At 42.0% G+C, this 144179-nt stretch overlaps 2 protein-coding genes across 6 annotated transcripts in view; both read left to right on the plus strand.

The window, feature by feature from the left end:
- The window catches only part of CEP126 (centrosomal protein 126), a 69440-nt gene extending 27153 nt beyond the window's left edge, over nt 1-42287 (plus strand). Inside the window, exons 3-12 of one of the 3 annotated variants that reach the window (XM_075198779.1) lie at nt 7384-7529; nt 11929-12046; nt 12522-12717; nt 25372-27376; nt 29367-29507; nt 30500-30621; nt 33066-33147; nt 35303-35500; nt 39586-39650; nt 41178-42287. In XM_075198779.1, the coding sequence (XP_075054880.1) occupies nt 7384-7529; nt 11929-12046; nt 12522-12717; nt 25372-27376; nt 29367-29507; nt 30500-30621; nt 33066-33147; nt 35303-35500; nt 39586-39650; nt 41178-41282 (3178 nt within the window). In that variant the 3' untranslated portion in view covers nt 41283-42287. Of the gene's footprint in view, nt 1-7383; nt 7530-11928; nt 12047-12521; nt 12718-25371; nt 27377-29366; nt 29508-30499; nt 30622-33065; nt 33148-35302; nt 35501-39585; nt 39651-41177 lie in introns of those variants that run through there. The other 2 variants (XM_075198780.1, XM_075198781.1) reach the window with 2 other exon arrangements.
- A 5765-nt stretch (nt 42288-48052) lies between these two features.
- CFAP300 (cilia and flagella associated protein 300) lies at nt 48053-110057 on the plus strand. Of its 3 annotated transcripts, none has more exons than XM_075198783.1 (7): nt 48053-48198; nt 67278-67359; nt 73024-73096; nt 78909-79075; nt 81775-81947; nt 108508-108574; nt 109281-110057. In XM_075198783.1, exons 1-7 carry the CDS (start codon nt 48152-48154, stop codon nt 109404-109406), a joined length of 735 nt encoding a protein of 244 aa, XP_075054884.1. In that variant the 5' UTR covers nt 48053-48151; the 3' UTR covers nt 109407-110057. The 3 variants fall into 3 exon arrangements, with proteins under 3 accessions (XP_075054884.1, XP_075054885.1, XP_075054883.1); XM_075198784.1 differs by lacking the exon at nt 48053-48198 and adding an exon at nt 48205-48348; XM_075198782.1 differs by lacking the exon at nt 48053-48198 and adding an exon at nt 59794-60041.
- The last annotated feature ends 34122 nt before the right edge of the window (nt 110058-144179 follow it).

Genomic DNA, 144179 nt, shown 5'->3' on the forward strand with positions numbered 1-144179 from the left:
GCAGCCAATCAAGGACTCAATTGGGATGGGCTATTCTGGAGGCAGCATCCAGTAATCACATGATTTCCTGCATAAATAGGGATGTTTTTTAAGCCTTGTGGACCCCCACTTCCAAATACCCTAGGCCAGGGGTCAGGGAACTTTTTTACCTTTTACCCCCAAATATATTTAGATACACCGACGTTACCCCCTTGATTTTAAAGGAAGGAAATCATATATTATTAATTATTGGAATTCAAAATTTTATTGAATCTATTCAAAATTTGTTTGAAAGCTTCAACTTCAAAACTTCAGGTTTTGGAGATATGATGTTGCTTCATTTTTGATACGAGAGCATCAACATTGAGGCATGTTGATGTCAGAGCAATTTGGATACAGTCTTCAGCGTCCAATCAAATTCTCTGCTTTGTTTCTACGTTCGTTAGAGTGGAAAATCCTTGTTCGCAAAGGTAGGTTGTTGTAAAAGGCAGCAACTTTTTGACTCCCTCCTCATGTGCAATTTTGAATGACTTTGCAGCTGTTGACATCCAAAAATATGACAGATCTGCTTTGTTTTCAAATGCAATACATGCTTCATTATTGCATCGAAACTCAAGAAGTGCCTCTGCCAACCCTTGAGGCTCTTCTGGTACAACAGTAATTTCACATTTAAAGGGGTCTACAATCCAACTGACAGCATGTGAATCAGCAGCATTACCTCCAGGAATTTCATTTTTACCCCATTTGGGGTAATTTACCCCTGTTCCCTGACCACTGCCCTAGGCATAACTGACACTTATAGCAAGCATTCAGGTATCAGCAGAAACTTGGGAGAGTCCCCGGTATTCCCTATTGATCCACACACTCTGCAGCATTTTGTCCGTCCATCCATCCCCCTGATATGTCTCCAGTCAGATAAATTACAATGGCTGGTATAGGTCCCAGCGCAGCTATTTCTTAAAATCAACACTGTTGTTTCCTCTTTTTGTGGGACAGCAAATTCCTAGATTTAGGTTATATTTACTAAACTGTGGTTTTGCAAAAAGTGGAGATATTGCCTATAGCAACCAATCATATTCTAGTTATCATTTATTTAGTACATTCTACAAAATGACAGCAAGAATCTGATTGGGTGCTATAGGCAACATCTCCACTTTTTCAAACAGTTTAGTAAAAATACCCCTTAGTCTTATCTCTCTGAGACGGCCTATGCATTGGGGTAACTTGTGCAGTCTGTCAGCTGTATTGCCTGGCGTCCGTGTTTGTCACAGTGCAGAGGTGGTGAGGTCTAAAGGAGGACAACTGAGATAGATCCCTCACTGCGAGGGTCCTGTGAGTTATTACATAACTGAGGGGGACTCGTCCTCTCCCGATTATGCAGCAAATGACTGCAATGAAAACATGGCCACATACCTATTAGGTCCCAACAACCCATTATGAGTCCCAAAACTAACTATCTGACTGTAACCTTAAAACCCTTCTATTGGGCGGGAAGAGAGGTCAAATCTATATTCACACTGATTAGACAGCAATTCCACTTTAGGAATAAGGATGTTTTTCCGTTATATGTAAGTATGACATGCAGGTATATCCCAGGTCAGAGCTGATCTTATCACAGTAGAATATAATGAGCACGCCTTTATTTATAGAAATGCTTTGATAAATAGGTTCTTAGATATTATCCACCTGTCTGGGGGGTTGTTGTATTGTAGTTTATGGATTCACTCTACCACTATCTACTCAAGATAAAGGGGTATATTTACTAGCCTGCGGGTTTGAAAAAGTGGAGATGTTGCCTATAGCAGCCAATCAGATTCTAGCTGTCATTTTGTAGAATGTACTAAATAAATGATAATTAGACTCTGATTGGTTGCTATAGACAACATCTCCACCTTTTCAAACCCGCCGTTTAGTAAATATAGCCCAAAGACTGATTCATCTATGTTCTGATCTCTGCCTCCACAAAATAAAGCATGCATCTCTAGTTTATGTACCTGCTGCTGTGTCTATATAAACAGTTCATACTATATGGCCATATGAATCGTGGTACTTTGGAAATATTTACCTGATGTCAGACATTCTAGGAGCATGTGCCTTGTTTTTGTTTTGGTAGGAGAGGTGATCCCAGCATGGTTTAGCCCTTTTGAGTATCAGAGGTTTGGGAGAGAAATACCAGTACAATGCACAAGATTTTGATATAAATCAGTTCAGGCATCATTTCTGTGAACACCTGGGGGTAAATGTATGAACGTGCGGGTTCTTCAACACCCGCGTGTTCGGCGATTAAATTTCAAGCGGCGCTGCATTGTAAAGGAAAGTTTCCCTTTACAATGCAGCGCCGCTTGAAATTTAATCGCTGAACACGCGTGTGTTGAAGAACCCGCACGTTCATACATTTACCCCCTGGCCTCAATTACAATAAGGAGAAAAACAAAAATAAAAAGGAGCAAATTTGCTCCTGGGGCAAACGATGTTGAACTGCAGGGGGCAGATGCTGACTGTTATTACATGGAGCAAACAAAAAGCTTTTTATTCTTACACTGAAATTGAGAGTTGAGCTAGATCTCAATCTCATAAAAAACATTCACCTCAATGAGCGTTACACATTATCACCATAAATAGAATCACTCTGTGAAATTGACAGTTCAGTACCAATAAAAATCCTGGAAATGATCCAATATTTATATTTATATCAGAACACTCCGAGCATGTAAAAAATTAAATAAATATAGTTTATTATGTAAAAGAAAACACAATCAAAAACACATTTTCAAGTGGATGGTGCTCAAACTAATGTGGAGACAGATGTAACACACCATTTATAGTGATTTAAGTATAACAGTAACCAGCCACCAATAAATACAAGGTGGACTATAGAGCAACACCATGAAAACACATTTTCTTCCAGGTGTCCCTTTTGTGAATGTGCTTACTTGGTTCCAAAAAGAAGCAGGCGTATAACTATCAATTCTGTAGAACATATATCAAGTACTCCACTGATCCTCACCAATCCAGAAAAAAATCACATGTTGGCGCAGGCTGGAAGGCAGATCTCCAACGTCTCCTCCAGGGAGGGACAAATAGCCGCTGTCTTTTTCAAGGCGACTTGAAAAATATGGGTTTTTTCTTTTAATAGCTTTATTTATAAAAGCACAAACACACTTTTTGCATCAGCAATGCAATAACCGAAAAAGGCCATAATAAATGACACTATACAAATCCGGCAACGACTGTGTAACAGCCCAAGTCACAACTAAGAGGTACAGAAAAAGAATAAGCAGGATACACATACAATAAGCTGGTCCGAAATGTGCAAGAAATTATGCAGTACCTCTAATAGAAGTATAAGAGTGTGAGGTCTTTTGTTTTTGTAAGATGTAAAGAGAGTGGAGGATGGGAAGCACTGAGACCTAATATGGGACGCCAGGTGGCCATTGAACCAATGATGCAGGGACCAAAATCCATATTGAACAACAAACAGAACAAGTTATAAGAACAGGGTTGAAATATCTTGGGAATGAGCATTAGAAGTGTGTGAACTGGAGGGACCATTATATATGAACCGGTCACACCAGATTTGGGGCAATTTGTTAGGATTTAGGGCTAGATTTACTAAACTGCGGGTTTGAAGAAGTGGAGATGTTGCCTGTAGCAACCAATCAGATTATAGCTTTCATTTTGTAGAATGCACTAAATAAATGATAGCTAGAATATGATTGGTTATTATAGGCAACACCTTCACTTTTTCAAACCCGCCGTTTAGTAAATATACCCCTTAGTGTTCAAATATGCTGAGATTTTTTCCATTGAAGCCAAGAACCAAATTTTATTTAGGAGATGTCTGGAAGGGGGATCTGGATTTTTTCAGTTCGTGGCCACCAGGCATCTGGCTGCATTAAGAAGTAAAATGTGTTTTTGATTGTGTTTTCTTTTACATACAACACTATATTTATTTAATATTTTTTTTTACATGCTCGGGAAGTTCTGATTGAACAATATCACAAACAAGAAATATTTGATCATTTCCTGGATTTTTGTTGGTATTGAACTGTCAGGTTCACAGTATGATTCTATTTATGGTGATAATGTGTAGCGCCCATTGAGGTGAATTATTTTTATGAGTATTTCTTATGATTGGGGAAGGTGATATCTCTTGTTTCCCTTTGTAGGCTGCCCCATATAAAGGAGAGCTCACCTTTTATATATTTCTTGTTGTATTATACTAGATCTAAATCTGTCCATACATTTTAAATTTGCCCCCCCTGCAGTGTAAGATGGTTTTGCCTTGGTGTATATTTGCTCATAACTCTAAATGGGGCTCAGTATAAATAAATTTTATTTTCAGAACATTTTCAGCTTTTAATTTGAATCTCAATTGAACTGAATTCTGGTCTTAAGAAGTTTTAAATCAATGAAAAATGCATTTACCTCTATTTTATTAAATTAAATAAAGTGGTAAAAATGTGCTTATGTTTTTTTAAGACTACAGTCCCCAGAGTACAGTGATATCACATAGGTGTATATATCATACTTGCCAACTCTCCCGGTAAGTCCGGGAGACTCCCAAGATTCAGGTCAGTCTCCCGGGCTCCAGCGAGAGCTGGTATTTCTCCCGCATCCTGATTCCCTTGTTCAAAATGACGCAATTCAACGAGAATCACATCATTTTGGCCCGCCCCCGCGACAAAATGCAATTTTGCTCGCGGGGCCAAAATTACGTGATTCGAGGCGTCCCGCCCATTAGTCACGCCCCTCTCCCGGACGTCGCCTACTTGATGTAGGCAAGTATGTTATATATGTGTGGGTTCAATTACATGAATAACAGACACAACCCCCAAACACAACATTGTTTATATGCACAATATTTAAAATGAATACCGCCAGGAGAAATGTACAATCTTGCACTGTTCTACCATGATTACCATGCAACCCATATATTTTCTGAAACCATAACATCTAGAACATTTTGAGCTGCTCCAGTTGGTCAGTCTTGTGTGTATATATTAGCGGTTACTGATATATAATCTTTATAACTGTTTAATAAAGACAGGTTTTAAAAATAGGGTTATTTTGATATACCAAGGAAGGTAGGACAGCATACTAGGCAGGTTAACTAAACTAAAAATACAAGTTGGCTTATATAAAACTTATATAATTCACAAATATTCATGTAAAACATTCTGAAGCTCATTAGAACTCGAACATTTTTGGGGTGGTTGCGTCCCATGAATGGACATTTTTTTCCCTTTGCACAACAGACTTCCTGGGGTACATATATCAAGCTTCGGGTTTGAAAAAGTGGAGCTGTTGCCTATAGCAACCAATCAGAGTCTAGCTGTCTTTCTGTAGAATGTACTAAATAAATGATAACTAGAATCTGATTGGTTGCTATAGGCAACATCTCTACTTTTTCAAACCCGAAGCTTGATAAATTTACCCCCCCCCTCCCTCGTCTGTAAACTTGCCGAAGGAGAATAACTGATAACAGAGAGTAGTAGCTTGCAGAACAGATTCGATTTTACACCGCTTCTGAGCTTTGACAAGGCCTTGTCAAAGCTCAGAATCGAAACGCACGTCGGCGTTACGCTGAGCTCGCTGCTCTATTTTCATTAATAATTATTATAGGCTGATAGTTAGTACACGCTTATTTAGGAGATAAGGATTCGGTTCATTTAAGCATTTAGATTTCAGGTTGGAGCACTTTAGAAACTTGCCGTGTACATCATTATAACAGATAGGTGTCCACAATTTTTTAGCTTTTTACATTATTAAGCTACACCTATCGATGTGGGAACTAGGAACATTGGTTTTTAGACACCAAATAAGGGAGTAAATTGTATATTTCGTACCAACCAGTTTATCTGAACCACAGATCTATCAATACTTACCTCAGTTCCTTATTCATTAGCCTTAATCACGGATCCCTGTTGATATATAGCAATAGAGATTTAGCATAGGACCTCCTAGATATAGATTCATATCAATTGAGTGTACTCTATTATACTCTTCAGCCGCAATTCATATAGATTAATAGCAGCAAGCCAGCATGGTAGTATTCTACCTTTTAACTGAATTACTACAGGTTCATAAATTACATTAATCAATTTTAATATTTCGCTGTGACAATTTTTAACAAAATCAACAATAAAGTTTATTTGATTTTATTATAACAGTACACAATAACTATTTGTATAAAAGAGTGCCCACAAAATACTATTTCTTTCTTTCTTTCTCTCTCTTTCCAATATGATTAGTAGTAGCTTGCACTCAGCTACACACCAAATGCAAACAGAATATCAAACATCTTCTGTTCTGTCAGGGTTTGGGAACGTTTACCTATATCTATTTCTGAAAGCTATTAACTATTTTGCATAAGGAAACAGTTATAATAGGTTTAGATGTGCACATTTAATTAATAGTTCACAGATATGGAACTCTTTAAACCTTTTCTTTATGGGTAATACAAGACTGGGGGATTTTTTCTCTTTGTAAAAATGCCATAGGCTTTTATTCCCCTCATGCGGAGATGGTAACTGGCTAAAAAGAACGCTCATAGGTTTGCGTCTTACAATTCCATGTAAGTGAATGGGTAGGTGCACTAGGAGTATATTTGAATGGCTTCATTCATGCTTAAAAAAGTTAATCTGGTCCTATCCTAAAAACATTATTTGGGAACTGATAAAACTTTTAAATGAAAGTTTAGCATCTTTATAGCAGTCTGGTTAACTTAACTCCTATATAATTATGTCTTTTAACATTCCCTGTATTAATTAAGCACCTCTTTGCTAACTTGCCAATGATTTGCATATGCAGTCCACGTGTGTGCAATGATCACCACTTGTTCCATATGTGTACTGTACTTGTATGAGTCAATGCAATCATCATTTCATATATACTGTACTGTGGACTTGTATGGACTGAGCCATTCCACCTCTTGAATAACAACACGCCAGTAGAAGACAGCACGGTGTAGTTTTGAAAGCTGGTGATGTACAACTGCTGATCTGATCAGCAATCAGGTATGAATCAAAATGCATGTTCCTGTCAATGGCTAAGACGTCACAACCCTCATCTGTTAGCGCTCTAAACCCTGAGACATCTCCGTCAGTTTCTTCTGTTGAAATGCCACATTATATTTATAGTTTTTATTTTACAAGGTATTTATGACCGGGTGAGCTGTACTCAGGGCGTGAGCTATTTTAAAGCCTGGTGCGCACAGACTCAAGCTCCCTAGGAATAAATCTCTTTATGTAGTGTTACATTCTACAATCAGGAGGTCACTTGATTTGAAGAATTGTTTTTCCTAGGTCATTTCCAGGCATTTTGCTGATTGACAATATCACTAATTTTCATTTCTATTTTAATCTCTTATTTAACCTGACTGTTTTTGTATTTCTTTGTTAGAGCTCTTGAGGAAAGACGCAGAGAAGAGGAGGAGAAGGAGCAGAGGTTTCGAGAAGAAGTTCTTCATCAGAGGAAGTTAAAGCTTCAGGAGGCGACAGAGAAGTTTCAGCGGGCGCATCTGCCTCCGTCGCAGCGCAGGAGAGCAGGTCAGTGTTTTCAGATTTTACTGACAAGCGTCAATTCTTCTGACAAGTTATTCACAGTTCTATGCAAAAATATAGGCACCCCTGATTAATCTGCATGTTTTACTGAATCTCTGCAGGGTGCACACTTAAACATGACAGATCTTAATGCACAAATGCTATTTATTTGATGAATTTAACAGATTTAAAACAATAAAACTATAAATGTGGTCAGTGCAGAAGTTTGGGCACCCCGTCAGTCAGTAATTAGCAACACCTCCTATGTTTGGAAGAATCCACAGTTGTGCAATGTTTATTGTAGCCAGCTTAGGGGTATATTTACTAAACTGCGAGTTTGAAAAAGTGGAGATGTTGCCTATAGCAACCAATCAGATTCTAGCTGTCATTTTGTAGAATGTACTGAAAAAATGATAACTAGAATCTGATTGGTTGCTATAGGCAACATCTCCACTTTTTCCAAAGTCTTTATACTGTTGCTTCAGGAATTTTGTCCCAATCTTCCTTGCAGAACTCATAGCTCAGATATATTCCTAGGTCTTCTTGTATGTGTTATGTGTCTGAGATACTGTCCACAGAATTTCAATAATATTGAGTTCTGGGTACTGTAAGTATATTCCAAAACCTTAATCTGTTGTTCCTGTAAGTAGTTCATTGTTGATGTTAATGGTAGGGTTTGTATCATTGTTTTATGAATGATCCAAACCGTTTTATCTTCTTTGTTGGGACCGACTTTGGAACGTTAGCTTACTGGATCTGATCTGTCCGTGAATCCATTCATTCTTTTACCTGGATAATATATCACTGGTTGACTGGTTATGCACAAATGTGTAAATACACAAGGTTTGGTAGCTCTGCCATTGGTTGCATAGGCTAGGATAGGTATTGCCATGTTTATCCTTGGGAATTATTACATTGCTATTGGTTTTTCATTGAAGTTTTGATCTGTACCATTTTTTGACCTTTGCTATTTTCCTAATATAGTGAGAATTCTTTTTTTCATTTGCGTGCTCTGTATTATAGTGAGTGTTCTGTCTGCTTATTGTTGTTTGTAAATTGTTTTTTTTTTCCGTTAATATTTATTTATTGGTATTTTTTACACTTAAGCCCCGAAACATTTTTCTTGCAATTTACTAAACAAGTTTTAGTGAAATAGTATACAAGTAAAGTATACTTCTAAATATGGTAGTTTTCTTAATGAGGTGTGAGATTAGTGTCAGAGCACCTTTCATTTCATTTACTTTTTAGAAATGGGTGAAGATTGTTCAACCTGTAGCCAATCAGTCGGAATGATCATAACAGCATGGAGTATATCAGGGGGTGATTGTGCTGATCTTGTGGGAAGTAGCAATATGTCTATTTGTGTGGTTGTATAACTGAGGAAGGGGCTGCATGAGACAGGGGCAGTGTCATGCTGTTCATATCACAGGGTGCTAACTCCGGCTGTAACAAGTGACATGCTGTTCATATCACAGGGTGCTTACTCCGGCTGTAACAAGTGACATGCTGTTCATATCACAGGGTTCTTACTCCGGCTGTAACAAGTGACATGCTGTTCATATCACAGCGTGCTTACTCCGGCTGTAACAAGTGGCAAGCTGTTCATATCACAGGGTGCTTACTCAGGCTGTAACAAGTGGCATGCTATTCATATCACAAGGTGCTTACTCCGGCTGTAACAAGTGACATGCTGTTCATATCACAAGGTGCTTACTCCGGCTGTAACAAGTGGCATGCTATTCATATCACAGGGTGCTTACTCCGGCTGTAACAAGTGACATGCTGTTCATATCACAGAGTGCTTACTCCGGCTGTAACAAGTGGCATGCTGTTCATATCACAGGGTGCTTACTCCGGCTGTAACAAGTGGCATGCTGTTCATATCACAAGGTGCTTACTCCGGCTGTAACAAGTGTCATGCTGTTCATATCACAGGGTGCTTACTCCGGCTGTAACAAGTGGCATGCTGTTCATATCACAGGGTGCTTACTCAGGCTGTAACAAGTGGCATGCTGTTCATATCACAAGGTGCTTACTCCGGCTGTAACAAGTGTCATGCTGTTCATATCACAGGGTGCTTACTCCGTCTGTAACAAGTGGCATGCTGTCCATATCACAGGGTGCCTACTCCGGCTGTAACAAGTGGCATGTTCTCCATATCACAGGCTGCTTACTCCGGCTGTAACAAGTGGCATGCTGCGCATATCACAGGCTGCTTACTCTGGCTGTAACAAGTGGCATGCTGTGCATATCACAGGGTGCTTACTCTGGCTGTAACAAGTGGCATGCTGTGCATATCACAGGGTGCTTACTCTGGCTGTAACAAGTGGCATGCTGTGCATATCACAGGGTGCTTACTCCGGCTATAACAAGTGACATGCTGTCCATATCACAGGGTGCTTACTCCGGCTGTAACAAGTGGCATGCTGTGCATATCACAGGGTGCTTACTCAGGCTGTAACAAGTGGCATGCTGTGCATATCACAGGGTGCTTACTCCGGCTATAACAAGTGGCATGCTGTCCATATCACAGGGTGCTTACTCCGGCTATAACAAGTGGCATGCTGTCCATATCACAGGGTGCTTACTCCGGCTGTAACAAGTGGCATGCTGTGCATATCACAGGCTGTTTACTCCGGCTGTAACAAGTGGCATGCTGTCCATATCACAGGCTGCTTACTCCGGCTGTAACAAGTGGCATGCTGTGCATATCACAGGGTGCTTACTCCGGCTATAACAAGTGGCATGCTGTGCATATCACAGGGTGCTTACTCCGGCTATAACAAGTGGCATGCTGTGCATATCACAGGCTGCTTACTCCGGCTGTAACAAGTGGCATGCTGTGCATATCACAGGCTGTTTACTCCGGCTGTAACAAGTGGCATGCTGTGCATATCACAGGGTGCTTACTCAGGCTGTAACAAGTGGCATGCTGTGCATATCACAGGGTGCTTACTCAGGCTGTAACAAGTGGCATGCTGTGCATATCACAGGCTGCTTACTCCGGCTGTAACAAGTGGCATGCTGTGCATATCACAGGCTGTTTACTCCGGCTGTAACAAGTGGCATGCTGTCCATATCACAGGCTGCTTACTCCGGCTGTAACAAGTGGCATGCTGTGCATATCACAGGGTGCTTACTCCGGCTATAACAAGTGGCATGCTGTGCATATCACAGGGTGCTTACTCCGGCTGTAACAAGTGGCATGCTGTCCATATCACAGGGTGCTTACTCCGGCTGTAACAAGTGGCATGCTGTGCATATCACAGGGTGCTTACTCCGGCTATAACAAGTGGCATGCTGTCCATATCACAGGGTGCTTACTCCGGCTATAACAAGTGGCATGCTGTGCATATCACAGGGTGCTTACTCCGGCTATAACAAGTGGCATGCTGTGCATATCACAGGGTGCTTACTCCGGCTATAACAAGTGGCATGCTGTTCATATCACAAGGTGCTTACTCCGGCTATAACAAGTGGCATGCTGTGCATATCACAGGGTGCTTACTCCGGCTATAACAAGTGGCATGCTGTGCATATCACAGGGTGCTTACTCCGGCTATAACAAGTGGCATGCTGTCCATATCACAGGGTGCTTACTCCGGCTATAACAAGTGGCATGCTGTGCATATCACAGGGTGCTTACTCCGGCTATAACAAGTGGCATGCTGTGCATATCACAGGGTGCTTACTCCGGCTGTAACAAGTGGCATGCTGTGCATATCACAGGGTGCTTACTCCGGCTATAACAAGTGGCATGCTGTCCATATCACAGGGTGCTTACTCCGGCTATAACAAGTGGCATGCTGTCCATATCACAGGGTGCTTACTCCCGCTATAACAAGTGGCATGCTGTCCATATCACAGGCTGCTTACTCTGGCTGTAACAAGTGGCATGCTGTCCATATCACAGGGTGCTTACTCCGGCTGTAACAAGTGGCATGCTGTCCATATCACAGGGTGCTTACTCCGGCTGTAACAAGTGGCATGCTGTGCATATCACAGGGTGCTTACTCAGGCTGTAACAAGTGGCATGCTGTGCATATCACAGGGTGCTTACTCCGGCTATAACAAGTGGCATGCTGTCCATATCACAGGGTGCTTACTCCGGCTGTAACAAGTGGCATGCTGTCCATATCACAGGGTGCTTACTCCGGCTGTAACAAGTGGCATGCTGTGCATATCACAGGGTGCTTACTCCGGCTATAACAAGTGGCATGCTGTCCATATCACAGGGTGCTTACTCCGGCTATAACAAGTGGCATGCTGTGCATATCACAGGGTGCCTACTCCCGCTATAACAAGTGGCATGCTGTTCAGCTGAGTGGAGCAGCTTTACTATGAACATCAATCTTTCAGCAACCAAAGTGAAATTATGTCATTTATGAATTGTTTTGTCTTGCAGTTTATACTGTTCATAAAAGGCCAACCCCAAAGCTTGAAGATGCACTCGACCAGATTCAGGGATCTCTCTCCTCCACTTTCTACTTCTTATCGAATCATAGAAGTACTAGTAATACAAGGTACACTATTTAATTTTGTTACATTTTATACACAGACATGGTTATTCTATGTCATGTAATTTCCCATGGTAGCAGATCATACATACTTCTGCTGTTGCTGTATCTCATTTCAGTATATATTATACATCTAATGCTGGTGACACACAGGCTGATCCTGCCTCTTAGTGCTGATCAATAGAATCCATTTCCAATATTATATCGATCTGGCAATTTGGCATTGGTGCCGAGGGACTGTATCACTTAGGGCCTTTTAGTGGCACACACAGGCCAACAATGGTCTTCTGCCAACTGGATTTTCAAGATGCCAAAAAATGACCTGATCAGGTGCCGACGGCTATTTCAGGCCAATATGCCAATATTGCTCCATGTATGGGCAGCAAAACATATCCCCTAACATGTGCTATAGAACATAATGAAACTGTGACAATGAAGGTTTCATAAAACGTTAATCATATTCTTTCTGCTTTTTGTTAAGAACAACAGACACATCACCCAGTTTGTCAGGAAACTCCACGTGGCATATAAAGCAACAACCTGCTACAAAACTGAGTTTTGAAAAAATATTTCAAGACAGGTCTGCAATTCAGTTTGATAGCAATCAGCTGTACTTCCAGCACAGACTAGAGGAAGCACAACGCCTGCTAGAAGAGCAACATCTCAGCAACGTGCAGGTATGGAACTAGGAGAGATAATCACTATATACCCCTAACCTCTGCCATTATGTCTGTGCCAGTCCTGTCCCCAAGGTGTGGAATCTACATGGATGCAGGCAACTGCTCTTTACCTCTATGCTGCTGTGACAGCGTATTTTATCTCCGCTCTGCAAGGTGTGGTGTGCAGACACTGGTCCTGACCTGTCCTTTGACATTAATCTGGCCTACAGTCACTTTATTTCTCTAGATCTTCCTCCCTATTAGAATAGCACCTTCTCCGTTTTCCTGCTTGACACCAAGGTGATCAAACATTCAGTTTATTGCCACTGCTTCATTAATATTTACTTTAATTATTCTGTTTATCTATATCCTTTCAGTCATGTGTTAATGGAGACCCCTCATACTTGTAAATAGTAGCTTTGTCGTCTTCTCTTCACACCTCAGTAAGCCTAGCTTTGTGCTGTTTTATTCTCTATATGTTCTGCATGAAACCTTTGGAATGCTAGTACATCCTTATGTGTTTCCTTGACTGTCTGCGTACAATGACACTATTAGATCTAGGGTTTAGTAGTACAATCACAACAAATATAGTTGTCTGTTAGTCTCAATATTTTTTATCCCAGCAGTTTAATTTATAACCACTAGATGCCGCTAATGTACTTGTTAGTTGGCAAAAACAGCAGCTTATCGCCAAATACAAGGACATCAGTGTGGCTAGTGGTACCTGTGGCTGAAAGGACGTGTGTATTGTATTGCAGAGAAGTCCGGATTAATTTCAATAATGCCCACATAGCGATGAATAATGAAATCAACATCTACCTTTTAAATGGCAGTAATATACGCCTGTATGTCTGTCTGCCTGTCTGTTACACATATATACTTTATGAGCTTGGAGCCCTGTAGGCTTTGACTATAGCTTCCCTGGCTCCAAAGTAAGATACATACAAACAAGCATGTTTTATGATCACTCCCTATATTGTTAGAAATACCTTTAATAATGAATATGCTTTTTAGTACCGTATATACTCGAGTATAAGCCGACCCGAATATAAGCCGAGGCACCTAATTTTACCACAAAAAACTGGGAAAACTTATTGACTTGAGTATAAGCCTAGGGTGGGAAATGCAGCAGCTACTGGTACATTTCAAAAATAAAAATATTTGGGGGTGACTTAAATACATATACAGCTAGTACCATAACTGTGCATATTGAAAGTACAGTCCAAAAATGACTTGCTTCTTTTAATAAACTCAGGCTCCCAAAATGTCTCCAAATGTACCAAAAATCATTAAATACCCAAATCAGCCCACTGTCCACGAAAGTACACAGCAAGAGGAATAAAAAAAAAAACGTCTTACTTACCTTCCTTGGTTGGTTAATTGGTGACCTAATGCTTTTGAGAGAGGGAGGGATTTTCTTCAGCCCTTAACTTCCGCAGTGGAACGCATGGGCGTTCCACTAACAGGAAGTTCAGCAATTGGAATGCAAACTTGCCTTCCAAATGCCGAACTTCCTGTCAGTGGAACGCCCATGCGTTCCACTGCGGAAGTTAAGAGCTGAGGGACCGGAGAACAGGTAAGTAGGACCCTCACTCGAGTATAAGCCGAGGGGGGCTTTTTCAGCGTTAAAAATGTGCTGAAAAAGTCGGCATATACCCGAGTATATACGGTATATTATTATGGATTATTTTTTATTTATTTGTGTATTTAATCATTTAAGTTGTTTTATTTATATAAGTGATAGTGTTTTATTACCATTAATCAAGTTGAATGTTGGGAACTTCTGATATACAGATGAACTTTTAACATTTTACATGCTGTGTATATAGTATGTAGTGATGTAATTGACTTCTTGAATTCGAGCACATTCAAAAACAAACATTTCAGGTTTCGTGTTGTTCCAACATGTTCCGTTCCTGGAGGAATGCGGAAAGCATGTCACTCATGTCTCCCAGTCATCCTTTACCCTGCTACAAACATGACATCCCTCCAAGTCTCAGGTTTCCCTCTCTACGATCTATCCGTTACACTCAAGTCTTTATTCATGCTACATGTCACTTAGAACATTTTGATAGATGTGATTTTAATCCTTTAAGCAAGTTAATGCGGAGGAAACTGGCCATCCATTGGGAGGACATCAGAATGTCCATGTTGTCATCCTGTTCTCTTTATTTTATTGTGCAACAAAGTTGTAGTTATATTGTTTATTACTAGCAGTAGTAGGTAGATTCAGTTAGGACAGGTTTCATTCACAGTATATTGATTTGTGAAGATTAAAAAAGCAATTGACCAAAAATTGTTACACATGGCCCTAAAATTGCGATACTGAAGAATAATTCCATTAAAAATAAATCTGATTATTATCGGGCATGTCCGTAAATCCAGGCAACCAGTGCACATAGAGGGCTGCAAGCCGCACTAACAGGCTGTAATGTGGACCCAGTGCTGTACTGACGGATCTCCAAAGTGACCCAAAGTTACCCTGTTGCTCAGCGCTGTGCGTGACTGGTTTACCCCATGTGTGGTCAACATTAGGAATAAAACGTAAATAATAGGTTACCCCATGATAGGATAATTGGTTGTATATTACCTACTTCAGACTCACAAGCAAACTGCTGCATATTTACATCTATTATCTCGCATCTTTTGTACTTGCACTTGTTGTCTGCACACTGTGGAGGCAGCCATGTTGTGGCCTCAACCAACCTTCATGAGAAAGCAACCTATCAGCCTAGCAACTGGTGACATCACTTGGACAAAGTATCTATGGCAAGTGTCTGGTGTCTATGGCAAGTGTCTGGTATCTGGCATGTGTCTGGTATCTATGACAAGTGCCTGGTATCTATGGCACGTGTCTGGTGTCTATGGCACGTGCCTGGTGTCTATGGCATGTGTCTGGTGTCTATGGCAAGTGTCTGCTATCTATGGCATGTGTCTGGTGTCTATGGCATGTGTCTGGTGTCTATGGCAAGTGTCTGGTGTCTGGCATGTGTCTGGTGTCTATGGCATGTGTCTGATGTCTATGGCAAGTGTCTGGTGTCTATGGCAAGTGTCTGGTGTCTATGGCATGTGTCTGGTGTCTATGGCATGTGTCTGGTGTCTATGGCAAGTGTCTGGTGTCTATGGCATGTGTCTGGTGTCTATGGCATGTGTCTGGTGTCTATGGCAAGTGTCTGGTGTCTATGGCATGTGTCTGGTGTCTATGGCATGTGTCTGATGTCTATGGCATGTGTCTGGTGTCTATGGCATGTGTCTGGTGTCTATGGCATGTGTCTGGTGTCTATGGCAAGTGTCTGGTGTCTATGGCATGTGTCTGGTGTCTATGGCATGTGTCTGGTGTCTATGGCAAGTGTCTGGTGTCTATGGCATGTGTCTGGTGTCTATGGCATGTGTCTGGTGTCTATGGCATGTGTCTGGTGTCTATGGCATGTGTCTGGTGTCTATGGCAAGTGTCTGGTGTCTATGGCATGTGCCTGGTATCTATGGCAAGTGTCTGGTGTCTATGGCAAGTGTCTGGTGTCTATGGCAAGTGTCTGGTGTCTATGGCAAGTGTCTGGTGTCTATGGCAAGTGTCTGGTGTCTATGGCATGTGTCTGGTATCTATGGCAAGTGTCTGGTGTCTATGGCATGTGTCTGGTGTCTATGGCAAGTGTCTGGTGTCTATGGCAAGTGTCTGGTGTCTATGGCAAGTGTCTGGTGTCTATGGCATGTGTCTGGTGTCTATGGCATGTGTCTGGTATCTATGGCATGTGTCTGGTGTCTATGGCATGTGTCTGGTGTCTATGGCATGTGTCTGGTGTCTATGGCAAGTGTCTGGTGTCTATGGCATGTGTCTGGTGTCTATGGCAAGTGTCTGGTGTCTATGGCATGTGTCTGGTGTCTATGGCATGTGTCTGGTGTCTATGGCATGTGTCTGGTGTCTATGGCAAGTGTCTGGTGTCTATGGCATGTGTCTGGTATCTATGGCAAGTGTCTGGTGTCTATGGCATGTGTCTGGTGTCTATGGCAAGTGTCTGCTATCTATGGCAAGTGTCTGGTGTCTATGGCATGTGTCTGGTATCTATGGCAAGTGTCTGGTGTCTATGGCAAGTGTCTGGTGTCTATGGCATGTGTCTGGTGTCTATGGCATGTGTCTGGTGTCTATGGCAAGTGTCTGGTATCTATGGCATGTGTCTGGTGTCTATGGCATGTGTCTGGTGTCTATGGCATGTGTCTGGTGTCTATGGCAAGTGTCTGGTGTCTATGGCATGTGTCTGGTGTCTATGGCATGTGTCTGGTATCTATGGCATGTGTCTGGTGTCTATGGCATGTGTCTGGTGTCTATGGCAAGTGTCTGGTGTCTATGGCATGTGTCTGGTGTCTGTGGCATGTGTCTGGTATCTATGGCATGTGTCTGGTGTCTGTGGCATGTGTCTGGTGTCTATGGCAAGTGTCTGGTGTCTATGGCATGTGTCTGGTGTCTATGGCATGTGTCTGGTGTCTATGGCAAGTGTCTGGTGTCTATGGCATGTGTCTGGTGTCTATGGCATGTGTCTGGTGTCTATGGCATGTGTCTGGTGTCTATGGCATGTGTCTGGTGTCTATGGCAAGTGTCTGGTGTCTATGGCATGTGTCTGGTGTCTATGGCATGTGTCTGGTGTCTATGGCAAGTGTCTGGTGTCTATGGCATGTGTCTGGTGTCTATGGCATGTGTCTGATGTCTATGGCATGTGTCTGGTGTCTATGGCAAGTGTCTGGTGTCTATGGCATGTGTCTGGTGTCTATGGCATGTGTCTGGTGTCTATGGCAAGTGTCTGGTGTCTATGGCAAGTGTCTGGTGTCTATGGCATGTGTCTGGTGTCTATGGCAAGTGTCTGGTGTCTTTGGCATGTGTCTGGTGTCTATGGCATGTGTCTGGTGTCTATGGCATGTGTCTGGTGTCTATGGCATGTGTCTGGTGTCTATGGCAAGTGTCTGGTGTCTATGGCATGTGTCTGGTGTCTATGGCAAGTGTCTGGTGTCTATGGCATGTGTCTGGTGTCTATGGCATGTGTCTGGTGTCTATGGCATGTGTCTGGTATCTATGGCAAGTGTCTGGTGTCTATGGCATGTGTCTGGTGTCTATGGCATGTGTCTGGTGTCTATGGCAAGTGTCTGGTGTCTATGGCATGTGTCTGGTGTCTATGGCATGTGTCTGGTGTCTATGGCATGTGTCTGGTGTCTATGGCATGTGTCTGGTGTCTATGGCAAGTGTCTGGTGTCTATGGCAAGTGTCTGGTGTCTATGGCATGTGTCTGGTGTCTATGGCATGTGTCTGGTGTCTATGGCAAGTGTCTGGTGTCTATGGCATGTGTCTGGTATCTATGGCAAGTGTCTGGTGTCTATGGCAAGTGTCTGGTGTCTATGGCATGTGTCTGGTGTCTGTGGCATGTGTCTGGTGTCTATGGCATGTGTCTGGTGTCTATGGCAAGTGTCTGGTGTCTATGGCATGTGTCTGGTGTCTATGGCATGTGTCTGGTGTCTATGGCAAGTGTCTGGTGTCTATGGCATGTGTCTGGTGTCTATGGCAAGTGTCTGGTGTCTATGGCATGTGTCTGGTGTCTATGGCATGTGTCTGGTGTCTATGGCATGTGTCTGGTGTCTATGGCATGTGTCTGGTGTCTATGGCAAGTGTCTGGTGTCTATGGCATGTGTCTGGTGTCTATGGCATGTGTCTGGTATCTATGGCATGTGTCTGGTGTCTATGGCATGTGTCTGGTGTCTATGGCAAGTGTCTGGTGTCTATGGCATGTGTCTGGTGACTATGGCATGTGTCTGGTATCTATGGCATGTGTCTGGTGTCTATGGCATGTGTCTGGTGTCTATGGCATGTGTCTGGTATCTATGGCATGTGTCTGGTGTCTATGGCATGTGTCTGGTGTCTATGGCATGTGTCTGGTGTCTATGGCAAGTGTCTGGTGTCTATGGCATGTGTCTGGTGTCTATGGCATGTGTCTGATGTCTATGGCATGTGTCTGGTGTCTATGGCAAGTGTCTGGTATCTATGGCATGTGTCTGGTGTCTATGGCAAGTGTCTGGTGTCTATGGCATGTGTCTGGTGTCTGTGGCATGTGTCTGGTGTCTATGGCATGTGTCTGGTATCTATGGCAAGTGTCTGGTGTCTATGGCATGTGTCTGGTGTCTATGGCATGTGTCTGGTGTCTGTGGCATTTTGTACATTTACAATTGTTTTACCTTGTCAATAAATAGCTGCTGAACCTTTATAGAAAATTATAGTGAAAATAAGTTTATTTTCAATTTACATTTAGTTTCCGAAATTTACACTTACCCTTCGACATTTTCTGTGGCCACATAATGGGCAGTGGCCTAGCCCACCACGGTGTCCGTGTGACTGCAGGTTGGTGGCCGCAGGTATAAGTAGCAAGTAGTTAATTTAGCCACTTTGCCCATATTACTATTTTCCTAGTATTATTTGTAGTGGGATCACACTTCCTTACATACATCTAGGGGAGACAAAGGACCATTGTTGGAAGCTTTAATATTAGAGTGCTGGGATTGTCACATACAGCCCGGGGGCGCAGATTGATGAGTCTGACACCCATAAGTAGTGACGGGCGCCCAGCACATGACAACGCCTGGTGACTACGGAGTTAACATTCTGGATGAATGAGAAAAGGGCGTATCCTGGCAATATCTTCTAATCGTTTGTAATTAGAACATTGTAACAATAACAGTGTAATAAATAGTGCTGACGGCAGACACATTTTATTGTTCAGTCTGTCACTATTGTTCTCTCTACAATCACTCACTGCTGAGTCTTATAAAGGAATTTCTCTAAGGTGGGACCAATGTACGCAGTAATGTGTTGCTCATACACTACATTTACATTAATAATAAGCAAATAAAAGTAATGCTAAACAAAGTAATGCAGAGACTCTTAAGTTTTTGGCCATGAAACATTTGGGTGCTGTGAACATACAGTGAGAGTCTCGCTTACTGCATATCCGAGTGTTGCGTCACAGGTACAGAGATGACACAAGAGACATAGCACACCACAAAATGGTTTGGTTTGGATCCAGCGCTGGATGGTCTGTCCAGTGCACTTCAAGATCCATGTCTACCCCCACTCTCAGGAGATGCCTCTGCAAACTAGAAGGCTATGTGTTTGGAAAGATATTTGGAAAGGTGGAGTTTGTATGTTCTCCCTGTGGGGCCTATTTATCAAAGGTTTCCCCCCTGTAAAATCCCTGAAAACAACAGTTTTCGGGGATTAAACACCAATTTGCTATTTATGATAGTAGCGTCTCAGCAGATATCATAGATATCTGCTGCTTTGCATCTCCTATCGTTTTACTGAGCACTCCCCATAACAATGTATTGGGGGTGCTCAGTAACGCTATTTAACAATAAATGTAATTAACTTTTCAAACATGTTAATATACGCCAGTATGTGATCACTGCTGGATATAGTGAGTATTTGATCACTGCTGGATATAGTGAGTGTGTGAGCACAGCTGGATATAGTGAGTGTGTGAGCACAGCTGGATATAGTGAGTGTGTGAGCACAGCTGGATATAGTGAGTGTGGGATCACTGCTGGATATGGTGAGTGTGGGATCACTGCTGGATATGGTGAGTGTGCGATCACTGCTGGATATGGTGAGTGTGCGATCACTGCTGGATATGGTGAGTGTGTGATCACTGCTGGATATAGTGAGTGTGTGATCACTGCTGGATATAGTGAGTATTTGATCACTGCTGGATATAGTGAGTGTGTAAACACTGCTGGATATAGTGTGTGTGTGTGTGTGGGTGTGTGGGTGTGTGTAAACACTGCTGGATATAGTGTGTGTGTGTGTGTGTGTGTGTGTGTGTGTGTGATCACTGCTGGATATAGTGAGTGTATGATCACTGCTGGATATAGTGTATGTGTGATCACTGCTGGATATAGTGTATGTGTGATCACTGCTGGATATAGTGAGTGTGTAATCACTGCTGGATATAGTGAGTGTGTAATCACTGCTGGATATAGTGAGTGTGTGAGCACAGCTGGATATAGTGAGTGTGGGATCACTGCTGGATATGGTGAGTGTGGGATCACTGCTGGATATGGTGAGTGTGCAATCACTGCTGGATATGGTGAGTGTGCGATCACTGCTGGATATACTGAGTGTGCGAATACTGCTGGATATGGTGAGTGTGCGATCACTGCTGGATATACTGAGTGTGCGATCACTGCTGGATATAGTGAGTGTGTGATCACTGCTGGATATAGTGAGTGTGTGATCACTGCAGGATATAGTGTGTGTGCGATCAGTGCTGAATATGGTGAGTGTGCGATCACTGCTGGATATGGTGAGTGTGCGATCACTGCTGGATATGGTGAGTGTATGATCACTGCTGGATATGGTGAGTGTGTGATCACTGCTGGATATGGTGAGTGTGTGATCACTGCTGGATATAGTGAGTATTTGATCACTGCTGGATATAGTGAGTGTGTGAGCACAGCTGGATATAGTGAGTGTGGGATCACTGCTGGATATGGTGAGTGTGCGATCACTGCTGGATATGGTGAGTGTGCGATCACTGCTGGATATGGTGAGTGTGCGATCACTGCTGGATATGGTGAGTGTGTGATCACTGCTGGATATGGTGAGTGTGCGATCACTGCTGGATATGGTGAGTGTGTGATCACTGCTGGATATAGTGTATGTGTGATCACTGCTGGGTATAGTGAGTGTGTGATCACTGCTGGATATAGTGAGTGTGTAATCACTGCTGGATATAGTGAGTGTGTGAGCACAGCTGGATATAGTGAGTGTGGGATCACTGCTGGATATGGTGAGTGTGGGATCACTGCTAGATATGGTGAGTGTGCAATCACTGCTGGATATGGTGAGTGTGCAATCACTGCTGGATATACTGAGTGTGCGAATACTGCTGGATATGGTGAGTGTGCGATCACTGCTGGATATACTGAGTGTGCGATCACTGCTGGATATAGTGAGTGTGTGATCACTGCTGGATATAGTGAGTGTGTGATCACTGCAGGATATAGTGAGTGTGTGATCACTGCTGGATATAGTGAGTGTGTGAGCACTGCTGGATATAGTGAGTGTGTGAGCACAGCTGGATATAGTGAGTGTGGGATCACTGCTGAATATGGTGAGTGTGCGATCACTGCTGGATATGGTGAGTGTGCGATCACTGCTGGATATGTTGAGTGTGCGATCACTGCTGGATATGGTGAGTGTGCGATCACTGCTGGATATAGTGAGTGTGTGATCACTGCTGAATATAGTGAGTGTGTGATCACTGCTGGATATAGTGAGTGTGTGATCACTGCTGGATATAGTGAGTATTTGATCACTGCTGGATATAATGAGTGTGTGATCACTGCTGGATATAATAAGTGTGTGATCACTGCTGGATATATTGAGTGTGTGAGATCACTGCTGGATATAGTGAGTGTGTGATCACTGCTGGATATAGTGAGTGTGTGATCACTGCTGGATATAGTGAGTGTGTGAGTACAGCTGGATATAGTGAGTGTGTGAGCACAGCTGGATATGGTGAGTGTGGGATTACTGCTGGATATGGTGAGTGTGCGATCACTGCTGGATATAGTGTGTGTGTAACCACTGCTGGATATAGTGTGTGTGTGTGTGTGTGTGTGTGTGTGTGTGTGATCACTGCTGGATATAATGAGTGTGTGATCACTGCTGGATATAGTGAGTGTGTGATCACTGCTGGATATAGTGAGTGTGCGATCACTGCTGGATATAGTGTGTGTGTAACCACTGCTGGATATAGTGTGTGTGTGTGTGTGTGTGTGTGTGTGTGTGATCACTGCTGGATATAATGAGTGTGTGATCACTGCTGGATATAGTGAGTGTGTGATCACTGCTGGATATAGTGAGTGTGCGATCACTGCTGGATATAGTGAGTTTGTGATCACTGCTGGATATAGTGAGTGTGTGATGACTGCTGGATATAGTGTGCGTGTGATCACTGCTGGATATAGTGAGTATGTGATCACTGCTGGATATAGTGAGTATTTGATCACTACTGGATATAGTGTGTGTGTGATCTCTGCTGGATATAGTGAGTGTGTGATCACTGCTGGATATAGTGTATGTGTGATCACTGCTGGATATAGTGTATGTGTGATCACTGCTGGATATAGTGTATGTGTGATCACTGCTGGATATAGTGAGTGTGTGATCACTGCTGGATATAGTGTATGTGTGATCACTGCTGGATATAGTGAGTGTGTGATCACTGCTGGATATAGTGAGTGTGTGATCACTGCTGGATATAGTGAGTGTGTGAGAACAGCTGGATATAGTGAGTGTGTGAGCACAGCTGGATATGGTGAGTGTGGGATTACTGCTGGATATGGTGAGTATGCGATCACTGCTGGATATGGTGAGTGTGCGATCACTGCTGGATATGGTGAGTGTGCGATCACTGCTGGATATAGTGAGTGTGTGTGTGTGATCACTCCTGGATATAGTGAGTATTTGATCACTGCTGGATATAGTGAGTGTGTAAACACTGCTGGATATAGTGTGTGTGTAACCACTGCTGGATATAGTGTGTGTGTGTGTGTGTGTGTGTGTGTGTGTGTGTGTGTGTGTGTGTGTGTGTGTGTGTGTGAGATCACTGCTGGATATAATTAGTGTGTGATCACTGCTGGATATAGTGAGTGTGTGATCACTGCTGGATATAGTGAGTGTGCGATCACTGCTGGATATAGTGAGTGTGTGATCACTGCTGGATATAGTGAGTGTGTGATCACTACTGGATATAGTGTGCGTGTGATCACTGCTGGATATAGTGAGTATGTGATCACTGCTGGATATAGTGAGTATTTGATCACTGCTGGATATAGTGTGTGTGTGTGTGATCACTGCTGGATATAGTGAGTGTGTGATCACTGCTGGATATAGTGAGTGTGTGATCACTGCTGGATATAGTGAGTGTGTGATCACTGCTGGATATAGTGAGTGTGTGATCACTGCTGGATATAGTGTATGTGTGATCACTGCTGGATATAGTGTATGTGTGATCACTGCTGGATATAGTGAGTGTGATCACTGCTGGATATAGTGTATGTGTGATCACTGCTGGATATAGTGTATGTGTGATCACTGCTGGATATAGTGAGTGTGTGATCACTGCTGGATATAGTGAGTGTGTGATCACTGCTGGATATAGTGTGTGTGTGTGTGTGTGTGTGTGTGTGTGTGTGTGTGTGTAAACACTGCTGGATAGTGTGTGTGTGTGTGTGTGTGTGTGTAAACACTGCTGGATATAGTGTATGTGTGATCACTGATGGATATAGTGAGTGTGTGATCACTGCTGGATATAGTGTGTGTGTGTGTGTGTGATCACTGCTGGATATAGTGAGTGTGTGATCACTGCTGGATATAGTGAGTGTGTGATCACTGCTGGATATAGTGTATGTGTGATCACTGCTGGATATAGTGAGTGTGTGATCACTGCTGGATATACTGAGTGTGTGATCACTGCTGGATATACTGAGTGTGTGATCACTGCTGGATATAGTGAGTGTGTGATCACTGCTGGATATAGTGTGCGTGTGATCACTGCTGGATATAGTGAGTGTGTGATCACTGCTGAGCACAATATTGTGGACACAATCTGAGTATAGTGATGACTGGGCACAGGCTGCATGCACAATGATAAAGGGGGATTTAAACTAAATTCATATAACACATTTTTAAACTAAAGGGTTGGCCTCACAGTAAATCCCTCTGGGGATTGAGTTTTAGCTGTGTACTGCTGGCCAGCTAGAGCATAACCTTTACATTCCATTTGGAATTTAGTTGATTTCAGAATTTGAGATATTTTTGTGGCAGTCCCTAGTCATTAAACACAGAGGAGGTCATTTACGATGGGTAAAACTGCAGTGGTGCAATGCAAAATTCTTTGGTGATGTCACATGCCTATTCTTATGCAAGTACTCCTAGATTTGCGCAGAAGTGCAGGCGTTTGCAAAATAAAATAGCAAAATGATGAAGTTTGTAGAAAAGCCGATGAGAGGCTTTTGGTGCAGCGAATGTGTTCCTTACTAAGTGTGGTGCACCTGGTTTTGCTCACCTGTGCAAAAACGAGATTTTGTTTTGTAGAGTGAGATTATTGTAATAAGATACAGGGGTGGCGATTGCACATTTTTTGGGTTGTTCCTTGCTTTGCGCCCACAGACAAAAGCTTCAAGCACATAAAAAATTGCTTATCCAATAAAGGCAATCTTTATGTACTCTCATGATCATTTTAGGACATAAATGAGGTAAAACTGAGCAGTATTATAGCATAAGTCCTGAGGCGTTTTATTGAATGAGTCCTAGGTCCATAGGAGGGTGGACTTTGACTCCAAACATATGCAGACAGACATCAAGTTTATTCGAGAGTGGATCGTGCACCTCACAATGCACTAAGGGTTCGTTGTTTACATAGTGAGCTGTGGTTGTGATTGCACAGACAGCTGGCCCTGAGCTGCCTTAATCCGGTAATGATGAGAATACCCGGTGGGGGAGGTCTACCTAGGAGAAGTTGTACAAAGGTGTTACAATCCTTTATTCCAATTATTTTGATTTATTTAAAGTAAAATGGTCATAGATTATCCAGGGAGGAAAGTCACAATCTAACTGTTACATTTGTGTTCCAGAATTTTCACCAAGAAGTGGAGCAACTTGCAAGCTCGGAAAGTTTGTCAAGTTTAGACAGCCTGGAAGAAAGTTTGGAGACTGTAAAAGAGGAAAGCAATGGTGTGCAAGAGTTTTCAAACGACACTTTACACAAAGCACTTTCAGAGATCTATTCTTTCACTATGAATGGTGGAAGTCATTACACTACTGAAAATATCGGTGGTTTAAGCAGTCAGAGAAACCCTCCTGATTACCCTCCTCAATTCATTCCTGACAAGATGACCACTGAGAAACACTTGCAGGTTAGAGACGAAGGGACGTTACTTAGAAATTGGGCTCAGCATGCAGTGACACATAATGGTATAAGTCAACCTGGAAACTCGCACGTTTCCTCATCATCAAATCAAGCAATAAATCACTTCTCCCAAGTGCCCGCAGCTGAGAGCAAGTCGGATTACTCTGACATGAGTTATCGAGAAAGTACTGTTGTGGTTAGACCAAGCAGAGCTTGGGCAACTCCCGACCCTACCCCTACAGAAGCATTTCAAAGCTCAGTGCCACACCATAACAAAGACACAGTACAACATCCTGGACTGTCAATAAAGCCCACAGCGGCTCAACTGTCGGCAACTCCCGTGGTCGTTCTTCCTCCCGAACGTTCTACCAGTAACTGCCAATACAATGTAACCACAGATTTAAAACCAAGTAAATATGCAGACGAAATCCATTCAATGAACTCAATTCCTGTCCCCGATGGTTTGACAAATACATACAACTCTTACAACTTTTATGACCACAGTAAACCTGCAGAAACCAGTAATCTGGAGACTCTGTTACATGAAAATCAACCTTCGCTATCCCCCATTGCCAAAACTGAATCTGGAGCTCTGCACGAACCAAAGGACCATCTAAACGGATCTAATCTCTCTCAAGCTGACCCTGACAAGGCATTGTCTACACTATACAGAAAAGCGAAATATAATAGCGCTGGAAAAGAGAGAAATACATTGCCGAAAAGTATATTAAAGAAAGGCTCCAAGTATGAGAATGAATACGCCAGAACCCTGGGCATCAGTAAAATGTTTCAGCTGGGGGAGAAAGGTTCCAACAACATCAGAGACAGCGTTGAGTTGACGAAGGAAAAGGAGGATAAAAAAACAAACAATAGAAAACTTCGATGGTTAGATGAAGCAGACAAAATAATGGACGATTATAAAGGCGTTCCTGGTGCGATCGGTAACGTCCAGGTGACCCAGAAGTCTCAAGTTGACCCATCTGCTACAGTAAACCATCAAGAGCATGTTCTAGCCTCTACTGACCAAGCAGGTCCTTCTACTGGGACACCAAACTCCGGCTTCTCTACTGGTTACCATTTCACCAAGCAGGCATGGATGATGTCTAACGGCGAGGAAGCAAACCCTGTTGGGCATATCCACAATATTAGAAGCCCCCCAAAAGCAAAGACAAGGATAGTAAAGCGTCCGAAATCAGCTAAAACTCACTCTGCAGCGATGCACCAAAACAGAAAGGGCATAATAATGCGACCTCAGTCAGCAACCGAAGCCAGCAAGATCGCCAAGTCTCAGGGAAGGGTCATGGCCCCACATCCTCCTCCAAAGCCTTCATCAGACAACATCATCAACAGAGAAACAGTGACGGAAGCCAGGAGTCAGCCAACACATCCAAACAATTCTCAAGTTAATCACTCAAACGCTGTTGTGTTATCATCCAATTATATATTAAACAGGGACCCAATGCACTCTCAAACATTAACCCGTTCTTCAGGTAATCTGATGGCTGCCCATATTTACAATTCATCTGATCTGGAGAATGCTGCAAAGTCCATCTTCACTTTAAACAGTGAGCGGGTATTTGCATTACAAGAAGGCTTAACCGCTCCTGCCAAACGGCACCATGTGTATGGAGAGAATGGACTGCGTCTAGACCATACACCCACCGATGAGGAAATTGCTCTTTTGTGGCAAGGAGTACGAAGTGCCTTATCTCACAAAAATGCTGCTACCGGTAGGTTTATATCTGTCATTGTGTAACATCAGGGGGTAAATGTATCAAGCTGCGAGTTTCCGGCGGTTTGAAAAGTGGAGATGTTGCCTATAGCAACCAATCAGATTCTAGTTATCATTTATTTAGTACATTCTGCAAAATGACAGCTAGAGTCTGATTGGTTGCTATAGGCAACATCTCCACTTCTCCAAACTCGACAAAAAAACTCTCAGCTTATTACATTTACCCCCAGATATTGTAGTTTTCTCCGCATGTTTATCCATTTTTACACAGAGCCTGTTGTAACCATGTTCAGGCCACTGATGTGTGTCTGTGATCACTGTTAAACTGCTCATGTGTAGACATGTGTATTTGTCATGTGTATGAGACGCATGTCAAAGGTGAGCATGTGCTTATCATGTTCTTTTCATGCATTTAGCTCCTCTCACTTCAGATAAAAAAAATATTACATAGAGTAAAATATGTTTAAGAGTTTTTTTTAAATCAAGTATTACAACTCTATAAAAATGACTTGATATTGGATTTTATCTAAACCACACTCATCTCATCTTATTAACAAACATATTATCTTACATAACCTAAGGCATAGTTTAAAGCGGGCTAACGTTTTAAAGAATTTTATAGTTTAACTACTTTATTTCTTTGACACTCTGTTTTTGGTGCTTGCGATACTTGTGCCGTTGGTCACAAGCTGTTACCATCATTATTCTAGACAGAGTTACCCCTTCTTCAGTTATTTAAACACAATTATTTAAAATCAGTTAAAATAATTTTATTTGTATAATATTTTATGTTGATTTGCTGTCAAGTCTTCCATTGTAAGGAGACTTTATATAAAGCATATAGGACCTTATGTAGAGTTGGACGTAGTTGGTCTGGGTAGAATGTGGATTCGGATGCCTATGTGCTGACTGGCATCATTATCAGTTCCTATATTATACCGGTGGTAGTCAGCAGGTAGTCAGCATATCGATGCTGACTACCCCGACAATACTTTCCCCGACATCAGGATTCCGAATGGCTGCTTCCTGACCTTCACCAATGACGACTGCTGTTCACGCCGACTTCAGCCAATGACGTTGAGGTAATAAGGTGGGTGTAGTTGATGACGTCATTGACCCTGCCAACGCGGTTATTGCTGTTGTTAAGGGGGTAATGTAAGTATGCAACCATGTACAATGTAGTTTACCAAGGTTTCTACATTGTAGATGGGTGCATACTTACATTACCCCCTTAACAACTGCAGCCGCCTTCTTACCTGATCGTCACTGGCTGAAGTCGGTTTGAAGAGGAGTCGTCATCGATGAAGGTCGGGAAGCAGCCATTCAGAATCCTCAGATCAGGGTAAGTCTTGTCGGGGTTCTTGGCATCGATATGCAGTACCCCACCCTAATATACAAGGGGTAGATCACCCGCAATAGATACGTTCCCTGACCTGCGTATCTGCATCTACGTCCAGGTCTACATCAGTCGCATTTACTTGAACACGCCGTTATTGTACTTGGCCTACGATTGCACGCCCCTTGTCTCCCCCAATAAGCCTCTATAACCGCAAGGAGTCTTATACGCAAGACGGGACTGACTCTGCCTACAGATGCAGACGTAAGTCTGTGGTTGGCATGCGCCAACTTACGTCCACCTCTATAGGCCCTTTGTCCACATTTGTAGGTAGACCTTGAATCTAAGTAGGATTCATTAATGTCAATTTTCTTGATGCAAATATATAAATGAGTGGTGGTAATCTTATTGGAAGGTCTAATGATGCTCAAACATTGCACATTGTGTCTGTGCACACAGCTGTTACTCAGATGTTTATGGTACAGAGATGTTTCAGTTGTCACCTTAGGTATAGCGAAAAACATACTGGTCATATCTTAGTGGGGCTTCTTATCATTTCGATCATTAGTATTGAAGTTGGATTGCATAATAAGAGATGTGTTCCCTAAAATAAACCTGTCAGATCCTGACAATGGTGTTTGCTGTATTTTAGGGGATTTCCGTCCCGGTGATCTGCCTTCTAATTTACAACCCGCACGACATAACCTGTCCAGTCTTGTAATTGATGGAGGGACGCTGAATAACTTGAAGTCATTATCTAGAACAAATGGGTTTTTCTCTCCCCTTGCTAATGGTAAGATATTCAGCAAAAGAAAATGTTAAATTAAGAAAAAAAAATTCAATTTATTCTTATCGGAGCAAAATATATACATTGTTTGTATTGTATTTTAGACCACTAAGATGTGAATTTCTGAACACTTAGGGGAGTATTCAATTGTCCGACGGAAACGCTGAAAATCCCGCGGTCCGCGCACTATTACCGTTATTACGGTAATTTTCTCGCTGGATTTCAGCTCGCAGCTCCCTGAGCCGCGAGCTGTAATCCAGCTAACTACTAACGTAATAACGGTAGTAGCTTTTACGCGGCGGAATTTTCTAATAATTGAATACCCCCCTTAAAGTATAAGACAACAAGGTACTATATAAAGTACATCAGTGCCATGGAAACACTGCATCTAGTGTAACATTAAGGAATGAAGGTGCAGAGTCACAGAAAGGGGCATATTCAATTCCGATCCCAGTCGTGCGGAAAATGCGCACTACTGCCGGTAATACGGTACCGCAATAACGTGGATTTTCATACGCAGCCCTGTGGGCTGCAAAGGAAAATCCACGTTATTGTGGTACCGTGGTTTAGGTTCGCGGCCCGTTCCGGCGCGATCCCTCGGATCGGGATCGGAATTGAATATGCCCCAAAGTGTCAAATCAAGGACTGTGAAATGGGGGTTTAACTGAATTGTACATATAAAATACAAACTAATGGTGCTAAAAGTGATAGTTCTTAAACGATTGCCCATTAATGCTGTTATGTAGCAATGTAAATGTTTGGTCTGCATCAGTGTCTAGCAGCCTCTCAGTCATCAGTAGATGTGAGATATGAGGAATGATGTGACAACAACTCTTACATGTTCCATGATATTTCTGCATCCTGAGTATCATCTCTTCCTTGTAGCCTGAAACCAGGACTTCACACAGGATAAAAAGGGCTTTTGTAGATGCCAGAGATTACAAATTAACTGTGTTCTGTCTTCCAATAAACATCGTCTTTATCCCATTTCTGTAAAGGTCATGTCACCCTCACAAAGCGGAAACAGATTCTGGACTCCACCGAGAACAAACGCAGAGCTCTGCTGGAGCAGAGGAGAGGCAGACCGGGGTCCGCCGCCTGGAGACCCCCCCACATTCAGGTAGGTAGCAGATGTGATAGCCTGGTCGCAATCACACAGCACTAAATATATATATATATATATATGTGTATATATATATATATATATATACATGTATATTGTTCATACTGTATTGTTATACGGATAGTAGAACTCCCTAATGGTAGTCTGTGAGTGTTGTATAGGTAAATGTGCCCCTACTGTAAATTATAAGGATATTATAATCCACAGAGGATTGAATCCTAGGGGGTAAGTTATTCCTTTTAATGCACAATTAATCCTACTGAACACTAAAGTGATGACATCAGAACTCGCTATAGTACAGATATTATTTACAGACATTTATACATATATTAGCATCACTTATGTGTTATATATACACATTACACATTACACCAACAGGGTTCTCCTATATACTGAGATCTGCCATCGATCTGTTGTCTCTCTCATTACTTTAAGAGATAAAAGCTGAAAAACAATGTAGGATTCCTGACTAGCACACCTAGGGGCATATTAAATGAAGCCGGCACATCGCGGCTGCGCATTTAAAGTGTCAACACAGTACCGCAAAATGGCAGATTTACCTTCACAACCCTATGGGGCACTCCGTGCTTAATTGAATATGCCCCCCAGCATACTAACCAGTGGCGGGTCCGGAGGGGGGCAATTGACAACCCCCCCCCCCCTCATCCCCCCACACACACACACCTTTCAACATACGACATACGTCGGTCAAGAGGCATGTGGAGGATCCTGCTTAACCGCTCCTGTTATGTTTTAAATTCACCTGCTAGATCCAATCAAATTGAACAAGTGGGCAAAGCCAACCAATCAGAGTGAAGGAGGAGTGAAACAATGCTAAAAGGCTATGACTTTCCCTGATTCTAACTAAGTAAGATCTACATTATAGGTAAAAGTTAAAGGAAAAGTAATGTGCTCAGAAGACAAATCTGTGGGCAAAGAGAAATATCTTTTGTTGTTGCTCGTCCGTGGGGCCTTCCACACTTGCTGTGGCCTTGCCCCCTGCTTGTTCAGTCTCAGGGTTATTAGGAGATCTCGCTGATCCCTACTGAATGATTCACCTGTGTTCTTAATGAAAATTAGTTCAGCCCCAAAAAACTCCAATGTGGGAGCACATTAAGCGACCTGTGAATTGATTTGATAAGTAACAAATGATTAGTTACATACGATGACCGTTGTGTGCAGCTGTGACTATTGCAGAGTATAGATTAGGGTATCATCATCATCATCACCATTTATTTATATATCGCCACTGAGTCCGCAGCGCTGTACAGAGAGCTCACTCACATCAGTCCCTGTCCCATTGTAGCTATACAGCGATGCATTGTGACATAAGCTCCTGACAACCGTTGGATCCCCAGATAAATAGCTCTATATGTTATATATAGTCTGCAGTACAAGAGTAAACTGAATGGTCATAAAGGAATTCCAGCTGTTGTGTTATCATTAATCACTAGTGTTTATTTGAAGCAGGAAAATGCTGCTTCTCATCACTGTGTTTTCATCACTGTGTAAACACGGCAGCAAGTGAACTTATATCAGATTAGGGGCAACATGACGTCATTTGTGTGCAGATGTCTGAATGAAAGTGGTTACACAATCTCTGCTTATTTAACCTCATTCTCCCCCCAGCATCTCACATGTCATTGCTGTATTATTTCTATATATATATATCATGTAGCTCAATCCTCTGCAGAGTGAAAGTGTCAGATTTGTTTATCTATTTATTCTTCATCATCTCACTTCCCCGCTGTTAGGGATTTATTTGTTTAAACAAAAATCTTTGTTTCTTCATCCCGTTGATCATGCTGTTGAGCTGACCACACACACACTACAATCTGATCCGCCAGCTGCACCACCGAACAACCAGATCTCTTGCCAATTGGTGCAATAGCAGCCAGTCAATGACCACACGCAGACCAATCACACCTCAGGAATGTTCATTAAAATGTCTTCCGGTCTTCACAGATTTTGATTGGACCAGATGATTTTTTTGGCCTGAAAAAAACTTCAGTAATAGTATATTAGCCATTGCCCATTCACTGGCCTTATAGAAATCCATTTACTCATAGCCCTTGCTGCTTAGGACACAATGGGGCATATTCAATTGTTGGCGTTACATGTAAAAGTAACGCGGCGTGCGCACTATTACCGTCAGTACAGTAATAGTGCGCGTAAATACCGTTATTACGGTACCTTTCACGCTGGATTTCAAATCCGGCTTAGTATTACCGTAATAACAGTAATACTTTTAACGCTGCGGGAAACAGCAACAATTGAATATGCCCCTAAATTACACTTTTTTGAATGAAGTGAAAAGATGACCCTTACTGATTAAATAATGTCACTTATATGCTATTTTGTCTGTGCATATATACATATTTTTTCCTTTTTTCATTTATTTTCTAAACTAATGTATTTGCATTGTATCATACTGCTAACAGAACGTACATACGATGAAGTTAAGTCCGTTCCCAAGTACACATGAGCCTGGACAAGCCCACGGTGCCCCCAGTTCTGGTGAAGGTACGTACCGCCATAGATATCACCGTGTTTGACTTGTGAGACCAGGGCAGGTGGCCATTTTGAATTCTTAAATTTGCATTTTTCCCAAAAAGTTGAGGATTACAGCAGGTGTGAGGGTTACTTATCTAGATATATCCTGTTCTCGATATAGGACAATATGACATATGTATAATCCTTTTTATGGCTATTCTAGTCCTATCGTTATTATATAAGAGAAATATACGTATGCAGTACTGCCCCCTTGTGGGATCAAAACATATTACTATCTCCAGCCAATGTTGGTGACAGAACAATGTTACTCTGACAAGTGTAATGAAGACGGTCTTTGTGACTAATATAAGCTATAAATGAATGTTTTAGTTAAAGCTAGAAGAGGCTCTATGGAGGTAAGAAGTTGGACATAGTTTACTGCAGCATCTCCTGAGAGAACCTTGGTGTACGCAGTGCAGATTATTTAAGTGCACAGGTGCAAAACCAAGGTGTTTTGTAATGTGCATCGAGTGCGTGTCATAAATGAGGACTATAGAGGACACACTGGGCGTCCCACAGGATAAACCCTTGTGGTTCTGGAATATGGAGGGGGGCGGCGATCCAGATTTAACAGAGATGGGAGGTATTGTGTATTCCATTTGTGTGGCATTCTTCTTTAAATATCCAGATAAATATGTCTTGTTTTTCAGGATACACTAATATATTATCCTTTACTGTACAATAAAGAATAAACTCATCTTATGCCACAGTTTACCTTGATGTATGTCCCATCTTGTTTCTGTGTCTGTTGATTAGTGTGATCACCAGACAGAACCCCCTACACTACAGAAATCATTACAGAAACCAGGGATGGCTTCAGTAGACCCAGGGGCACCCTCATTTCTAACAGTGAACTTCTCTTTTTCAAAGGACGTGGGATATTAAGGAGCACAGAATGGGGGGATGGAGGGGGTTGTAATGCCCAGAATCCCCCATCCTGGCCAAGAAACTATGGGGATCCCTCATTTGAACAGGATAGTCCCCTTTTTCGAATGATGATCACAGACAATAACACCCTACATTGAGAAAGTGTTAAAAAGTCCAAAGATGGGGGGGAGGGATTTAATGCCCAGACTCCCCCCCCCCCCCCCTTGCTGTCTTTAATAAACTCACGGGTAATCTCATCTCATTTAATCTAGTAGGTGGTCTATTTTTCAAAAATGGCAATCCATGTTATTCCTACACAATTTATACATGTCATCCAAGACTAAAACAGGACTTTATCATTTTCAAGTGCAGATTTTATTCCGAAAACCTGTGTGTAGAATCCTGCTTGTAGCTGTTTTGAAAAGGTGCATCGATGCCAAAGCAAGAAATACAAAGTACAAATACAAAATACAAAGTATTTCTTGCTGGTGTTTATACCAAAGATTCACACAATTGGTCCTAGATCACTTTCTTGCAGTCTCAATAAAAACATCCAAAACACTTTATTGGTCATATTTTCTTTGGTCTCTCAGGAGGTATAAGCAAACTAATTGTATTTTCTGACCATTGTGAGTCTTCTGAAAAATATAGGCTATAATTTGTGTGCATGCTGCATAAACAAATTACTGATACTACTAATTTACTGAATGTGACCAGCCCAAAAATGCCAAAATGGGCTCAGCACAGGGGTGAGAAAAGTGGGCGAAGGGGTTAATGTAATAAAATAAGTCCCTTTTATCTGATTTACTGGCAACAAGGAAACGTTTCAGTTATAGCAGAATAATGTACACATTCCCGGATAGAAGTGATTGCTTGTTCACAGTGATTACGATATAAATAAAATCTGCCAGGATTTTAGAAGAAAAGTCTTACGATGATGTGTAAAATCTTTATTTTGTTACACGCCGGTATTTTAAGTGTTGATTTTAAAGATCTGCTGTCACTTTTGTCCGTCTGATCCCTTTCTTCTACCCTGATTACTGATTGGCAGAAAGGTGGGGAACAGTAATGCCTTATGTAGGGGGGAACCAATGAAAACCATGTAACCATGTTCATTAAATGAAAATGATGAAACCTGCCGCGTCGCTAACATACACAACGTGAGTTGTAAAATGCTTTCTGGTAATACATTAAGCTGGAACAATGTTATTTGTACCTAATGAGGACGATATTGTTTATATTTGGGCTCTCTCCGCAGTTTCGGAAAGCACAGCTCAGTTTATGCTGGCAGAGAAACTGGTGGAAACATCTGCAACAGATGGAGAAATCCTCGCTGCCATGCAAGCAAAACACAATCTGCTACTACACAAAGCTACGCACACAGGACACACTGCTCTGTCCTTAGAGGAACAGCGGCTTCTTCAATCTCTCGATCGTCTCAACCAGAGACTGCAAAGTAAGTAGAGTGACTTGGTGTGTGTCAGCGTGACCGGTCTCTCGCCATCTGCACAGAGGACTGGTATTACCAATAACTAAACTTATTCCTACATCCCCTTTCAGATCAGGATTTACTAAACCACATAATGGAGGTTGTCAAGACTTTCTCCTCTCCACCTACAGTCTGTCTCGGCCTTTCGCCCACCTGAGACTATACTGGTGTCTAAAACATCATATAACTAAGGGTTAGATTTACTAAAGCTTCTAAAATGGAAAAGTAGAGGTGTTGCCCATAGCAACCAATTAGGGTCTAGCTGTCATTTATCATGTACATTCTAAAAAGTAACCGCTAGAATCTGATTGGTTTCCGTGGGCAACATCTCCACATTGAATTTTTGCTTCAATGATTACAGAAGCGAGAGAAAATGTCAAAGTCCTGTAGGAGTACCTCCATTGCTGCATTTATTTGACCTAATATGGGATTTTATCTGAATCAAAGTCCTAATAATACATAAAAGGAATTAGATTGAATAACACACAAAAATGACTTTTTCATGAATTTACAGAAAACATTGACCCAACATCTACTGAATAAAGTATGTGAGTCATTACATGTTGTTGGTGGCCATTCTTTTAGCAGCAATGACTTCATCTAAAGGTTTCCTGTACTTGTTGATCTTAACAATACATCACATTGTGTCCAGTTTAGAGAACTTCTTAACCACATTTTGATTGTTTTGAATGAACTGCTCACTTCACGTCATGCCAAATTTAGTTTGGGTTAAGGTCAAGTTTAAGACTCAAACAATCCAAAATGAAAAAAAGTCTATATTTTCAGCCATTCTGTTTCAGATTTATGTTTGTGTTTAAGATCTTTTTCGTGCTGCCTTAACCAAATTCCATTAAAGGATAACTACATGCAAAAATTATAAAACATGTTTTTGCCAAATTAAAAGAACTAAACTGAATACCAAAACTTACTGATACTTGAATTTCTGCCCAAAATTGTCAGTTGAAGGCAAAGACACGGCTGCTGCTATTTGGCAAATATATTGCAAATCTCTGACTATCCTTAGCAACATCTGTAATCACTGATGTAAACTTGTGACTGCCAATCAACTGTCAGTCTGGGGCAGAAATCCTATTGTGTCAGAAGTTATTCCAGTAAATTTTGGTGCCCAGTATAATGTTTTTAATTAGGCAAAATAAGTCTTATCATTTTTGAGTGGCCTTGCCTTTAAACTCGTATCCTCCTGGAGAATTTGCTGTCACAGTCCAAAATGAATTGCATACCCCTTTGGTTCCTCAGCGTCAAAGCAGCCTGAAACAAGATGCTCCATGTCAGGATGAGGGCATAAAATTTGATATGATGAAATAGAATATTAAATGTCAGGGCCCAAATAAAATATTACATTGAGACATAAAAGTGAACAATGATTTTCTCCTCAGATATTAGTTTGTTTCCTTTTTAAAACATTTAGTCAATTAGCCCAGTAGGAGGTAATTAGGTTGAGCAGACACTCTGTGAGGAGACTAGCTTTAGATATGCAGATCCTAGACATCCATTGTTTTGATCCTGTATTTCACTTCCTAATTGACTTCCTTTCAATTGGTAGTGTAAACACAAACCACTAGGTGTAAAATAGAGAGAGCCATGTGCCTAGGTGAGGATCTTGGACACAAAGACAGCATTTGAAGGCTGCCTATACAGGTATATAGAAATATGAACTTCAAAGAAGATGCTTTCAAATGTCATATTTTGGGAAATCTGCGCCACTCCATACTGAGGAACAGATATCAGACCAGATGTTCAGTTGGATTTTCTATTCAACGACCACTCCTGGGAACGATAGCAATGTTGTTGGATTCCATTTGTGCACAATTTGCCTGGCTGTACATGTATGGTGGATAGAGTCTCTGGCAATGTTTTATCCACATCACAATCTCTCCAAACATCCCCTCTATCAGCAAATATGTTCTTGTACCGCCGAGTGTCACTGAAGGAAATCACTCATGAGGACTTTCTCCACAGTATCTCTCTCTCTAGTCCTACTTCATATCTCTCATTTCCTCCCAGTCTTTCAACCCCAGTTACCTTTTTGCCAGCTTCAACTCCCTCTTCTGTCCTGACCCCTCCTCCCACTCCGCTAACCACTTAACCTCCAAAATCAAGTCCATCTGACTGGACATCTCCTTCCATCAGGCTCATCCCCTCTAGCCTACACACTCTGTCCTCCTTTTCACCCACCTTTGGGGATGAAGTCTATTCCCTTCTGTCTTCATCCCCCCTCCACCTTCCTCCTCAACCATATCCACACTCTCTTCCTCCGCTCCCTCCATCCTGACGCCTGCTCCCACCACTTCATCCTGTCCTGTCATTTGGTGTCTTCCCCTCCTCTTTCAAACATGCCATTCTCTTACTCATCCTCAAAAAGCTTCTCGAGCAAATTTTCGCTTCTACCAAGGTCACAAACGATCTTCTCACTGCCAAATCTAAGGATCATTTCCCCTTACTCATTATTATGGTCCTCTCCACACCATAGACTACCCTCTCCTCCTGCAAATCGTCTGCTCCATTGGCCTCCATGACACCGTCCTCTTCTGGTGTACCTTGTACATCTCCAACCTTATCTCCACCCACACTCCCTACCGCCCTCTCTGCTGTGCCAACGACTGCCCCCTAATCTATCCCACTGATTACCTAATCCCACTTGCGCATCCAAGACTTCTTCGGTGCTGCTCTCCACCTCTGGGACACACTCCCAACCAAATCAGACTATCCACTAGTCTCTGAAGCTTCAAACGTTCCCTAAAATCTCATCTTTTGAGCAAAACCTACTCATCCCGTTCTGCCACCCACCCCTAAACAGACTCCTCCTAACTCATACCCTGCTGCCCCTCACACCCGCTCACCCACTTATTGTCACCCTCTTTTCTCGTGTTTTGCTATCTACACTATCATCTCCACCTGAGCACCCATATCAGGCACCTTCCTGGTCTCTTAGTCTCTGCCTACAGCTTCTGTTTGTTGTGCCTATGCTCATGGACACAGGCATGCTTAACTCTGATATGCCTCTAGCTTTGCTCTAAGGACTCCAGGTTTGTTATACAATCCGGCTAGTTGTAGCGTATAAAAGTGTAGTTTAGTAGTACAGCTTTCATTTAAATTAATGCGAAGAGCTCTTGAATGACCACAGTGGTAGGTTTGCCAGGGAATTACTTTGATTGGACATTTATGTCCTAATTCGCAAACATGTTAAAACCAGGAAAAAAAAATAATCAGACTGAAGGGGAATTCACAAACTCAGCATTTTGAAGTGTTAATGTTATATATACAATATAATCGTCCCCTAGACTGATCTACTTAGCATTGTAGTGACAAATCACTTTTGTCATTATATGCGTTCGAGCAGTTGCGTGCACATTCAGGCTGGGATGTAGTCGCAGATACGGCTGAAAAGCGGTTTTATTTGCGGGTCATCAGAGGCAGGTGTAAGTAGCGGATGATGATGATGATTTCAAACACCCAAGTTAGTGAATCGGAGGTTTGCAAATGATTGACAGACGCTTATTGATACTTTAGTGGTTCCTCGGCCATAGATTACAATTTGCGAAGCGTGTTGTACGCATTTCACAAAGTTGCTCCTGCTATATTAGCTAGGTTACTCAAGTGTGGATGATGCTTCATAGCAAATGAGTTTGTAACTCATAAAATAAAAGTTTTTTGTACATGTTGGCAGGTTGGACATAAGTGTCTGTGGGGTGTGTCTGTCGTCAGGCGGACGCACCATCTACTCATTCAGACCTAGACGCATCTTCCCCTCTGAATACAGGGTACATACACTTGCATGTAGATTTTTAATCGAAAATTCCGCTTACGCCTGTGTTTTCCCCTGAATCAGGACCAGTGTATGCTAGTAATAATCATTGAATCATCTTGTTGGCTCTTTTATTGTATAAAAGGCTCAGCATCTGCATAGAGTTAGGATGTACTGAAAAGTAACATCAATATTTAGTTGATTGATGTGTAGTGTAAATGTTGTGTCTTTTTGTCTGTTATGAGCTGAAACAAACAAACCAAATCTGATTTGCTCCTCACTTTAGGCGTACAAGAAACCATGACCAAAGCCCCGGCAGCTACGAACGGCTTTCCACTTAAAACCCCGTTGGTGAGTTTTATGTTACCATTTTCTTGCAAACATTTTTTTTGAATATTTACCATTCTTCTCTGTTTGTTTTATAAAGCTACATTCATATTTGCACGTTATAAACACTTACAAGCCCCTGTCCAGCAGTGCTGTATTTATTTTGGTATTTTCCCTAACAACTGGAATTGATTTGAGCAAGTAAGAAACATGTTTTCATATTTTCCAGCACACTTGATTGTACTCCACTATACACTCCATTCAGGGCCAAACGCAGGATTTCTGGAGTAGGGTTTCCACGCTACGCCGCCAAAGTGGGTGTGACCATCATGCCAGAGGCGTGGCTATCATTTCAGCTAGTGCTCAGTCGCTCTCCTCTGCTTCTAATACATGGGAAATGCTGTGTGCACTACTGCTAGGTGCACACTGCTCCCCCTCTACGAGCAGACATACCTCCCAACAGTCCCTGTAGTCTTGTCAAAGTCCTGACTGAGCGGGACAGTCACCCGAAATCACAACTGTCCCAACAGAATCAGTGAAACTGTCCTGTTCTCTCCTACCTTTACTTGCAGCTTAAATTAATAGGCACTGCTATGACCCCACTATTAAATAACCACCACCATCACCCCACCAATAAATTAATATATTCCACCCACTATTAAATGATTATCCCCCACCCTCACCCTTACATTAATAGTCCATGCCCTCAAGCACATTACATTAAGAGCCCCCCTTCCCTTCCCCAAACACTTATCTTCTCACATCGGAACTCTTCTGTCTGCTTCTCTTGCTGTCTGAGCACATAGGGTGGCGTAAACATCATGTGTGACGAGATGACAGCAGGGGAAGGTGGGCACACTCATAGGGGTAGGGAGGGGAGGAAAGAGACCAGCCTGTCAATCTGTTCATTGCCCCGTTCCCGGGCCAGAGGGACGGACAACTTGAAACCCCCTCCAGAGTGCAGGTTGTTTAGGCCATCAGTAGATTTTTAGAGCATCACACGGTTTAAGACTGTTTTGCGCTCAATATGGCTCATCAGTGTAGGATATGATTTTGTACTTACACATGAAGCACTGTAGAGGGTTAGGGAGATGTTTCAGCTATTTTCTTGGAGCAGGACATCTGTAAATGGATGTTATGTCTCCGCAATAGTCCGTGTCATCCATTAAAAATCCATTGAGTAAAGCATTGCCACGAAAGGTTTGATATGTAAATGGTATTTCTCAATAGTCTGTCGGATATTGTATTCCTTGTCTATTGTCTCTAGGAGTTGCTCTTTTGATCATTTCAGTTAGGTTGTTTTCATGCCAAATACTGTTTTTTTTACCTGGAACTTTGTTCCTATATTTTTTATTTGGGATTTGATTTAATTGATATTCAGTTTAGTCTTTTAGGAGACATTGTCTTTGTCCTACTCCAAAAATTCTGCATTAACCAGTCTTTTAAGAGTAACTGTATATAATGCATCTATAATACGCTGGGACGTGATATCCCGCTTAATTCCCAAACACTGTCTAATAATGTCTATTTGTGTCATATGACATCTTTCAGTATATTCATCAATTTCCACCCCAGGCGGCTGAGAACACGTCGCACTCACAGAAGTACCGCAGTCTGTCCGCCGACCCCCGCACGCGGCTGCCAAGAAGATACTGACGCGTGCAAGTGTGACATCTGCAACTATGCAACAATAATATCTCTGTATATTGCTGTTTGTGTGTACAAATAGAAATATCTTTGTGTACCATATCTTTTCGTTTTTATTGAAAGGTTCATATATTTGAATGTATTCACTATATTACTTAGATGCATTTCGACACGTCCACGATGACGAGTTTGCACTAGCGACGTGGTTTAATACAAAGTTTAACCACGTTGGCGCCTTCCTGGTAGACTGGTATTTGTCTCATTTGGAATGACTCAATAATGATTGAATGGGCTGCCGTGGCTTAAAGCACAGTCCTACAACACCCTCTTATTAAACCAACTGGATATAACAAGTCACCATTTCAAGCAATCAACCCAGACATTGGTTGTTTCCAATACAAAACTGCTTCTAATGAATTAAAGACATTTCCATGCACTGAACAAGTAGATGCAGTTTTACATATTTTACATTTTTTCTCGCTGCAGGACATTTTTTAGATGTTTCTATATGAACGCTCTTCTGTTGTGACTCATATTTACGTTACATGTAGCACATATCTATACATAGCCATACATTATATTGTGACTTCATGGAAAAGGTTCATGTGATATATTCAGGCAATAAATATGTGAGCGATGTTTGTCAGTCCATGTTGTGTATGACATTTGTTTTGTAGTTCTGATTTTCAAAACGGGCTACGTCAATGGGTCCCGTCACCGTGTTTCCTGCAGTATTTATTAAGCTTACTACATGGTGCAAACACAGAATACCTGGTTTTACCCAGGAGAGAGCGTTGTATTCAGCACACCTGTTCTCTCTGGCGCAGGGTTCCTCCAGCTCGCACAGGACAGGAAGCCGGGCCGGCAGCGAGCTGTCTAATCTGACAGCCGCACCATAGTCGGTCGTCAGACTGCGCTAGCTTGCAGCTCGGCATCCTGTACACGCCATAGTGCTACTGGTGTGTGTGCTGGAGGTCTGTCCGGGAAATAGAGCGCAGCCTGCTGACTATAATGCTCATTATAGTTCCAGGGAAGCTCATTCCAGGGAAGCTCATTCCAGGGAAGCTCCCCTTCTTCTTTTACTTATTACATCGTATGGAAAGCAATATACAGTACAGAAAAAATATATTGCTGGAGCAGGTCTGGCCAACCTGTGGCTCTCTAGATATTGTGAAACTACAAGCCCCAGCATGCTCTGCCAATAGTTGGCAAGGCATTCTGGGACTTGTAGTTTCACAACATCTGGTGAGCCACAGGTTGGCCAGGCCTGTGCTGGTGGATCCGTTGACAGGTCTGCTTTAACACAGTATAATAACTGCAAATTTCTCTTTTTCGAAAAAAAGGTTGACATGATTTGGTACATTGCTTGGTGAATAGATAAAATTAAAATGTTATCATTCATTTTTGTATTTTGATCAGATTTTTAAACCCGTTTTTTATCATTGGGGATTGTTACTGACAAAGAAGGATTTATGTACCGAGGGCTAGAGAATGTCAAAATTAAAGTTACGCAAATGTAATTGCGAAATTTGCACTGAAGCAAATGTATGAATATACATTAAAGTAAGCAGCGGAAGTTTCTAATGCATAGGAACTTTCCACCACTAGAGGGCAGTGTGTTACTGTTTATCTGATTAATGTAGTCTGCCATGTGGGCCTCCGTTTTACCTTGAAGATGCTTGTCCTATACATTTTGTATATAATAATTGAGTGAGAAAGAATGAACAGTTGTAGACTGTAATTAACCTTGTCTTATTTACACAATAGAGATTTGTAACTACTGTAATGCACTTTACTAAATTATTCTATTTTTTTACTTCTGAATACCTCATCTTTTATGAGTGATTTCTAATTTAAGATTTTTGTTTGTTACTGAAATATAATTATTTTAATATCCAAAATACAATAAAGAAAATATTGTTATATTCCTGTGTATTTTATTATTTGTCCAGGGATATCCGATCGGTTGCTTGATACTGGCACATGGTTATAGATGGTTATAGGTCCTAGATGCAAGCGTTGCATGAAAGGAAGAAAGTGCTTTGTTCATCAGCCGGCCCCATAGAATAATTCTGGGAGGAGGGGCTGGAGATGTAGTCCACCGCCTGTGGCCCCCTCTCTGGTCTGAGTGGGGGGTGAGCATGCACTGTGAGGCCCTGTTTCGGTTTCACTGCGCTTAGTCTTAGATGATAGTAGGTGCAGCAGTGACGGAACTAGCGTTGTTGCAGGGGGACCAGTGGGTAGTGTCCACTCACCTCCAATAACCGCTGCCCCCCTTGCAACTGGCACTGATCCCTACCACCTACATGTGAGAATACCTATGCAACAACCCCATAACCTTGGTGACAGCATCCACAACTGTAAAACCAGCTATTGTGGTTAAATTTGGCCAGTAAAGGAAAGCCCTTCTCGGTGGCATCCCTGGCAATGAGCAGCCTTTGAATGTACTAAGGTTGCTTTTCTATTGTATTTGGTGGTGAGCAAAATGTTACAACCTGTTCCAGTTGGGTGCAGAATTTAGAATGTTTCTCCAGCAAAATCCCCTTCTCCTACCCCAACCACCCCACAGACCACAACTAATCGTCCCAGCTACAGATGAGTGAAGTCGCAGCAGAATGTCACACTTGTCAAACCGTTTCACGGAACTATCAAGTTCCAATGATAGAACCTTTGAGTTCCGCTCTTGCTTCACTGTTCTCTTCCCTAGTTCTGTTCTCTAGTCTCTTCCCCCAAAGTGAGATCTTGTATTGTATGTGAGTGCAAAGGTAGGCGCACAGAGGAGGGACCGCCCCTGATCTGCCAAACTCCTCCCACTGGACAGTGCAAACGTTTCTCCTCCTGCAGAGATATATGTGCAACAGTGATTGGTATGGCAGCACAAATAGGAATGTTCAGTTGTATAAAACCAATTTATAGAAACCAGTTTGCATATGAAAAAGTATATATTTTTTATTTAAATATTCAAAAGCACCTACTATTCTTATTCCACCATAAGCAGTTAAACCATTAAAATACACTATAAAACCAGATCTATTATAATACTCCTGACACATAGTTCATATTGCTGCAGAAATGTTTAGGATTTTAGGAGAAATAAACAAGGACTAAATTTGTGGTATGGAAAAGCCTTATGGGACTACAACGGTCATTCTGGCGTGTTTAGCTAACGCAACAAAGACATTTCCCGGGATTGTACGTATGTCATGCGGTTTGTGAAGTGTCCCCATATTCCAAGGTGCAGAGCATGGATCCAAAGCACAGTTTGGGGTGGAGTTGAATAAGTTAATATAAACAATCATCATCATCATCATTTATTTATATATCGCCGGCAAATTCCGTAGCGCTTTACAATCAAATAGTACTTACCAGGGATTTGTTGTAAGTCGTGGTCATCGATGGCTGTAACAGTCCCGCGCTCCTCTTACCGCTCAGCTTGTGTCCAGTAGGTTACGTGGGTGTCAGTGCCCCTCCCTCAGTTGTATGAATGGAACATTGAGACTCATTTGGCCTTTTTCAAGGAAGCAGAGCAGTTGGAGGACAGCAAGCGTAGTATGGGATCGCTACAGCCACTGGAAAACCTGCAGATTTTAGTTTTTATATCACCCTATTGAACCTCACCAAAAACTACATTTTGTATGGAGTTATCCTCTAACTTGTCCCGGAGCAAAACTGTCAATCTTATTTATGTGTGACAAGCCTCTCGCAATAAACAGCTCTGGAGCATGGCCTAGTGACAAGAGGTGTGTGTGTGACAAATTTGGTAGTGGGATATAGTATGGGGCTTGTGACTAGGTCACCTGGAGGCCCAAAACTATGACAGAAACCAGTCGAAGAGGTGGCAGACACAACCCCAAAAGCTTTCTCACAGCCTGTATGGAGGAGGCAGTGTGTCTCCAGAACATCCACGGAGACAGATCAAGCCAATGTCATGGCTGGAATCTCAACTTATTGTTACTCGTACCTAATAGACGTAGGAGGAGAAATGTGCCGAGATTCCTACCATAATTGGCGGCAATGTGCGCATCCAGGACACCGCGGTGATATTCACATGCCCCATCCCTGGTAATAATGTCTTTACCATATACTTTCCCCTGTATTGGACACAATAAGGCAGATAACACTGTTGTCAGAATGCCTTTAGTGCCTATTCCAAGGGGGATACACTCTAGTTACTGTCAGTAATGGACAGTGTGTTCCAGTTTAGTTGGCTCTGTACGTCCTTTATAATCCAATTTCACAAATGCAATCTTTGTGTGAGTAATGACCCCTTTAGTAAGGGGCAGTTCCTACTGTAGGCACCTTTTCAGTCGGTGTACAATGAACTAATTATTGAGGTGGACTTGGTGCCTATATGTTCCTTCCCTTCATACTGGCTTCATAGAATTCCTGCAAATATGACCTATTGGGGAAAGTAATCAAACTCAGATGTGCACAACTTGCGGATCGAGGTTCCAGAATTAGAATACATTCTATATGGAACTGCCTACTTTGGGGATCCCGAAATAACGGCACACTGACACTTGGGGTCCTAGAACAATAGCAATGGCATCAGCATCGACCAACTGCATGAACTGGACCCCATGTGATCATTTTACTTTGATTACCCGCAGAGGTGGCCAATTGGGTACAGATCCGCTTGCCCGATGCTGAGGTCAAGCAACCAGATTGGCCTGTGCACAGGCAGCTAAGGAACGCAGAAAAGAATGTCTCTAGCTATCAGGAACCTGATCTAGATATACACGAGCATCTCCTTACCAACTGACAGCTCATTTTCTAACAGTAAAAATATATGAAACATTTTGTCAATCTAAAAACAAATCATATGTGACACATAACTGACACTTTTACATTACATACAACATGCATTTGACAAGCTGTTTGGTTGTAGTCTTGTTGATCGCTTTTTCAGTTAACGAGCCCCCTGTGCACTAGATTTCACATAATTGCAAAATTTATTTTACAATATGTGTTATTAAAAAATGGTAAGTTATAAATGATAAAGTCGTTTGTTCTAAAATTGTCGGCAAAAAATATTGCAAAATGGCAATGTAAGAATAAGACACTGTAATTGCCGCAATCGCATCATCCACCGATGTCACTTTGTAGCAGAGAGGATGATGCAGGTGACATCCATATTCTCGATATTCTTTCGGTGTGTGTCCCATTATAGGTATAGGGATGAGACGAGGTCGCCGGCCCGGGAACCTCTGGGCTGGTGGAGAATGAAAGGCCTTTTATGGGGAGGGAAAGGTGTCTGGTCCCACAGAGAACGCCCCTGAAACCTGCCTTTTCCACACCTGAATCTGACTTAAATAATTCATCCTGCAAAATGAAACCTCGTTTTTTGCACCACTTTGTAGAAGATTAGATGAGGTGATTGAGTCTGATTTATGTACGGACGCGACCTGTACACAACTTGCGTTTTAAAAATGAGCAGGGAACTTGTGCATAGTTCCGACTGTATTCAAATCCACACTTATCTCAAGATCTGTTTAGATTTGTATCTGGGTGTAAGTACGAGAGGCCTAAACATTACTTGCTGTACGTAGACAGACAGAAGAGACTGCAGTATACACACCAGCGTCTGTTCAATAAAAGGTCACATCAGAACACATAGAAAGAATGTTGAATCATAAAATAAATGAATAACTCGTATCATTAATAAAAATATGGATTTAAAAAATATATATATTTTTTAGTACATTAAATAAATATATATATAAATAAATATATATCTAAATAAATAAAGTAAATATATAAATCAACATGCTTTTAATGCATACTGTACAAACAATGCGTTTATATAGTCAATCTTCCTTGCATACACATGCTCTTTGCTAGCTAGTGGCATGCATACGTGTAGTTTGCATCAGCCCTGTAGCTGGTACAAGTAATACAGCTGAAACTTACGAGGAACCCAGGACTTAAATCTGCCGCATCTGTGTCGGTAACGCCCGCTGCACGTGACGTTAGTCCGTCCCCTCCCCTCCCCAGCTCCGCCTCTCAGGTCGTATGCAGTCGTGTCATTCGTGTGCAGACATGATCTGCATACAATTGTGCTCATTGGTGTAAGGCAGTGTTGGCTAACCTGTCGCACTCCAGGTGTTGTGAAACTACAAGTCCCAGCATACCCTTCCACCAATAAGCTGCTATATATTGGCAAAGCATGCTGGGACTTGTAGTTTCACAACACCTGGAGTACCACAGGTTAGCCAACACTGGTATAAGGTCTGTTCCTGAACATGGGCAGAGCTATTTCAGGCACGATACGGCACGCTGTGTGACGTCTGAACATGAAGGTGTAATTGTTATTTATATTATGCGGATGTCAACTTGCCAAGAAAATATTTTTTTTGTGTAATGTGACAATTTGTATTTGAGGAATTGTTAAGGAAGTCCCCACCGCTCTTAGTGCTGGACCAGCATGTGCAGTGGTGTAATAGAACACCGCAGTGTTCATGCTTTGTCTGCCTAGTAGCTGTGACTCATTAATGAGGGAACCACAGCTTGTCCTCCCCCCTGTTATTAGTGACTATCGGGCAGCCATAGCTGTTGCTGACGAATCCCAGTATTGCACGGCCCGCCTGCAGCCAGCTGTTGTAGTGGAACGCGGCCAGAGAGAGTTTGTAAACATCTCACTTCGTTTGCATCAGTCAATGACATTTATAACTAATTCCAGATCAGCAGGAGGATGGTCAAGGGCTGCGATGACGACATCCGATGTTGTAACTGTATCTCTCCTACATTTACATCTGTTTATACTGGGCAGAAACTGATGAGGTATTTAATTGTCCCTTCTCAAAGGGATATGTCTGAATGATCAGCAGGATCTGTCATCTCCGTGGAGCGGTGCGGAATTAGTGGCACTATATAAATAGATGATGATGATGATGATCCACAGTGCTGTCTTTATAGTCAGAAGAAGGTAACTTGTGGAACTCTGTGTCCCAGCATGCCTTGCTAGCTTTTGGAGAGCCATAGTTTGCCCCCCTCCCACCCACTTCACAAGAAAGAGAAACGGGTAAACGGTGATGATGATGATGATGAACGGAATGGGATGGCAGCCTGGTGGGAGGTAGGGTTGGGTTAGCGTACAGTAAGGGTATGTTAATGAACCTTACAAACTATGTAGAGGTGGAAGCAGGGACAGATACGTCTCTTAAGAGGCAAGACACACGCTGATGATGATGATGATGATGATGATGATGATCAGCGTGTACCTTGTCTTGCCTGTAAAAAAAAAAATTGCCATAATTTCAAAAACCAGCACTAGGCTACACCAGCCAGGTCTAGTGTCCCAAGAGCTCATTTGCAGCAGAGCTAGTAGTACACGCATCATAAGGGTTTTTTATTATATCAAGCCTGGATTTAAATAGAAGATGACAGCGGTTCCAGCCTTTATAATTACTTGGGAAAAAAAAAAGTGTCAAAGAGGGTTGTATGGGGGGGTGTTTATTTCAGTTATTGTTAATTGAGTGTGTATTTTTATTCACATTTTCTCCCTGGTGCACTACAGTTCCCAGTGGGCTCCGGATGCCAGGGCATGCTGGCACTTGTGGCTGCTCTAGCAGCCATGGATATACTGGGACCTGTAGTGCACCACGGACAAAATTATGATTTAACCCTTTCATTTACATCAATAACCCTCACCAACCATCCACTGCTGATGGGTAGAGCCCTAGCGCTGTCTGCACAGGACTGGTCATTCCTGGGGGGTGGGGGCTCCAGCATTTTTTCGTGGGCCCGTTCATCCTTGGGAATTCAGCCCCATGTTGATCGGCCTAGAACTGGCTGGTACTAGGGCAGGGGGACCCCACACTGGGGGGGTTTCCTGCTATGATGCCACCAGCTCTGCCTGGCATAGCCTAGTGCTGGTTTTGGCTATTTAAAGCTTACATTATAATTGATTGCTATGTTTCCAGGTTAATGGACTACTCAGGGAGTTTAGCTACATGTACTTACCTGTGAAACACTCAGCTGATTATTATATATTCAAATTCACTACAGTAGCATACTAGTCTCCGGGAGATCCGTGGGGGAGGTGCTCAGTGTGTGGGCGGGGCTCGATGAATCGCGCCATTTGGCCACATCCCCTAAACTGCCATCACAACTTCTAGCCTATTACAGCACTGGGCGGGGCCACAATGACGCATCCTCAGCCCCGCCACTTAACTAACGAAGTGGCCAGGAACCAGGAGGTTGCCCTGCTCTTCCTGGAGTCCGGGAGAACTCCCAGAAATTTGTGAGTCTCCCAGACATTTCGGGAGAGTAGGCACCTATGTACAATAAATAGTGGTTTTCTTGGGTATAGCTTTGAAACTGATTGTGGCTCCATTTTTTATTTTATTGGATTAGACAGAAATTAAATCTGCTATCCCTGATTTATGTTATAGAAAACATAGAAAACATAGAATAATTTTACTTATATCAGCCAGTCCTCATACCTGGTTTCTATTGAGTACATGGCAACAGGCTTAATAAGAAGAACGAGTAATTTATGCCTTTGGGAACATTATTTTGACTTTTCATATGCAGAATAGTCAGTGGTTTTAAAAACACCCTGTCTAGCTAGACAAATAATAATAAGATCTTATCATGACATCAACAAGGGAAGGTTTTAATTTATGTAATTCAGGTAATAAAGCAATCTGCCCACAACTTACACCGCACAGTCTCTGATACTAGAATCCTGCTGAGCAAATTACCGCTTTATAGTTTAAACGCCTTCGTAAAATATTCACCTGTTAAATTTTGATTGACGTCAATATAAGAACCTTAAAGTATGTCATTAACAAAGGTTATGACTTCATTCTAAGAAAATGCCTCTAAATATAGAGATTCTGAACAGTTGACTACCAAATGCCATTGGAAATAATGTGCTTGTAGAACACAGATAGGCAGCCTGCTCGTCCCCAGCTGTAGTAGAAATACAGGTTTAATTATGCTGGAACTTGTAGTTCCACAAGGACTGGAAACCTAAGCATTGCCTATCTCTGTTGCTATAACGCAGCCTGAATTGATTGGTCACCTAATCCTTATGAAGAACTGGAAAATGCGGCCTATCTATTCACTAACAACTAATACCTCATGAATATTAGTCAGACAGTGCATCGGTGATGTCACTGGCTCCGAGCAAATTGATAGGCTGCAAACTAAATGGATACCTCAGCGGTGTACCCAATGGCGTTTGAACAATGCAAGTTAAAATTCAAGTGAAACCATATGTCAAACACTTTTCACATGTGGTTCGTAATTTGCGGTTTTAGTTCCGTTTGGAAGAACAACGTAGCGCACTCAATGCGTTAAACGTGGCAGACCGCAATTCCCCTGAATGTCTGTAACATCACGATGGGGTATGGGGTTACTGGAACCAATGGGTTCCATTTTAGAACCCGTCTTCATGCATTGCACTAGCGTTAACGTCACTAGTACAACAATTTGATGCCATTTGGAGACCTAAGTGCCAGTCTTAACTGTATTGTAGGCTTATGTAAGGTCTTTTTGGGTGTGACTCACAAGCCAGCCCTTGCTAGATATAAACCTTTATACTTGGGAGGTGAGTGCAATATATTTTAACTGCATTTTAATGGTGTTTGAAGCCTATAGGTAGGACCTATTTACCCTCGAGGCTGGGCTGCAGGCTTAAATGTTTTGCTCAAAATATGAACCAATATCTCATGTTTTCATTTGGCTAGATACACACAGATATGCAGTGTTAAGGATAAGCGCTGACAACAATTATTTGGTTTAGTGTTTTATCTGTATTGCAGGCTGTATTTTGTACCTGTATGGCACATATAAATCTGTTCTGTAAACCTGTACACACACAATGGCTTATGATCCTCATTCCCCAGTCAGATTTTCAAGCAAATTACATTGTACTGATGCTAGCCTGATTAACGCAGAACATTGTGCTATACTTAATACTGTTTAATAAACATGCAAAATGATCCCCGATCTTCAGAGTAGCCTCCATTGTCCATTATTGGACTTCATCAATTTGTGGACAGTGGAATCTCTTGGAAAGATGAGCTAGAATTGTACTATCAGATTGCTGTCCAGAAAGCCATATCTTTCTCTTATCTCTACACATGACAGAGAGAAAACAAATTGCTCCATTGTGTGTTTATTCACATATCTGCCTTTGAAGAACCAGCCCCAGAACATACTACAGGAAGCAGACTTTGTGCAATTCAAGATATTCCTGTTCTTCTTGGTGTAAGTTATGAAATACATCACTCCCTTTAAAGCAGCTGACGTAAGAATAGATGAAAGTTTATAACACACTCCTCCTGTATAACACCCCCTAATTATCTAAGGGCACCATGTCAGCAAACCACAGCAAGAAAATTCTGGTTTAGTCACATATCATTGGAAAGCAACTTTCTTTTGACAGTTATAATGAAAACATTACTCGAGCTAGGAACCAAGGAAAGTCCTATGTTGAGCACCAAGTGAAAGTGACTTTTTTTTTTATGAAACAGTGTTGTTAAACTCCATGGACCTGATTCATCAAGGCGTGTATCTGCCGATTGTGAGCATATTGTACACAAATTCACGCCGCGCATGCCCAAACCGGACAATACGTGCTTGAACGCAGACCTGTCCGCTCCGTCTTCAAATGCAAAGGACACTTACTATAGCCTACGATTTCGGGCAGCGAACGGAGCGTTTTGCCGTAGTCAATGTACAGTAGGGGCGTCCCAAACTCAAGCACACGCAGCCATGTCCAAATTAAGCTCTGGCCATGGCAAAGTTACTTGTATTTCTGCCGCATCTCTTGCTCCAAGTACAGGGCTAGTCTGAGTGCTGATCACTAGTCTCATATGCATGCTATAACATGTGTTTGCAATCACTTGCAACTGTATAAATGTATATACAGTTGCAAGTGATATGTATATGTTTACATAAAGCTCAGTAAACATAAACAACATCCTAATAAATGTATTTCATGGAGGGAAAAAACTGTTTTATCATTAATGCCTATAATATTAACAGGTGACATTACTTCAATATTTTTTTATAATCCACGTAGGTATTGGACGTATCCTGCAGCGACTTGTGCAGGAGAGCGGAGCAGTCCTACACCTGATTTTAGCAGCACACATATCTTGAGATCTGTGCCTTGGTGAATTCGGGAGTGCGCAAAGCCTAAATATGTGGGTATAATGCCAAACGCAGGTTGTGCTCAGTGTGCGCCTTGATGAATCAGGCCCCATATGGTTATCATCACAATCTCTGCAGCTCCTTGTGATTGAGTGTCAGCAGCACCTGGCCAATCACCTAACTGCCCCGTTGAACCTTCTCCCTGGTCTGGTGCATGGCAAAATGCATCTGTGATCTAGGGTGACCGACCCATTAATATTGTGTCTAGCTCTCCCCTTACAACACATGAAAGGAGGAAAGGATTGAAATTACTGGTGCATTATGGCGTCTTGTGCATGTAAAAAATATATATGACATATAATGAAATATTGACCTGGAGGGCTGGAGCCCAAGATTGTAGAGCAGCACTGGAAAGGTGTTAACCCAGAAGCGCACTTTAATGCATTCCCTGGCTGTCGTGCATTGAGCCCAGTGTTCCTGATTCTGCTTAATAAGCACTTTGGTGATAATGCCCCGCCCATAGCCGCATGGTTGCATCATCACACCTTTGTAGGAAGAGTCTTTGCAAAAGTGCAAGATCTCATTGGGTTATCTCCACCACCTGTCTGGCTGGCATGGCTTCAGGATTGTCAGACTCTCTCGGGAGATCGCCCTCTGTTTTGGAAGTCTCCTGGTTATTCCGGGAAAATCAATAAGGAGTGGCCTAAGCCGCCCCTAAACATATGTGATGCTTCCAAATTCTCATATTGTGAACTCTGACTAAATCCATAATAAAATTAAACATTACAATTGTCACGGGTTTGTTTGAATTGAAGGTTTACCTGCTGGTATTAAGGCTGCTAAGCTAGGAGGTGCGAGTCTACCACGTCTCTGGTCTTCACCAGGGACCCCCGCAAGCGGATTTGGGGTTCGCTGCAAGAGACGTGCAGGTCGCGGCACTCAAAGTTAGCCACCAGCAAAGTAGTAGTTGAACAGACATTTTCGTACAGGCCGAGGTCAAACCGTGCGGACAAGCGAAGTACCAGAGGAGCAGGCACAAGCGGAGTCAGGAAACCGAGGGTGAAACCAGGAGAAATATATAGGCCAAAGGGAAAAGCAAAAGCAGAATCAGGTAAAGCCGGTTCAGAATCCAGGAGCATAGGAAGACCTAACTACTCTGGCACCCAAATGGTGCAGAGCCTGCTTTAAGTAGAGTTATGTGGCTCCTCTGTCAGCAGTCAGGAACAGCTGACCGTTGCCAGAGAGGAAAAACAAGCATCTCTGTTGCCTAGCAACGGAGACGCGGAATTACTGCACATGCGCCCGGAGACTTGGAAGGCAGGAAGAAGGGTCCCATTGCCTAGCAATGGGACGCGCTAGCAGTGAAGAAAGATAGTCATCCCTGGCACCTACCGTGCGTCTGACAATAATGAAAGGACCATTACACCAGTAGTACAAGATGATTTATGCAAAAGAGCTACTAGCATTCACATATATACATATCTCTGTGATAGAATTGAATAAATTTGCTAAAATATATTGTGCGTAGGGAAATATATCACCCATTATCCCAAATTCAGTATCTTCAGTTCTGCTAAGCTCCAGAAACCTTTACATATTGTGATGTAATTAGCTCAAAGGTAGCAGACTTTTGGTCATTCCCCAGTGTTTAAGTTCACACTAAAGGGTATATTTAAAAAAAGTGGAGATAGGCAACATCTCCTGGCCACTCCCTGCTCTCGGCCAACGACCGCCGCCTCTCCTCCACTCTTATCACCTCTTCCCACTCCAGAATCCAAGACTTTTCCCGTGCAGCCCCCCTTCTCTGGAACGACCTCCCTCGTTCCATCCGTCTCTCTCCTACTCTGTGCTCCTTCAAACGTGCACTCAAAACTCACCTCTTCCTTAAAGCCTACCAACCATCTACTTAACCCCCATCTCCTCTCTTTAGCTCGTCCTCTCCTCTTGCCTCAACTGGCTCCTATTGTGCCTGGTCTGTTTACCCTCCCTTAGGATGTAAGCTCGTATGAGCAGGACCCCCTCCCCTCCTGTCTCCATACCTGTTCTTCCGCTCCGTCTTTACTGCATATGACTAGCCGGAGTTTCTGAAGTATTGGTACTTTTTGTTCATTGTTCTGTATGGTTTCACCCTGTATAGTCTACTGTTAGTACTGTGTGCGGCGCTGCGGATACCTTGTGACGCCTAACAAATAAATGATAATAAATGATAATAATAATCTCCACTTTTTCAAACCCACAGTTTAGAAATTCTAGCCCTAATGCTCTCCAAACTCTTGGCAACAAAATACCTAAAAATAACAAACACTCCAGGGTATATTTACTAAACTGCGGGTTTGAAAAAGTGGAGATGTTGCCTATAGCAACCAATCAGATTCTAGTTATCAATTATTTAGTGCATTCTACAAAATAACAGCTAGAAGAGTAGGCAACTATGCTATTGGACAGCACACCACCAGTTTGTCTCAAGCTTGTCAATTGTCCAGGCTTGCAGCTTCTCTCACCTGCTTCCTGCAGGTCACACCACTTGGCTGTCTCGTGAGCTCTCCACTCAGCTTCTCACTGAGCTGCCTTCTCTGACCTCCGACCTCGTACAGGGCACACAGCTCCTCACTGGGCTTTCTGAGCCCTATACCCAGGCTGCCATTAAATGTATGGGCATGCTGGCGCTTATAGTAGCACAAGCGCTAGCATAGCCATGGCTCTTGTGATTCCCGAAGCTGGTGCTTGGGGAACCACTAGTGACAGCATGCCCTGGCATCCAGGGATCACTGGGACCTCTAGTGCACCAGGGAACAATGTCAAAAAAACACACACACAGGTATAAAAATAATTTTATTTTAAATAAAAATGCCTACACTACCCTGACTCAACCTCTTTATCTCTCACCTAGATCCAGGCATCCACTTCCTCTGTAATAAATCCATGGATCCTTGGATTGGCAAAACAAAAACATCCCATATATGCCGCACAACTAACTGCTAAGAGCTCCCGTCGAAAACAAGCTCTTAGCTCAGTTCAGTCATATTTATAACATGTGGTTTTCCCACAGCTTAAGTTTGGGCCATGGGATATTCCATGTTATATATATGACTGCACTCATGCTAAGAGCTCAGTTTCAAGCTCAATTGCATCCAACGCAGCAACACTATCATATACCTTGCCCAACATGTGTAAATATGCTTTGACATTAGTTTGGATGTCACAAACACTTAGGCTAATGTTTTTGCATGTCAAGACTTGCTGATCCTATTAAAAGATTAAAACAAAGGGTCTGATTCATTAAGGAACGTAAATGGCAAAACCATACTTGCCAACACTCCCTGAATGTCAGGGAGACTCCCTGAAATAGGGGTGATCTCCCTCACTCCCTGAAGAGTCTGGCATTCTCCCTGATGCTGAGCCAGTACAAGACGTGATCGCCTTCGCCATCTGTGGCATGATGACACAGTTCAGATATTGTGTCCTATGTCCATGTATTGATGCCTATGGAGGTGGCCATTTTCAGGGAGACCAAGATTTAATCATAGACTGACAGGTAAGACAACATGACTTCAGTAATGGAGACAGAAATGTAAAAGAACCTTCAGTCTCTAGAGATTAATTAGCTGCTTTTCTTTAACACATAGTTGCCTACTCTCCCGGGAGAGCAGGGCAACCTCCTGGTTCTCGCCCCCCGCAATAGTAGATAAGTGGCGGGGGGCGGGGTTTAATTACGCAAATATCGTGTCATCTTAGCCCTGCCCCCTGCTGTAATTGGCCACAATTGTGACAATCCTTTAGGGGGCGGTGCCAAAATGATGTCAAGCCCCGCCCAGACACGACCCCCTTTCCCGGGATCTCCTTGAAGCCAACAAGGAAATGATGGCAAGGATGGCCAAAACGTGCCCTATTTTGTGTGAAATTGCTCTTCGTGTGCCCAGATAGGAACTATACCCCAGAGAACATAAGTGTATACAAGTCATCTCAAACGCAATGGAAACTTACGACTACGATTTCAAGGGAGGGAGGAGAATGGGCGTGTACACGTAGTCAATGTACAGTAAGGGCAAAAATGCATTTTTTGTACAGTAATAACATCCTGATAAATGTATTTCATGTGGAAATTTTTTCAATAAACAACAACTTTTATTTAAAAAATAAATCATTAATTACTATATTATTGACAAGTGACAATAATTCAATATTTTTTTTTTCTGTGCGTTCTACTGGGACTTTATATTCCACATATTTATTGTACGTATCCTGCAGTATATCGTCTGTCAGAGCAGAGCGCACCTAGACCTGTATCAACAAGAGAGGTTTCATCAGATCAGCTTCTAGCTGAATATGGACGTGCGTCGAAAAACCGCACAATGCGTTCGTTTCGCGTGCCTTAATGAATCAGGCCCAAAGTCTCTCCATAGGGTTAAAACGTGTAAAAATGGATATAAACAATAAAAAAGCACACATATATTCAGCACTTATATGTAAGACAGAACTCAGTAATAAAGTACATATTGGATATCCCTATAAATGTTACAAGTTTTATAATAAAGTTACCAATATATCAATAGTGTTACACTAACTGCTTAAATCTAACAAGGGTGAAGCCATAGCTGAGTACATTTCTTTGCTATTTTTACTTATTTTTTTCTATAATATTCATCAAAAAACAAATATATTTATTCCAGTAAAGTTCACCTGGGTAGACTACAAAATAAAATAAAAATATTTCAGGTGAAAGTGACTTATATTGTTATTATCCTTTATACAGTGCCACCATATTATACAGCGCTTTACAGAAAATATTTGGGGGTCAGCTTACTCTACCAGAATGATTAACTCGTACTTGCCAACTCTACCGGAATGTCCATCGTATTTTCTTGTATCGACTTGAGTAACTGTATCATTAGTATGAAGACGCATACGATTGACTAATATAAATGAAGAAATGAAGCTTTATTTCTATAACCGGATTATACGATCAATGATTGGACTCTTTAGGCTTAAATAGATACTGAATGGACTCTGTGTATACCTTGACAAAGACCCCAGAGGCGGGGTTGAAATGCGTCGGTGAAACACAGATCAGCCCACTTGACAGCAGTGTTACACGCGCCGGAGGAGAGAGGACTGTCTAGCGGAGATTGCCCGGGAGCTATTCAATCTACACGCTGACTCTTCACTTAAGTCCGGTACGGGTCCACTTGTTGTTTACGTTGGGATACCGTATATGATAAGAGAATTTTATTGTGGTGCTTTTAAATTATGTGAAATAAACCCTGATGATATTATGCCAGATTCTCTTTGCATATTTCTCTCGTTATATATATTTCGAGTGAGCACCGTGTGGCAATTGAATCAGGCACGATTGTGGATATCAGTCAGCGGATTAACTTCACTGTGTAAGTGATTCATCTCATTTTCTCACTTACTTCACCTGTGTGGGGTGTTAAGTAACTGTTAGTTTACACACGGTGAAGTGGATATATGTCACTTTTTTTTAGAACTAAGGAAGATGGATTTTTGTTAATGGAAATATTAATTTGATATCCAATTATTCTCTTTTTTTCCAAAATTTTTACGGATCATAACATGTGGAGAGTTTTATAAAAGACAAAATTATGCTCTTCCATGTGACATTTGCCTCTTGATATCACCTGTAAAGAAGATTGCATAAACTGGACCTATGAGAAGCGTTCTGATTTGTGTGAACATTGATGGACTCTTCCTCTTTTCTATTCTGTGGTGAACTTGTTATATGCGCCTTTATACCTTTGTTGTATTATCTGTGATATATTGAATGTTGTGGCATTTATTGTGGTATTAGGCAGCTGTGACAGGGAGCGCTTTTTTGATCTCTCCCTTTCTGTATGCTTCATATTGCTCACCTCCCCGATGATACTAGCTGGTGTTGGTAAGAGGACTCTCAACGCTCACCAGGCCAGTGAAGGGTCCCTCTGCGCAAGCCTTAGCCGGCCTGCACACTCACATTAACTAGAAGCTCGAAGTTGTGCTTACAGTTCCAGATTCATTAAAAAAAATAAGAAAATAAAAAAATAAAAAGAAAGTTTTGTAAAGAAAAATGAGATATAAAATAATTTTACTTGTCCTTGTAAAACAGGCTTCCCTATTCATGGGGAGGCTTGGCCGGACAAACAGCGCTTAACTGTGGCAGACGGCGATACCTTTCACCAGCAGGGAGGGCTTCATTTTCGTTATGTGGGATTTAGGGCTTTCCTCTATGTGGTAAATAGACCCCATCTGAACCACCTTGTCCTGTAACAGTTAATATTCTTCTGGGTATTGTAGTTCCCACAACACCTAAACTAAATATTTCATGTAAATAATTACATATCTCTCTCTCTCTCTATATATATATATATATATATATATATATATATATATATATTTATCTCTCTCTCTCTGTCTCTCTATCTATATTTATCTCTCTCTCTCTCTATATCTATCTCTCTCTCTCTTTCTATATATATATATATATATATATATATATATATATATATATATATATATCTATATATATCTCTATAACTATCTATCTCTACCTATCTCTCTCTCTATATATATCTCTCTCTCTCTATATATATATCTGTCTCTCTCTATCTCTCTCTCTCTCTCTATATATATATATATATCTCTATCTCTCTCTCTCTCTCTCTCTCTCCCTCTATATATATCTCTATCTATATCTATCTATCTATCTCTCTCTCTATCTATATCTATATATATATATATATATATATATATATATATATATATATATATAACTATCTATCTCTACCTATCTCTCTCTCTATATATATCTCTCTCTCTATATATATATATCTGTCTCTCTCTATCTCTCTCTCTCTCTCTCTCTATATATATATATATATATATATATATATCTATCTCTCTCTCCCTCTATATATATCTCTATCTATATCTATCTATCTATCTCTCTCTCTATCTATATCTATATATATATCTCTCTCTCTCTATCTCTATATATCTATCTATCTCTCACTCTGTCTATATCTATCTCTCTATATTTCTCTCTCTCTCTCTCTCTCTCTCTTTCTCTCTCTCTATATATATGTCTCTCTCTCTATCTCTCTCTCTCTATATATATCTGTCTCTGTCTCTCTCTCTCTATATATATCTGTCTCTCTCTCTATCTATATCTATATCTATCTCTCTCTCTCTCTATCTCTATCTTTCTCTCTCTCTCTATATATATATATATCTGTCTCTCTCTATATCTATCTCTCTCTCTCTCTATCTTTCTCTCTCTCTCTCTCTCTCTCTAATCTATATCTATATCTATCTCTCTATCTCTATCTCTATCTATCTATCTAATCTATCCCTGCCTAGAAGCTACAGGATGACACACAAACACTCAGGGACATAATGACCTAATGATTGAGCCCGGGGCTGTTAATTGCCCGGAATGTTTATGTCAGGTCTCAGCCTGTCACTCTGGGGGACCTGTTTTCTGGTGCACCGGCAGTTCTCGGTTTCCATGGAGAAAAGGACGCCGGGGGAACTGTTTACAGGAGATCCAGGGAAGATGTTGTCGGTAAATGAGCTGCCTGGAGCCGCCAGATTCACGTTCATCCCTCTGCCTGCCCGATCCTTCAGCTTCCTGGAGAGCAGAGACACCCGGGACCTGCTGACCAAATGGTAAATATGAGTTATACCTCCTAAATATCCCCCTGTGCACCCCAGTCATCCTGTCTCTGGTCCTATGTACGGATATCAGTGCAGACAGTCACTAGTTGTCAGCCAAAAGTATTAGTCTGGATCCTAAATGTGATATGTCGTCCTCACTGTGTGATGTGAGGAGGAGAATTTGTATTGTCAGGCTTAATAGGTGAAGTTTTGCAGAGTATCTAAAAACTCTGAATACTGTGAATAAAATCAATACAACAGAAAATTAAAAAAATGGTGCCTATAAAAGTACTCCACCCCCCCCCCCCCCCCCCCCACACACACACCTCCATGTCTTGTATTCCTGTTCCTCATACAGGATTGCCATTAGATTGCTCCCCTCCTGTTTGGTTGCCAGTGTGGGGTGGGGTGGGGAATCTCTTCCCTTCAAGACCCTGGATGTAGTGCTGAGTGGAAGTGCATCAGGGAATTCTTGTGAGAAGGGGATTTAAGATTTGTTGGTTCAGCACACAAACAGCAGGTGTATGATGCATGTCTATAATATGATTACTTATTTTCATGATTGTGCTGGAGATCATGGGATCAGGCATGAACCATCTTTATAATTAGAGTTCATTTTTTGGCTGTGCTGCCCTGCTGCTGCAGCCTACACTATTGTTGCTTCTACTGTCCTTGAGACATGACCATTGGGCTCAGAAAACTCTTGGAAGACTTGATTTTTTTGATAGCAATGACATCTGCAAAGCAGTTAAGTGAAATTCAGGCATTTGTGGCTTCTGGACCATATTTAATGCTGTTATAGCAGGTTTCCACCAAGAGGATTTTCTTCCTATGGTGATTTCATCTTTTCATCTGAACCACGACATTATCCTGCCCATTATCTTAAAGTGCCCTCAGATTTCGCAGCAAGCATTTTGGCAATCAGTTGATCTTGTTAGATGCCTGAATATGTATCTTGACAAAAAACCGTCAATTATAAAATCGGGTTATCTGTCCTGTATGGTGGTCCCAATAAAGTGCAGCAAGAGTCCATAGTAACCATTACATGGTGGATAGCATCATTCATAAAGCAGGCATACTCCCACAAGCCGCGTCGGTGCATGCTATGATAAGGGCTCACTCATCCAGGACATTGACTACTCCCTCAAACCCAAAATCACTCCTGAAGAATTGTGCATGTGTTACGGCTCACGCCCCAGGTATCAGCTCTTAGAACCGCTTCAGAGGTCTTCACCTATAGGAACCGCTTTTCCCGTAGAGCTAGATGCGCTCACAGGTACTCTGATGCTCCCAGGTCTTGCACTCTAGTAGTAGGAGCTGATACCGTGAGAACGAAGCGCTGATGAATGCAGCGGTGGAGTGATAATTCCAGCTGAGGCTGGAGGTGTCAGCGAAACGATAATGTCAAGGTCCAAGCCGGGGTCAAATGGGTTACAGGCAAAACAGCAGCGTAAGAGTCCAGGCAATAGATCAAGGGGCACAAGCAATCAATCGTTGTCAGTATCCAGGCGATAGGTCAAGGGTCACAAGCAATCAAACGTAGTCAGTATCCAGACAAGGGTCGGCAACTATAATCAGAATCCAAACGGAAACAGAGAGCAAAGGACACAGCAGGGTAGTATGCAGCAACGCAGGGACTATAACCGGCAGGGAGGCTTTGCCCCTTCCTGCCTAATATACTGATGTGGACCAATGAGAAAACGTTTGGCCAAAGGAGGAATAATTAGCCACCTGGCTATTACTTCATTTGCGCACGTGCCCGGCTGTCCTGAATGCCGGGGCGCGGCACTACCAACTAAGAGCGCCCGACCGTTGCCAAACCGGAAGTAACGTCCCGGTCGTCATGACTGCGGCCAGGACGCTGGGGCAGAGAGTCTCGGCGGTGCCCGGAGCCGCCACGGCTCGTGACAGCATGACAACAGTGTTATTATATCATGTTTGTCAAACACTACCAGCTGGACTTGGACGCTTCACCCTCAAACCCCATGGGGCTCCAAACCCTTTCAGCGAAAGGTAACATTAAATTATGTATGCTATTTCCATTGTGTACCCGCTGCCACGTCAAAGGTACAGGAAAATGGAATGTTTTTTGTTGTTGTCGAACATAAATTTCTTTTTTCTGGACTGTAGATATAGCTGTAGGTACAAGATTGTCCTCTCCTGTTATTGTCAAGGGCCAGATTTTAAGAGACAACAGGATGAGGAACCTCTTTTAAAGGGACCGCTTTAATTTTCTGTTCTTGCAGCAATTTAATTGGTTTACCTTTGTGTACCCAGTGTTATATCTACAGTCTAGCAAAATTAAAATTCTGGTAATAATGACAAATTAACCATAGTAGAATTCCAACGACAATAAATGAATCACTAAGCCCTTATTGACGGATTCATATTTATTATGTTTTGTTCCACATACAATAGTCATAGGCGGTGCATCCACAAATCTCAATTAGAATATATTTTAAAGCCAACAAGAAGAGAGAAGAAAATGTGTTTAATTGGGGCACTGTGATTAGATTAATAATAGAATCTCAACTTTTATTGGTATTTATTAAAAAGAGAGAGAACATCTTCATCTGTTACTGAATCATAATAGGTAGCAAAATTTTAAAAATAGTAATTGTGAATTAACTTGATTGTTCAATGAGGGGCTGTTAAAAAGCCGTTTTAGGGGGAAATTCAATTGGCCACAATGTTCCTCAGAACTTTTTTTTTACCGTTTTTACAGTAAAAATGAAGGCTCGTTTTTGCTCGCACCTCTATGGGTTATGAGCACAAATGAGCGTGATTTATGTACAAAAAAAAATCTGTGCAATCTGTCTCACAGCCGTTCCGGAGACATCTCACGTGGATTTTTTTACAATTAAATCTGCTAAGCCACGCATCTCTGTTTATATACTTTAATAAATAAACAAGATATATCTCACAAATTTATTTTCCTGTTATTATTCAATATATATTGTATTCCAGTTACATGTATCCCACCTGAGGACTATATGTAGCCAGCAAATTTACTATTAATGATATCTGTTTCTTTACTGCAGATTCTTTTTAATTATTATCTGCAGTTAACGGTGTTACACATAGAAAACGATTAATCTCCTTTAATGACTTCAATGGATCCTATATCGTTCATCCATATAATATTTGGATATTGGTTATCTCCTATTAGACTTTATCACTCTCAAATCCATGAGTAGTTCATCAATTTCTAATCCTGGGAGTATGTGATCCATTCAATAATATTGTTTTGAGGATACCCTGTGAAAGCCCACTTCTATCGTTCATTAACATGAGTGGCCACACCAACGTATCTCCTATTGCTGGATTAAATTTCTTATTGTATTGTCATACTTAGGAGAGTTCTAATAGTGTATTATGGTTAGAATTAGGAGCAAACACATTTGCGTAGCGAGCGCCAACGCGCATTTTGCTGCATTTGCTTTTCCATAGCAAACCGAAGGAGCCATTTGATTGGTCTTTTATAGTCCGAAAACACACCCCTGTTGTGACGTTTGACTTGGCAACCTTTTACTTTTTCTTGTCGGTTGCTATACTAAAGAGGTGACTGATATTCAACCGAAGGTTCGCCCATGCTATCTTTTCCTTTGGTCCATGTGTATGAGATGTGTTTTGTAAACACACTTTGCCACTCTCGTCTCATATTCTAAAATCATATATTAAAGTAAAGATTGCTATATACTAAATACATCTGAATTAGTTAGGACAATAACCACAATGGGTGATATAGGGGGAAGAAAGAAGGGAACTTTATGATATATCATGATTTATATTGAATGGTATCACACTAAGTCCATGGGGAATCATCCTGTCCATTAAAAAAACCTTTTAATTGAAGACATAGTAATATTAAACAGTTGGGGTGACTGATCCAGGAAATTAAGCTATGGGGTCAGGATGGAATTCTCTGACTAGCGAGATTACATTGGCAAAGGCTTCTGGGATTTTGTTCTGTTCGATACATCTAGAACGTCTAAAAGGTTTTACTGGGTGGACTTTTCTTTTCTCTCACTAACTTTGTAAATATGGATCCACTATTCACACTCCTTTACTAGAAGTCTAAAGGTGGGACCGAAGTCCTGGTGGGTCTAAGACGAATGCCCCTCTTTGCCCTTTTATCAAACCCACTCATTCTGAAGGAACCTATGTCTTACAATATTAAATATAAAATGGTGACGCTTCTTACTTATGAATAATGCATAAAATTAATTATTTAGAATAAAAAAGTATAACCAATGCCTGCAGTATTTTGTACTAACATTACTTGATACTGCTTTTAAAATTCTAGCTATATTAGCTACGTAACTTTTTATATTTCAAATGATATGTGAAAATATACGGCACAGCGAGCAGGAATCCTCTTATAGCTCTCACGTTACATACTTAGTAAAACAAATAACCTACAGTTTTTCTTCCAGTGATGTTCCAATTTAGGAATTTGCTTTAACCTTGTGTTTTCCCACTGGTATGCAAGAACTGTTCCGCACCTACTTAATATGTAACCGTCACCATACTTCCCAACTGCTCCCATTTAAGTGGGACAGTCTCTATTTGAGTGGTCCCATCATGGGCAACGTTGACCCAACGTTCGGAATGTTGGTAGATATGACACATTCCCACTGCTCTGCACAGAGCAGCGGTGGACGGCCACCGGGCACTTGCCAGTGGTGTGCACGGCACTAATTATTTATCTTTGGAGGAGAGGAGGGAAGTAGGTTTGTAATGTGACCACACGCCCATTGAGACCTGGCCATGCAGCACAGTGGCGTAGTGGTTAGCACTTCTGCCTTACAGCAGTGGGGTTATGAGTTCAATTCCCGACCATGGCCTTATCTGTGAGGAGTTTGTATGTTCTCCCTGTGTTTGCCTGGGTTTCCTGCAGGTGCTCCGGTTTCCTCCCACACTCCAAAAACATACTGGTAGGTTAATTGGCTGCTAACAAAATTGACCCTAGTCTGTCTGTCTCTGTCTGTCTGTGTGTGTTAGGGAATTTAGACTGTAAGCCCCAATGGGGCAGGGACTGATGTGAATGAATTCTCTGTACAGCGCTGCGGAATCAGTGGCGCTATATAAATAAATGGTGATGATGAGGATGCAGCCTTTTTTGATGAGCCGCGATAGGTCGTACACCACGTCAAGTCTTGCAAGTTTGGGCGCTTACCCTAATTTGCATAGTTCCTCAAGCCTCACTGATGTCACTGGTTCCTAGTAAATTGATGGACTGTACTTGCAAGTGTAGATGGTGGGGGGGATGTTTTAAACTACATCTGTTGGAAAAATGCAAAGTTAAATTCATAGTTTTGTTTTCCTCTTTCAAACTATAGCAGTGTGCTATGAAAGGGGAATTTGAGAGTCATCAGTGTAGAAGTATTTCAGCACTAAAAGCTGGTCATACATAGGTTAATTGTATCATGTAGCTCACGCAGCATTCTAAGGTGTTTGGTGATGTAGTCTGCAGCACAAGCAGATGAGACTTAACACAGACCTGTCTGTTCTTCACTGGCTCCTTCCCTTCCCGACTTCAATCATCTTGTTATGTGCTTGCTAATAGCGAGTAAATAACGTTAAGCTAACGTCTTGCCGTGTTTGTATGTCTCACACTTAAGAGAACATCAGTAAATTAATCAGCAAACCTCTAATGAAACAATTCTATGTCTTTAGACTGTTTTTATTGACTTTTGGACAGTACTGAGACTCAGAAGTATCCAGTACGGGGGGGGGGGGGGGGGGGGGGGGGGGTCAGCTTGCTGTACAGTTGTTTGTATGGAGTCAATGTGACAACTTCACACGGGTCTCGTATTTGCTGAGATTAACGTGTAATGTAAGGAGAGATCCTGTTAAATGGGGGATACCGACTACTTTGAAAATCTAATATCGTTTTATAATTCCTGGGTTTAAAGTCCCGGGCACCTGGCAGCCTGGACTACCTACAGTGGTACATAAATATATTGGGTCCAGGCCAAAATCTTATTTACTGTATCTTAAATAAAAAATATACTCTATATATTGTGTTGAGGTTTTTTTTACTTCATTTATTTAATTTGTGTTTTTATTCTATATAATTTATTTAATGTATTATTTCATTTTGTAATTATTTTCCATGAAATCTAAAAGCACAAGTCATTATGCAGAGACTGGTTTATATCTCTTAATACTGATTTCTCTGCCTGCTATAGACTATTATTACAGACTTCTTTTAATACCATGTTGTACAGTACAAAGAAGACTGGCTCTCTGTGTAACATATGCTCATAGGTTGTCACCTAATTAGAACCATAGATGCAGCCATTTTGTAGCCTGAGCCAATATTCAGGACCGACCCAAGACACAATAGGCGGCCATCTTGTGGACTGAACCAGGTTTCTTGAGAATGCAGCCAATAGATTCACGAGGAATGAGGCAAGATGTGACACAATAGGCGGCCATCTTGTGGACTGAACCAGTTTTCTTGAGAATGCAGCCAATAGATTCACGAGGAGTGAGGCAAGATGTGACACAATAGGCGGCCATCTTGTGGACTGAACCAGTTTTCTTGAGAATGCAGCCAATAGATTCACGAGGAGTGAGGCAAGATGTGACACAATAAAGGCAGCCATTTTGTGGGTTTTGCCAATCGTTATGAGAATGCAGTTAATAAGTTCACTAGGACTGACCCAAGACATGAAACGTGAGAATAACTAGCGATCCTACCTAGCTTACAAAATGGATGCTTACCCTGTGTTTAGGTGGCAGGTGTCTGTTTGTGGTCAGCAACACCTCCAACAGCAATTAAACATATTTTGATGTTGTTGTTTTGCTACAACTGTTACAATTCTGTGATTTTGGGTAATAAGAATCAGTCGCTCGTCAGTACTACTAGATAAAGCAGAGTGTTACACAAACACAGATATTTTAATGTAAAGATGTTGCTCAGTTTGGATCCTATTTTATGTACAGCTTTACTATGTTTTTTTAAATATTTTTATACCATGTTGTTGTGTTTATGTTTCGTGGTTATTTAGAGTTAGTTATTTGTGCATTGCGACTTCTGGAGATAAAACACACATGGTTTATGTAAAGGACGAGCAACTTTCACTCTCCAGCTGTTCCTGATCTACGTCTCCTACGTTCTATAGTGACCCATAAGGGATGCTCATGTCTAATGTAAAGAGTAACGATGTTCTAAATGATTTGTAAGCTCAGCTGTAAGTACCAGTAGTGCTAAGTGTTACTGTGTTTTCTCTGTCTTAGGTCCATGAATGGTAGAATAACAGCACAAGCTTTCCGCTATGACCAGTATTTCCAGCCCTATCAGAAAGATGACTTTGTCCTGGTAAGTTGTCCTTTTATGGTACTTTCTGCATGACAGTCTATGTAGGGCTCATCCTCTGAAGCTGGTGTGTGGGTAGCGGCCGCGCTCCTTAGCAGCGGTGGAAGCAGGATTCCTCCCAGTAGTAGATGACTAGCGCCAGGCAGCTTGCCCCGTTCCCTTCTCTTCCACCGTCACTGACTAAAAAATTCCACAGCGCTGCATCAAGTGACAAACTGTACCTGATTGGACAGTGACTTGACCAATCAAGTCAGTGTCCAATCGGGTTCCACCTGTCTCTTCTCACAGTGTGTTAGATCTCCGCGGTACCTGAAGAGTAAATAAAGGTGAACTATTAGCGCAGGTCTTCAGAATGAAATGGATGGGAAAAATATGTCTCTTTTAATTCCTCCAGATGATACCATCTTTTTATGCTGAATTTTTAGTTCTTGAACTTGGCAAATTCAGAATAATCTGCTATTGCTATCAACATTAAAAGGGAATTGTGCGGAAACATAATTTCTTTTAAAAAGCCTAATGCATGAGTATTAGTTTATGCCCTACCCTATTTTTTTTCTTTGTACGTCGTTCTTCGCACTTGGATTCAAACAACGTCATTTTAGCTTGACTGATGTTTGTATGACATGTGGTGCATTGGCTACAAGATGGTCTGATCCTTTATACGTCCTAATGTTCTGAATATCTTTAACACTGGTGGACTAATGCTGCCATATGAGATGCTTTTGAGGACTGAACTGGCACACTTGCTGAAGATGGAGCACTATGGACCGGTTTTAGAGTTTACTGTGGCCTGTAAAAATGCAGTTTGCTGCACTGCACACGCTGAATAAAAGGCATCTGCACTTAGGGTTTTGAGTAACTTGCATCTTACTCCTGGAGAGGGGATTAGTGGGGGGCATGTGCAAGATCAGTATAGCAGAGCTGAGTACATAAGTGCAGACATGAAACAGATTGAAGCGGGGATAAATGAATGAGGGGAATCAGTGGCGGATCCAGGGGGGCTGATCGGGGCAATCGCCCCCCCTAGCAGGGGCTTGCTGCGTTCAGTGACAGTGTGCTGCCCGGCTGCTCTGATTGTGTTTTAAACACAATCAGAGCAGCGGGGCAGCACACTGTCACTGCCGACCGGACCTGCACATACTGTGCAGCCGCCGGCAGCCTTAGATGTCTGAAAGGGGGCGGAGCCTAAATCGCCCCTCCTAAATCGCCCCGGGTATAGCAATTTCCTAGATCCGCCCCTGAGGGGAATGCCAAGTAGAAGGAGGTTGCAGTAGCTTAGGCAGGACTGGATGAGAGAATAGATAAGATAAGAGTTTTGGTTGCAACTTGCAAAAAGCAGATGAGGATTGTCCAGATGTAGAGACTCTGAAGGAGCTGTTGGATAGGCAGGGCCGGATTAAAGGAATGGAGGCCCCTGGGCTAATTTGGCCCCCATTCCCCCGTGAGGTCCCCCCCCCCCCCCCCGTGAGCCACCCGCCGCCCCCCACCTCAAGCGCTTGCCTATTTCTGTTGTCCTGTCACTGTAGTCTTTCCGCGGTGCGCTGTAAGCTCCTTACTGAGGAGATCTCGTGAGAGGGAGACTCACGAGATCTCAGTAAGGAGATTACTGAGTGCTGCAGAAAGACTACAGTGACAGTGCTCAGCAGCATTGATCGGCCGGGGGCGCCCCCGCACCAATCATTAATGCCGCTGAGCACTGTCAAGGGCCCCCTGGATGCCCGAGGCTCCTGGGTTGTAGCCCAGTTAGACCTCGGGTTAATACGGCCCTGTGGATAGGTAGTAAATGAACTAGGAAAAAACTGTCACAAAGGCTATTGGGGTGAAGGGTGTAAGAAGAGGGTGATCAACATGGCGAAGGCAGCAGAGAGGTCCAGGAGGATGGAGAAGTGACCCTTAGACTAGATCATTGATCACTTCTGTGAGGGCAGCCTTAGTGTTAGTGCCAGTCTTAGGGGTATATTTACTACACTGCGGGTTTGAAAAAGTGGAGATGTTGCCTATAGCAACCAATCAGATTCTAGCTATCATTTTGTAGAATGCACTAAATAAATGAAAGTTAGAATCTGATTGGTTGCTATAGGCAACATCTCCACTTTTCCAAACCCGCAGTTTAGTAAATCTATCCCTTAGAGTATTACTTAAGTAATTATTATAATTTTCTTATACTGTATACATGTGTATTTTTAAATACTATACACAAAGCAAGCGTACACTGCAACAGAGGCATAGAAGGTGAACTGCCTGTACAGCAATCATAGTCATTGTGAGATCTGCAGATGTATTTAGTGGCAGGCTTCTAGCAGGAGACTCTGACATTGATTGTAAATGACTTTATCAGATGCCAGGGCAAACCATTTTGTGTCCAGCAGACATAACGTATGTTAATGACATTTCCATATTTATATATTAATGTGCTACTTGTTGGATCTGACTTCCAGTAAGAAGTACGTTGTCCTCCATATAAGAACTGAGATTGCTAAAATGGATAATATTCTAATTCAACAGTGAACTGAGGGTGATCAACGTGATCTTTTGTGCTTGTATAGCTCAGTCATATTGACCATACCAAGGGGTATATTTACTAAACTGCGGGTTGGAAAAAGTGGAGATGTTGCCTATAGCAACCAATCAGATTCTAGCTGTTATTTTGTAGAATGTACTAAATAAATGAAAGCTAGAATTTGATTGGTTGCTATAGGCAACATCTCCACTTTTTCAAACCCGCAGTTTAGTAAATATACCCCCAAGACTCTTTACAGGTATTGCTGTTAGGGGAGATTTATCCCCTTGCCCCAACTAGTACAGGAACACCATCCCCTGGCTTGTATTGGGGGCACTGTAGGAGAGCTTTCTGGGTTGCAATGAGAGGGGCCTCCCAATTGTATGAACTTTTAATTTAATCCAGTTAGTTGTTTCTCATTTAAGTAGACATATTGGACCTGTAACACACATAACAGGTATCCCAGGGAAGGCACGCCATGACGTATACAAAAAGAGGGAGGAGGATGGGAGGGGGGGTAGGTGGTAAAAGCACCATTAAAGTTGTAAACCCCCTTCTTAATCACTCTGGTGTAGCCTGTTGGCTCGACCCTCCTCGGCCCCTCCTCAGAGTGTGGTGTCAGTCAAAATTGCGATTGAGCTAATGACAGCTCTTAACCTGCCGACATGAAAATACGTTGGCAGGCTAAATGTCGACACTTACATTATGCAGAGCATTGCCTGATGTGTATCATGCCTCAAACTAATGAGATCTCAGAAGACTTAAGATTAAGAATTGGTGACTTGCTTAAAGCTGAAAAAGGTTACAAAAGTATCTCTAAAAGCCTTCATGTTCATCAGTCCACACCTTCATGTTCATCAGTCCACACCTTCATGTTCATCAGTCCACACCTTCATGTTCATCAGTCCACACCTTCATGTTCATCAGTCATCATCATCATCATCATTTATTTATATAGCGCCAACATATTCCGTAGCGCTTTACAATTGGGGACAAACGTAATAAACTAATAAACAAACTGGGTAAAACAGACAAAGAGGTGAGAAGGCCCTGCTCGCAAGCTTACAATCTATGGGACAATTGGAGATTGACACATGAGGTTAAGTATACATTTTGCATCTTGGCCCAGCCAGACTGCAAAGGTAGGGTGACTCATAAGCTAAATGATCCTGTCACACAACAATGTTGGTCCGGGGGTAGTTGTCTTGTGTGAAATTGTGTAACAGGCTAAAGGTAGTGAGGTTAAGATGGTGGTTGAGGAATATTATAAGCTTGTCTGAATAGGTAGGTTTTCAGAGAACGCTTGAAAGTTTGTAGAACAGAGGAGAGTCTTATTGTGCGAGGGAGAGAGTTCCATAGAGTGGGTGCAGCCCGAAAAAAGTCCTGTAACCGGGAATGGGAGGATGTAATGAGGGTGGATGAGAGACGCAGATCTTTTGCAGAACGGAGTTGCCGAGTTGGGAGATATTTTGAGACAAGAGAGGAGATGTATGTTGGTGCAGCTTTGTTGATGGCCTTGTAGGTTAGTAAAAGTATTTTATATTGGATTCGGTAGAAGACAGGCAGCCAGTGTAGAGACATACAGAGTGATTCAACAGAGGAATAGCTATTTGCAAGGAAAATCAGTCTTGCCGAAGCATGCAAAATAGATTTTAGGGGTTTGAGTCTGTTTTTGGGAAGACCAGTAAGGAGGGAATTGCAATAGTCAATGCGGGAGATGATTAGTGCATGAATTAAGGTTTTAGCAGTGTCTTGTGTGAGATATGTGCGTATTCTGGAAATGTTCTTTAGATGTATGTAACATGATTTAGATATAGAGTCAATGTGGGGAACAAAGGATAGGCGTGAATCAAGGATTACACCTAGGCAGCGAGCTTGTGGGGTGGGATTTATGGTCATGTTATCAACAGAGATACACCTTCATGTTCATCAGACCACACCTTCATGTTCATCAGTCCACACCTTCATGTTCATCAGTCCACGGTAAGACAAATTGTGTATAAATGTAGAAAGTTCAGCGCTTTTGCCCCTCTTCATAGAAGAGTACAGAATCCTCAAAGAGGTTAAGAATAATCCTAAGTGTCAGCTAAAGACTTATAGAAATATCTGCAACTTGCAAACATCTGTTCACGAATCTACAGTATGTAAAACACTGAACAAGAATGGTGTTCATGGGAGGACACCATGGATGAAGACATCGCTGTCCAAAAAAAATATTGCTGCACGTCTGAAGTTCGCTAAAGAGCATCTGGATATTCCTCCTCTTTATTGGCACAATATTCTGTGGACAGATGAAGTGAAAGCACACAAAAAAGCCACAGCACACCAGCACCAAAACCTCATCACCACTGTAAATTATGGTGGAGGGAGCATCTTGGTTTGGGGCTGCCCTCATTGATGGGGATAATGAATTACAAAGATGATCAAGACATTTTGCAGGAGAATGTAATGCTAGCTGTCCGCCAATTATAGCTCAACAGAAGTTGGGTGATGCAACAGGACAACGACCCAAAACACAGAAGTAAATCAATAACGGGCTACAACATTAGAAAATTAGACATCTTTAGTGGCCCAGTCAGAGTCCTGACCTCAACCCAATTGTGTTGCTGTAGCATGGCCTGAGGAAAGTGATTCGCACCAAATACCCCAAGAATATTGCTTAACTGTAAGGAGAAATGGTGCAAAATTACTCCTGACTGTTGTGCAGGTCTGATCCTCAGCTACAGGAAAATGGTTGAGTGTATTGCTGCCAATGGAGGGTCAACCAGTTATTAAAATACAAGGGTGCACATACTTTTTCCACCTTGCACTGTGGATGTTTACACAATGTATTCAGTAAAGACATAAAAATAAATATATATATATATATATATATATATATACATATATAATGTATATGTATGTATGTGTGTGTGTATATATATATATATATATATATATATATATTTTCCATACTGATGTGTATGTAGCGTCTATATCTCTGGAGCATTTTTGCTAATTGGAAAGTGCAATTATCAATGTGTGCACTTTACTTTTACAAAGCCTTAGTGTAAGCCTGTATGTATATGACCATCGTTCTTTGCAGTGAATCATATGGCACTTAGTTAATAAATCTAAATCTAAATAAATATTAAATAAATAATAAATATTTTTATTTCCATGCACAGGCTTTCTTCCAAGATCCCAATGTGATATCCCACCTGAAGTTACTTTCCAGCTCAGGACAATGGACTACACTGGGTAAACTTGTTTTCTTTCTTGAATTATCATTTTTCTTGTTCAATGAGGATTTAAGAATAGATTCCTACAAGGATTCCGGGTCAATAAAACAAAATATTACAATTGATACAATTTTGTGCGTTATTGTATAATGTCCAGACTTACGTTGTCTTTAACTTAACACTTTAGTGATTCCATAGAGTAGGGGTGAGAAACATCAAAATAGCAGAGTATAATAATACAACAGTAACTTTATGATCCTTCAGAAAATTACGTTACGTTCAATATAATTTATTTTCAATAGAACCTCCATGGAGATAGTAAGGTAGCCATACACGGACAAACATGCCACTCTGCCTGATATCCATGCGTTGTGATAACTGGCTAATTCAGCTACGTACATGAGCAATTTGGACAAGATGCGACTGTTGACTGGGTACATACTACAGAAAATTTCTTCCGATGCGTTATTGTGAACGATTTTACCAACGACTTATTCATGTGTACGCACTATACACGTTTTACAAGATTTACGGCCAGATCTGTGCTCTTCATCTGTCATAGCCATCAGCTGAAACGATCGTTACTCTGCACCCTCCATAGAGATCTATGGACACTGCTGGTGGTGAGTGCGTACACACTGCAGAATTGGAACTACATCGCTCCATCATTGAACAAGACTTTTATTCTGTTTACAAAACTGTATTCAAACGATATGATGATCTTTGGAAAGATAATCGGTCATCGTTGGAGCATACACACTAATGTGATATCAGGGCGAATGGTTGTTAATTGTGTGATTGGCCCAATGATTGGGTGAAAAACTTGTACCCAGCGTTAGGCACTCAGGGTCTGATTCATTAAGGATCTTAACTTGAGAAACTTATTTAACTTATGTGGAAGAGAGAATACTAATTTGCACCCCTCGCATTGTAACATGGTTTTGTCCAGGAGACTGAAATAAGAAGTTTCTCAAGTTAAGATCCTTAATGAATCAGGTCCGAAGTTCTTATCACAAAGACCAACAGCAGTAATCTTCCAACTGCATTTGCCGGCATAATAATACATTTATTTTGTATTTGAGGTGACATGCTGCCAAATTAGACAAATTGGCTAATTTTGCTGTGTTTGTGGCCTCCTGAAAGGAGATGTCCACCCAATAAAACGACCCACACTCATGCAACGTGTCCGTTAGCACCCTCTGTAGCTACATAGTGCTTACTGGTCACTTGTGGATGTTTTTTTGTGTTTATTTTACTTCATTAGCAGGTTAATGAGGCTCAAATGTGCAATATTATTAATCAGTAAAGGGAGTGGCTCAAAAGCTCAGGTAGGCGGGACACAGATTGTAGGCGGGACACAGATTGTAGGCGGGACCTGTTCAAGCATATACACTTCTATCTCAGACACCGTACGTCCCAAAGCCAGTGTGCACATATGTACACTCACAACAGACACACATTTGCACCAACAAGTAAATCCACTGCTTCATAACTCATGACCCTCATTGAGTGTGACATACTGTCATTTTTAAAGTATTTATTATCGTTAAACAGGGAATACCTGTAATTTTATAGATAAACGTTGGTCCACACCTTCTGCATCCTGTGTTACCAGTGATTGAGTCACATTGACAATCACTGTCCCCACCCTGGTGATGAAACCCTATAGATCTATGTAATAATCCCTGAGGACGTACCCGGCCTTTCAGACACAATAGATAAGGATTATCAGCCGAGTCTCACACTGTCTTTAAATTGTCACTACTTCAGCATTTTCCAGGTTGTATAAAGTATAGAACCAGGCCATCGTATGCTCCGTTTATTAGGTATGGAGCCATTTATACAGACGATATTGCAGTATAATAGTTTATCTAGATGATAGCTCATCTATCACTGTTTCATATGTCCACGGACAGTTACATTGTCCTTTGTTTCTTGCCAAATTGTTAATGTGCTTTGTTATTTTGGCCCTTGTGTCTCCCTGTGCCTCTGATATTTCACCTGTTTGGAATACATCACTGAAGACCTTATGGTCCGGGTATAAGCAGTCGTATACAATCGGTGAATGAACTACTAGTCACTTCTGCATAAAATGATGATCTTTCAAGAACTATTATGAAGTATTGTTTTATGTATGCTAGACTTGACAAAATAGTAGTCAATAGATGGACATTGTTTCCTTCATGGGGCCTTATTTAGTGTTGGACATAAAGATGCGCTATTTGCACACAGGTAAATACACATCTGCACACTTACATACTTACGTCTTCAGATACGTGCAACCTAAAATCAAGCTCAAATATGCATCTAGAGCAAATATATGTCATCATTATCATGGTGTTTTTTCCTCTCTTCCTGTTCCACATCTCTGACACTGCTCTGCACATCCGTACACTGACTTCCCCAGATCTTTCACAATGCAATTCAAGCTCTCCCCTACAAAGCCCACACTTCATACATCTTCTACACTTTGCTTCACGCCCTCTTAGACCTCCACACATGACCTGCGCCTCGTCTCTCATAACCACATCTCATCTTAGTTACAAGATTTCTCATGATATTTCTCTTTAAATATACCTCTTTATTAGAGCCTACCCTACTCTCACCCTGTACTATTTCCGATGGTATACCCTCCGCATTGTCCCAATACCCACAGTGAGCCGTATTCACACTTGTCTCAGCTGTGCCATTTTATCATTAGATCGTAAGCTCTCTTATGAGCAGAGTCCTCTCTACCCTTTGTTTTCACATCTGCATTTATTTTGTCTAACTTGTATGCCACTGTTTTATGTCCTGTTTCCCCCACTGCAATACACTACTACTACTACTACTACCACCAAAACCTGTCCAGAACAAAGATGCAGGAGTGATTATGAACTACTTCTTACATTACATTCCCCAGGGACAGAGTTGATAACTGCATCTGCTGTATATTTTATTGTTTTTAAAAATAAGATAAAACTTATATTAAAGGACAAAAATAATCCATAACCAGCACCAGTGCTTTACATCCAAGATTGATTCCCACTAAATCAGAGGAATTGTGAGCGTGGGGTCCATCTGCTAAAGTGTTAACCAGAACCAGGCTGCACAGGCTGATCACACTATAGCAAGGATGCCTGCAGACTGGGGGGCCTACTGCTGAAGTGTGTTTACTGTACGGCACTTGCAAGTGAATGACCTCAATCCACCTCTCCAAATGCAAAGCAAATCAAAATTCAGGTGCAAATTTTGGTGCATACGCACAAGGTGCATTTTACATGGTGTGAATGGGCTTCTGTCCAACTGTAAATGAGGCCCATGGTCTGTACAGTGTTTAAAACTGTCATGAGAATAGTTACAGCACATGTCATAGTGGTACGTACATCACTTCTTAATATGTATTCAAGCTTCATTCACCTTCTGGTAATGCACCTTAGGGCTTGTTCTAATAACACGTTAGAAGCATTTTCAAACACTTTCCCATGTTGAGTGCTGACACAGGAAACCTCTCCCAAAAAGCTGCAGGCACATCAGAGAAACACGGAAACGTGAGAAAGTCGTGCATGCACAGATACTTGGCATCGTCCTCTGACCTGCATTTAGCCCTGCTTGTGTGCAGTAGTCGTGTTCCACTAATTTACATGTCATGTGACCATACATATTGTATAGTCATATAATCATAGAATGTTTTTATACATCAAATATGTCTTTTATATAGCAGGTTATACATCTCTATTATCTTACTCTTTATAGACTTGTACGGTGTGTTGACCATCCCCTGCCTATGTAATGCTGGTTTTCTCTGCTGTGTTATTGTTTACAGTATCTCCTTTATCTGTCCTCTGTATATCTTTATATGTATTGGAGACCTTTAAATCTCCCATAAGAGAAACATTGTTCATGTTTCTGCCTGCCCCACCGCCTCTGTGATGTCACACACCTATTGCTGCTTGTGAGTGGCCAGCCTTACCATCTACTGTAACCTTGTAACCATCTACTGTAACCTTTCTTTTTTTGTGGAACGGTCTCATAAACTCATCAGACTTAAACTAATTTGCACTTTTTGTCATCTGTTGTCCTCCAGTCCCTGTTTTCCTATATATTACCAATAAAGTCCTCTGCATTTACCTTCACGTTTGTTCATCTCTTCTCCGCTTCCTTCTTTAATAATGATTTCTCATGTTCCCTTAATAGTGACTCAAGATTTCCCCTGAGCTGAAATGCATTGTGAACATTATTGCACAAAATATGCAACCCTAAAACATTTCCTTAAAACGCATAACTTTAAAGAAGACTGTTACTTAAACCCTATATATCCTTGACAACTTCACTTGTTTTGAGGTTCACAATCTGCATTATAACCCACCTTACAACACCTCTGGATTAGGCCTTCCTGTCACATTATCTCTAGTAGATACAGTGTTACATGAACCTAATAGTAACTAGCTACCATGTCTACTAATGGATCCAGGTTACACTGAATCTCATGCTGACAGTAGGGGGTGCTGATCAGTCTCCTTGTACGCCTCAACGTCTACCGCTCTGGTTATAAAATAAAAAAAATCTTTTAATAAAATTATTTTGAGCCATTCAGTTGTAAATTTGGTATCCTAGACCTGTTGTATGATCCAGTTTCCACCAAGCTTCAGTTTTTCGACACATGGCCTCACATTCTGTTCTAGAATGCTCTGGTATAAAGAGGAGTTCATATTGGACTCCATGATTGCGAGGCATCCAGGCCCGTTGAAGACATTGTTGGCTGAGGCCTGTAGATCCCTGGATCTAGCTTTTGGGTTTTTTGGGGATTTTTCTGAAAATCATATGGACTGATTTTGGGTCAGTTTTTTGGCATGCCCACTTCTGGGAAGGTTGGCAATTGTCTTTAACATTCTCCATTTGCCAATCTTATTGTAGGATGATGGGCCTCAAATGGTCTTTTAACCCTTTCCAGACTTAGGAACAGCAACAATTGCTTCCCAAGATCATTGCAAATGTCTTGTCTTGTCTCCTTAACATAGTGTTATTACAAGCCTGAATAGAGTTGGTAGCACTTCCTGAGGATAAAATAATGAAGGTCGCTTAATATAAATCAATGGGCTGAAATTACCTTCTTTATTTATATAGAAGCAGTAGGATGTAATTATTACTGTTTTAGCACATGGCTTCATATTGACTTTTATTTTGAACAGTGATACAGTGAAATCTGTCGTGTTATTTTGTGATAAGATTAGATTGATCAAATTTTAGGACTTAGAAGTGAAGACTACAGGATTGTAAATTATATCCTGATATGTGAAACAGATTTGAAAGAGGGTGTACTTTCTTTTTTCCACATGCCGGTATAGAAGTATGTATGAATAGATGATCATTATATTACAATTCTCATTTCTATTGTATCTCAAAAATATAAACACATATTATCAGTACATTATGTAATCTACTATATAAATGCCTAGTGGCGTGTGTGAAAAAAACCAAACAAGCTGCAGCGCCACCTGCTGGGCAGAGTTATACACTGACCTATATATTTCTTGAAGGAGAAGTGACAGTTGGGAGTGGTTGGTGGTTGCCGGGGGTGACAGTGGAGAGTTTTTAGTACCTTAAGTAGCTTGATGAAGATGAAGGATGAGGTGATGGAGAAAAATGATGAGGTGGTGACATGTGGACAAAACCACGTTAAAAAAGGGCGCTTGCGTCGGGAAGTAACGCTCTTCCCCTGAGGAGGCCTGGGCTAGGCCCAAATGCATGACAAGAACCTTTTTAACACCTTAAGTAGATTCATTTGACTAGAATGCATGAGTATCATGCACGGGTTAACTTGTTATATATATAATGATATCTTGTTCCAGGTACCAAAGTAAACAAAATTGAAGCAAAAGAAATCCCATGCACTCAGCTGTCTATGTCACTGTTTGATTGTCTGGACAAAGAGTATATTGTCAGGGAAGGTGGATACATTTCAAAGTGTCTGGATGAATATATTGATGACTTCACTATTTCAGATGAACTTCGTAAGGTAGGTGTAACATCATACTTAATGGTTTTCTAGAGGTTATTTAACATTATTTATTATTTCAATATGTTTACTATAAGCTATTTCTGTATATGTGTATATATATGGTTCAGCAGTCATATCCATAAACAGTACACACAAATCCCCACCGCCTACATCTGGCTAGACATTACTTCCCTGTCTGCAAGCCGGCCACTTACTGGCATCTGTGGACCCACCCACACATACAGACAGTGTCTTTATCCTCCACCTCAAGCACTACAACAAATGACAGTAAAGCAAAACCAATCACACCCATGTGGAACACGTGTGTGTGTGTGCTAAAAGAGTATCCCCGGGAACCTTTAACCCTGTCAGCAGCCTGCTGCTGCAGACTAGCTGTCTTTTTTTTTTATCAGATCCCTTATAGGGTAGCTGTGGCAGTGAGGCATATTTGCCACTATATATATATATATATATATATATATATATATATATATATATATATATATATATATACTATATATAGCTCATTACTCCAGTCTTCTTAAGCAGTTGCTGTTTTATTCCAACAGAAAACAGCATTGCACACATATTTTATGTTTCAAGGCTTTTTGACACTAACGACACGCACCAGCCCTAGCTATCGTTCGGCTGCTAGCTGCTAGTCAGCATCGGAAGCCCGGCCCACCAGATCTCACAATCCTTTTACTTACAACAAACCCACCACAGCAATCACACACGTGTCCTGCACTTTCTGAGTAAACTCCTTCAAGGGAACAGGAGGATCCTTAACCCTGTCTGTACCTTTCCCTGCTGAAAAGGTCCTATTCTGGTTACCACAATATACAGTATATTTATTTATCTACTACTACATAGAAATACAATGCAGAACAAATACCTATTGCCTTGACACACATGCAATGTATGCAGAATATTGAATGGATGTGGCTGCCCTTATATTGTTCAGTAGATTTTGCCAACCACTGACACAGGAACTGGAGATGGAAATTGCTATATTTTAGGGTTTAAGTGTGATGTGAGCATCATTTCATCACAGCAGTCTCTTTGGAGATGTTAAATATCCTTTGATCTCCAACATATATAAGGATGACTCAACACTATACTTAAATTCATAATTGTGCATAAAACTATACACCCCGGTGAGGCCACAGCACGGGGTATTACACTGTTGTACCCAATGGATAAACAGATTTCTCAAAATGGTCACAGGAGAAAGTGAAAGCTATTTGCAGGCATCTGTCCACAAAGGATACTCTGTTATTCTAAGCCTGTTGGATACTGGCTTGGAGTGTGAAGGGACATTAGCTTGGATGCTGACGCTATGGGCATCATTGCTAGCATCATCCTGAACCTGCTTTTCTGAACGTTATCGGTTATCACCGATATTGTAATAAGCATAACTCTATTAGTGACATCTTTCATGGGGCTGTCCCAAATAGAGGATATATGGTAAATACACATGAACCTGTTGGACTCTTTACTTGGAAACACACCAAGAAGGAAAAAAGCCACCCCTATCAGATGTGGCTTTGTGAATGAGTCCCACATATATCCTCGTTCTACCATCCTTGGGTAAACGCCTGTCCATCCGAGCTATGTAACCTCTTGCATAAGAATTCAGCATCCTGCAGTTTAGGTTTCTGTATACAGTATCTTACTCTGTTACCTTTTTTTAAATATGACTGACATTCTGACGTCCTTTCCCTGCAGCAAGATCTGACCTCTGTTAAGTCCCTTTGCAGAATTTACGTGTTGAAAGTCACATGCTTCTCCCCTAAAACACCTCTATCTATTGAACGCCAGGCATCCCCCTTTAGCTTGCAGAGGTCTGCTGCTGAATTACTGAAGCTTTCAGATATTACCTGCAATAATGGTGGGTGACAAGTATTGGTTGTTCTCTCCTTGGTCCATAAATTCATGTTCTTTGCATTTACTCTAATGAAGGTAGAATCTGCACGCTAAACCTCACTCTATGCTACCTGGACAAAGTCTGTATTACATTTCAACACAGGAGTTTCTGGCACTTTTTTATACAGTTTTGAGTTTCACAGATTTAAACTGACCCTTCTGACCCATCTTTTCTCATCCAGGAATCACAACTCATTAATAACATGTTCAGCCAATGAGTGATGGTCTTATAAAACTAATTGGACACATGTGATAGTTGTCATCACCTAATTCAGAGAACTGGTTAATGGTGGGCTCCACTTTCTTTATGTAGAGATGACTGATCCATATCCAGAAACAAGATGATCAGTGTACATGTAGTGGTTGAAGTAGACCGTGGCTTTCATATCATTGATAGAGGCCTTCACAAATTTGACCAAAAGTGCCAGCTCTAAAAAGGGACATTTTCAATCAAGAGACTCCGCTGCTTTCCTCAGGTGACGGCTGTGATGGCCTCTGGTGGTGATCACTGTTGTGTGCTTTCTCTTATTAATAGTAAAGTTTGATTTTGGGGGTTCTCAAGCAACCCTGCTGATGTCATATCTCAAGTGACGATGAAGTCTGGCATTCCATTGGCTGCTGCCGGGCACCTTCGGAACACCCAGCCATCCCCTCTGTAGACACATGGTGACACAATACACTATTCACAACAAGAGAGAAGGATGTTCTCTTCTGTTTAATTTAATTTAGATCTTCTCTTTGAGGCTTATCGCTTGTTCTATCATTACTCTTTGTTTGTATGTTTATTTAAGGTCCTTCTTATGGAAGAATCTGAAAAGTTTGACATTTTCAGCCCATCAGATAGAGAAGAGTTTCTTTTCCTTCTCTTTAAACACCTGTGCCTTGGGGGAGCAGTCTGCCAATTTGAAGATACCATCGATCCATATCTGGAAACGACAAAATCAGTCTATAAGGAACTGCTGAGGTAAGACCGTGACATCTACATACTTTAATACAGACCATGAACAATATATCCCAATTCTAGGAGCCAACAGTACATTGTAGGGGACAGAATCCATGTATGGCCTATGCAGATAATTAGGGATGGCTTATTCAAAAGGGATATATAGATTAGTATACTGTTCTATATTGTAAGTCATCCCTCGAGCCAAGCTTTTGTCCTTCTGGTCCATGGGAGGTTTCTGTCCTCCCTGAGCTCACTTTAGGAGATTCATCATCATTATCATTTATTTATATAGCGACAACATATTCCGTAGCGCTTTACAATTGGGGACAAACATAATAAACTAATAAGCAAACTGGGTAAAACAGACAAAGAGGTGAGAAGGCCCTGCTTGCAAGCTTACAATCTATGGGACAATGGGAGTTTGACACACGAGGTTAAGTCTACATTTTGCATTTCGGCCCAGCCAGACTGCAAAGGTAAAAGTGACTCATAAGCTAAATGATCCTGTCACACAACAATGTTGGTCAGGGGGTAGTTGTCTAGTGTGAAATTGTGTAAGGGATGGTAATAGGGTAATGTAGTGAGGTTAAGAGTGTGCTTGAGGAATATTATAAGCTTGTCTGAAGAGGTGGGTTTTCAGAGAACGCTTGAAAGTTTGCAGACCAGAGGAGAGTCTTATTGTGCGAGGGAGAGAATTCCATAGAATGGTTGCAGCCCGAAAAAAGTCCTATAACCGGGAATGGGTGGATGTAATGAGGGTGGATGAGAGACGCAGATCTTGTGCAGAACGGAGCTGCCGAGTTGGGAGATATTTTGTGACAAGAGAGGAGATGTATGTTGGTGCAGCTTTGTTGATGGCCTGGTAGGTTAGTAAAAGTATTTTATATTGGATTCTGTGGAAAACAGGCAACCAGTGTAGAGATATACAGAGTGATTCAGCAGAGGAATAACGATTTGCAAGGAAAATCAATTTTGCCGCAGCATGCGAAATAGATTGTAGGGGTTGGAGTCTGGTTTGGGGAAGACCAGTAAGGAGGGAATTGCAATAGTCAATGCGGGAGATGATAAGTGCATGAATTAAGGTTTTTGCAGTGTCTTGCGTGAGATATGTGCGAATTCTGGAAATGTTCTTTAGTTAATAATAGTATAAACTATTTTATAAAGCTTATATTAAGAAGATAATACTCTCTCCTGTATCCAACCGCTTTTCTCTATTTCTACACAGCAACATGTATTATTATATCATTATTAGGTTGTTATACCACTTCTGCATAGAGCACTAACACATATGCCCAACGCTTGCCTATCCTATGCTCAGCCAGGCGTACATATACACTTTTGTATGTCTGGCATAAGTAATACTCCTTCTTTTTTTTTTTACTTCGTCGCGTTGCCAGATGTGTCCGACTTTACATACGGATGCAAGTATGCTTTTACATGAAAAAACAGTCAGTATTTAACTTATGTGCAAAACAGAATACTAATTTGCACCCCTTGCATTGTAACTTGGTTTTGTCCAGGAGACTGAAATAAGAAGTTTCTCAAGTTAAGATCCTTAATGAATCAGGCCCTAGAATCTGATTGGTTGCTATAGGCAACATATCCACTTTTTCAAACCCACAGTTTAGTAAATATACCCCTGAGCGTCTCATCACCCAGACACGTCAAAAGCTTCAATAAAAACTAGTTCAGCAGCAGGGAAAACAACACAGAAAATCACAGTACAGGACTAAGATGACTTTAATCTAAAAAGGGAATATTGAGAACTACAATCTTTAAGTCTATTTTGCAGCCTGTAATTCTGCACTTTCATAGGTATGCTTCAAAGGTCGTGCGTTATTACAGCATATACTGGACATTTATAAATAATAAAAATGTTTTGTAAAACTAAAAAGTGTTTTTTTTGGTTTTGTATTTAATGCATAATATAATTTCATTGTTTATACATAAAATGCAATTTAATAAAACTATTTCACAATTGCCCTTTAATAAAGCCATATAGTGGGAAACGGGAAACAGATGGGAAGAAGTGGGAGGACGGGGTTTTTAATGAGGACAATTTGGCTAATTAAAGATCTTACTGAGCAAAATAAATATAAAGGGGTCTTTATGTAAGTCATGTGACAATGAAACGTTATAATTGTGTGTACAGGATCTCTCCCAGAATGTTCTGTACATCCTGAACAAGGCTGTTGTGCCATTCCTGTGGATTTTTTAGCTATAAATTGCGTTTATTTTTGTAATATAGTTTTTACCCGGTGTGATTGAAAGCAGGTTAACGTTGGGAATTATTAAGTTAAGAAAACAAATCTATTGCTCGCTAGAACAAAGCTCCTTGTGGAAGCTAATATAGCAAACATGACCTCTAAGTGAACCATTCATTTCAAACACAAAAACCTATAAGTTACTTTATGCTGGAAAATAGGAGTAAAAAAATCAAGGTGGCTTCTGTTCACTTTTATCGTTCTCTCTCTCAACGTTATTAAAAGAGGAAAAGGAAACAAGCAGTGCAAGTCTTCTATGCGCTTTATTATATCAAACTTGCCTTGTACACATTCACACACAGACGTACACATAATAGAACCCATTCAGCTAGAAATTTTCCCAGACTTGTGTAGCATCTGTGCCCCATAAGCCTCGTGAAATGGTTCAGACGCTGGAATCTGACTGCACTGCTTCTTAATCAGACCACCGTACCACGTTCATAGTCCAGGGCCAAGGCTGCCATCAGAAACTGTGGGGCCCAGTACTAATTAATCTGCCAGGGCCTCCCTCCCCATACATATGCCCCCCTCCCTCTTCGCCTTACATGCGCCCCCTATCCCTCATCACAGTAAATGTTCCTCTCCCCCCAAAGTAAATGTTCCCCTCTCCCCCACATTCACAGTGAATGTCCCCCCCTCCACATTTAATGTCCCCCTCCCTCTCCCCAGGCACAGTTATTGTCCCCCTCTCCCCAGGCACAGTTAATGCCCCCCTCTGCCCAGGGCCCTCTTAAGAACATCTTGGGCCCCCGGGCACAGAAGTGCATCGGGGCCCCTATATATACAAAAAAAAATAAAAATTATTATATATATATATATATATATATATATATGGGCCCTGCAGCCCAGGGGGGCCCGTCGGAGGAAGCAAAAAAAAAAAAAACCTGAAAAAAAAGAAGAAAATACCGTGCTGTCGGCTGGCGATCCGGCTCCCTCCCTGGTCTCCTCCTCCGTCGCGCTCCGCAATGGATGTCGGGCGGGCATGATTATGTCATGCCCGACATGCACTGCGAGCGCGACGGAGGAGGAGACCAGGGAGGGAGCCGGATCGCCAGCTGACAGCACGGTAAGTATTTTCTTCTTTTTTTTTCAGGTTTTTTTTTTTTTTTTTTTTTGCTTCCTCCGACGGGCCCCCCTGGGCTGCCGGGCCCCCGCCCATTGTGCCCAATGGGAAAGACGGCCCTGCCTCTGCCCCCCCAGGCACAGTTAATGTCCCCCTCTTCCCCCCAGGCACAGTTAATGGCCCCTCTCCTATAAAATGAATACCTAATTAACTTACCTTCTCCTCCGTGATGCTACAGCGCGGTGCGCAGTGATGACATCACCGCGCCACGCTCCCAGCCTATCAGAGCCTGGGAGGTGCAGCTGCAGCATCATGGAGAAGAAGGGGCAGCGCGGTCAGTCAGACTGAGAGGCCCGGACAGTCCACGGAGCCCGGACAGACAGAGAATTCTGTCCGGGCCCCCTAGTCTGTCCGGGCCCCTCACAGCAGTGCAAGCCTTACCCCCCTGATGGCGCCCCTGTCCAGGGCTATTTACTATGAATGGGACAATGGTAATAGCAAGCATCCTGGTCACTGAAGGCATGCATTTAAGTAGATTTAGATTTTTGGGGGTACATGCAGTGTACAATTTTATTTTGTTTTGCTCTCCGAGTCTTTTGAAAAGTATTTCTTCCTCTCTTCAGACTTGACTGTGGGAAATGAGAGACTGGACATATCTTTTTGACAACCAGGTTTGATCTAAACACCTTGGACCTGATTCATTAATGACAGTAAAGCAAAAAAATGAGTAACTTTGCACCTTGGCAAAACCATGTTGCATTGGAGGGGAGGTAAATTTAAAATGTGGGGACATATTTATAGTTGGGGTAGGGTATGTCCTGGATCAACTTTAAATCTCAGTATAAAAATAAAACCATCAAGGATTTGTGTGCTACATGAAAAAAATCAGCCAGTATTTATCTTATATGCAAAATAATTAATTAATTTGCACCCCTTGCATTGTAACATGGTTTGTGCCATAGAACAATTACTCCTTTTTTTGCCTTACTTTCCTTAATGACTCAGGCCCCTTGTGTGCAAATAAAGGGAATGATCTGAGAAATATACGTATTTGAATAATCAATAGATTTCACAACCAGAATGAGACCGTAATAAATGGAGTTTGGTAATTCAGGGAGGATGGTAGGAAGGGATATGTTCGGTAAAAGTTTCCTTATAGTTTACTACAGATTATGGATACAAATATCTCTTGTATCAGCAATTAAAATCTTTACTTATTTATCTTCGCTCACTTTATGATAGTTGCCTACTCTCCTGGATTTCCATGTGGAGGCGAGGTTAGTGTCGGGATGCTTAATTAAGCCCCGCCTTGTCACACAATGAAACAAATTGCATCATGGGGCGGGGCTATGGTGACCGCCCCTCTGAAGGAGAGTGGGAAAAGTTGGCAAGTATGAATTAACTGTTATGGCTTCTTCATTGAGTCTGATAACTCGCTTCCTATTTTCTAATATTCTTTTTCAATAATTATTATTATTCTGGGTTGGATCGGTCACTGGGCCCTATGAGATTATTTGTTTTTGAGTCCTATAAAGTCTTTATAATAAATACCCTTAGCAGAACTGTGTGATGTGTTTAGTGAGGAAGAAGATAGCCCTGTTGGTTTACCTGGCTTGTTAAAGTTTTTTTTTTGGTTTTTTTAAATGCAATCTTTATTAATACTGAAATAAACAAGTAAACGCAGCCCTGTCTGCTGCCTCTTCGTACGCAAAGGACACTTACTACAGCCTACGGTTTGGTGGCGTGAACTGGCCGGGGAAGGGGCGTTTTGCATTAGTGAATTTACAGTAGGGGCGTGCCAGACTCAAGCGCACGCAGCCACGTCCGAATCCAGCTCTGATCGTCCGAAAGTTACTTATGCTGTATCTCTTTCTCCAGCTAATGGACACCTATGCATGCTATAACGTGTTTAAAATCACGAGCAATTGTAAAAAATTATTTTATGCTCAGGAGACATTAACAACATTCTAATATATGTATTTAATGGAAAAACTTTTTTCTTTTTTAAATGTTTTATCTTCAATGCCCATATTATTAACAGATGACATTCAATAATTTTTTTTTTTCCTGTGCGTTTTTTTTAGAGTTTATGATCCACACAGGTGTTGGACGTATCCTGCAGTGTCTTAGTGTAGTAGAGCACAGCAGACCTGCTCCCAATTTCAAAAGAACACTGATCTTGAGATCTGTACCTTGATGAATTTGGGAGTACACAAAGCCTAAGTACATGCGTATAATACTGAACGTCGGTTGCTCTCAGAATGCATGCCTTGTTGAATCAGGCCCTAAATGTAGGCCTATATAACGTACTCTGACACAATTGCCAGAGCATGGTCGGATGCCGTCATCATATGATCGGATTTACCAGTCATCCCAGTCAACATCTGAAGATCCTGTTCAGATGTTGATGTTGATCAGGATCAACAATACACTTGGGCCCATACACTAACCAGGGTTTCCCAAACCCAGTCCTCAGGGCTCCCCAACAGTGCAGGTTTTCCATATCTCCTTGCTGGAGCACAGATGTATTCATAACTGACTGACACATTGTCACAGATCCACAGGTGGTCCTAATTATGTCACATGTGATCCAGAAAACCTGCACTGTTGGGGAGCACTGAGGACTGGGTTTGGGAAACCCTGCTAAGCAATTTGTGACCAATTAAGTCTACAGTAACATAACTGGCTGGCAAAATGCAGAATTTATAAACTCAAAAATCAATCCTTCAACTATTTTATTGGGCCTTTTGTGTTTGGCTCATTATTTTATTTGCACTTTACAGCACAGTAAACTTACTCTGCTGTTTGTTTTCCTTCTCACAGAATGGATTGTACATGTGGTATTATTGGGTGTGAGAACGGCACTGATTTGGCTCACATAGCAATAAAATCTAGGACAGATGCACCTGCGATTTACTTTGTATTCACTTTGTTATTGCTCAGTACACACGCCCCACTCCTTACCATAGGTCTTGGTTAGAGATTTTACAATGATATATGTTGTAAGATATCACAGAGGAATAAGAGCTGTGTAGACTGTCAGTTAATGTTTATGTTATGGAAGTTATAAGGGTTGTCGGGTGTGTTTGGTGCTACAAACACTGGTAAGCGGCTCTTGATACAAAAGCCCCATGGTACAAAACAGCCATTTCAGCATATAGGATTGTTGTGATCAAATTCGTCTGCTCATGCACCCTGCAGCGTACGTGCACGTGGTCAGAAGAGGATCCCCCTCTGTTCCTCTGAGAGCAGAATGGGGGCTTGGGAGGGAGGAGCCTCATTGCCAGGCCCTCTCCAAAATTGCGCTATGTTGTCTGGAAAGGCCTTGTTCCTCCACTGACTGAAGCCCCCGACCCTCAATCATAAAACAAGAGAGTAGCTCAGGAGATAATTGCCTTTCTACACTCAATTTCCCAAATCTTCCATGATTGTCTTGAGGTTCGTTAGTGAGTGAGCATGCTCCAAATGTTATAGTATTGAGATAAGTATGTTATAGATATATACATATGATATATTTATGTGTATGTGTGAAATTAAATATATGATAGTTTGAAGCAATAGCCTTTACTGATTGCAGAGTAAAGGGGAATACCTGGTCTTCACGCTTTGGTAAAATGGTACACCAAACAAGTTATTATTTTGTGTGCTCTGTATGCCCCAAAATGTGTAAAGCTTGTGTGGCAGGGTAGAGATCTGCCAGATGTGAGGAAGGGGTACAGTTTTCATGAAGTTTGATAGCTCCTTCTGTTTCTCACATACCTAAAGCCTTTATAAGACTTGGCAGCGCAAAGTGGATTGGTCTACTATTACTGTGCAAAGCTCAGTCCTCAGGACCCACTAACAGTGCAGGATTGCCAGGTGACCAGTGAAATAATTATACCACCTGCTACACTGTGTCAGTCAGTAATAAATACACCTGTGCTCCAGCTAAGGAGATATGGAAATCATGTACTGCTAGCGGGTCCTGAGGACGACTTGAGAAACACTGCTCTAGATATTCAGGCACAGTGAGAAGCACTAGGCCTGACAGGCACTTGTTACCATATAAGGTACTTGCTGATGTACCTTTTTTGCACCTGTTTGCTGTGAACCTGCAGCTGCCGTGTGTGTGTTTCTACACTTTTAACAGTAGTGCCTGCTACAAGTTGGTGTTAGAAGTGGGATTGAGTCTAGTCCTGGTGGCAAGAATACTAATATGGAGACTGTAATGCAACAGCTTAAAGAATTTCAATTGTCCCAGATGGAGCATATGGATCAGCAGACACAGACTGTGTATCAGGATGAGATTTAACAACGCCATAACAGATCCTGCTTTCCCAGGTGCTCTGATTCCTAAAAAGAATTATAATTTATTATGATCTTCGAAAGATTACTACAGGTCAGTCATTGTATGAGTAATCTTGGGTGGTCCGTCTGGCTCCCATGTTTGTTGGTGATGCTCAAGTGGCTTATCCCAATCAGGTGGAGGATGCTGAGTTTCTGTGAATAATCTTTTCTCCACTTCCCTGAGATATCCAATCTGTTAGCTGTCCAGGCTGTGGATTAAGAGAGCACTCGTAAGATACTTTTCAACAGACCTCCTGTCGAGTAAGGCCCCCAGTTACTTCAGGTACTGATGTAGGTTCAGACCAAAGGAGTCAGAGGGGATGTGGAACCTGGGGCTGGAAACACCATGATATTACAGGGGTTACTGCAATGATAAAAAGTGTCCACAGAGAGTTTGTTACATATTGTCCGCATACATGCGGATGTTTGATCCTACCCTACTGCACAAGTTGCCCTTTGGGGTAAAACCCATGTTTTAAAGGTAGAGGTATGCACATACCTGCCAGTCCCAAAGTTAATAGGGATAAACTAGCTGGATTTTTTTTTTATATGCTCAAAGACTACATTGGATATCTGAGAATCTGGAGTTTCCAAGGGGAGCCTTACATTTCTACCCTGACATCTGCTTGTCTCAAATGAAAGTCTCCAAAACTTGTAACCTGAGGAAAATGGATTAAAAGGACTGGATTTCATGATTGATTATAATGGGAGAGGGTATTTGTGGCTGGATCACTTATAAATAGCTTATTATATAAATATATTTAAATTATTAGCGCAGTGCACCAATTTATATAATTGCAAATGTACTGTTTTTTTTATATTGTGTGTATTTCGGTATATGAAATGTATTGATTTCTAATGTATTATGCAAGGCACTTGTTTTAGGAAATCTGTTGTGTAGCTTCGAGAGGAAATCCTCATTAAGGCTAATTAGACCTTTTCATGTGAAGTGACAAACACTTGCTTTAGCCTAAATGCACCACAGGAGGTTGTTACCTTCCTTTCATGTGTAGTTTTTATCCTGTATCTTAGAACCTGTCTGAATAATGCAACCAGTAAGTTTTAGGATATATCAGATTGGTGTCGATTTTTGTTAACTTTGCTTTGCATTTAAATCCAAGTTTGGGAAAAATATTGCATCCTAATACTAAAATATCTGATGTAATATCTCAGTCTTTGCAGAGACATCTAGGATGAGGGAATGGTGTTACCCCTTGCTAATGTGTGTATAAGAGGAGCATTGTTTGACCACGTAAAGTATTATTTTCCATCTGACTTCTGGATGATCAAAAGTACCACAAACTGGTGTGTAAAAGTCCTTGCCAGGACTCTGGAGCAACAACCCATTACTGCTTACACTCTAATCCGTTCTGGCTCTCCTGTGTTGAACCCAGCGTTTCTGTGTCACCGCACTACCTGCTAGCCAGCAGCCCTGATCCATAGTAAGCAGTCAGGAGGTACCAGCCAGCCCACAGCAAAGAGGCATTACAGCAGCTATACCAGCTTCCCAAGAAGTACGCGGTTGTGGACGCTGCAATGGAGTCCAGTGGTGACAGCCGAATTCTCCTACAACTAGTGCGCAGTTGGCATTTGCTGTCAACGAGTGTCTGGTTGCAAGGTGACACCACTAGGAGTGTTCAGTAATGGTCTGTTACTGACAGTGAGAAGGAAACCAAGATAAACTGTGCAGGAAGGAAATCCCTGCATTCCTCCTTTTCCACTACAAACCAGTTGGCGTAGTAAGCTCATCCGGTCACAGTATTATTACCCGCCTCTTGAGGATTGACCACAAGTTCTCAATGGGATTAAGGTCTGGGGAGTTTTCTGGCCATAGCCCCAAAATTTCGATGTTATGATCCCCCAGGCACTTAGATATCACTTTTGCCTTATGGCAAGGTGCTCCATCATGCTGGAACAGGCATTGTTCGTCACCAAACTGTTCTTGGATGGTTGGGAGAAGTTGCTCTTGGAGGATGTTTTGGTAACATTCTTTATTCATGGCTGTGTTCTTAGGCAAAATTTTGAGTGATCTCACTTCCTTGGCTGAGAAGCAACTCCACACATGAATGGTCTCAGGAAGCATTACTGTTGTATGACACAGGACTGATGGTAGCGCTCACCTTTCCTTCTCCGGACAAGTGTTTTTCCAGATACCCCAAACAATCTAAAAGGGGATTCATCAGAGAAAGTGACTTTACCCCAGTCCTCAGTAGTCCATTCCCTGTACCTTTTGCAGAATATCAGTCTCACCCTGATGTTTTTCCTGGAGTGAAATGGCTTCTTTGCTGACCTTCTTGAAACCAGGCCATCCTCCAAAAGTCTTCGCCTCACTGTGTGAGCAGATGCACTCACACCTGCCTGCTGCCATTCCTGAGCAAGCTTTACACTGGTGGTGCCCCAATCCCGCAGCTGATTCAACTTTAGGAGACAGTCCTGGCGCTTGCTGGAAGTTCTTGGGTGCCCTGAAGCCTTCTTCACAACTATTGAACCTCTCTCCTTGAAGTTCTTGATGATCCGATAAATGGTTGATTTAGGTGCATTCTTACTAGCAGCACTACCTTTGCCTGTGAGCCTTTTTTGTGCAAAGCAATGATGACTGCACGTGTTTCCTTGCAGATAACCCTGGTTAACAGAGGAAGAACAATGATTTCAAGCACCACCCTCCTTTTAAAGCTTCCCGTCTGTTATTCTAACTCAATCAGCGTTGTCCTAGTCAACACTCTCACCTGTGTTAACGAGAGAACACTGACCTGATGTCAGCTGGTCCTTTTGTGGCAGGGCTGAAATGCAGTGGAAATGTCGTTTTTGGGATAAAGTTCATTCTCATGGCAAAGAGGGACTTTGAAATTAATTGCAGTTCATCTGATCAGTCTTCATGACATTCTGGAGTATATGCAAATTGCCATCCTAAAAACTGAGGCAGCAGACTTTGTGAAAAATAATATTTGTGTCATTCTCAAAACTTTTGGCCATGACTGTTAAAGCTGTACTGATACTAATGCTACACTGTCTGAAATCAGTGAAGATGTTTTGACTCTTCCCATTGCGCCATTCCACAACGTCAAAGCAGTACAATGTGAGCAACATGCTCTGGCTAAAGCATTTGAAAAACTGTAATTGTAAAACTGAAAGCAATGTACATATTCAATATGCTTAACTACTTTAATTTAATTTTGGTTTAATTGATCAGTTGGCTCAAGAGAATTTTAGAAGTTTACAGCAAGCCAAGAATGATTGTATATTTGTATTTGTATTGCCTTGTCCTGTGTATTTGCTCAAGGTATTAATACAGGAGCAAATTATTGATCAAGTGGCAGGACATCATCAATGTCTTATGCAGAGTATATGAAGTAAACTACAAGATTGCTCAGCCTGCAACTAAAAATCTGAAGCAAACATACCAGGTGTCAGGACTGTGCGTCCTAGTGGGCTGTTATAAATCATCTAGACAGACTGTTGCAACCAAAATGCGGCTGTATTTTGCAGCCTGCAGTAGAGATTATGTGGATATACAGTTCAACAAATAGATGCTAATATCCGCACAGAACTAAGGACACAGTCACTGGGTAGGGCCAGCGCAATGCCTTTATACTTTTGGCAGATATGCAGAGTCACAAAGACATAGAGTCCTATCGGCTCACGGACACAGTTTATACCTGGGATGGAAGCCTAGTTCCTAGTCACCAGGCAACACCGTTCCAATTTCCCCAAATAGGGAGATGGATCGCCAGAGTTGCTGTGAATTAGTTGCAAAGTCCAACAACCGCACCACTTAGCCTCACATCAGGTTAACCTCTTAAAGGCATGGAAAGAGCAAGAGGCTCTATTTGTACAGCCAGTTGTGGGTGATGTTGATTTAGGCCGTCAAGTGATGGGAGGCTAAGTCCCAGAATCCCATTCCCCTTATAACAATCCCTCTCCCAGGACCAAAAGGAGTCTTTACATATATTTCGGAGTTTCTGGATGTATTCTGACATTTCAGGAAGAACCAACCTGGTAAAGCAAAACATTGTTGTACCTCCAAGAGTTGGGGGTTATTGAGTGGTGTAGTCCCATTGTCCTTGTCCCGATAGCCGATGGAACCACTAATTTCTGCATGGTTTCCCGTAATATAAATAGCTTCTCTAAGCTTTATGCCTGTCCTATGCCTCATGTGGGTCAGCTCCTTGACTTTCTTGAGTCTGTCTGGATCTTACAAAAAGATATTTGCAGACCGAGATGGCCGAGGAGACAAAGCACAAATATCCAGGGTTGTTCCAGTTGAAAATAATGCTGTCCTAACTCCAAGGTGATCCTGCTTTCTTCCAGCGTCTCATGGATGAGGTTCTCTGCCTGCACCGGAATTATGCAGTGGTGTACATACATGATACAGTTACTTAAAGTATGAGTCTGTACATCCCTTTGTGCAACCAACTATACAGTCAGTTTGAAAAAAATGTGCCCTAGGAAAATTTAATATCTAGTGCAGGGGTCGGCAACCCCTGGAATGCGTGCTACATGGACCACATTTGTCTGGCACGTTGAGCTCCGCAGCAGCCTCGCTAAACATTATATATATATATATATATATATATATATATATATATATATATATATATATATATATATATATACATACATACATACACACCCCTGGCACACCTGGGGGTAAATATATGAAACGTTTATTTCTGAAAGTTGCCGGAAAGCAACGACTTTGCAGGAGAAATTTAAAGCGGCGATGGCTTGTCAAGACGAACTTGATCTAAGGTATACAGTATCATCATCATCAGTTATTTATATCCTAACACGGAATGAGGCGAATATTCTATGGAACAGTTTTGAAAATTGCACTCTCCTTTCATCATCATCATCATCATCTATTTATTTATATAGCGCCACTAATTCCGCAGCGCTGTACAGAGAACTCACTCACATCAGTCCCTGCCCTATTGGAGCTTACAGTCTAAATACCCTAACACACACACACACACACAGACAGAGAGAGACTAGGGTCAATTTTGATAGCAGCCAATTAACCTACCAGTATGTTTTTAGAGTGTGGGAGGAAACCGGAGCACCCAGAGGAAACCCACGCAAACACAGTATGTTAGAAATGGTGTCTTAAAACCTCTAGTCAACACATATTCTATAAGATGGCTCTCTCCCATAAAGAAAGAGGTGCATTCATCTTAATGCAACAGGGCTGGAGTACCTGGCTTCTGTCTTGATTAGTGAAACCAACCTCTTAACGAGGGAGGCATGTGCCCAAGTGCAGATCTGCCACATGTGAGGAAGGGGTTAAGTTCTAATACCTCTCCCTTCTCAGCAAAATGGGGTGGAACTATACCCTTTATAAGTCCTCACAGCTCTGATTTAATTGGTCTGCTTGGAGCAAACAGTATTACTGCAAAGCTCTATGACGCTTCTGTCGGGAATAGCGCTGTAACTAGCCCTGGATATATATCGGCATCTAATTGCTGCTGTGTTTTACAATGCATGAAGAGACCCAATCTCTGACATATCAGTGGCGCCGTACAAATGAAGTCCTTCTGCATGGAGACAAAGGATGTGCGTCTTTCTGCAAAACATGGGAATACCCCTGGAAATTTGCCCATCAGATCCGAATCCGTGCAATCTTCATGACCTTTTGCAGAGTCAAAATGCCATCCACACATCAAGCAACACAGAAATCTAGATGCATTGGTACACCTGTCCTGTACATAGTCAGCACTCCCTCCAACTCCTCCTCTCTGCCTGTGCACACTTCTGCTTCACCACCAACATTGCTGTCCTACTCCATGACCTCTGTGCTTTAGTGGAAATCGAGATGCGCACCAGGGCCAAATTTAATTTTGCATTGCGCCTCAAGTATTTTGTCTTTCGTAAATTACATCCGATTACTTGATAAATAGAGAAGTAGTCTGTGCCAGTATAACTTGAAATATAATCACGTCATGCATTGTCTATGGTATAACAGGATCATACAGTGATACAAAGTATGTGAAATCACAGGTTTCAGTGGTAATGGTATTGGTGCCATGGTGGCACTATTTCTTCTGGTTTTGTCATCTCAATGGCTATATAACAGTGAGACCAGAAAACGGGATATCCTGTTCTCAGCTGTGGGAGTATAAAGAAGAAGAGAAATAACTGCATAGCCAGGAATTAAATTTTTGGGCGCCCACAAACATCTAAATGTTAACATTTGTCTATATGTCACAGCTTATTGAGTGAAACTAATGTACCTGAACACAGGCCTATGTTTAACCTTTGAGTGGTCTATGGGTTGGGTTTAAGACCATCTTATAAGACGCCAATGGTAAAAGGTAAATTAAATGGAACTTTATTTACCATCAAAAGTCATCAATCATGGATTGTCAGTCTCTCATTGAATGATAGTACTTTGGCTTCAGCTTATAGGCAAGAACAATAGACTATAGACTTCTGTCACATTCTTGTTCTGACACTCCCACTACTTGTCAGCTTCAACTATGGTCCTGAAGGGGTTTTCCACATTTAATTAAAATAAGTGTGTAAGCCTAGTTCCTTATATTACTGGATTGTGAGAGCCCTTCGCTGTGAGTGTCATATAGTATAAGCTGGTGCTCCGATTAGTTACTTGATCAGTGTGTATAAATATATTCAAGGCCTATAACGTTTTTCTAACTAACCTTTAGCGAGGACTGTGCAGGTGAAAAGGGGACATCCAGTGCTGTACAAATACATGACAATAATAATAATAGTCGCATTTCACTGTAAGTGCGGTCAGATTGTTTAACTGGATATAAAAAATGTTTGAATACTTCACTAAATAACATGGAAATGTATTACTATTTGAATAACCAGTTGGGGTGATTGATCAAATAAATTAATCCATTATGTAAACGAGAAGCAGTTTCTTGCTAGTAGCTCGCTTGTTATGAAGTTTTGTTGTCTGTAATTTTTATTTCATTGTGTTTTAAACCAGGAGAGTCTAAAATTGTGGTAGCTTTATAGCATTTATCGCGTGTCCACCATCCAAAACTAAAATAAGTAACTTGCGATGGTTACTGCTACTGCAAAGAGACCCCCAGCTAGAAGCAGAAACTAGCACTAGGATATGCCATGCTGGGATGGTCACGCTATAACAGGGAAACACAATGTGGGATGCCATGAGACCTGCCCAGTCACCAGGAAACTGAAATCTCTAGCAAAATCATTCCCACAAAAACACGCACCCCACAACCAACACCACCTTCCACACCGGCAAAGCATTCCTGTGCTGAATTCCACTGGGGCTCTTCCTGGCACTTTTTGGTGGCAGTACCAGGATAATACTTGTAAGTGTAAAAAAGATTATTATTGTGGAATTACAAGTCTCAGCAAGCCATGGCAGCCATGGACTGCATGGGTATATTGGTGCTAATACAACTAGTACCAGCATTCTTAAGCTGGTGGAACTAACAGAAAGCCAGTGCCTTCTGGTACATGTAGTTTCCTGTACCTGTGGAGAGGAAAGGGTTCACTTTGCTAGTATTGTGGAACTATGACGCAGTAGCGAAAGGTGTGTGATGTCTCAAAAGAGTATTTGCGCTGAAGTTTTCAAGCTTATAAGTGCCCCTTAATGTCTACGTATACTGTTTTCTTAACCAGCTGTAATCGAGAGTCCACTCTCTACAATCCAGTGGTTTGGAGACTCCAGTGAGCCACTGGATTAAACTTAAACATCACGTAGAAGGTAGGCACATTAACGTGCACTGTATCTAAATACAGTATAGACGCACTAATGCACCTACTCTACTTGACTTTAATCCGCCTAACATCCCTCGGCCTGTCCAAACTTTTGATTCTTCACAAAGCTGTGATCTTACCCTGTAAACCTTTGCACTTTACCAGAAATCTAGGTGCAACTTGAGGTGCACTGTGGGACCAAAGCTGATCCTTTGCTACTCCTCGGTTGTCTTGTGCGTTGTAAATGTCTTCCACTGTGTAGGAGATATACTTTTAGGGCCTGAGTCATTAAGGAAAGTAAGGCAAAAAAAAAGAGTAAATGTTCTCTGGGACAAACCATGTTACAATGCAAGGGGTGCAAATGAATTTATTATTTTGCAGATAAGTTAAATACTGGCTGTTTTTTCATCTAACATACAAGTACTTGCTAGCTTTATTTTTACACTGAAATTTAACGTTGATCTAGGACATGCCCTGCCCCAACTATAAATCTGTCCCCACATTTGAAATTTACCTCCCCCCTCCAATGCACAATGCAACATGGTTTTGCCCAAAGTTACTCCTTTTCTATGCTTTGCTCTCCATAATGACTCAGGGCCTTAATGTTTATGCTCAATTTCTGTTGATGACAGTATTTTATTTTTTTTATTTATTTGTATACTTCTTAACTGTTGTTCGTGTTCTCTGGCCACCTGAAAACCAATAGTGCCGTATTCTCCCCAAACCTTTCATTTCAAAACCACATTCTGTAGGTTGCACTTTCCGTGAGCAGCTTCCCTTCAAGTCCTTCTCCGACAAATCTCCCTTTGTTTCCTTCAAAAGTCACTTTTGCATCCAGTCTCTAATTCTGCTTTCCCCTTAATTGCCCATTGAAATCATTAAGCTAACGTTCTTCTCCTTCACTTCAGGATATCTTTATTTGTCCGTTTCATCAATCGTCTTTGAAATCTAAAATTTCTAACAGTAAAAGCTAACACGTCTCATTTGTCCCTCCATAATCTCCTCTGTTTCACAGCAGTTTCACATAACCTTTTCTACCCATAAAAGCATTTTTTTTTTGTTTTCTGTTGGAGTGGCAGAGAAGTATTTGAAGGGAAATGTTTTTCTAAGGATTGTTATTGGACCTTTCTCATTACTGGTGTACAAGTAGAGATTGTTGAATGGCCTCCGCTGTCTCCACTATTAGAATTCCACATGTGCAGCTCATTATATTCATATGGGTACCTTCATCTCCAGAGTGGTACTGACATGAACCCAACCGTGCTGTCAGGATGATTTACTCAGAGGCTCTTGGAACAACAGCTTGTTAGGGTCGTACTGAACACGGGGCAGGAATGAAAGCACTGCTCTGCGACCATTCGCCCACTTGCTGCTCACTGTTTTTCTTATTTTTATAGTTTCATGGTAAAAATGTGAGAACAGACTGAAGGTCAGCATTGAATTTCATGTGTTCCAATCGTATTCCCTGTAAATTTAGTGGCTTTTGTAGCAATATTACTGGTGTAAATCTCAGAATAACCTTTTACTAAAATGTGAAATGCAAAATGACCCTGGCAACTAATAGCACTTTGATGCTGACAACGTGTCACAGAATAAAACCTCCAGATAAAACACATGACAGTCCAGTAGTGACCTTATAGGGCCTCTTCAAGAGGGAGACGTACGCTTGTTTGCATAGCGTTTATTTGTGATGTTTGCACCGTGCATGCTCAGGAAGTGAACATACGCAACTACACCTATTTAGACCTGGGAGTTTTTGCCATTTATGACTCCTTACGCCTGAAGAGGCGTGACAAGGGAGAGAAGGGGTGTTCTAACTTGGGCAATGTACAGTAAGGGCATGTTTGAGCAATTGCCTACAGATTCGGACTGGGCCGTGGTTGCAGACAAGGCTTTTGTCAAGCTACTCATTCACACCATCAACTTTGAATACGACCAGTGTCGGACTGGGGCATGAAGGGCCCCCCGGTGGCCAAGTCCGACCCTGAATACTGCATACATACGTACACTTGGTTGCAAATTTTTCGATTGCATGTTATGCTTGTATTTAGAGATGGTCACTGACCCCCGTGTTTTGGTTTTGGATTCGGTTTTGCATCTGGATTACCGTCGTGTTTTGGTTTTGGTTTTGGTTTTGCAAAACCGCCATTGCGTGTTTTGGTTTTGGTTTTGGTTTTGTTTGGTTTTGTTTTGCTATTTTGTTGGAAAATACATGTTTTTGTGCCTAAAATAACCCAATTTAGTGCTCCAACTGTTTTAGAGATAAGTAATCTAATTGTTGAGGTAATAAATCATCCAAAAAAACTGTTTAATTCTTCGTTGGTAGGCCTTCATTTATTCTACACACAAAACAGATTGTCTTCCCCTCCATCTATGCATATTGGCAATGCAGCCATCGTCTTTGGATGTATATTACACCCTACACTTATAGTTAAATATGTAAAGAAATGGAAAAAGGCAGTTTGCTTTCTGTCTCTATAGGCCCCCCTCCACTTTTTTAAAAAAGCAAAAAATTCAGCCATTATAGACTGTACAATATTAATTGACATGGAGAAAGCCAGTTTGGTTTCTGTCTCTCTAGGCCCCCCTCCACTTGTATAAAATACTAATAAATTCAGCCGTTATATACTGTGGACTGCTTTGAATCCATTCTGAGCGCAAACCACTGGGGAGTGCTAAAAATTATTTAGTAGATACTGCTGACAGATATGACTTTTGACAGCCAGAAATATTAATGCACAATTAGGGAGGACACCCCAAAAACACTGAGGAGTGCTAAAAATTATTGAGTAGATACTGCTGACAGATATGACTTTTGACAGCCAGAAATATTAATGCACAATTAGAGAGGACACCCCAAAAACACTGAGGAGTGCTAACATTTATTGAGTAGATACTGCTGACAGATATGACTTTTGACAGCCAGAAATATTAATGCACAATTAGAGAGGACACCCCAAAAACACTGAGGAGTGCTAACATTTATTGAGTAGATACTGCTGACAGATATGACTTTTGACAGCCAGAAATATTAATGCACAATTAGGGAGGACACCCCAAAAACACAGAGGAGTGCTAAAATTTATTGAGTAGATACTGCTGACAGATATGACTTTTGACAGCCAGAAATATTAATGCACAATTAGAGAGGACACCCCAAAAACACTGAGGAGTGCTAACATTTATTGAGTAGATACTGCTGACAGATATGACTTTTGACAGCCAGAAATATTAATGCACAATTAGAGAGGACACCCCAAAAACACTGAGGAGTGCTAACATTTATTGAGTAGATACTGCTGACAGATATGACTTTTGACAGCCAGAAATATTAATGCACAATTATGGGGGACAACCCAAAAGCGCTGGGGAGTGCCAAATATGAAGAAAAAATAATAAACCTCTATCCTCCTCTCTGCACTAGCGATTTTGGTTAGAGCAATTGCAAGAACAATATTGTATTCTTTCTCTGTCCCTGCTCTAATTAGCCTATGACTACACCCTGCTCTCTCCCTCTGTCAAATGGCGATGGATTGCTGTGGAGGCGTGTATTTATAAAGTTGAAGTATCGCGAGAACCGAGTCCCGAGATCCGACGACGTCACAATGACGTTCGGCCTCGATTTGGATTCGGAATTGGCGGGAGAGTACCGAGCTGCTCAGCTCGGTACTCGGATACCCAAAGTTCGGGTGGGTTCGGTTCTCGGAGAACCGGACCCGCCCATCTCTACTTGTATTCCACTCTGATTCAGGCCCGTAAGATTTAATTGCTGCTCATGTTAACTAAACTGTGATGCCCAGCAATGACGTACATCTCTAGGACATTGCAGCCAAACATCAAAGAGGGGACCAGCTATTCCCACCCACCCCCACCTGGCTGCATTCATAATGGGCACCTTCACCAGCATGCTACGGCAGGTTAGATATTACACCCGCATGCTTCAACATACAGGATAACTGGGAGTGTTCGTTATTCCCACACAAGGTTAGGAATCAGAGAATCCTTTCCTGACCACCTGCATACGTCACGCTGTACTGGAGCTGTGGACTCATTATTTGCAGCAGCAGGAAGTAAGGGAGCTTAGTGAGCACCACCTCTGGCTGCCACAGTGCGCTCCATATCAGGCAGAGTTTTTCATCACTTCTATAATTTTAGTGCTGAATAGCGCTCAACTGTCTGTGTCCCCCAGCGGTCACCACGTTAAACAGACATCATAGAGACATTGTAGTTTCTCTACATAAACAAATCTACCTATTACCAATATCTTACCAGTCTCATCACCTCACTCATGCAAAGTAACATAGTGAAGGGGATCTTTACGTTAAGTCCTGTGGACTATATGCAAATAAGCTCATTATAATGATAGACATGTGGGTAACGTTGCATGACACAGGTCTGTGCTGACACTGAGGACCTCATTGTCGATACCTCGGTTTGGCACCACTGTATACAGATAGTCTGCCCTAGTGATAACCTACTCGCTAGATTAGAAGTGCATCTAGATGTGCGGAGAGGTGAAAAATTGGGAACAGACACAGTAATAAAACAGTACTGGGTAATACAGACGGAGAGGTAAGAGCAGGGCCGCCTTCAGAAAAAATCGGGCCCAGTACGGGCCACCCGGCCCCCCCTCCCCATGAGCGCCCCCCCCCCCCCTCATGAGCAACACATACGTACCTGGGGGCCCGGGTCAGACCCACCCTGTCTGTTTGCTGAGAGGAAGCAGCTTTTAAATCATATCCTTGCCAGTCATCAGGATCATGATCGGATGTGCTATTTGAACAAAAGGCTCGCTGAGAAGTTCCTATTCCTTCTGGTACCATCAGAGTGATTGCTAATCCTGGCCTAGATATATTGACTATTCGTTACGGGAAATACTTATCTGTGGAGAGTGTTTCACATTTGTTATCACTTTTAATACACTATGTTTGGCGCCCCCTGTCTTTTTGTATCTCATTCACTAGGTATGACACTTGCAGACAGGTGTTGAATGACTGGGGAGCTGCCTAAATTTAAGTATTCTCTTTTATACTTTTGTTTGTCATTTGTACTTGATTTTTAATAAGCGCTTTATAGCTTAAAGAATTTTTGTGTCTCATATATATCTCTATCTAATATATAAAAGCCTAGCGGCGTGTGTTAGTGTGTGTGTGTGTGTGTGTGTGTGTGTGTGGAAAAAACTATTTTCTCAGAAAGGGCTCATCCAATTGACCTGAAATTTGGTATACTAACATTATTTGACCAAAAAATTATAATAGTGAAGTCAGTTAACTTCCGTCATCCCCCTTTCCCCCCGTGGGAGAGGTAGTAAAGGCTAAATTTACGAGTTGAGGGCTCAAACTAATTTTCGTGAGGTAATTTTACCTCATGAACACACATGCTGTGTTAGTGTGTGTGTGTGTGTGTGTGGAAAAAACTACCGGGTGACAGAGTGCTCAAGCTGCAGCGCCACCTGCTGGGCGGAGTTATATACTACACTGACCTACTAAAGTCTTAGCATTATCTAATATATAAAAGCCTAGCGGCGTGTGTGTGTAGCGATGAAGATGACAAGAACCTTTTTAACACCTTAAGTAGCTTGATTTGACTAGAATGCATGAGTATCATGCACGGGTTAACTTGTGTGTGTGTATATATATATATATATAATATATATTAATGTCATATAGTGACAGGGCCATGGAGAGCGATTACGGGCCCCTGGGATAGACTTTTCAGGCCCCCCTCTCCTTAATCATCTATCACTTCACCACAGCAGCATATAAAGTAGGGTAGACAGAGTGAAATATGGGAGACCCTTCACTGTTGATTGTAGGAGATAATGGGTACTGTCCCCTTGCCTGTCTCTGCAGTACTGAGTCTAACGATGGGCAGACTCTGGGACCCACTGCACAGGCCCTTGGAATACTTCCTGTAGCATTCCACCATAGCAGGGTCATGTGCCTACAGGTCCTGCATTACTGGTAATTGAAGGCGACATGAGAGTACCAAGGCCCCTGAAGGCCCAGGCCCTGGGGCTTTTGCCCTGGCTACCTACCCTCTTGTTGAACCGGACATGGACCCCAGTGCTTATGCTCTGTAATGGTCAGCATAGAGAAGTCAGTGTAAGCTGGGAGTTTCAGAAACACTAGCACTGACATATTCCATGATCGCTGCAAGGAGATAGAAGGTATCGGGACTCTGCGCTTACATTGCCTGGTTTGTATAGACCGTGTGTAAGTACTAGGTTCCATAGCACTAAAACACGTGAATTCTCAAAGCACCCCCTTTTCTTTAACATTAACATCCTGTGCTAAAAGTTTACGTTTATTACAGAGTAGGCATTCATAAGTTATTAGACATTTGTCTAAACTGGAATCTCCACTTCTGGTGTACTATGCATTTGAAAGACACGCCTGTAAATTGCAAAAGGTCTCATGGCAGATCTCACAACCCTGCAACATGGACAGCGTTAGAGGAATATTATATTGAACACCCTTTTAAACTAAACACACCCTTGTTTTTCTATTAGTATTGTTTTGCTTATTAATTTGTAACTTAACTTTTGTATTCTCTATCTGCTGTTTGTGTGCGGAAATTCTGGTTTTGTACTAGCTGGGTACATGTGAATACCTTCCTGGCTTAGCATGGTTCTCACAGACCTAACATTATCAATGTCTGTAAATCTGCAACCCCCTTGCCCAACGAGCACAGATAATTAGCCAAGTCAGCAACTCGCATCTGTTTTTAAACACCAGACTTTCTGCCCTGGGGCATCATGGGAATTCAGGCACAGGCAGTGGTGAGTTTCTTTCAGAGGTGCTAAAGGGGGGAAGATTCTTAAAATTAAATTATTGAGTTTACTTTTTTCACTGAAATAACTTGAGTCTTAGAAATAAACTGTAGACATGATATGAAAAGAAGCCCATCTCTGTTACCCTCTAGTCTCAATGTTTTAAGAATCCATGTTTTTGTATTAAGTGGTCCTTAGCCATCCTAAGATTTTGGTTTCTTTCTTGGCGGGAGGGTATACTGTGCGTGATGTCCGGCTGTCACAGTGATAAGCGTAATTGTCACCGACTTCTAGTAAACTGATTGGCTGCACTTGTCTATTGGTTCAGACTGTAATCGTGTAAGTGATGGGTGCACTTTAAATTCAGATCAGATGTTACTATATTAAACTGTTAATTGACTAAGTGGATAGAACGAAATCTAGTGATATTAAAACCAAGTCCTTTGTAACCTGTGAACCTAGTTTGACCACATTGAAGTAAATTAAGAACAGTCGTATTTCCATTCTGGAATAATGACTTCCATATCAAGCGCCTTTTCCTCCAAATATCTGTGTAAAGATAAATCACAGTCTTTGTTACGGGAATGGGCAGTTATCACCTCATAAAACTGTTAACATTCTCTGTGTCACAGTAAGAATTGATCTTGATAATCATTTGAAGGGAAATTACTAGATGACTAAACCGTCAGTGGGGCATCCAGTTTTTTTTGGTTTGTTTTTTTTACCCCAGACTTACAGGGAACCTATTGTTATATTATGAGATCAGTCTAATCACTTTCAGTTATCATTACTGCTATGTGCATATTGTCCTGTGGTGTAGATGGTGATAGCGCAGTAATAATGGAGAGCACACTGCTGGTTACCCATATTATCAGTTTGCCATTCTCTGTGCTCTCAGCCTTATCTATTTTTAGAAGATAAGGGGAATCTGGAGCTGTAAACCTCCTTCAGAAATAGAAGTGGTATGGGGGTTAGTGATAAGCTGAAATAATAACACATTGTATAGTGCATATTCACCCCTCCTGTTATGAAGCGCCTGTAGAGGTAGATGATTATTCGTACGACTGGACAATGCAGAAGAGAAAGTTGCTCAATGAATTTATAGGTTCAGAGCAGGTGCTTGGAAGGGGTGGGGTTTTCAAGAAAGGAACAAATACAGAGAAAAATCCCCCCCCGCTAGAAATAGTAGCTCCTTTACTGCTCATAACAGTGTGCTGGGGGATGGAGCCTGTCCATTTACTCTGAACCAGTGACATGAAAGGGGAAATTCGTTCCCAATGAGTGGATAAGGCTGCATTCACACTAACATAGCTTCAGCCTACAGAATGGCTGCTTCCACTGTGTGTAGGCAGCATGGGCAGTATATTTAATATATCACTGCTAACCCTTACAGAAATCTATTCTGGATATTTATTTTCACATGTATTTATAATGTTACTAAAGTCCATGGCAGCCACGAAAGTTCCACAATTGTAGGGACATAAAGGTAGAGGACAAAAACTGGAAACCCGAATATGCAGTCACCTAACTGTATATTGGACCACCAAGTGCGCCCAGCATAGACTCTATGCACCATGGCATTTAATCTACCAATCTATGGAAGTGTTCAGGGGGAATGCAGCTCCAATATTCCACAAACAAAGGGAGCCCGGTTGAAAATTCCGTCTCATGGTTCAGATCTGATGATTGGAGATAACATCAGTGTCATGCTCGTCATGGCATTGGGCGACCTTACGTTTTCTGTGAATAGGGCAATTTTTATCCTAAATGACACTCGTCCCGTTACAAAGGAAATGCTGCAATATGGGGTGAGGATGATCACTCAGTAAGAATTAAGTAATAATTAGCATTGACCTGTCATTCTAAGGGAATGACTGCATCCAAACCATGCCAGTACAATGGATCCTACCAAATTATGGAACAACTAGAACCCTTCCCTGTTGGCAACAAGCACTGAGGGATGTAGAGTTCTTTAGGTTGGCATCACAGGTGCTCTTCTCTGTTTCTGAGAATATGGTAAAGGATGGTTCATCTGACCATATCGTCTTCCTCCACCGCGTGGTAGCCCGTATCCTGTGCTCTTGGCGCCATCCAACTCATCAACGTGTATGGCCAGGTGGGATGAGCTATGATATCCTGCTGTGTGGAGTTCTCATTGGACCACCATTTCTTATGGCTGCTCACACGATCCTGTTTTGCCTTGCACTTCAAATTAATGTGCAGATGTTATTTGCTTAAAACTTTTGTGGAAGCCCTTGATTTAAATTTGCTTGGTATCTCATTTACCCTGGTGTTTCCATTTTATTTGCCTCTATTTGTCATGTTGTTAAACTTGTAGTACTCTACACTACTGTACTCTACATTTTACTTTATTATTAGTGTATCCTATAAGTTAAGTGTGTATACAAATGTTTTTAAAGCAGCCGTGTGGTTTCTGGTTTGAGATGGACACTCAGGCTCCACAGACTACAGGAAATATGTTACCAATTTGCCAGTGGCCTTGTGTGGACAAGTCTCACTTTCACAGCTTGTGAATTCCTCCTGGGGTCTCTCCTAGAAATGTGAATATGATGAATGAAAATCTACCACCCCCAGTCTGACAGTACAAAGTAATAGAAGATATTTATCCCTTCACATGTCTACTAGAGGATCAACTGGATGGACTGTGTACATAACGTTCTTGTTTCATAGTCTTCAGAATAATACTAGAGGTAAATACAACCATGTAACAAGCGTCCCCAATCATGTATGACAATCAGAACAGTAGAGTTTGTCTATTAACCACGCAACTGCAGCCAAGCAGTGTATAAGTTTTGCGCGGTCCGACTGCCAGGTATCCGTACACGTCCACACTCCACTTCCGCAAAGACTTACCCGTTTGACAAGTCCTGCTTACACACACTTTTTATACCCATCTCTCAATTAGAACTGTCCTTTTTTTTCCCTCCTAAACTATTATTTACAGCCTCAATTATGTTTTCAATAAGTAATGAGAGTAAGGGCATATCAGGACTTTCTTTATTTTCCGTGTCATATTTCTACATTTTCTTGATTTATGATATTTGCACACAAGAACACCTCACTAAATACACATCATCCACCCGACAAGAAATGTCCTTATTTGCCTAGATCTTCCCATCAAAGGGAAATTCTGCTGCCCACGCCATCTTGAAATGCTGAACTGGGAGAGGACGCAATAGCGTAAACAGAGGCGAAGGATATTACACACACATAGAACAGAATTTCTGTTGTTCATCACCAAGAGCCTGAGGGTGTAACTCAGTTGACATCTGTCAGAACAGGAAATGCCAATTGTTATAAAACTGAACTTCAACACGCTAAAAATATTGAGATTTGGATAAAGGCAAAAAATGTTCATATATACCATAATTAAGGTAATCAAACAGTAACTAATAACATTGCATTGGGAGCTTTTTATAAGGGTACAGCTCAGTACAGTCCTCATAACCACGTTTTATTCAGGTGTCTTAGATTTTATGCTTCAGAACATCAATCAAATTGTCTTCCATGGACTGAGTTGGCCTATAACGATTGTCCCCATATTTCTATGAGGACTACGCCATTCCAAAAATATACTAGTAGGTTAATTGGCTGCTATCAAAAATTGACCCTAGTCTGTCTGTCTGTCTGCGTGCTAGGGAATTTAGACTGTAAGCTCCAATGGGGCAGGGACTGATGTGAGTGAGTTCTCTGTACAGCGCTGCGGAATCAGTGGCGCTATATAAATAAATGGTGATGATGATGATTATTTTGTGTTTATACCAGCTCTTTTCTTTTTAGTTTTCTCCTATTTCAGATGTACGTGTTTAATTGACCAAAATTACAGACAAGTTTAAGAAAATTTAGAAAATGTCTACCCAGAAACAAAATGCTACTAGATCTCAATCCTGTTATAGTTAAAGGGATTTTACTTGGTGCTAGAGGGATGAAGTTCAAGGCACGATGTAAATAATCCCCTAATAGAATAAGTCAATTTAAATGAACGTTGCACTACCTCGCTGCTAATCTTAGCCGGGAAATTGCCACCCGGGATAAATTACAAATCCGACAAAACCGGGTCATCGCTGAGTGTTATTCTATTGTGATGGAACCATCAGCAAAGATAATACACATATAATTAAAAGCACACACAGAATAGTACCTAATATACAATGTATCAAATGGACCAGGTTGAAAATATTAAACAAAGAATCATTAGTAGATATAGAAAGGTAAAGACCGCTCATCTTAAAATCTGTAGCAAAACCATTTACATATTTGTAGAATTTCCTTCATTTACCCAATCCTTTCTGCCTCACTCTGGTTATCTGGGTGTGATTTCGGTCTGGAGGGTAATTCCGCCTTATTGCCAGGGGCAGTCTTTGCTGATACCAAGATAGCAGAGTTCTTCTTCTTGATATTGCACTCTTTGTTGATGTTGGTTTCCCTTTTATGTTTTAGTGTTCAAAAGAACCCTGAGACAAAACAGATAAATATCATTTCCTCTGTCTTCAAAGTATCAGCATACGTAAGTCTGTCATTTCACACTGTGTCATACCTTGCATCTAATTGTATTGATGTTATCTCACAACAAATCAATATATGTAATTAAAATGTATTTAATCAGCCTTTAATGAGACACTTACACATAGATTTTATAAGATCTATCTGTCATTTCAAGCAACTTTACTAGTTGTTTATGTATTGAATATTTTTATTCCTGGCTAAGTCCCTGTTGTTATACCGCGCCAAGAGATATGCTCCGTGTGTGGCCAAATTAGACGACATCTGTCTGGTCTGTGCCCGGCTCTCGTGTGGTGTTACTGGGGCCCGTTAGTGCAGTCCAAACACACACACACACACACACACACACACACTTCTTCTCGGGATTATTATCTTTCTGTGGCTACACATATTGCAGTATCTGCCCAATTGCATGATATCTTCTGCCGATCCCGCAGGGTGTGTAGCCAGCTTTAGAAGTGACAGACTTTAGTAGTGTAAATGCAAGAACAGCTTTGATTTTATAGACCAAGCAGGAAACTGGAGAGGAAGCCCATAATATAACAATACGTCATTTACCAATGAGGAAGCTTAAAAACCAAAACTTTTATTTACACTTTTGACCCTACAAATTGTGGTTTTGGTTAACCAAGAGTGACTCATGTGTGTTCTGTAATGATCTCAATGAACACAACCACTGATGGCTGATTTTACTCTTGTATAACTTGTAGGATGAGAATGGACTGTGCTATCCATCGACAAGGACTCATGAGCAGACATTCTCCTATCTGATCGTGGACCCCCTGAAGCGTCATGTCACCGTGTTATTTCACTCTTTTGGTGGGGGAATCTTTTGAAGCCACAAAGTACAACATGATTCGGAGGAAGATCAGATACATTGACTAATGCGTTCAGTTCCGTCTACTGACCGTGTAACAGTCTGCACCAGACAGGATGATCGGGAAACCATCACACACCTTCCCTTCTGCCTTATATTTGTTACTTGTTATGTCAAACATTTCTATTTATGTCTTTGTGACTGTTCTCTAAGATTCCACACGTCAGGTTACCTGTTACAGTGTGACTAGTGATGGATATAGTTATGATAGCATGTAAGGGTTCTCTTATTTCAAAAATATTAATTTCAAAGCATTGGATGATTACCAAACCGTGTTATGTTGCTGTTGTCTTTCATACAAGAACTTGCGGGTTATCTTGACAGATGTACAGATGTTTTACCATGTAGCTGAGCAATTTACCTGAATTAAAACCCAAATATTTATCAGCATTATTTCATAAAGTGCCACCCAACTTAATAAATATAATACAATATATTTTTATTACATAGTTTTCTTAAAATACCTTGCATTTAGATTAGTAGAGAATCCTGTTGTAGTGTGTTTCAGCTATTATTATTGTCTCTTTATATAGTTCCAACATATTCTGCTCAGCTGTACTAGAAGATTATTTTTTAAATTGATTAAATTTGCTAGAAATTCAGCACAAAATGGGAATTCATTATTCCAACTTTCTGTTAAATAGCGATTTTCTTTGAAATTCATGTGATGAGCAGCAATGTCCATCAAGCTAAAAAGCAGATTTTTTCCATCAATGTCTTAAAAATGTGACAATGGGGGGTCACTTACCTGGTGAGTTCCAATCAAGTGCAGAGCTGGTGCCTTTATGATTGTGATGGGGGAGAGGGGGTTAAGAAGCAGTATGATCTACTACTAAAAATCTGAAGTGAGTTCTACTATCCATATAATACAAAATATAAAAAGTATACTAAGTAAACTAAGGGTCACTTATAACCCGTAAGATCTACAAGAGCATGACGCTTTTTTGGGCAGGTGCGGCTACTGTTCTTCAAGCTGCACCCCCACTTTATGGTCTTTGGAAGTAACCCTGTAAATTGAATCTGTCCCTAGTCTTACTAGATAGGAGATGTTTTGGAAAATGCATAGTAAGGACACCGTAAAAATATCACATCATTGTCCCACTTTAGGAACATTACCCTTTATTCACTCAAACTTTTACCCTTTATCCTAAAATGCTGTTCTCTTTAGCCCCAGGTATGTCTTAAATTGATCATGAGAGTGAGGGGACATCTTCATCATCATTATCTATTTATATAGCGCCACTAATTCCACAGCGCTGTACAGAGAACTCACTCACATCAATCTGTGCCCCAGCCATTGAAACTTACAATCTAAATTCCCTAACATACACACAGACAGAGAGAGACTAAGTTCAATTTGATAGCAGCCAATTAACCTACTAGTATGTTTTTGGAGTATGAGAGGAAACCGGAGCACCCGGAGGAAACCCACACAAACACTGGAAGAACATACAAACTCCACACAGATAAGGCCATGGTTGAGAATCAAACTCATGACCCCAGTGCTGTGAGGCAGAAGTGCTAACCACTGAGCCACCGTGCTGCCCACATCTTCATTACCTGTGTAATTCAATTGCTGAGCCTGCTCACCTGGATCATGCTTATTGGTGCAGTTGGCCATTTTAAAATCATGGACCTTGCTAGGTGCCTGAGCCGGGATCAGCCAATCTGTGCCAGGCATGGCATTTGAACACACCACCTCTTTCGCCGGACACTTACAGGCCAGCTGTGCCATCTGGCTCAAGCGTCAAGATCAGTGTCCAATATGCTAACTCACGTGGGTGACCAAATTGGACAAGAATCGGCCATTTGGCCCTTAAGCCTAGCAGCTGTGTGTCTTCACTGGGGTTTGTTAGTGTGGTGAGAAGGTTACACATCAATAGCCTTTATCTTCTGATCACATTTACCAACATGTCAGATAATATTCTTATCAGTTTTGTGGCCACACATGCGGTATCAGGATAATTATCCAGTATCACTGCAGATATCACAGTGACGTATGAGGCCACACAAGGGGTATCTGTCATGCAGTTCTGAAAACTAGAATCTTCTGAGTAAAAGACTAATTACAATGTACAGTTATTAACACATGTTTCATTGTAGAGAAAATCTCTATTAAAATGTGCTCATCACTCCTATTCTATTTCCTACTATAAAGCCATGTTTTCATTCAGCTATTCTGGAGTTTATAATGTGTGAAATGCAGCAAGACATCTTAGTTGGTAGTGCCGTGGTCAAGTGTGCCTTGATTTTCTCCAAAACACATCGGTTTACAGATTTACAGACGGTGGTGTCTGATAAGGACCACAAGCTTGCACCATCCGGTAGATGGGTGGAGTTAGTACAGAGGAGACTCAAGGGCTCGCCTAGAGGAGATTTCAATTTGCGGAGCAAGGTTCTATAAATTAAATAAAGGTTTGGAGAAGGTGAATTTATAGGGGCGCTCGGCCATTTCTACTTGTACTGGATTTCTGCACCAGGTCTCAGCTGGCAGAGATTGGGTCTTGACCTATACATTTAATTCCATTTGTTAATGCAATTTTCCCCCCAAAGTTTATAAACACAACAGTGTCACACGTAATACAGACAGCCCCTCTATCAGGATTCATTTAAACCATAAAGCAAGCAGTATTTCTGGGAAAAAAACGAGAATGTATCATTTACTTGAAGGGCGATAGTAAAGTGATAGAAGTGATTTTGCACAGTGCAAGTCTTCAGATGCTTCTCTCCGAACCACTAGGTGATCTTCTATTTTGTGGTGGTATCTCTGCCTCAGAGGTGATCTACGCTAGGTGGACCATGTGGGGGCAACCAAAGCCACGGAACGTGTCTTAGGATCACAGGGAAGATGCTCCGCAGTTTGTGGGATACTCCATGCAGACATGTAAAAGGTGACCTGAGACAGCTGTAACACACGTCAATACCTAGTTATATGTTGTCTGAACAGATATCTGTCCTAGGTCTAGTGAAGGCTCTCTCTATCCTGACTCATTACAGAAACATCTTCATGTTCATTACACATGTAATAAAGGATACGAAAATAAGCAATTCTCTTTTTAAATCTGTTTTGGATTTACTTAAAGAAGATACTGAAAAGTTCTGGACAACTTATCACATATCCTGAATCAGGATAAACTCACCAATTTGTTTACCACTGAGAGACGTAAGTAAATGTACGACTTTCCCTGGGCTTTCCTGTGCTCAGTTGTCATTTTTAAGCAGATCCTCAGCTCACAGAGGAAACTTGATCAACAAGATTCTTCAATGTGACATTTCTGCAGGGCAAAACAACAAACTCCTTTGATATGTGCTTGTGCAGATCATTGTTCAATAACAAACGTGCATGATTGTGCAACATGGGTGATAACAGAAGGCCGAGATGAACTTGCAATAGAAGTTTTCAACTTTTCACTATTTGTGCAATTAGATGCAATTTGGGGACTAAAAACTACCTTTTATTTAGGACAAATAATGGTATGTGAAATGTAGTCACCTGAAAAAGTCCCACGTCTTCGTTAGTCCTCTGGAGCTTTAAGACTCTATATTTACATCACTTAGAATCACCTCTGTGTGTGATAGATAAGGGTATCCTTCGGTCTTCCACCTCGGTGATCAATGCATCCTTGCCCCTGGGTCACATTGTTATATTAATATTCATGCTATAATGCTTCTTATAAACCGTTTAGAGAAAGTGCACAAGGAGGTCCTTGTATCTGGGGGTTTAATTCCTTCCGTGATTCTGAGAATAATATATGTTATAATGCATTATACAATAGGTGGTCCAGTTTCTTTACCCTATATGAATACATGGGGCCTGGTTGATAGTAAAGATTGCTCATTTGGGTAGGAGCAAAGATAAATCTGCACACTTGTGGTTCCATGTCTGCATTGTAGTTGCACATATCTTTTTTTTTTGCATCAATATTTTTATTCAGATTTTTCAAAAGTATATGGGGTACAGAAAAAGAAAGGGGGGGAAGGAAATACATACAAAGGGACACACAAAGGGGTTCCCCACGCAGGGGGAAAGGAATCACTCAAGTAAACCGAGGCACACAATATCAATACTATGTATTTACGAATATAAAAAACAGTAAGACATATTAACTTTGAATTTCATTATGATTGTCTGAAGATGTCTCCACTAAGTAGACAATACCCGGGGATGGGAGCTGGTCAGTGGACTGGGGGGCTTCTATAAGGGCCGCTGGTGAATGAGTCGTTGGGTAACCAGAGATATCCTGGGGAGTCCCTGGGCCATCTGTAATGTATTCATGCCATCTAAACCATTTCATAATAGGGGCTGATGCAGATGAGGAATAGGGCGTATCTGTTGTTCCCATCTCAAAGCTATATTGTATCTTAGAAATGATTCGAGTAATAGTAGGAGGAACGTGGGACTTCCAGTTTTGTGCTATTGCCGCTCTAGCAGCTATCAATATGTGGCCCACTATGTACCGATCATGCTTTGGAATGGATGTCGGGTAAACATGGAGTAGAGCTAAAGCCGAATCTGGGGCAACAGGGGTCTTTAAGACAGTAGAGATTAAGGCAAATACTTCACTCCACAGCAGCTGAAGCACCGAACATGTCCAGAAGACATAGAAGATGTCCGCTATTTGGTCACATTGGCGCCAGCAAAATTTCGATTGGCCTGGCCAGAACCTATGCAACCGCTCTGGAGTAAGGTACAGTCGGTTAATAAGTTTGACCTGCATCTCTGTATGGTTAATGCGCTTAGACATACGGTGGGAGGTTACATAAATTTTTTCCCATTGTTGTTCGGTGAGCGTTAGATTCAAATCCGTTTACCATTGAGTTTGTGCATGAGTTTTGTTTGTGGGAATCAGGGAGTGAATATAGTGGTACCAAAATGTTATTCCGCCTCTACTGCCGCTCTTTGTCAGTCTATTCAAGACCGGCGATGGGAGCGACATGAGGGAATGGGGTGTCTTAGAGACCGTTCCAACCCAATGTCTAATTTGTAAGTACCTGTATGTCTCAGAGGGTGGCAGACTGTAACGATTTTGTAGGTGAGAGAAGGAAAGAAAGAAGTCTTGAGCAAACAAGTCTGATAGGGATGAGATTCCTCTCTCCTTCCAAACCACCAGATTTGGGTCTGAGATGAGTTGACATACTGCCTGAAGGGATAGATTGCAAGATGGGAGTGCAAAATGGGTATGAAGCCCAATAATCCTATCCCACACCTGCATGGAGTCCGAGATGGACCGTAGCCTGCACACAGCAGATGGGCGAGCGGACCTTGGTGTCCAGAGAAGGTCTGGCAGTGGATAGCTAGGACACAGAGCTCTTTCCAAATCCACCCATGGCTTTGAAGTATGCGGGAGCGCCCAATCACCCAGGTGGCTCAGTATGCAGGCCTTTTGGTAATACGTTAAGTTAGGAAGCATGAACCCCCCACGTTGTTTAGATAAGGCCATGCGTTTATGGGAAAGAAGGGGGCGTTTCTGGCGCCACACATATGACATCATTAGGATATGGAAGCGGGCCATCATTCGTTTAGGTACGATATATTGAATAGTGCGGAAAGTAGTTGCACATATCTTAAGATACAATGAACCTTCAATAACATGTAGACCTTGAAGTGTATAGATGAGCCGTGAGCAAAGATCATCATCATCATCATCATTTATTTATATAGCGCCACTGATTCCGCAGCGCTGTACAGAGAACTCATTCACATCAGTCCCTGCCCCAAAGATACCAAAGTCATCTGCAACTCCGAAACATGCACCAGATTTATATAGATACAAGATTTACGTCTCGTAGCTAATGTTTTTCAACATCCGTGTAACTCAAAATTAGAAGCATCTTACAATAGTGTGCTTAATTTGCATCGGCACGCCCTTTACTGTACTGTACTCCCAAGTTAACACCCCCCATCCAAATCTCTAAGCACAGGGGCTGTAATTGCAAGATACGTGCAACTATATGTATGGACGCTGGATGTCCACTTACGCAGTGTATCAATGTTGCATGAAGACGCATCTTCATGTCATGCAAACACACTGACGTGAAATTCTAAATCAGGTCCATGGTGTAGACCAGGGGTAGGCAACCTGCAGCTCTCCAGGTGTTGTGAAACTACAAGTCCCAGCATGCTTTGCCAGTAGATAACCAGCAGATAGGTGGCAAGGCATGCTGGGATTTGTAGTTTCACAACACCTGGAGAGCCGCAGGTTGCCTACCCCTGGTGTAGACCCTTCATTCTCAGCTAGTGTTATGTGTACCCCAAGGTGTACATCAGTCTGTTATATGTAACCCATAATCACAGTACATGTCTTAGTAAGAATACATATACAATAATAATATGTAGAGGTATTGAAGAAACAAAAACAAAATAAAAGGAGGGGTTTTCCATTAAATGAGTCAGATTTGGGTGTACTTGGAATAAATGTACACACATTACAGGTAAGTAGTATAAATGAACATGTTTCTTGGGCACTTAGCACAAAGTTTTCATCACACAGCAGTAAATGAAAAAATGACTTAACGCCAGTGAACGCAATTGCGTCCAATTCATGTCCAAACGCAAAGAACACTCCCGACTACCTAAGATTTGAAGGGCAGAACTGGGGAGTGAAGCGGCGTATGCATGTACAGTAAGGGCGTGCCGAGGACGAGCACGCACAGAAGTGTCCGATACCACCTCTTGACATCTCTCGGACATGATTTTCAGCCGTATCACTCGCACCAGCTGCAGGTCTGGTGTAAGTGCTGACTGATAGTGATGTCTGGCACGTATGCATCCTACAACTTGTGTTTGCAATTAAGAGCAACTGTAAAAATGCATTTTATTAGATATTGATAACATTCTGATAAATGTATTTCATGGAATAAAAAAAAAAATGTTTAAAACATTTTTACTAATGATTATAGTATTAAGAGTTAATGTATTTAATTTTTCCCCCCATGTGTTCTGGGATTTTAGACATAAGCATTGTGCGTAACCTGCAGTGTGTTCTGCATTCGACTGGAAATGTTTCTTCATTTCCTCTTGTACTTGAGTAACGGTGTATATAGGTGCAATTTCCATCCGATTTTAATAACTGCAAATCAGGCCCCTTGTCTGCATATAAAACTCAGTTTGCATGTGTGCACAGAATGAGGCTCTTTCCTCTGCCTAGCCCAAATTCAGCAAGATGCACCCCTACCCAGTGGTGGATCCAGGGTGGGGGGGGCAATCGGGGCAATCGCCCCCGCTAGCAGGGGCTTGCTGCCGGCAGCTGCACACTATGTGCAGGTCCATTCGGCAGGGAGAGTATGTTGGTCGGCTGCTCTGATTGTATTTAAAACACAATCAGAGTGGCCGGCCAGCACACTCTCCCTGCCTGTCTCTGCCGAACGGACCTGCACATAGTGTGCAGCCGCAGGCAGCCATAGGTGTGATATAGGGGGCGGGACTACATCGCCCGTTCCCCCCAAATCGCCTCGGGTAAAACTATTTTCTAGATCCGCCCCTGCCCCTACCTGCTCCTCTCCCCCCACCAGAAGGCACCACCATCTTGACACCCTAAGCGATGCACTTCCCCTTATAAACAAGTGCAATAGTGCAAACAATAGGTACAGAAGTCACAAAATGTTGACAGCTTTGCAGCTTCGTAAATGAGCCTTGTTGTGTGCAACGAGTTATTTAGCGATGTTACCAGACATATTTTACTCTCACTTAATGAGAGGAAGTCTAGTTTCCTCCGACCTTACTGCCTGATCTCTAATACTGTAGTTTTAATTCTGATAAGTTCCTGAAACGTTTGTATGCAGATTACTGAATGTTACTAATAGCTGTTTTGGATAAGGCGACTAGTATAGAAACAAAAGGATTTGGAGAACATGAAAAGTGAGTAAGTTGAGCCAATTCTCCATCAAATAAAATGAAAATGGAAAGACGTTCTGGTTCTTCTGCCTGACCTGGGTTTGAGAACAAGTTGAGTGTCCTCACACTGTCTATATATAATGTATTTTTATTCTCCAGTTTGTCCAGCTTAAGGCAATGCCTGTAGCTCCAGCATTACCCTAATCATCAGGCTTTGCTAAAGAAGAAAAGTATCTATTGGCCTTTGCTCCCTGGGTGGCCAGAGGAAATAATGGACTGGTGACTCATACATCAGGTAACCCTGCCTGCAGGGGGCTGAGGATTACAGATACAAGGAAACTGTCCTAATGAAAACATGCAGCTAAGACAATGGGGATATCTGCAATGCAGGGACTCCTGCTAGTTCTCTGGCTTTGGACTATAATTAAGAGGCTAATACATATCCTTACTGGTGCCTGTTGGTAGATACAAAGTGACCTGAACAGCTGACATGTATCAAGGGTCATTTACGACAATATAATAGTGTGGGCCCACAATGCAAATGCTGTTTTGTGATGTCACACGTGTTTTTGTGCTAGTGTATTATACTTACCTACTGTCTCGGAACTCACACGTTTTATTAAATTCTCCCAGAAGAGCAGGCACCGTCCTGGATCCCACCCTCACTTGCGAAGTGGGTGTAGGCTGGGCTTGATGATGTGATGCACATCATCATTATAGTCCCACACACACCATAGTGTACCATTCACCACCACACCCCCTACCGCACTTGCAACTTGATTTTCCCCCCAGAATCTCCCAGAGGGGGATGTTAAAAGTTGGCATAAGTGTAATCTTCTTATAGGAGAAGCCGGGAGTACCAGAGGTGTTCATTGTTAAGTGTGGCCTATGCTTATATAAATGAGATTCAGGGAGTGGAGAGGGTACATTGCGGGAGGTTCTCATTTAGGGTATTTTCTTGGTACACATGGAAAACCGCATTCTAGGCTTAATTTAAACAATCATCATCAGCTATTTCTATAGCGCTACTAATTCCGCAGCGTTGTACAGAGAACTCACTCATATCAGTCCCTGCCCCATTGGTGCAATATGATGTAGCACATGCCCTTGTGTTTCTAACTCCCATTGTCCTATAGATTGTAAGCTTTCAAACAGGGTTCTCTTACCTCTCTGTCTGTATGTATTACCCAGTATTGTCTTATGAATGTTTGTTCCCAATTGTAAAGCGCTACGGAATTTGCTGGCGCTATATAAATAAATGTTGATGATGATGATGATGATTGGAGCTTACAGTCTAAATTCCCTAACACACACACAGACAGACAGACAGAAAAAGAGACTAGGGTCAATTTGATTGTAGCCAATTAATTACTAGTATGTTTTTGGAGTTTGGGAGGAAACCGGAGCACCCGGAGGAAACACACGTAAACACTGGGAGAACATACAAACTACACACAGATAAAGCCTAAAAACCGTCAATCAAAGAAATGTGCCCCATGTAATCAAGGCAGCCCCGATGTCTTCTCTCAGGATCAGTGGTCGAAGTTGAAATTTAGAAGTGGAGGTATGGAAAATGTAATGAGAATGTAAATTAATAGAATTTAATAGTTTTACAATGAAGGTAGCAGGAAAGGGGGTGGTATGGCGTACCACCGTATACACCCCACTTCACTACTTCACTACTCAGGATTATTTTAAGTCACAATGGTAATGTTGAAGCTAATGAAGGGAGTGATCTTAGTGGTAGGAAAAGCGCCAAGGAGTATGCTGTATAAATATTACTGTTAATATTAATAATAATAATAATGCTTCTAGCTAGAGGCCCAAAGATGCATATCAGCAAAGGGTTGCACCAAGCGCTCTCACATTACCTTTTGTTATATTAGTAACATCATAATGATCTTATGCAATCTAGTCAGTATTGTGCTAGGCACAAGGTGCACACCTTAAACTCCGCAGGGTTCACCATCATGGAGTATAAAACAGGTACAGGTTCACCTTGTAGATGGAACCCGGCATTTACAAAGCGTATGTAGCAGATTAGTCCATGATTTCATTGTCTCACCAGTTTGACTATCCTGCTAGAGTAGCCTAGTGCTATATGAATGCTTCCTGCTAGAGCTCTGACTTCATAATGGGATCTGATGCTTCTCTGCAACGGTCATGTGCTGTTCTGAACCTGCTATAATTATTATAACAGATGCAGTGGAGCTTACAGTCTAAATTCTTTATCACACAAACACACACTAACTTTAACCAATCAGCATTTCAGCTGTGGAATTTCTTTTTTATATCCTTATAATTAAGATGTAAAGAGTTCCAATAAAAGTGCAAAATGTTATATATTTTTACTTATATGCCCTGTTATTTCTAGAGATGTTCACTGACCCCTGGGTTTTGGTTTTGATTTTGGATCTGGATTAACTTCGTATTTTGGTTTTGGCAAAACTGCCTTCACGTGTTTTGGTTTTGAATCACGATTTTTTCTAAAATCCCTTTTTTTTTTTGCTAAAATCACATAATTTGCCTCTTTTTTTATCCCTACATTATTATTAACCTCAATAACATTAATTTCCAATCATTTCCAGTCAATTTTTGTCAAGTGACAAGAACACTGCTACCCCTCCTGTTTCTGTGTGAGCAATGGTACTGGAGACTGGAGAGTGACAAGAACACTGCTACCCCTCCTGTTTCTGTGTGAGCAATGGCACTGAGCAATGTCACTGGAGACTGGAGTTTGATGGTGTCAGAATGTATGACACCATCTGGAAGTGATGTGCGTTCCACTGTGGAACGCACGCCGTCTCTTTCCCGGGAATCGGCATTGTACCATCACTGAGGACCTGCTTCGTGAGCGCGATTAGTGCTGTTCATCGTAAAGGGGATCCCTGCATCTTGTCATCGCCATAGGACTCCTTGGACTCCATTTGACTGCTGGACTGTATGAGGTTGGTCTATGACTGTTCTCTAATTGGACCTCATTGCCCCATACTATGTTCCCTTCAACTGGTTGGACTGTAATAAGGATATACCATCTTTCCAACAGAGCTCTCTCTAGCAGCCTCCACTGTTCCCCTTTACTTGGAACTCCACTGTTCCCCTTTACTTGGAACTCGCAGACCATGGCTGTTTGACCAATTACTATTGTAACAATTGCAGTGTCAGACTGCCATTCATATGGCAATTGTGGACATTCATTTGTATTATTTGTATGTAAACATTAAATGTTTTTTGTTTTAACCCCATGCTGTCATTCCAACGTTATCACCCATCTTCTCTACATATTCTTACCTAATTGCATTACAACTAATTATTTTCGTTATAAGACAATTTTGAGCGCTAATACTCTACCATATTACTACAGTGGGCATGTATTATGATGGAAGATGCAGGGCACAGGGGGCATGTATGATGGAAGATGCAGGGCACAGGGGGCATGTGTGATGAGAGGGACAGTAATGAGGGGCCGCATGGTGATGCAGGAGGAGCAGAGTGATGTGCGGCGGCACAAAGCTTACCCTTCTACTTAACTATAGGAGTATATGCTGTTTTAAAAAAATATAGTCCTATGGATTGTTTCAGGGAGGCGTGGGGGCATGTGGGGGGCTGGGGGGGGGTGTGCAGGGCTGGGGGGCGTGTGTGCGGGGCTAGGGGGGGGGGGCGGCCCAAACCAATATCTTGCCTAGGGCCCCATGAGGTGTAAATCCGGCTCTGGTGTTTATCAGTGTGAAAGGACTGACTGACTACACTGCTCTTGGACCAGATGAAGAGCACAGATCTGAAGGTAAATGGTGTATAGTTTGTACACCTGAATCGGCAGATTGATTGGAACTTCAGTCGTTTGTAAAATCGTTAGTGATAACAAATTGGTCGAAAGTTTTTTCAGTGTGTACCTAGCCTTACTAAAATATACAATATCACACTTATTAAAATCTAAGTTGATTGAGTATCTGTAACATTGCCGGAATCTCCTATATGGCTGTGTCCTTTTTCTCTTTATTTCTCTCTAATGAATTCTTTCTCTTTACCCTAATCCTTTTCTTCCTCCTTCCTTTTGTCTGTTATCTTCTTCTCTAATCACTTCTGTTATCACTTTATTTTGCTCTCTCTTTCGGATATGTCAGAGACGATTTGCACTCAGGCTGTTACTAGTAAAATATACATATATCTTATTAGCAATTGTATAGGGCACTGTGCTAATTATATATAACACTGATATGACAAACAAATCTATGGCAATGTGTACAGATGGTTTAATTTAGAAATGAGCAAGGTTGTGTTAGATTATTGGGCAAATCAAATTTTGTGTTGGAACATACCATTTCTCTAGGTGCAAAGTTCCGACAATGTAATCTCCCAGTTCCGCATTAGCTATATCATTCCGCACTGTATTTGTAAATTCCACAGTCCCGCTGGGGTATCAGTTCTTTCTGCTCAGTAGTGTGGTCCATGCGGAACAAAAATGATGGGGGGGGGTGATATTGTGTATGGAAAACTTAATTGGAGATTCACCTCTGCGCGGTTTGTCTCCGAAACAGTCCACGGACACACATTGACATGATGTTGAGATTGGATTTTCCACTCATGTTTCCTCGTGTCTCATACAGAGATCATGTTTGGCGTCATCTCACTCCTAATTGGATCTCCCACATGCAGTCAAATTTCGCCAGAGAAATGTGCAAAATTCTGCATCCTAACACGGAATGAGGCGAATATTCTATGGAACAGTTTTGAAAATTGCACTCTCCTTTCATCATCATCATCATCATCTATTTATTTATATAGCGCCACTAATTCCGCAGCGCTGTACAGAGAACTCATTCACATCAGTCCCTGGCCCCATTAGAGCTTACAATCTAAATCCCCTAACTTACACACACTGAGAGAGACTAAGGGCAGCCAATTAACCTACTAGTAAGTGTGGGAGGAAACCGGAGCACCTGGAGGAAACCCACGCAAACACGGGGGGAACATACATATTCCATACAGATAAGGCCATAGTCGGGAATCTTTAGATTCATTGATATAGAGGATTGTGTATGTGACAGGACCGTTACACGCTAGTTTGTGGTACTAGCAACTTTCCAGAAATTACAGATGGAATGATACATTACATGGTCAAACAGTGCTCTTTTATACAGATTCTGACATTCATGTGGGCAGGCCCTCTCCCAGCTGGCACTGCAACATCTGATATATCACATTCATTAATTACCATTAGGATATAATATATCTTCGAACCTTTTGGCTAATATAATTTAAATTTTAACAAAATTTGCATTAATCTATGATTTCCTAAAACTTGCTGTCTACATTGTTCAGTGGTTTCCTGTCTCTTTAACAAGACATGATAACATGTCTGTGCTTTCAGGCTAAAAAGACCTGTTGGTCACTCCCAGATGAAAAAAGTCTAATTAGTCTAATTGGGATTTCCTCTAGAAAAGTTACAAAACCAGATCCTGACATACTGTCTCAGAAATCAATACATTTCTATACAAAACACATACTAATACAAAAACCATTACTTTTGCAATTATATAAATTGGCACACTGCTCTATTAATTTAAATAAATTTATACAGTAAGTTATTTATAAGTGATCCAACCACAGTGTACTGTTGCTCCCCTGCTGGAATACTATTGAAAACATGAGCTGCAAATTAAGACAAATGGGAAACATGGGCTTTTCTGATGCTGTGAACAAGCCTGGACCTGTCCAGTTATGGATCTGTGAGGTTTTATTTAACTTCCTGTTTTCTTTGACACAATTCACAGACTGTGTCATTGTTCCGGATCATTACTGTTTCTTCTTTAAAGAATGCAAGGTGCCATTTATGTTTTCTACATGTCCTATGAAAACAAAACACGGCTATTAATAAGTTCCTCGCTGAGAAGTTAATTCATTAGTAGAAGCTTCGGACTCACTCAAAGACAAATGTCAAAGCTGGAAACATTGGTGTGAAATGAGCAGATGTCTGAAATAGGAATGTCTCTTATTTCTAGGTAATCTTTATAAACTCCATAGATGCTCAGCTGCACCAGTGATACTAGCCTGCAGTGTTAAGGGCCGTTCAATCTCAGGGGATACACACATATGTGATACGGCTAGCCGTTTGGTAAATGAGCAATGGAAAAAAAATATGTGAAAAAAAGATGGCAATAACAGAACAGGTATTTTGGCAATTGTGTTGGGCATGCCTGTTACATTGGCCTGTCTTGTATAGGGCGATGTGGGCAAAAGCCTCATGTCTGGCAAAAACAACCACTGTGACTTTAATCAATAAATAAAAATCCCTATTACATTTACAGAAGCACTACACCCCACAATTGCAATTATGAGCCATGAAAGTAAAATATGTTTACTGTTAACATTCCTCTGGAGCTCTGTTACATAGTAAAGTATTACCTACCCACCCCATTACCAAAAGCTGAAGCTCCTTCCACAATTTTTCCTGATGGGATCTAATGTAAGTAAAAAACTAAAGACTGCAGACATTCCAGCTACCCGGGGGATTCACACCTTGTGCCAGAGTAGTGTTGTGTATATGCCAGTATTGGGTACTTATTGGTTGTAATTCAATAGTGCCCATTTATAGAAATAGGCCATGGTCCAGGATACTGGACAGTGCAGAGTTGGGACGGTGTGTGTATGTGTGTGTGTGTGTGTGTGTGTTTGGGGCTGTCATGACCCCCAGTGTATTTTGACTCTATATCCAACCAGGGAGATCAACCGTCTTTTACTGTCTACAATCATGAATACTGTAGATTATTGCACAGTTAGACAGTAATGGGTGTTCAGAGATCTGCCATGGCGGATATGCAGACACAAATACATTGAGGGTGAGAACAAGGGTGTAGAGCACCTCTGTGTGTCATACAAAGTGGCAAGTAGGGAGGAGTCACCTTTAAGCATCACTTCCTGCCCCATATACAAGGCAACCAGAATCAGGGAACAGAGATAAAGAATATGCAAAGACAACAAAAGACATGGATTAAATAATGGTAAGCAATAAGGCAGGGGAAGACATCAGTTATGGGGACAGAGAAAAGGAAACAGGCAGTGATATATATCAAACATGGGCTGAGATCAGATGAGATAAAGAATAAAGGGCAACATGGGCCAGACTAGTAGACCCAGCACTCACTTGTCCAGGAGGGCCGGGTTCTGAGAGTTTTGTGTCAGAAGAGGAGGAGCAGAGGTGAGTCATCGGACACTACACCTCCCAGCATGCCCGATGAGCGAAAGAGGAGGAACTATGGTCAGAACTCGCAAAACGTGAAGAGACTTGCACCAAATAGAGGAGAAGTGCAGGAATGTGGCCATAGAGGAGGTAGGCTCAGGCATCGCTGGTACAGCCAGCCTTCTCACCTAGCGTAGCTGATGGGAAACAGAGAACACTGCAGTTGAGTCCACTGAACATGCTAAATATACGATACATCACTGTGAGAATGAGAACAATGGGAACAAGTGTTTAAAAGAGTGCAAAACAATAGATGGCAAAACCAGCATAAGGAGACTTTCAGCATTGAGAAGGGCTACCAAGCCCTTAGAGAGAGATGCATATCGCACAGAGAAAGCTGAATGTTTGACAGAAAGAGCTGCCAATCTTACGGAAATGACTGCCAGTCTTGTTGAAAGTGCTGCCAGATTACTAGAGATTTTTGTTAGGCTCACAAAGGCAACTGTCAGTTCTTGAGGGAAGTCTGCTATTGCCACAAAGTAAACTGGCAGATATCCAGTACAAGCTGCCACAGGTCCAGAGGGAGTCCAGGTCCAGTCCACATATCTATAGGAAGTCCAGTTCCAGTCCAGAGGTCCAAAGTGAGTCTGGATCCAGAGATTCAGAGGGAATCCAGGTCTAGTGGAGAGGGAGCCAGGTTCAGAGGGAGTCTACGATTGGTACAGTTGCTTGCAGACTATCCTGTTCGATTTCAATTGTTCCATATGCCTGCTGTTGTTAATACCACTATGTCATCACAGCCTATAGAGGAGGGTAACTGGAGAACCATCTAGACCTTTGATCCATTTTCCAACTGGTCAGTGTCCACGGCATGTGTGAATAACTCTCTTTGTACTGCACGGCATCATACATGGGGCTAACCTCCATCATAGTGTCTATTTGACTAATTGAGCTAGAGATTTGGCCTTGAAATACCCTACACTTTGTGATTACTCCTCCTTGAATTTTTTGCAGTTATCTGTGCCTATTCTTGTCCAAGGGGTTACCACCCCCATCATTGTCTTTATACCAAGCATTACATATGTTGTGTCTACTACCCACATCATTGTCTTCATTCTCTCAAGTTTTATTATTGGGACTACAATTCCCATCTTAATTATCTTCGTCATCAGAGTTAGAGTTACCTTTTTTTATTGTCTTTGATACTAAGAGTCTCATTGCTATTCTTCATCGTGTGTGGTTAGTACTCCTGCCTCACAGCGCTGGAATCATGAGTTCAATTCCCGACCATGGCCTTATCTGTGAGGAGTTTGTATGTTCTCCCCGTGTTTGCGTGGGTTTCCTCCGGTTGGCCCGGTTTCCGTCACACACTCCCAACAACATACTGGTTGGTTAATTGGCTGCTAACAAAATTAACCCTAGTCTGTGTGTATGTATATATGTATGAGTGTGTTAGGGAATATAGACTGTAAGCTCCAATGGGCTATGAACTGATGTAAATTACATAAGTATTCTCTATACAGTGCTGCGTAATATAAATAAATGGTGAGGATGCTGATGATTGCTATCTTCATCATCGTAGTTGTTGTACAGACTTCCATCATTGCGTGCTGCTACCTCATCTTTATAACTCCGATAATGAGTTTATGCTAAGAGTTTATATTCTTCAGGTTCTAGTTTTCCCATTTCATCCCAGTCTCCTCTATGAGACATTAGTCATATCAGGGTGAGCGCCTGTAGGTTTAATTGAGAGCAATGTCCACTACAAGTCCAAGCCCGGGCTTTTAGGAAAGAATGAGCTGCCACATTCTGTAAAGCAGGGCAACTGTTTCAGTTCATCAATGGTATTGCTGGTTTCTTTATTGCGTGTTACTGTCATATGTTATCATCATTGATTGGTGTTATTCATTGCCATTATGGAATGTCATTGTTCAGTTAACCTTTTACATTACTATTGTGTTTGTCATTGTATGTAATTTACATCAGATGGCTACACTGATCTCAACCACTTTATCCTTATCAGAAGTTGAATCTTTTAACATGTACCCACTATTTATTGGTCCATGGGCCTTTAAATGACACAGCATTTCAATAAACGTAACAAGTGGCTTATCCCTCCTTCCTGACGGGAGCGTGTTTGAGTCATCACCAGTCACTTGTAAGGAGTTGGGTAGGGGATTCCTGGGTTAACCAGGTAGACCTTGCCAAGATCTGCCACCCTGAAAACAGAACACGGGGCAGGTGGAGACACTGTGTTTGAGTAGCTGAGAAACGTGGGATTACGCAAACCATGATAATTACCATCCCTTTCCCCTCCGGATACGCTGAGGTACCTGGCGATGCAAGGGCAACGTAAGTGAAGAGGCAAGAAGACGCAGACAAGAGACATAGCGGAAGCCAGAGAAGGACAGACAATGGCACAGGCAGTGAAATAAGAGACAGACTAGAAACATGAGGCAAAAGGAAACAGATATATAAAGTGGAGTTGACTGAGCAGCACGGTGGCTCAGTGGTTAGCACTTCTGCCTCACAGCACTGGGGTCATGAGTTCAATTCCCGACCATGGCCTTATCTGTGAGGAGTTTGTATGTTCTCCCCGTGTTTGCGTGGGTTTCCTCCGGGTGCTCCGGTTTTCTCCCACACTCCAAAAACATACTAGTAGGTTAATTGGCTGCTATCAAAATTGACCCTAGTCACAAGAGGAGGAGGGGACAGGCAGTGGGTCTGGATTGAAGATTTTGTATTAGATAGAGTTATTGATCTTGTTCCATGGCAGTCTTCTCTTCCCACGGTTAAAAACCCGACTATCTCTCCCACCCTGAGCAGATGGTCAAAGCCAAATATTTCCACAAAACACTCACCTTTGACGGCACTTTTTGACAACCTAGACTTCCCCCCGTGCCTTTCAAGACAGTCTTTTCAACACTGGACCCAAGCAGGGATAACCCGCGTTGGCCAGCTGGTGGACAAGTCTGGAGTCATACCTTTTGCTGATCTACAGGCAAAATGGGGCCTACTCAATGTGGAAATTTGGAGGCATATCCAACTTTGCATGTTCTAGGCAGGGATGAGCGGGCTCGGATTTCGGTAATCCGAGCCCACCCGAATAGTGCGGATCCGACAGGATCCGAGCACTGTTCGGGTATTTCCGGCGGCGAAATGAATCCAAAACGAGGCTATGACATCCAAGTCTCGCGTCGGATCTCGCGAGACTCGGATGTCATAAATTCCCCATCTTCATTCTGGCTGAGATCAGGGAAGAGGGAGGTTGTAGTGTAGTGGTGCTCCTGTGTCCTGTGTCCTGCTTAATCCAGTGGTTAGTTAGTTTCTCCTGTGCTCTGTCCTGTTGATCAGTCCAGTGGTGCTTTTGTCCTGTGCTCTGTGCTGCTGAGTCCTGTGGTGCTTTGGCCAGTGCTCTGTCCTGCTGAGTCCAGTGGTGCTTTTGTGCTGTGCTTTGTCCTACTGAGTCCAGTGGTGCTTTGGCCAGTGCTCTGTCCTGCTGAGTCCAGTGGTGCTTTTGTACTGTGCTCTGTCCTGCTGAGTCCAGTGGTGCTTTGGCCAGTGCTCTGTCCTGCTGAGTCCAGTGGTGCTTTTGTCCTGTGCTCTGTCCTGCTGAGTCCAGTGGTGCTTTGGCCAGTGCTCTGTCCTGCTGAGTCCAGTGGTGCTTTTGTCCTGTGCTTTGTTCTGCTAAGTCCATAGTTATTTTAAAATTTTAAAAATCATAAAAAAAATTTAAAAAAATTCTAGAAAAAGAATTAAAAAAATTTAAAAAAAATTATATAAAAATAATTAAAAAACTATATAAAAAAATTATTTAAAAAGTAAAAAAAAATTCTAGTGCAATATATTCTTGCAGTCCAGAAATATTAGTACTGCAATATTTACCTACGTTCACTGTTCTTGCAGTCCAGAAATATTAGTACTGCAATATTTACCTACGTTCACTGTTCTTGCAGTACACAAATATTAGTACTGCAATATTTACCTACGTTCACTGTTCTTGCAGTCCAGAAATATTAGTACTGCAATATTTACCTACGTTCACTGTTTTTGCAGTCCAGAAATATTAGTACTGCAATATTTACCTACGTTCACTGTTCTTGCAGTCCAGAAATATTAGTACTGCTAAATTAAAATACGTTCACTGTTCTTGCAGTCCAGAAATATTAGTACTGCAATATTTACCTACGTTCACTGTTCTTGCAGTCCAGAAATATTAGTACTGCAATATTTACCTACGTCCACTGTTCTTGCAGTCCAGAAATATTAGTACTGCTAAATTAAAATACGTTAACTGTTCTTGCAGTCCAGAAATATTAGTACTGCTAAATTAAAATACGTTCACTGTTCTTGCAGTCCAGAAATATTAGTACTGCTAAATTAAAATACGTTCACTGTTCTTGCAGTCCAGAAATATTAGTACTGCAATATTTACCTACGTTCACTGTTCTTGCAGTCCAGAAATATTAGTACCAGAGATTTAACTATAATGGAGTACAAAAATTTGTAGGATAAAGTAGGGAAAGATGAAGACCCACTTCCTCCTAACGCTGAAGCTGCTGCCACTAGTCATGACATAGACGATGAATTGCCATCAACGTCGACTCCCAAGGCCGATGCCCAATCTCCTAGTAGAGGGCATGTAAAATCCAAAAAGCCAAAGTTCACTAAAATTAGCAAAAAAAGAAAATTAAAATCATCTGAGGAGAAACGTAAACTTGGCAATATGCCATTTACGACACGGAGTGGCAAGGAACGGCTTAGGCCCTGGCCCGTGTTCAGCACTAGTGGTTCAGCTTCACCCAAGGATCTAAGCCCTCCTCCTCCCCCCCCTCAAAAAAATTAAAAGAGTTATGCTGTCAGCAACAACACAGCAAACAACTCTGCCTTCTAAAGAGATGTCATCACAAATCCCCAAGGCGAGTCCAAGGGTGTTGGTGGTTGCGAAGCCTGACCTTCCCATCACTATACGGGAAGAGGTGGCTCTTTCCACCATTTGCAGCACACCCTCTGCATATGCTGGAAGGGTCACCCACAGTCCAGTTACAGATTTGGCTAATGAAGGTGTCAATGTTGTACACCGGGAGGAGGATATTGATGTAGCTGGCGTTGAGGAGGAACTTGATGAGGAGGATGCTGATGTGGTTATCTTAAATGAGGCACCAGGGGGGAAAAAGTTGTTGTCCATGAGATGAAAAAGCCCATCGTCATACCTGGGCAGAAGACCAAAAAATCCATCTCTTCGGTCTGGAGTTATTTCTATCCCAATCCGGACAACAAATGTATGGCCATATGTTCCTTATGTAAAGCTCAAATAAGCAGGGGTAAGGATCTTGGCCACCTAGGGACATCCTCCCTTATATGTCACCTGAAGAACCTTCATAATTCAGTGTTTAGTTCACGACCTGTGGCTAGGACCGTCAGCAGTCCAGGGATACCTAAATCCCTTGGTCCTGTTGTATACACACCAGCAACACCTTCCTCGTCAACTTCCTCCACGATCTCCATCAGAGATAGTCCTGCAGGCCATGTCACCGGCATGACTGAGTCCTCTTCAATCCGGGATTCTTCCGGAGGATCCTGCAGCGGTACGCCTACTACTGCCGCTGCTGCTGTTGCTGCTGGTAGTCGGTCATCTTCCCAGAGGGGAAGTCGTAAGAACGCTACGTCTTTCACCAAACAGTTGACCGTAGAACAGTCGTTTGCCATGAGCACGAAGTACGACAGTAGTCATCCTATGGCAAAGCGGATAACTGCGGCCGTAACAGCTATGTTGGTGTTAGACGTGCGTCCGGTGTCCGCCATCAGTGGAGTGGGATTTAGACGGTTGATGGAGGTATTGTGTCCCCGGTACCAAATCCTGTCGAGATTCCACTTCACTAGGCAGGTGATACCTGGGATGTACAGAGAAGTACGAAAAAGTGTCCTCAGTGCTCTGAAAAATGCGGTTGTACCCACTGTCCACTTAACCATGGACATGTGGACAAGTGGTTCAGGGCAAACGAAGGACTATATGACTGTGACAGCCCACTGGGTAGATGCATCACCTTCCGCAGCAAGAGCAGCAGCTGCATCAGTGGCAGCATCTCCACAACGGCTGCTCGTTCCAAGGCAGGGAACGTTGTGTATCACCGGTTTTAGTAAGAGGCACAACGCTGCCAACCTCTTAGAGAAACTGAAGGAAATAATCTCTGAGTGGCTTACCCCACTTACACTCTCCTGGGGATTTGTGGTGTCAGACAATGCCAGTAACATTGTGCGGGCATTACATATGGGCAATTTCCAGCACGTCCCATGTTTTGCCCACACCATAAATTTGGTGGTGCAGCATTACCTGAAGAGTGACAGGGGTGTGCAGGAGATGCTTGCGGTGGCACGCAAATGTGCTGGACACTTTCGGCATTCTGCCAGTGCCTACCGCAGACTCGAGCAACATCAAAAAAGCCTGAACTTGCCCTGCCATCACCTCAAACAAGAGGTTGTGACGCGCTGGAACTCCACCCTCTATATGCTGCAGAGGATGGAGGAGCAGCAAAAGGCCATTCATGCCTACACAGCCACCTACGACATAGGCAAAGGAGTGGGGATGCGCCTGAGTCAAGCGCAGTGGAGACTGATTTCCGTGTTGTGCAAGGTTCTCCAGCCGTTTGAACTTGCCACACGAGAAGTCAGTTCCGACACTGCTAGCTTGAGTCAGGTGATTCCCCTGATCAGGCTGTTGCAGAAGCAGCTGGAGAAAGTGAGGGAGGAGCTGGTAAAGCATTGCGATTCAACAAAGCATGTAGCTCTTGTGGCTGAAGCCCTTCGTACGCTTTGCCAGGATCCGAGGGTGGTCACTCTTTTAAAGTCAGAGGAATACATTCTGGCCACCATGCTGGATCCTCGGTTTAAAGCGTATGTTGTGTCTCTGTTTCCGGCGGACACAAGTCTACAGCGGTGCAAAGACCTGCTGGTCAGGAGATTGTCCACTGAAAAGGACCGTGACATGCCAACAGCTCCTCCTTCATTTTCTTCAACACCTGTGGCTGCGAGGAAAAAGCTGAGTTTTCCTAAACGACCCATTGGCGGGGATGCTGAGAACATCTGGTCCGGACTGAAGGACCTGCCAACCATTGCAGACATGTCTACTGTCGCTGCATTGGATGCTGTCACTATTTAAAAAATGGTGGAGGATTATTTTGCTGACACCATCCAAGTAGACATGTCAGACAGTCCTTATTTTTACTGGCAGGAAAAAAAACCAGTTTGGAAGCCCCTGTACAAACTGGCTCTATTTTACCTGAGTTGTCCACCCTCCAGTGTGTACTCGGAAAGAGTTTTTAGTGCAGCGGGGAACCTGGTCAGTGAGCGGCGAAGGAGGTTGCTTCCGCAAAACGTTGAAAAAATGTTTTCATAAAAATGAATTATCAATTCTTCAATCAAGACCAGCACTGGCCTCCAGAGACTACAGAGGGACCTGTGGTTGTGGAGTCCAGCGGGGACGAATTGATAATGTGTGAGGATGAGGAAGTACACACTGAAGGGGGCGAGGAATCAGAGGATGAGGATGAGGAGGACATCTTGCCTCAGTAGAGCCAGTTTAGTTTGTACAGGGAGAGATGAATAGCTTTTTTTGTGTGGGGACCCAAACAAACTAATCATTTCAGCCACAGTAGTTTGGTAGGCCCTGTCGCTGAAATGATTGGTTTGTTAAAGTGCGCATGTCCTATTTCAACAACATCAGGGTGGGTGGGAGGGCTCAAGGACAATTCCATCTTGCAACTCTTTTTTTGGCATTATGTGCTCTTTGGGGCCTAGTTTTTCAAACTGCCATCCTGTCTGCCACTGCAGTGCCACTCCTAGATGGGACACCTAAATCCCTTGTACCTGTTGTATCCACACCAGCAACACCCTCCTCGTCAATTTCCTCCACGATCTCGATCAGAGATAGTCCTGCAGTCCAGAAATATTAGTACCAGAGATTAAACTACGTTCACTGTTCCTGCGGTCCAGAAATATTAGTACCAGAAATTAAACTACGTTCACTGTTCCTGCAGTCCAGAAATATTAGTACCAGAGATTAAACTACGTTCACTGTTCCTGCAGTCGAGAAATATTAGTACCAGAGATTAAACTACGTTTACTTTTCCTGATTGGTTTGTTAAAGTGCAAATGTCCTATTTTAACAACATCAGGGTGGGTGCGAGGGCCCAAGGACAATTCCATCTTGCACCTCTAGCAAACTCTTGCAAACTGCCATCCTGTCTGCCACTGCAGTGCCACTCTTAGATGGGCCACGTGTTTGTGCCGCCCACTTGTGTCGCTTAGCTTAGACATCCAGCTACCTCGGTGCAACCTTTTGGACTAAAAACAATATTGTGAGGTGTGAGGTGTTCAGAATAGACTGGAAATTAGTGGAAATGAATGTTATTGAGGTTAATAATAGTGTAGGAGTGAAAAAAAAAAAACAATATGGATTTTAGCACTTTTTATTCTTTTTTTAAAAAAAATCAGAACCCAAAACCCTAAATCAGAAACAAAACCTTTCGTGGGGTGTTTTGGCAAAACAAATCAGAACCCAAAACCTCAAGCTAATCAGAACCCAAAACCCAAAACCCCAAAAGTGGCCAGTGCACACCCCTAGTTCTAAGGAAATCCGTGAGGAGGCAGGTAGGACTCACACGCAGTTTGAGGCCCTTTGTACTGCGGCCCAACGCCCTAGGCACACTTTATCAGCTATATATATAAGATTTTGATTGTACATTCATTCAAAGCGCTACCTAAATTGACTAGGGACTGGGAGCTGGAGTTATATAGACATACCTGAATCAGAGTGGAGGAACATATTTCAGCGCACTCACGCTAGCTCAGTTAGTATATGAGTGATTAAAACACATTATAAAATATTGACTCGGTGGTACCGGTGTCCCAGCCTCCTGGCAAAAATGTTTCCTGGGGTCCCTGATCTCTGCTGGAGGTGTCTGGGAACTTCGGGCACTCCACTACATATTTGGTGGGATTGCCCGGCAATCAGACCCTTCTCGGATGCGGTCATTCTCATCTTCAAAACGTAGTTTAATCTCAATGGCGCTGCAAAGGCTGTGATACCGGTCCACTGGAGATCACCGTTAGTCCCCACTATAAAAGAATGGTTTGCACGAATAGACTTCTATATGGCAATGGATGAAGTAATTTATTTGGCAGAGGATAGAAATAGAGCATTCTACATAATGTGGGCCGAATGGATTGAGTTTAAAGATACTGTGTTGTTCGCTCAGTGGAATGTATGAACAAATAGATCGGATGTAAGGCACAGTAGCAGCAGGCAGATAAGATGTACTGAAACAAGGAGAATGAGATATGAGGAATTGGGCAAAGGAGTCTATAAGAGGTAGACATAAGACAAGGGGGAAGTCATATAAGACACAGAAACCAGATAATGGAGACCTCCTTGATGGAAGAGAATGCAGAACCCCTGCCACTATGGAAAAGAAAGGCATTGTAGGAAAATTACTGGGTGCAAGGTAGGTGCATGTGTGTGATTTATGTGTTTTGTGTTGTGTGTGGAGGTTCTATTTAGGATTGTGCACAGACTTGACCCTCTGCCTTGGCACTGCTACTAAAAAGGAAGGAACTTGCTGACAGTCAGGAGCTGCTAAGTAACCTGTACTAAGATAGGTTATTCGTGCTCTGTGTGTCTCTCATTCAATAAACTATGGCACAAAATTGGGGTTCAGTGGATGAAAAACAGCCAGAATACAGTAGCTTTTACGGTAACGTGATGGAACTTACATCTTTAATGTGTTGTTAGCTTTCTTTTGATTTCAACACCATTCCACTGATTGAATGGGAATGGAAAAAAATGCAGCATGTTAAACATTATACTGTCAGGCAGAGAGGAGAATTTTGCCATAAAAGTCAATCAATCCTTTTTTACAGCATTTTCATGTGTCCAAAGTCTAAAATGTCTGGGAACCAGATACAAAATAGGTAGTTATGAATTCAAGCTTCCGACTGGTCCAAGGACACTGCTTGTTGGGTTGGGTCACTTAGTTCCGATTGTCCCCCCGATGCAAAATGTTGCCAGCTCTCCACTGTGAGAAACTGCACACATTTATCATTTTAACTGTCACAAGCACATGTATTCAAAATGTATTTACAGGACACCCCTGTAAATACATTTTGAATACACATGTTCGTTTTTTGGTTTATAATTCAGGAAAAGGTGTTTTATTTGGTACATATTAAGAAACATGTGAAAAGACAACGTCTAACGTTTAAAAGGCGGCCAGTTTACATTTAGCAGATCAGCTCGTCATTCTCATTATACATGCATTTTGTGATACATGATTTACACAGAGCGCAGAGGAGTCAATGCCAGAATACAGAGTAAGATGCTGGCAGGTGGCATTAGATGGTGTCGGGGAGGATACTCGGTGTGGAAAGCACTTAAAGAAATGGAAAACATTGAGAGCAACGTGCAAGGTGCTGCTTACAGATGAAGAGAAACTATTACAATTCTCTTTGTCCTTGTAGCTAGTTAGCATACCATGATTTAAAGGATACCAATCGCCTTTAGCCAATCAGTTCACTGGAACCATGAGGCAAGAGCACAAGAGTTGCACCATTACCAGTACACGAGGTTTAATAAATGTCCCCATAAATATATATATATATGAACCTTCTGTGCACACAGATTCTTGAGCTGGACTGTGACCCACAACAGGGGTCTTACTAACAGTCATAGGGCCCCATAGTAAAAGTATCGCAGAACGGGGAGCTATCGAGTGGATGGATCACACGTCGATGATCCACCCTCGTTGCTAGTTACATGAGCTGCCATGGTGGTAGTTACACCACTGCGTCCCAGCCTCTCCATACATTATAATGGAACCTCTCAGAGATTCTTAAAAATGAATGGGTGAGTTCCATTCTAAAGACCTCTAGTGGGGTCATGTAGCCTTCAACTATAATATACCTTAAAGATGAAAACCTGTCTGAATCATGTACTCAGTCCTTAAAATGATTGGACCTGTGGTGTGGAATTAGGGTCTTCCCCATAATTTCCATCTTTCTCATGCATACTAGACAATAAATGCACAGTCTTTTTAGGCTAGACACACACTGGCCCCATAATTGCACGATAAAAACCTCCAATCAGCCGACATCCGACCGTTTGGTCAGATATCGTGTGAGTGTGTATAGTGACACCATGATCTAAAGTCGTCCCAAAGTGCCGATCATCGTTTCATTTGGATGGTCGTACTGTTTAATATTTTCCGACCAATCACCGACCGCTCATGTAGTGTGTATGCACTCATGCTCGCGATCTCCATGGAGTTTACAGAGTGGTGTTTTTTTCAGCCGATGCTAGCGTTGAATGTCCCGGTAAATAAATGTAGAGAGTGCTGTAACAGGAATAATTCATTTGTTCGTTCTGAGACAGATTGTTTTGTTTCAGAGTCACAGAAGTTAACAAACTTCGATATGTCATGCGGATAGCTATGAATGAATATTGTGCTGTCATTCTCTGAAGACTAGAGGACCAGATGAAGGACCAGATGAAGAGCACAGATCTGAAGGTAAATCATGTCAGTATGTATTGTTATTATTATTATTATTATCTTTTTTTTATTAGGCACCACAAGAGTTCAGCAGCGCCGTACACAGCACAAACAGTAGACTAAACAAGGTGAAACATTACAAACGATTAACAAAAAATACCAAAACTTCAGAGACTCCAGGCAGGCTAATGCAGTAAACACGGAGCAGAAGAGCAGGTATGGAGAACAAAGGGAAGAGGGCTCTGCTCAAATGAGCTTACATCCTAAGGGAGGGTAGACAGAACTCAGGCACACATGGAGCAAGTTGAAGTAAGTGGGAAGAGAACAGGGGGGCTGGGAGGAGAGAGGGGAAGAACAGGTGGAGGAGAGGTTAGGTGGAAGGTTGGTAAGCCTTTAGGAACAAATAAGTTTTGAGTGCCCTATTGAAGGAGGACAGATTGGGAGAAAGACGGATGGAGCGAGGGAGGTGGTTCCAGTGAAGGGGGGCAGCACGGGAGAAGTCTTGGATTCTGGAGTGGGAAGAGGTGATCAGAGTGGAGGAGAGGCGACGGTCATTGGCCGAGCGCAGGGAGCAGGCAGGGGTGTGAATGGAGAGGAGGTAAGAGATATAGGGAGCAGTAAACTGGGAGAGAGCCTTGTAAGTGACGGTCAGGAGTTTGAAAAGGATTCTGTAAGGAATGGGGAGCCAGTGTAGGGCAAGGAAGAGAGGGGAGGCAGACGAGGAGCGGCGAGAAAGGAAGATGAGTCTTGCAGCCGCATTGAGTATAGAGCGGAGGGGGGCGAGATAGGAATGGGGGAGGCCGGTAAGAAGGAGGTTGCAATAATCAAGGTGGGAGATGATGAGTGCGTGGATGATAGTTTTGGTGGCATCCTGGGAGAGGAAGGGCCGGATGCGGGCAATGTTGCGTAGCTGGTAGCAAAAGGGCTTGGGCAAGGGATTGGATGTGGGGGGCGAAGAAGAGAGAGGAGTCGAGGGTAACGCCCAGGCAGCGGAGTTGGGTGACAGAGGAGATGATGGTATTGTTAACAGTGATAGAGAGGATGTGGTGGGAGCGGAGTCTAGGGGGAGGAAAGACAATCAGTTCAGTTTTGGAGATGTTAATTTTGAGAAAGCGCGATGACATCCAGGAGGAAATGGCAGAGAGGCAGTCAGATACACGAGAGAGGAGGGTGGAGGAGAGATCAGGCGAGGAGATGTAGAGTTGGATGTCGTCAGCGTAAAGGTGACACAGGGCGGAGGTGTAGAGCGAAAAGAGTAGAGGGCCAAGAACAGAGCCCTGAGGGACACCAACAGGGAGAGGGAAGGGGGTGGAGGAGGAGCCAGACGTGGATACTGAGAAGGAGCGGTTAGCGAGGTATGAGGTGAACCAGGCAAGGACAGATCCAGAGAGGCCAAGAGAGAGAAGTGTTTGTAGCAGGAGGGGGTGGTCCAAGGCTGCAGAGAGGTCAAGGAGGATGAGCAGGGAGAAATGACCCTTGGATTTGGCTAAAAGTAGATCATTAGTAACTTTGGCCAGGGCAGTTTTGGTGGAGTGGAGGGGGCGGTAACCGGATTGGAGAGGGTCGAGGAGGGAATTGTCCGAGAGGTGTCTATGTGAGGCGGCAACAGACAATCCTCTCAAGTAATTTGGAGGCAAAGGGGAGAAGTGAGATAGGGCAGCAAGAGAGGTGGGGTCAAGATTAGGTTTTTTGAAGATGGGAGAGATAAGAGCGTGTTTAAATGAAGAGGGGACTAGACCAGAGGAGAGTGATAGGTTGAAAAGGTGAGCAAGGTAAGAGCAGGCAGTGGAAGAGAGAGAGCGAAGGAGGTAAGAGGGGATTGGGTCGAGAGGACAGGTGGAGGGTGGAGAGGAAAGAATGAGGGAGCGAACTTCATCACCCGAAGTGGGGCAGAAGGAGCACCAGAGTAGGTTGTTGGAGAGAGAAGGGATGAGGGGGGCGGGAGAGGGATGGGATGAGGAAATGTTCAATTTTAGAAGAGAAAAAGTGGCGAAGTCAGAAGCGGAGAGGGAAGGTGGGACAGGAGGGGGGGGTAGAGAGGAGGGAGTTGAAGGTGGCAAAGAGGCGGCGGGGATTGGAGGACTGAGAGGAAATCAGGGACTTAAAGAAGGATTGTTTAGCCAGGGAGAGGGCAGAGCAGAATGAGGTGAGTATAAATTTAAAGTGAAGGAAGTCGGCCAGGGAGTGAGATTTCCTCCTGAGGCGTTCAGCAGTGCGAGAGCACCTTTGGAGGAAGCGGGTGAATTTGGAGTGCCAGGGTTGGGGAATGAGACGGCGCTGGCGGATAGAAGAGGCTGGGGCGACAGCGTCTAGGGCAGTAGTGAGGGAGAGGTTGTAGAGAGAGGATGCCTGGTCAGGGCAGACCATGGAGGGAAGAGGTGATAGGAGAGTATCAAGAGAGGAGGAGAAGGAGATGGGGTTGATAGCCTCAAGGTTGCGCATAGTGAAGGTAACTTTAGGCGAGGTGGGAGCAGGAGAGGAGGACAGAGTGAAGGAGAGGAGATGGTGGTCAGAGAGTGGGAAGGGAGAGTTGGAGAATTCAGTGAGATCGCAGAGATGAGAGAAGACAATGTCCAGGGAGTGACCAAGACAGTGGGTGGGGGAGGAGGTCCACTGAGTGAGGCCTAGGAAGCTGTGTGAGAAGCAGAGTGCAGCGAGTCCTCCCAACCGGAAGTGGGCCCCAGTGTGGATGCAGTCGTCACCTGAGACCAGGGATGAGGCCGGAAGTAGGCCGAAGTTGCGGGCAGACCCGAGGAGAGAAGAGATCATGGGCCAATGTAGAGGAGTTGGTGTTGCATGGCCCAGGAATGTTGGAGGAGGAAGCAGGATTGCCGGAGCCAGGCAGGAGATGGTCGCGTCGCTAGGCCACAGCCGGGGACTCGAGTGGATGTCTGGCCGGATTACGTACACATGAATCGTCAGACTGATCGGACTTTAAGTTGTAGGTTAAATAGCCTGAGATAACACGTGGGTTGGAAAATTCTTCAGTGTGTACCTAGCCTAAATTAGTTAATGCCCTTTGCAAGATATCTTCAGTTACTTACCTAATTTGTATTGCCTGAAATGTGACTACAAGTATAAGAGCTTATACACAAAAACAAATTTGATTAAAGACAAACTAAAGTATCAGTCATTGGAGGTACTTAAGCCATGGATAACAATATTACACATTTTCACCTTTTTAATACTCCTAATTACTCCAGATCACTTTTGAGCTTAAATTTTCATTTCAAGACTCTGCAACCTAATTATGAACAGCTAGATATTGACACAGCCAATCATAATTTTACTGTCCTTTATCTAGGACTAAAAATGTAGTATGGGGTGGATTTTATTGCCTGAAAAAATTAAGGAGCCTCTAATCTTTTGTCAAGGTCGTACCTCTGAGCCACAAATTCCCAAACAAACATTACCCTTAGATGCACTGAAGTAATGGAAGCAATCGTAATCCATCTTTTCAGGAAACATTGGATGTAACTTCTGCTTGTTTACAGCCATATGAAAATCACACAGGAATGTTTCAAATTTTATATTACCGTACATCTTTATTTGTATTCTACCAATGGAACAAAAAGCTCAAATCTCCACCGAAAAAAATGTTCTTTGATGACTAATGATGATAGAGAGAGACAAAGATAGGGATACCTTTTACAGTTGTTTATATAAGTATTCACACCCCTCATGTATTGTGTATTATTAGGGCATTAAAGGTCACAGAGGAGTGTCGTGACCAATTGCTTTTTTTGGGCCACAGAAACCAAAGGTAACGCCTAATATCCATAAAAATAATTAGATCATTACAATGTTAAGGCAGGAGATAATGAGCATATATTAGTGGTGCCAGAAGTGGGATAATTCTCAGTGCCATTTATCATTTTGAGATGGAAGCGACATGATTTAACACAGCATATATATATATATATATATATATATATATATATATATATATATATATTCCCCTCCTCAACAGCTGAAGTACCACAGAGCTGTAGATATAGAAACCATTGTAATTCCTACACCATTCACCTGATTTGGATGTAAATACCCTCAAATTAAAGCTGAAAGTCTGCAGTTAATTTTGTTAGTTTCATTTCAAATCCAATGTGGGGGTGTACAGAGCCCAGAATATGAGAATTGTGTCGATATCCCAATATTTATGGACTTGACTGTATGTTAGAATGTAGTATCATATAATGGTAGGCCTAAAACACTGAATGAGTGACATCCGTGTTTTCATGTTTCCCGGCAGCCCCGTCCTGAGCGCCAGGCCACCCAGTGGATTTAAATTAATCACACCCCTCCCTCATTGGCTGAAAATGGGAAAGTGCAAATAAAAAAATTAACTTGACTGAACCTTGCGTTTTTCGTAGTGATGCTGTCAGCTGCTGCTCCTCCGTGTCAGAGATAGGTTGGTAAAGAGTTGTTGCGCTAAATGGTCTTTGCTTTATTTTGGTGTGTATGTGGCATATTATAGGGGGCCAAGGCCCAAATATTGCACAATAGTCCAGGGCCTTTTGTTTTATGTCCTCGCACAGAGAGGTATACTATGCTACAGAACATTAAAGAACAGCAAGTACTGTAGTATCAAAGATCAATATTGAATGTTTGAGGATATCACATGACGGCATATATCACAAAGCAGAACCGGACATTAAAAGGCAGTAAATAAATATGCATTAAAGTAAGGTACATTTTTTCCTTACAATAGGAAACAAATGTCTCCCATTCACAGGTAAACAAGCTCTGGTTATTGTAGAATGGATGTACATTAAGAATAAAGTCTTTGTGACAGCACCCCACAGTCAGCGAGGCCTGGTGTGTTCTTGTCACACGCGGAGGCCAGGAGAGGTGTGACGATGTCACATGTCTGTCACACCTAACGTGATGTCAAACACCTCTTTTTAAAGTAGGAGTGACTTGTGGGAGGCCAACGGCTAGGACCTTCTAGAGGACTGTCCTAGAAATCAGGTGAGAAAACCAGAGTCAGAGGACAGATACAAATCAATTGTTGTACCGCGTTTTATTGTTGCCTAAGTCCAGCTGGGTCATAAATAAAAACGTTATCACCATTTAAAGCCTCTGTGTCCTCTGTTATTTTCTAACGCCAGTCATGTTACTGCATATCATTGAACCAGTGGTTTCTCCATCCTACAATACTGTGCTCATCCAGGACGATTGTTTATTTTCACGATCTTGGTCGGACTTCTCAGATGAATGAATGAAAACCACAAAAATGTCCTACTGACTAAAAACTAACTAAAAAGTGCAGAGTGGACGCAAGATGTGCTGACTGCTGATAATGTGACTCTTCCATAAAGTCAGGGTGAAAAGTGCAGAGTTGCCATTTTGACAAAAAAACATAAATAATTGGGTGTGCTGGACGGTGTAATGAACCTTAACTGAAATCCAGTTTTAAAGCGAAGCCTAGTAACGGCCGAGGTGTGGGCTTAAAGTGTTGCAGGAAACTGCACACAGCAGAAGGAGACATTTTGTGGGTTGATGAGAGTGCCGTCAATCAATTCCATACAAACTAGTGACATCAATGAGGCATAATGTACGAGCTATAAACAGCCCCTAGTTCATGTATGTATAGGCATTATAAGCAGTTCCTACAACTAGAAAGTTTATGGGCCTGAGACATAAGCACACAAAGGAGTAACTTTGCACCTGGGCAAAACCATGTTGCATTGGAGGGGGGGGGGGGGGGTGTCAATTTAAAATGTGGGGACAGATTTATAATTGGGGTAGTGTATGTTCTAGATCAACTTTAAATTTCAGTGTAAAAATAAAGCTATCAAGGACTTGTGTGCGCAATGAAAAAAACCCAGAAAGTATTTAACTTATGTGCAAAATAATAAACTAATTTGCACCTCTTGCATTGTAACATGGTTTGTCTAGGAGCAAACTTACTCCTTTTTTGCTTTGTTCTCCTTAATGACTCAGGCCCTATTTATATTACACATATACAGTATCTGTAAAATTGCAGAATTAGTTTAGGGGTATATATTTGCTAGTTGTAAAAAACAAAAAGGATTAACCAAAGTAAAGTAAATAAGTAAAAGTAAAAAAAAGTAAAAGCCATTGGGCCTATTTGTCACCCCTTGCCAGAATACCGGAAAAAAAATCCATATAAAATTTACTTAGATAAGTGAAAAATAAGTATTTATAGTGAATATTGGTCTAACCATAAGGGGTTAAAAATGTCTGCCCGTGAAAGGGTTAATGTAAATGTTTCCCATGTTCCCAAGCTTGCAAATAATTCAATATTTTATTTTATATTTTTTTTAAATGAATCAACTCTTTTTTCTACCTAATCTGACAGTTATTTTCATGTCATACAGGCAACATAATATTATATAATACTTTATTATCTTAAATGTAAATGTGGCGAAAGTAAATTAGTTTTTTTTGTGGAGTCTTAATAGGCAATACCTCTTAGTAAATAAATTCCCCAGATATTATATTATCCACGAGGAGATTTAGATTGCTCATTCTGGGAATATTATCAACAGACTTATTGCATGCTGTGGACAGGAATCTGTAACCTCCTTCATAAGCAAACAATTGGTTTCTTTCAAATATAAGGGAAGATTCTGTTTTCATTTTTGTCCATGAATGGGATAGTGTTGCACCCATCAATCAAGTGCTTCACCTAATCTGCCTGTCTAGGTCAGACGGCCAATACGCATAAGGGATAAGAAGCATCAAAGTTCTATTTACACCAGCACTAGTTATTCGGCTTTTACGAAGCACTAGAGCTGGTAATATGCTAAATAAAATTTATCCCGATGAGATCTCTGTAACGATTTTACCAACGACTGAAAGCCCCAATGAGCATGCAGTTTTATGTATATACATGGAGCAGCACGGTGGCTAAGTGGTTAGCACTTCTGCCTCACAGCACTGGGGTTATGAGTTCAATTCCCGACCATGGCCTTATCTGTGTGGAGTTTGTATGTTCTCCCCGTGTTTGCGTGGGTTTCCTCTGAGTGCTCCAGTTTCCTCCCACACTCCAAAAACATACTAGTAGGTTAATTGGCTGCTATCAAAATTGATCCTAGTCTGTCTGTGTATGTATGTTAGGGAATTTAGACTGTAAGCACCAATGGGGCAGGGACTGATGTGAATGAGTTCTCTGTACAGCACTGCGGAATCAGTGGCGCTATATAAATAAATGGTGATGATGATGATACACATGCCTACACAATTTAAAGTCATAACCATCTGCTGAAAAGATAGTGACTTTGCACACTCCATAGAGATCTATGGACACTGCTGGTCATGAGTGCTTACTCACTTAAACATTTGCCCAACATCATTGTAGTGATTTGTAGTCAGTTTATAAAACCAAAACAAACCATACAATGTGCTTTGGTACAATATAACATGACTGTGGGGGCATACACACTAATGCGATATTAGACCTAACAGTCATTTATTGTCTGATTGGCACCATAATTGGTTGAAAAACCTGGAGTGTGTACCCAGTTTAACTTAGCACACCACAGAACAGATCACTGATTACTATGCAGAAACGGCGGGCTGTACACATGGTTTTTAAAGAGAACTCATGTCAGATCGGTATAACAGCATACACAGCTTTTTGCTGCTATTTATATGTTTTTGTGAAAACCTGTGTAAACTGATTCACAATTTCTGCACAGGCATCAATTATTCCCAAAGATAGGTGCCAGCATAGGGCCTGATTCAAGTCCGTATATACGTAGTGGGAACCTTCTTTCCTGCAGTAGCACAAATGGAATTAAGAAATAATATAATATAGCTGCAACGCTAATGCTAAGTACTATCAGCCAATCAGAAGCAGCTATATAGTGCACCAGCCCCCCAGCAACGGCAAGAGATACGCCTCCTAACAGGAGAATCCGTCGATGCATCCACATCTAATTGTGTCATAGTCACATGATCACGCCGCTACTGTACTCGGCCTATACTTGCCCACCCCGTTCCACCTCTCCAGGCGTCAGGAGACACAAGATAACAATATGCAACATTCTGCATATGAACATGTGAGTACCCATTTTTGGTGCACATATGCACTACAGAAATATGCCAAAAAAACCAAAACAGACGTACTTACATCTCTAAATGAATCCCAATATAAAGATTAATGGTTTAAATATTATCTTGTGCCTATTTTAGAAAAAGATGTTGGAG

This window comes from Mixophyes fleayi, chromosome 2 (assembly GCF_038048845.1).
Source record: "Mixophyes fleayi isolate aMixFle1 chromosome 2, aMixFle1.hap1, whole genome shotgun sequence".
Taxonomy (NCBI): domain Eukaryota; kingdom Metazoa; phylum Chordata; class Amphibia; order Anura; family Limnodynastidae; genus Mixophyes; species Mixophyes fleayi.

Coding starts and splice junctions, on each gene's coding strand:
- CFAP300 (XM_075198782.1), top strand. CDS start 59,809: ATGTTTATGTCAGGTCTCAGCCTGTCACTCTGGGGGACCTGTTTTCTG. Junction 60,042..67,277: donor CGGGACCTGCTGACCAAATG/GTAAATATGAGT, acceptor TCTCTGTCTTAG/GTCCATGAATGGTAGAATAA. Junction 67,360..73,023: donor AGAAAGATGACTTTGTCCTG/GTAAGTTGTCCT, acceptor TTCCATGCACAG/GCTTTCTTCCAAGATCCCAA.